The sequence below is a fragment of the Capsicum annuum genome, chromosome 12 (assembly GCF_002878395.1).
Source record: "Capsicum annuum cultivar UCD-10X-F1 chromosome 12, UCD10Xv1.1, whole genome shotgun sequence".
NCBI classification, from domain to species: Eukaryota; Viridiplantae; Streptophyta; class Magnoliopsida; order Solanales; family Solanaceae; genus Capsicum; species Capsicum annuum.
Window position 1 is genome coordinate 89,393,471 of NC_061122.1, and position 144,179 is coordinate 89,537,649.

Here is a 144,179-nt window from a genome sequence, read left to right on the forward strand (position 1 = left end):
CAAGTTGAGATTTGAGATATGAGATATAGTATATGGATTACAAAACCCCCCATGGGTCCTACCTGGGAACTGCAAGCTCGGTATGTATTTATAAAAAGTCATACGATGATTTTCATTATAATTCCCCAAGATATTAAGCTTTAGACCCACCAAAATATAGGCAATTGAATTAGCTTTCCAATGCCACCAATCTCGCCTTAATCCAATATCATAATGAAAAGTTAAGGCAAATTAGCTGAGTAACTATCAATTTGCCAGTGACAATGACTTATTGTCAGACGCAACGAGTCATTGTAAAGACTGGTTATCACGGCAGTAAGAGACCAAAGATTTTAGCCCCGTGATGATGAGTCCAACATACAACTCGTTATCAGTCTAAATGAGTCATGAGGTGAACCCGTCATCACAACAGGAAGAAACCAATAAATCAAGTCTCTGACAATGACTTCTCATAATGACTCTTGACCAGATCTAACGAGTCGTTACCTAAAACATGATGACTGTTTCCTAAAATTCCTGCATGTTTTAAGAAGGGATTTTTGGTCTTTTCCCATTCTTTTAACTCCTAACCCAAGTCATTGAGGCTCTCCTTAGGGTAGAATATAAGCCTATTTTCCCCAAAATCCCCATTAAGTCACAAAATCAATTGAGAACAAGAAAAAGAAGCGATTATTCTTGTCCAAAGCCAAGTTAGTATTCCTCAATATCAATTTCAAATTCCAAGGATTAGTCCAAGGCTTTAATCTTTATGTATGTGGGATATCATCAATGGGTTTCTTCCACCCTTTGAGTTCCAAAGACTTCTAAAATTCTCAAATTTAGTTCCCCTCCAAGTTTTGGTTCTAGTTCAAATATAAGTTTTCTTATTTTCTTTAGTTTATTATTGTAACTAAATCATGAGTACATGTGCTGACACTCACTTTTTGCTCTCTGTGGTTAAAATTAACATCTTTAGGTATCGCTAAAGGGGACAAATTACATTTTTCACATATTTTTTTTATAATTGTTGATAAATTATTGATAATCATTCTTACTTTAGAATTTTATCAATTTATTGTCATATCTTGCCTTTCATAAGTTATTGATAATTCCCAGTACATTAGGATTTTTATCAATTCATTATCGTTTTAAACATTTTTAACAATCATCTGCACACGTACACGACATGACATCTCATTTTTACATTATTTTCAAATTAATTACATTTTTTATATTTTTCTATAATTACATATCTATACCTACATTTTGTACATTTATTACAACCCGCAAAAATAGAGTCGGATCAGTTATTTTAATATACAATATAATAGTTTGATGTCTTGTCACACCCGAGAACGACCACACAATAATGTCTTGTCACACTTGACAATAACAACTCAATGACACTCCCATTTGAACAATAACTTTATCCGTTGGTCAAAAGGATGAAAGTTCTTTGGTCAATACCCTTAGGACCAAAGGGTATGCTATTATAAAAATGAGAGACATTCTTTTATTTTTTGGGTTATAGGGAACCTATTTTCATTATAAATAAGTGGGTGGGGGTATATTTTACACACACAAAATACATACACATATTCTTTCCTCCATTTAAATCTTCTCCACCCAATACACACAAAAACACCCCCACAAATAAACACTCGCACACAGAATACATACTCCTCTATTCATAAACAACACACATGCACAGATACAGACGATAGAGAACTCATTAAAATTTACACACACTCATCACACCTCACAGTTACACATCACAAAACAAACAAAAACACACACTTCATACATAGAGAGCAAAATCGGGTGAGAAGAAAGTGAAATAAAAGAGAGAAATAGAGAGGAAGACACAATGAAATCAGAGAGAAAATGGGTGTGAAGAACAAAACAGGAGGGAATATTTCCAGACCAAGGCGATTCTGAATTTTTTGGTGAGTTTTCACCAAAACGCCATTAACATCGTCGACTCAATCCACCTATAGAAAGACAAACCAAAACTGGCCACTATCGGATCTCTGGTGGGTTTCAAATAACACCCCACTCCCTCTTTTCCTTTCCTATTTTCCTTTTTCTGGATGGGCCTCGCCGAATTTGTCCACCGGCGGGCGAGCTTCAAATTCAACCACCGTTACTGCTCCCTTCCCTTTTTCCCTCTTCCGCCAGTTCTTCACCGGATGTGATGACTGAAGAAGTCTCCAGCCACCAACAGCGCCACCGCTACCCTTTTTTCCCTTTTGCGCCCCTGCCCGTCGAAAAACGGGCCAGATTTAGTTGTCTTTTTATTTTTCGGCATTGCTCCAATGAAAACCATTGAAGCAATGCCGCCACTCATCACTCCTTATAGTAATATAGTTTGTAAATATATTTTTCTAATATTATTTAGCTGGAGTTGTATAGTTCCGACGAATTTCATTGATTCCGGCATTTGTTTATGCATTTGTACATATTCTTTCAATCTTTGAGCTATTTTTGTTAGTTTCTATACTGCTGACATATTTTGTTGGACTACTCTGCTGATTTAGGGTTGATTTTTGATTGAGGAAATTTAATTCGGTGCTTCTTTTGCTTAGATATTGATTGGCTGATTTTGGACTGTTTTGAGTCTTTTCTTCGTCATTTATTACATTGATTACAAATAGACACTACATGATCTTGGCCAATGACATTATCTCGCCATCGGATACTTGAGGCCATCCCATTACAAAAGACGGATTTTATTTTCTCAAATTTATTATTTTATATCAAGTGCTGACACTTGGCCAATGACATTATCTCTCTGTCGAATACTTGAGGCCATCCCATTAGAAAAGACAGACTTTATTCTCTCAAATTTATTATTTTATATCAAAGGCTAACACTTGGCCAATAAAGAAACTTTCGTCAGTTTTCTAGATCTTCCTAAATAAAAAGACGGACATTATGTATATAAATACGTAACCAAAAAAAAATAATGAGCGATGATAAAATTTTAAAATATCATGAAAACACAAAGAATTTTATGATGCGTATCTTGGCAAGGCGATTTAGGATGGATGATACATCGAGCTACCACTTCGTAGCCATGACGGATCTAAAACTTAATCTGAGCCCACTTAACAACAACATTCTAGTTTTTATATATACATCTACATCTACATATATACATATGTGTACACATTACTAATTTATTTGTTTATTTTAATATTTTCTGCCAAGTATTTGTGCATATTTTTGGTAACACATTTCAAGGTGCTACTTGAAAAGAAAACTCGGAGCTTTTCTTTATTTCTTATTTATATGATTGTACATAAAGAAAAATATAGTGACAACTTTACTTTTGAGTTATTGGACAGGAACATTTTTACTTATAATATTCGTCACGTATTCAGGCAAAACTTAGGCCATTAATATTTACATAAACAAATAAAATTAATCAATTAATTCCCACACATTCTCATAATAAACATTGTGTAATCTTCTCTTTTCAAGTAAAAATTTTCAAAATAGTTTTTCTTTCATAGTACATAAAAGGTATTTTTTTTATTCATACACCAAAAAATACTTTTCCTTTTCACATGTAATTTGTATATTTTTATACATTTTTTTTTACATATTTTCATAAAAGTAAACTTTATTCATATACTTAATATACATAAATTTTCACATTATTTTAAAAAGAATCATTTTTTACTTTCTTCCTCTTTGATAAATTAGGCTAGCCGGGTACCGCATTTGTGATCCTGAAGGGTGCCTAACCCCTTTTCTTTAGGATGATTAGAACCCTTACCTAGAATCTCAAGTGGTTTTCGCAGATTAGAACATTAATCACACGTATTAACAAATAAATAGATTTCTTTATTTTTCTTAAAAATTAGGTGGTGACTCTGTCTTTTAAGTCCATAATGTCATGCTTGTTTTGACTTTATATAAAAATTGGGTATCATAGAATGGTGGCTCTATTGAGGAATAAGCAGGTTCTAACCATGATAGACTCGATTTTCAATCGATGGAGGTATATTTATGTTTTTTGCATATGATTAAATTCTTTGATTATTTACTTGTTTCAAACTACAAATTGTGATCATTTATGCATAAGTTCTTTACATTATTTGCACGAGTTAGTTTTGATGTCCTATTAATCCTTTCATTCATTACTTGTTCAATCACTATACCAGTATATTGCAAAAAACTGTTGCACATTAATTTTTACTTAATTTAATCGTAAACCACAATTTCATCGAGTCTTTGGCCGTACACTTCACACACTGTGGTTCACGCAGGGGGTATCTTAGACTTCTCCAAACCTTCTTTGAATTTCATAGTTTCAGATTTAGTGCATTTAGATTAGTGCACCTTCTCGTAATTATTCGGTCCTACTCTCAACCATTTAGGAAAATTCCTATTCTAGAAATAAATCATGCTATATACAAACTCCAAAAAAAAGGTTTGAACTACGTTTTGACCTGATTCTTGTCCTGACAAGATATGTAGGAAGCCCTGTATTAGGGTTTGGTCTCTTTCTTGTTTCAAAATAATTTCTCTGGAATTCAAACTGGGGCAATTTTTCTATAACAGTTCAAAGACGCTCTCCAACAATCTTCAAAGAGCGTAAATAGATAATTTCTTAAAATTCAAATTTTAATAACGTTAGCACCTAGCCGGCCTACCTCCAAATCCTCAACCGAGTTAGCTTCTTCTTTCGAATGTCGTAAACCATTAAATTTATGGCGTATCGATCCCCACTTTCAAAGAAAGAACTCAACATTATTTCATCCATAACAATTCTACCAACTGTGGCAAAATAATGCCATAACTTCTCCAATGTCTGACCTTCTTAATCTCATCGACATATTAAAGTAATTTCAAAACTCACCTCATGCTTGACATCCATCCTCTCAATCGTCTGATCAAAATAATTTTGATGCTATGAGCAGTTCCTCCCTAATCATCTTTCACATCATTTTCAAGGATGACCACCACTCTTGTACATTCATACATGTTACATGCAAATTTACAAATTTGCTCGAACTAGACAAATCTGATTCTTATTTTCACAAGTTATGTAGGCAACCCTCATTCGGGTTTGGTCCCATTCTTTTTTTAAATAAATAAAAATTTAGAATTTTGACTTGGTTGGTACCAATACAGTTAGGAGTGTGCATTAAAAAGTTGGTATGATGGAGAGTACCGACTTCATGGTAAACCATAGATTCCTTTGGTACCTTTAGTCAAATCTGAGTGACACTTAAAAATTCGCTTGCCTACATCTAAGACAAAAATGAAGCCAACCTCACCATTTCAAGTGCATTGTGTGGTGAGATTTAGATCAGTTCATTGCATTGCGTTGTTGATCTAGAACTTGGTCTGAATGTCTATTCAGGAAAAATTCTGAGTTACACGTAGTTTAGGAAAGGATCTTAGGCCCTATTTGACCCGATTGTTCCTTTCACGACCCACCAAAGGACATTAATACCTAGAATTCCCTCTTTTGAGCATAAAACCTTTTCTTTGGACAATCATATCTGAGCCTATACCTTTTTGAGTGCTTACATGCACTATTTCTCTCATGGCCCTACCTCCTTGAGCGCACTATATGCGCGTAAATTACGGATGAAGATTTAAGATCAAAGACACAAAGTGCAATGGTTATATTGTCCCAGATGAACAAAAATGAAAAAAAAGATGACTTCAAAGAAGAAGGAGCAAAAACCCCCATACAGAAATTTTTTTGAAAGACAAAAATCAAATAATTTTCTGTGGTGGAACAAAATATCTCTCATCTCCCCCTCGAATAAATTCTTTTTTTTTTTCATTTCCAAAGGAATTTTTTTACGTTGTTTTGAAGGGTGCACTAATCCCTTGAATCCAGTACCAACGGGTATCACCCCCCCAAAACAACGTTCTCTTTCAGGCCTTTCAACCAATCGATACGACCCCAAAGGGCCATTTTTGCTAAAACTCGAGCAGTTTTTTGAAAACTTGCTTCAGATATGAAACTTTGAGAATTGAGATATGCTCTTGTTATCCCAATAAGATGACTCGGTAACAGATCGCCTCTTCCAAAGCGCGACCCATTCATTCTGCTCGCAACAAATTAATAAGTCTCCGGGTGAAAAAACATTAGACAATCCATCTTTTGAAACCAATACTTTTGATGTTATTAGATGTACAATAATTTCTATATGCCTATTATGAATCTGCACCCCTGGGAGCGATAAAAAGAGATAGCTCCGGGAAAGATGGAGAACCATCATAAAAAAAGAAGAAAAGGAAAAAAATACATTTATTGAAAAGAAAAAGAAATCCAACACAAGATTCAAACGAAGTCAAAGCAAATATAAAACAAGGGGCAACAAAGCACAATAAATAAGATCAAGCGTCAAAGTGCAACAAACATAAAAAACACAGATACAATGGAAAACATGGAGGAATTAATCACTTTCATCCCAAATATCATCCTACCCGTTCCCAAGATTACATTACAGGCCGATAAAAAGTCCTATATGATCTTATTTTAAGTGTTATCACATTAGTGGATACTTACTTGAGGGCCAAGCCTATGGTATCACAATTGCATTCATTGAACTTCTTTCTGAGTGTGAGTGTATGTCTCTAGATGTCTTCAAATTCAAAAGAAAAATAATACTCAAATAAGTGTGCGAATGAGACACTCTTTCTGGAGAGGACACTTGAAACATGAGAGTAGGGACAGTTCAAACTCATCATTTGAAGCAAGATGAATAAATCTTGTCGATACTTAAGTATGTCTGAGGTACCACTTAAAGCTATAGGAGTTAACCTAAGTCGATCTTGGTTAGCTGGAAAAGAGATGGGGGGAATTCTTATACACACTACTAATTGTTGGTACCAACTGTAGTCAAGACACAATTATATCTTTTCTTACAATGAAAATACAAAACAATCTTCTATATTTTCGCTATTCAATATTTCTTACAAAAAAAATACAAAACAATCTTCTACATTTTTATCTTTCAACATTTCTTACAAAGAAAATACTAAGAAAATACAAAATAATCTTCTGCATTTTTATCTTTCAACATTTCTTACAAAGAAAATACAAAACAATCTTCTGCATTTTACATTTCAACATTTCGTACAAAGAAAATATAAAATAATTTTCTGCATTTTTACCTTTCAACATTTCTTACAAAGAAAACACAAGGCAAACTTCAACATTTTTCACCTTTCAATATATTTTTTACAACAATAATACAAAAATAATTTTCTTTTTTTTCAAACACATGCCTTCACATACATACATTACACTTTACATGCAAGACAACCACCTCTAAATACAGGCAATTGACCTTTATTTTTAAGTAACCTCCTTCAAACACAGAGATTTTTCTTTTCTGTCAGGTGTTATCAGAGCTCCTTTATTTCATAGCCCCACCAGTCGAGAGGCTATTATCTTTCAATTGCTCCGCCAGCTGAGAGATCCCTCGCCAATCGAGAGGCCATTACTTTTAATTGCTCCGCCAGTCAAGAGCTTCTTTATTTCATAGCCTCGCTAGTCCAGAGGCTATTACCTTTTAAATAGCCCTGACAGTAGATAGGCTATTACCTTTCAGTTGCTCCGCCAGTCGATAGCTCTTTTATTTCAATAACTCCGCTAGTCGAGAGGCTATTATCTTTCAATTTATTTGCCAGCTGAGAGCTTCTTTATTTCAATATCCCCTCCAGTCGACAGACTATTACCGCATTCTCTCCGCCAGTCGAGAGCCCCCTTATCCCCATAGCCCTCTTAATCAAGAGGCTATTATCGTTTGCTCCGCCAGTCGACAACTCTTTATATTCAGCAACTCTGCTAGTCAAGAGGCTACTACTTTCCAGTTGTTCCACAAATCAAGGGACTATTAGAATTCAATCACCTCCCTAGTTGATGACATTAGTTTTCATAGACAATTGACGATGACCATTATTATAAGTCTCCTTAGACAATCAGAGATATCATGCACTAAGATAGCCAAAGGACTTTACTACAATCAACATTAGTCTCCATAGGCAATTGGAGATGTTATCAAGTATTCGTATACAATCAAAGACATCATCATTTAACATCAGTCTCCATAGAAAATTGGAGACGACAATCAACATCATTCTCCATAGATAATTGGAGATGTCATCAAGTCTTCGTATACAATTGAAAACATCATCATTCAATATTGTAGACAATCAGAGATGGCAATCAACACCAGCCTTCATATATAATTGGAGGTGTCATGCATCAAGTTTTTGTAAACAATCAAAGACTTCATCATTCAATAGCAGTCTTCATAAATAATTAGAGATGTCATCCGTCAGTCTTCATAGATAATTAAAGATGATAATCAACATTAGTCTTTGTAGATAATCAAATATGACTATCAGTATTAGTGTGATGCCCCAAAGTTTTGGGGCTTGTCACCCGCTAGGATTGTGCGTGCCAACTAGGCTACAACCTTGTCAGCTATGCAGACGACATGTGCTGAGAGAATATGCTGAATTCAAAGATGAGGCAAAGAGGAATAACATAAGGCAACAAACATCTATATATGTTACATGAAATGTCCTAATAGTGCCAAGGTGATTTGGATAGGGCTTGGTGTGATCCCAAGGGGGCGGAGGCATAGTAAGGATCGTGTGTGGTGTTCGATGTCAACACCATGCCATTTTGAGCTACAAGTGGAATCTAAGGATTTCGGTTTAGAGTGTTGATATTAAGGGTACCTTATGTATGATTACAAAATTTGGGGTCATTTAGAGTCTGTTTGGATAGGGGCTTGACTTGGCCTAAGTATAGTGGCATTGTCGTAGTTTGTTGATTGGTCCGAAGGCCATAACTCGTTCCATGTGTATGGGAATGGGGTGAAACTTCATGGAGGTGTGAAAAAAGTTAAGAGAAAGGAGTAGGAACAAACGATACCTAATTTTAAGGTCGGATGAATAATCTAAGCCCCAGTACAGTTCTCGGGCAAAATGATGTCTAGTGGCGGACATTGAGATTATTTATTTTAAGCATATATAAGGGGGGTATACATGGTGACAGCCTACCAGCCTCCCCCGGGTGTGTCGACATATGGCCACCCCAAGTGTGCTGCCTTGATGGATGGCCTCAAGGGCCTTCCTTGGCATGTCAAAGAAATGCGCAAGGTACTTATAGGGATCAGGAACCCTATTGGTAATGCAGGGTCGGCTGGACTAGCGTTGGGCCCCCGATAAGGCTAGAGGTTGGCTGTATGAACCGACAAGCCCCGCGGGCTATCTAAGTGATGGAAGGATGCCTCCAAGATGATAGAGCAATCGAGATCCTCTCCCCAAGAGACTCATGAGCTAACTTGTGAGCTTGGTCAAGGTTCAGCAAAGCGAGCAAGGGTCCGTTGGCCTAGACGCACAGTTGTGGGGAGACACTGTGCTATGGAAGTTGGATGCAAGTTGCGTGGGCTATGTTTGGCTATGCCATAAGATATGAGAGGGAATATCTAAGAAATACGCTTGTGAATAAGGCCAAGGATTGAGGTTTACCCTACTCGGGCGAAGCAAAGGCCAAGTGCATATGCACGAGGCGATGTCAAGCTTGAGGATAAAAATGTGCATGCGATGGCAATGCTCAGTCCAAGGAGAGGGACGAGTATGTCCGTAGCCATCCCCAAGAGCACATATGGATAGGATCCAAGGATTAAAGGTGCGCCAGAAGAGTTGCTTATACGTTGGCCATATCAGCCGACATATTGATAGAGCGGAACCAAAGAGAACAAACCTCTAAGGAGAGCTTCCCACTGGTACAGGATCATGCTAAAGACCTGGGAAATAAGGAAGGCTAGCCCATAGTTGGGGGAACTATAGGCGCCGCATGGGCAAAATTGTGTGCTACTGACACAGTGAAAAATGAGCCCGTGACAAGTGGTATTAGAGCAAGACCACTTACTACGCAAGTGGTATCAAAGCATAGAATTAAGAGCAGATTGTGAATGTCATTGCAGCGATCACGTCAAAGCATAGACTGACATTCTTCGTGCTCATGAAGATCGTTTGAGACGATGCTACCTCGTGAAGAGAATTGGTTATTTGTTGAGACACTTGAGTTAGCTATGTTAACCAAGGCCCATTATTTCAGAATCATGCCATGTCATAGACGTTGATTCCACCTTCATCTGTGTGGGTTGATTCATCTTCAAAGCATTCGAGAGTGATTTATGAGCCTTTAAGGGATGACTTCAAAGCAGTAGGTTCTGTATGCAGAGAGATTCTATGGAGGCACGTTAGGCCAATAGGTGTGGTCATCATTCGATACTGTTTGAGTGGAACAACAAAGTTGGAAAATCGGATAGCTGGTGCTCAAATGTCCTTGATTGTGGGGAGCCATCAGTTCTTCTGAAACTGTATTAGCGGTATGTTGGCAACTATGGTCAAAAGAGAGCATGGACTTGACAAGGACATCAAGAAAGGTTGATGAAGTGAATCAGAAGCTTGTCAGTCAAATAGTTTGTTCATACAAAGCAACGAGCCAGGGTTGTCAGCCATGAAAGAGTCTAGGCTGAGTTAAAGAAGGGGATATGTCGATAAGTTGAATGGTCAAGAGGATGAGCTATGTCTGCTAGGTCGTGCAACCATGTTCCAAGAGAGTTAAAGTCATAGACTATAAACATTGGGCTTGATCATGTTTAGATCTTTCCATGGATGCATTTAAGGCATCAAGTTGAGTATCCTCCAAAAAGGTTGGAATTGAGCTTTGCCGAAAGACATGTGAAGGGGTCTGTCTAAGGAAGTTGGACTCAAGGTTGGAACAAACCTAGCCACCTAATGAGTTATGAAGAGTTGCAGGAGAGTCCCTAAACCTAGACACTTAATGGGTTGCGAAGAGTGGTAGGAGAGTCCCTAAACCTAGCCATCCAATGGTTTTTGAGGAGTGGTAGAAGAGTCCTTACAGAAGAGAGCCATGCAGGATAAGTGGGCAGTGAAGCCGGCGACATGGGCAAGCAGAGCTTGCAGTTGGAGAGAGTGCGATGCAAGGAAAGAACCAGGATAGCACCAAGTGGACCATTGTGTCACAACAATGTAAAGAAGGACCTGAGTGCAGGCTTCTTTATGGGAAGAGGGCGTTAAAGTCAGGTGGAGGTAAAGCCATCAGGTGTGTGAGCGGCACACATAAACCAAACCATTTCATGGAGAGGTGTTGTGCCAAAGTACTATGGGTAAGGAAAGTCGTCAAAGTGAGATTAGCTACAGTGCTGAAAATGAATTGGGTTCCAAGTTTGAGGATAGGTTCTTTCCAAGAGTAGAAAAGCGGGTCGAAGGCCGCAGATGGGTGAACCAAGGGAGTTCTCACCATAGGCTATAGGTATGAGGGTACACCGAACGTCGAAGGACTGTGAAGGAAGAGAGAGAGTTTTGAACAAAGTGTCTAATTCACAGAGTAGTGTGCAGATGCCAACATTTTGAAATAAGAAGTACTTGCCAAAGGGTACATCCCAAGAGAGCGCAAGGTACCTATGGGCACGGAGCACACGAGAGGCCAGAAGGTGCCGTCGTGAAGCATGGGTTTCCAAAGGCTGTTGTGAATAATGATTGGGACAAAGTTTGTAATTTGGGCTATCTCCAGTGACGTCACTAGAGGAAAAGAGATAAGGACCATAAGGGCATGGTTGGCAAAGATGCCACATCGAGGGATGCCTACCTAAATATGTTATGCTGAAAAGGCAAAAGTCCAGGAAGGAAGATAGTTGTCTACTAGAGTTAAAGGATCGAAGGGATAGACATGCCAGGTATGGATGGGCTAGTAAGATCGCCAGGGTAGAAACAGATTCCCGAACAAGATGAAGACCGTGAGGAGCACGGTGCGGATATGACTTAAGGTCACCGCAAAGTTAGTCACCAGAGGGTGCAGGTGTGGAGACACCGTCTGAGAAGAAGTGCAGAGTGCACTCTTGGATAAAACTAGGTGGAGAAGGGAAAAGGGCCTGACTCCATTTTTAAGAAGGAGCTCGTAAGAGTTCCCATACACAAGAATTTGGGGGCCGCAATATAAATCCCCAAGGGTGCAGACTTTGGGTTGTCGTAGGTGTTGCATGTTATTGAGGACAATGACTAATTCAGGTGTGTGAGGGTGTGACGCCCCAAAGTTTTGGGGCCTGTTACCCGCCAGGATTGTGCGTGCCAACTAGGCTGCAACCTTGTCAGCTATGCAGGCGGTATGTGCTGAGAGAATATGCTGAAGTCGAAGATGAGGCAAAGGGGCATAACATGAAACAACAAGCATCTATATATGTTGCATGACATATCCTAAGAGTGACAAAGTGATTTGTATAGGGATTGGTGTGAGCCCATGAGCTAATCATAAATTTCCAGTTTTATGGGTGTTTTAGTTACAAAAATGGTACCCAAAATACCTACAAATACAATATGTAAATTAAAATGGGGGATTTGAGTTAAGGATGGTTTGTAAAAATTATTGATTAATAATGCAAAAATATGACACTTTTGATTTAAAATCAAGAATAGAGAGGGTCTTGGGATTATGGTAAAGAATGTGGGTTAATAACGGTGTAACATGAAGCTTAGTTGTTGACCAAAGGATAGGCTAGGTCGAAAGTCATTGTAGTCAACCTTTCAATAAAACTACAATGATTTCACCTATTGGATCTTTCAAACACCTAACAAGTGTATGATTCATAATTACCTAAAACCTCAATAAAGCATCCCTATTTCTAGGATGATGCTCTTGACATGATTTACACTCCAATTACACTTATTTCTAAGATTGCAAAAGGTAGTAAACCATAGGCTCAATTGTTCACCATTACCTTATCCCCCAATAACCTTCTTTAAAGGATGTTATGGGTTACCTAAATTTCACCTTTATCCCCCTTTCAAGGATTGTGAAGGATTTTTAGAGTTTGGGGTTTTCGCCCGTCAAACCCATTTGGAGATTTGGGGTTTTCACCCATCAAATTCCAACTCATTAACCCAAGCAATGGTGGAGTCCATACTCAACAAATAAAAATCATGCAAACACATCAATACCCATATACAATTACACTTTAGTTCAACATAATCCCAAGACCAAAGAAGTTAGCTACTCATGAGATAAGAGAAAAAACTTTTACCAAGTATTTCATCCATGCTGTTTATGATGAGAGAGGGTAAAAATAATCTTCAATTCTATACTCCAATGTCACTAATTTCCTCTTGGAATAATAATTACAATAACTATGAACAATCAATTTTTACTTAAAATTCTAGGGTTCTTTTCTCTCTCTCTCTCCCTTTTACCCTCTTTAAAGTGTTTCAAATCCTCTATATAAGTCTTTGATTCAGCTATCCAGATTGACTACAATATCCTTTACTCATTTTTCCTGCTGTGCTACAGTCGCAGAGCTTCAACTGCGATCTCATAATCGTAGTCACAGCTATAACCACGCGATTGCGGTATATTAGCCATTTTGACAAACAACGACAACAGTTTTCTTATTACGGCTACATTACTCGAGGATGGATATGCTCTCTGCTTAATTGGCTACGATCGTGGTGTTTAGACTGTGAGTGCAGTAACTGAGGACACTTTTGTTTTGAGTCATTAACACCATTTTCTTGATTCCTTTTATCATTTCAAGCCCCAATCCACACCTTCTCATCTTCTCAACCCGATGGATATTAGTGCATTTTATCACCAATATATCTTATTTATTAATTCAAAATAAGGTAATGTGCATAGATGTTTAGTGAGAATGAGTGGTAGAATCATCACTCATCAACACCCCAACTTAAAGCATGTCCTTGTCCTCAAGAAACGCTATCACTTACCATGAGACAATAATTCTTTATGCCCAACTTTATACCTTAAAGCTCACATTGACTTCAACTTTAGTCACAACCACAAGTAGCTCATTGCATATGGGCTAAGCTAAACCCCTAATCATAAGATGCGGCATTTAAGGATACATAGGACTTTAAAGAGAAACCAAGCAACAACAACCAATACTCTAGATGTGGCTTCATCTTGACCACAACTTAGCTATACTCCACTTGCCTCATTCTTCGAAAGGTGACAAAATCACCCACCTCAACTTAGTTTACATGTCAACCTCATAAGAAAAATAATTTCACACACTAAGCTACCAAATTTCCAACAAGTAATTTTAAATGCAAAAAGTCTCTCCCCCATAAAAGAAATCTCAGTGCAACAAGTGTCATACCATAGGCTTTCCCCTATTTTTAATCGCCACTACAAAGAGAGTAAATGGTCGGAGATCTCAAAGGACTTTTGAAGCTTGCAACATAGGTTTGGGATAGGGTAGGATATAATTTAGGAAAAAATGGCTACACCCTTCCTTGAACATCTACATCATACTTTTCAATCCTCCTTTTTGACTATAGGCCACTTTTCTTTGTTTTCCGTCTTTTATCATGCCACCTTTTTAATTCCTCTGTTTACCCATTTCTTTCATTTTTTTTTCTTGCAACTTTCGAGCAATTCATTCCTTTTGTTGGATCCTTTTTTTCTATTCCTTTATTTTCAACACTTAGGCACATTCAGCATTTCACTAACAATTTTATGGCCCTACACTTTCTTTTATCAACTTTTACCACCCCCAACTTAGGCTTTTAGCCTCAATTTATGTTTTCAAGTTCAAAGAGGGTTTGGTTCAAAAGAGGGATAAGAAGAATTAATCACAGGTGGTAATGAGTTTGCCAGATAAAAGTCCAAAGGCTCAAAGTGGGCACTCGAGATTATAATTATGCATGGGCAGATGTTTTAGGCTAGAGTGGGTTCCAAAATCACAAGGGTGGCCTAAGATCATTTGTCTAACCACATATAATGAAAATTAGTTTTGAAAGACTAATGGGGCAAGTTTTAGATAACACAAGTGTACAAGAGATGAATACCGAAATCTCACCATACATGGCATGCAAAATTCACCAAGGGTGCTTAAATGTCCCTCCTGCGGGAGACAATATGGGGGTATCTATTTCTATTCATAAGTCAAAATTTATGAAGCCACAAAAAGAGAAAAAGTTTTGTTATAAAATTGCTCACGTCCATGTCTTTGATTTTATTTTAAAAATTTTTGGACGGAGCGGGTTGTTTATTTTGCATTAGCCTTTCACACAATTTGTTAAACTATTGCTACAACTAAAGCCTCAGTCTCACATTTAGGCTCAAAATAGGAAAACTACCTATATGGCTACTCAAACTTCGCCAATGGTATACAAAGTGACCCTAGTTTAACAAAATACAATGCCATAGGTGCTTAGACATCCTTTGCATTCTTGAGATTTATGCTATGGGTACTCAGAATTACCCTGCAACTATCTGATTTACCCTTAAGAAAGTCGTCACTTAATCTATCATAGGTCAAAGTTCATCCATAACTAGAAAGACCCAAGTAGCCTTGATACACCCCTAATTCAAAGGCTAGACGTGTCCCCACTAAAGTATGTTTAAGAAGTAAAAGGGATGAGAAAGGCTTCCAGAGACAGCAGGCAGTGTAGGAATCTAAAGTCGCTATCGCATCAACAAATCCGCGATCATGTTGACGGGATCGTGGTTTGTTATCCGCAATCGTGGTAACTGAGACTGAATTCCCCTATTTTTGCTCTATTTTTGATTTCCTACATAGCTGTCTATTTTCCAGCTCTATTTTCCCCTATTTTTTGAGTACAATACTTATGTTAAAAGACCTACAAAACATCAAAACAAACATGATTATTCCAAAAAATGCTATCAATTCGACAACAAAACCACTCATACCTGGTAATACGAGGGAAGCCATTGAAAAGCTACTGAACATCATGAATATTTTTGGCATTGGAATAGCTATTCCGCCCATTTCATCAGGATAAATAAGGAGTATTCTATCATAAGTCATTCCCACCAAGAAAAAAAGTGCAGCACCAATAAATCCATGAGAGATTATTTGTAAAAGGGCTCCATTAAGTCCTGTAGTTTCCACTAAATTGTATTTGGATCTGTGTACCTTTTCTTTGTATTTCTACTTGCTTTGTTTCTTAGTTTTTATATTAGAACTGTATATGGAGATGGTGTGAGCTACCATTCTTGATCTATTGATGACTTGTTCATAGTTTTCCTTACTTTTATTATTTTATGCTTTGCTCAATGAACCTATGATACCTACTGAGTTCAAGTGAACCATAATCATTCCTACTATGCTCTTTCAGTTCAGATCCCAGTTTAGGCACCACACATGATGGTTGATTTATGTGGAGATTCAAATTTTGAGGTACTGATTTGCTCTATTGTCTAGGGCTGATTTAGACCTTATCTATCCTTACTTGTCTTTATTTATTATTCAAAGGCAAATGTGTATTTTTTGTTTCCAAATATTGTACTGGATTTTTGCACTATGTCATTAGGTTTTGGAACATATGACATTTCTTTCTGACTTTCACCATTATTATATTTGTATAGGTCTGACTTTATTCTAGAAGTCTCACCTTGATTTACATTATTATTTATTTTTTTCATTTCTTTATTAGTTTGGATGATTGACTTACTTATCAAGGCTAGACCGCGACAAGTACCATCATGACCCATTTATAGGTCACAAAAATTTGGTATCAGAGTATTAGGTTCATCAATTTCATAAGTGTAAGAATAAAGTGTCTAGTAGAGTCTCACAGATTAGTACGTAGACATCTATATTTATCTTTAAGAGGGTAAATGATATCTTCAAGAAAAACTTCTGTAATTTGATTCTTTGTCATGTGGATTGTTCATACCCAGTGTTTTAAACTTGTATTCCATTCTTTTATATGTAAATAATGAGGACTAGGTCCAGAAAGGCTAGAGATGCTGAGCTAGCACCCGATATGAGAGCCCCAATTCAAGGATGAGGTAGAGGTTGTAGTCTATCTAGAAGTAGATTATTGGAATAAAAAGATTCCCAACTAGAGGACATGCTAGGAAGTCCTCTCTTATTCCTGAGGTTATGTATTGCTAGGATGATTATCAGATAGGGGTTGTGGGGCCAACTTAGGTTCCAAGAAGTACAGTCGGCACCCAGTACTTTAGGGTTTTTTGGTATATCTCTTGAGTCGTTTGGAGGGTGTTCTATAAGTGTACCTGGTATTAACTTCCAAAGATGTTCCATTATCAGTGTTGGCTTTGCTTATATTATTTCTACTTCTATGGTATGAGCATCATCTACGGTACCCCCTGGTGTGGACTCTTTGCATCGTAAATGTACTATTTCTTTGATTGCTTTAGGTACAATTATGTCTTCTAATAATTAGAAGAGATTTTAGAGGTTTATTTTCTTGGGTCTATCCAAGTTCAATGGAGCTATTGGTGAGGACGCCTATGAATTTTTGATTGATTATTAGGAGATGTTACATAATCATGGATCCCTTAAGTCTCATGGAGTTTCTTATACTACCTTTTTGTTGATGGATATGTCTAGAGATTGGTGGAGGTCACTTTTCGATTGTAGGCCTTTGGGTTTGCCTATTATGACTTGGACTCAGATTTTTGTGGCCTTCTTAGAGAAGCTTGAACCATATATCTTGAGATACCAAATGAGGGATGATTTTGATTATTTGGAGTAGGGCTCCATGTCTATTGTTGATTATAAGACACTTTTTTACACTTTATCTAGATATTCAATTGCTAGCATCTCCATCAAGCCTAAGAGGATTTGAAAGTTTGTGAAAAGGTTAGATGGTACATGTCAGTTGGATACAACCTAAATAGTACTAGGGATTTTATTAGAGTATTATTTATCAAGCTAAGATGACCAAGTCTATTATCCAGGATAGTTTGGGAGGCACTAAGAATGTGCATCATCAGGGTGTGTTTAGTGGACATGCCTCCTGATGTAGAGATTTCTCTTGTAGAGGTTCCTATTGTTATCATGGTAGGTCGGTACAGATCATGTTATATGGATCAATGGGTAGGCTTTCAGGGTTTGTATCTTTTAGTAATCAGTTATCAAGTCATGTGGGTGGAGGTTCCAAGGTTGGTTTTTCAGGCCAAGGTGGTAGTTTTAGTTCATCAACACCTTCTCAAATTGAATTAGGCCATAGGGGATATTTTGTATATGATTATTTTGTTCATGTGGCTACGTATTTCCCTTGATTTGTGTACGTACATACTTAGTAGGGTTCTCAGCTTCAACTTTGCCCTACTCTAATTTCTACAGTGAGAGATGGTTTATAGAGTGGTAGGGGTGGTGCCCGTGGTGATAAAAGTTCTAGAGGTAGAGGTAGGGGTTCTTGTAGAGGTGGTTGCGGGGTTACTTAATATAAAAATAGACACTATCAATGTTATGTTGTACATGGGAGGCCCTAGGTAGAGGCTTCTGATACAGTTCTTATAGGTATCATTCCAGTTTGCTATAGTTTTGCTTTTATATTATTTGAACTTAGGTCTATATTTTCCTATGTGTCTATATATTTTCTTTTTATTTTGATGTTGCATGTGATCCTCTTACTATGCATCTTCATTTCTACCCCCATAGATATTATTTATTGGTGTATCAAGTGTACCGATCTTGTTTGGTTACGTTTGTGGACCATTAGACTTAGGTAGACTTGATTATACTAGATATAGTTGATTTTGGTGTTATTTTGTGTATATACTTGTTAGATCCTCATCATGCTATTTTGGACTATTATGCCAAGCCCGTGACCTTAGATACATCGAGTGTGCCAAGGTTAACTGAAAGGGTATGCTTAATTCAAGTTCATATATTGATTATAGGTAGTTGAACAAGGTAACAATGAAGAACATGTATCCTTTTTCTTGTATTATTGATCTCTTTGTCCAGATTCTAGGTGCTTCAGTGGTTTCCAAGATTGATTTAAGATCCAAGTATGACCAATTGAAGACTAGAGCTTTGGATATCCCAAAGATGACTTTTCTAACTCGTACTATCAATATGAGTTCTTGATTATGTCTTTTGAATTGACTTGTTACCCTGCAAAATTTATGAATTGACGAGTTCCCCCGCAATATTTATAGAGTTCCATGGGAAAACGTGCAAGAAAAACACGTTCCTAGACATTACAACTCACCTTACGACTTATCAGGACTGATTATGAATCGTAGTCTGAGTCGTAAGCTGGAATCTAAGGTCTGAGGCCCCTTTTGTAGGTTGACTACAACTTCCCCCTTATGAATCATCATGAATGACTATGAGTTTTATGATGGAGTCGTAGTCTGAAGTTTAAGTCTTGGGTCTTTTATTGGTCAGGCTATGGGTCCCTCCCTATGACGCGTAGTCACTGATTATAAGTCATAAGGTCTGGTCGTAGTCACCGGGCTAAAAAAAATTGGAGCCTTCATTGGGGTGACTACAACTCAATTGTGACAAATGATCATAAGTGGTAACGACTCGTTACTTGAGTCATCGTCACAGTAGTTTGTCAGGCCCTTAAGAGAAATTTCCCCCAACTTATTGCCATGACACTGGATTGAGGCGAGAATTAAAGATTTGGAAAGTTAATGGTCTATATTTTAAGGGGGTCTATAGCTTGAAAATTTGGGGTATTACTGTAACACCCCAAAACATGGTCTCGAGACGCCACACGGTGCTCAAGACTTCGAGTTACCTCAAGCTAACTGATAACGCTCAACTTACACATCAATTTAGTGCAAGGCAGTAATCGTCAATATATTTAGGAGTCGGGGTTGAATTCACAGGGAACAACATAAGTGGCGATTAAACTAATTTGAAACTAAAGCTACAAGTTAAATTCAAACAAATGATACAAAAAGATAAAATGGGGGGTTTGTAATGATTGAACAAAAGTTATTAACATACACATTCGCTTTAGAAACTCCAAGCAAAATTCCAGTGTTTCAAATCAATGATAGAGAGAAACTAGGGTTGTGATCACTATGATTATTAATCCCCAATGAACAATGACAGCAGTATTGGGTTCTTATGACTTGTGGGAAACACCAAATTATTAGTTTTGACAGTCCATCTAAGTTTTTCTCAACCTACTTAGATGTTGAACTTCCTAATTCTCTCGAACTTAGGAAATCATTCTATTCATACTGATTTTATCTCAAGTTGATCAATCTTGTTACAACATTAATTATTAGATGGGAACTTAACCTTCCCAAATCCTCGTTGATAATTCACTACCTTTAGTTTATTTCTCAATTTGACCAAATCAACATAAGGCGGGATCTATTGTTTGCAACCAATAGAAAATAATTAATACAAAAGAATTATCAAGATGTTCCCACAATCACTCAAACCCTAACCAACTATTAAATCCATGGAGGTATAACATAAATCCCACAACCCTAGTTGTGGGTATTAGTGACACATGAAAAAGAAAGAGATATCAACAATTTTATTCATCATTCAAAGTAATTAAACTTACAAAAGATGTAGTTTGAAGTTGATTATATTACAAGTTGAATAGAAAATTCCCACAACCAAATCAAAGAGTTCAAAATTGAATTCTAAGTTAAGAGCCCCCAAACAGAGATAAACTGGCCTTTGAAATGAGTTCCAGCCATTTCAAGATGTTCAAGATAATGAATGAAAACCTTAACATATGATTTAAATACTTCATCCTAATTATGGAAGAAAAATCATAGATCACAGTATTTTCTCAGACAGGCGACGATGTGTGTGACGGCTTTTCAGGAGTCTGACGACTTATCAGGAATGTCGTCATCTCCTCTTTACTTTTGACAATCTCTACCTTAGGTTGACGATGAGACGTGATGGCTTATTAGACATGTGTGACTTATCACAATTATCGTCACTTCTTCACTTCAAATCCCATTCCCTTCCAAAGCCTAATGATGAGCCTGATGGTTTATCACATTTCTGACGACCTATCACAGATGTCATCATGAATTCCAGCTGAATCTCATTCTCTGTCTAAGCCTAACGACAAGCCTGACAGCTTATCTGACTTTTGACGACCTATCACAGATGTCGTCATTAATTCTAGCTAAAGCTCATTCTCTGTCTAAGGCTAACAGCAACTCTAATAGCTTATCACAAGGCCAACGACTTATCAGATAAGTCATCAGCTACACTTCCCTTTCTATTTGCTCAGAAATCAACTCTTTTACTTCCATTATTGCTGGTTCTCTTGCATCTTGACTTTTACTGCAATATCAAAGAGAAAATAATAAAAAATGATAAAAGTTGCGTAAGACTTCACAATTATTCTCAGTTAAAAGTCTCAAATGTGTTAGCATCTACTCACACATCAGCACCCTCAACTTAAAACAATTGCTTGTCCTCAAGAAACTAAAACACAACTAAGAGGATACAAAGTACATTTGACAGACAACCATCCATATTATCTCAAAACATCTTTACCATCTCCAAGGTCAATTAATTTAAAAAAACAACTGTGCATATTATTGAAGGACAACTATGCGACGCACAAGAATCAAGATATGGGATCAATTCAGCAACAACAACTATGCTTGTACCAAGATTACACTATTTAAACAAGTTAGCAACAAGCAACGTAACCAGTGTGCCCTTACAATAAAGAATTCCTTCCTCACTCATATGTGAACTTAAGAATGTCAATACGGGGACGGTCAAGAGACACTCACTCTCTGAAAGAAATTCCAGTCAATGTATGCCGAATACCATAAGCTTTCCCTTATTTTCATTACCAAGGTTTTCAGACCGGTAAGCTAGGATCACTATAGGACTTTTTCTTCAGCTTATAACGTAGGCTAAGGGCTGGTATGATACTCGATGATATTTAAGGTGACTAAGCCTCCTTGGAGCTATACTAACTTTTGGGGTCTCATTTATTTACCTTTACCTAATTCTATCCTTTCTTGATCACACATACTCCGGGTGGGTGTGGTCTTTTTGACAATCATTTATTTATTTTTCACAACTTTTCTTTTCTTATTTTTTTTCCACCGTACCCAGCTTTTTATTCTTTTCTTTTATTCGACCTTTCTTCATACTCATTTTACATCACGTACCCCTATGGTAGCCACCTCAACTTAGGCTATTTGCCTAAGTCAAAGTACACAATGTCCAAGGAGGACCAAGGCCAAAATAGGTTTATTGTGATACAAATAGGAAGGTGATAGGTATAATAAAAAGAATAGGCATTCAGGCTCAAAATCAGGATCAAGGGATATTATTCACACATGGAAGGTCGTTTAGGCTAAAAGTGGACTAATATCAACAATGGCCTATGATCCTTTCCTAATCGCTATCCTACAACCAAGGCAAGACCAATCGGGAATGTTTTGGATTTAACACACAATGGGAACTAGGTAGTATCTAACACATACAACACAAAGGTACATCACAAGCTACTACCCATTCGGTTAATGAAATTATTTAACAATGGTTATCATGTCACTAGTACTAATGCCATAACAAGATGCACAGTGGTCGTACATAAATGCATATCACACAGTTACAAAATAGACAATTGAAGAGGTACTTATCATTCCTGAAAAAAATCAACAAAAAAATGTCAACTACCGTAGATACTTATTTTCTCCCAGTTAACCACAACACATCACAAAATAAAACACAATACGCCTAAACATGCCAGCTCTACTAGGAACAAGACTCCGGGGAAAAGAGGAACGACAACAAAAACCCCAAGAGGACATTAACCCCAAAGATCTGATGTCAATTACATAATACGAATACAAACAACAAAATACCTTGGGTTGCCTCCCAAGAAGTGCCTTATTTAATGTCGCGGCCCGACTAGGTTATCTTGACTACTTAGAATTCATTAAGATACCTTAAAAGTGCTTCATCCCTTATCCCTCCACTTAGACGATTTGAATCGTCGGCCTATCTTTTGATCTTTACATCTTTTAGGTGCGTTGGGAAAATGTGAGAGCATGATAAGGAAAGTTCTATCACGCTACTTCAAAGACTTGAACCGCTTGCCTAATTTTGTACCGAACTTTTGTGTGGGCTTACTTGGCAACGGTGAGAATCTTAAAAAGCCACTAAATGGACATCTATCTTTAAGCATCTTGGCCTTCAAGATTGGGGTTGTATTATACCCTTTTGGAAAGATAAAATCCAAAATGTAGGAATTTTCCTCCATATTTTCAAAATTCGTCATTTTCTTGGGTGATTCGAATTTCATTACATCCACCAAGCATAATGTTGAAAAGTGATTTGAGTGAGGTCTTCTCCCTAATTTCGGAGTTGCATCCTTCTTGACCTCTTCACTGCAAATTCGGCTAGAGTCTTTATAAGAGATTGGCTTGATTTCTTCTTTTGCCTCTAGCACCATTTTCTCAATCTTGGCATCACCTCTCATGGTTGGTTCGGTTGGTTGGTAAATCACCGAGGGTTGTTCAACATCAAGCTCAACATCAATATCAGGTTCTTTCTCCTCATCTTCACACTCTTCTATTATTTTAAATGATTCTACAGATAAGATATCATCTAAACATAATATAGAAGAATGCTTTGAATGATGACCTCTATATCCATCTCCTTATAAATGATTGACTTCATGTCTTGACGCATATCACATATGATATCATACATTTCTTTCTGGAGATTCAACATTCGTTAAAACATAGCTTTAATGCCACTCTTACCGGTGCTTCATTCTTCCTTTTCTTGACTATAAGACCTATCAAACTCATAAGAAGAACTAGAATTTGGGTTAGCGCAATAGGGGGAGGGGGCATTTAGGAAATCACTCCAATGTCCATCTTGACTACCACATAAAAAACAATCATACACCCGGTGGGATGGAGATAATGCACATATCTCTCTCCGGGGAGCATATCTAAAATCTTGCCATAAGTGAGGTCCATCATAATATGGACATGGATCATCAAGATACGATTTCCAACCACCAAGTGCATGTTCATTCCATGATGCCATAGTAATAATGAAACTAAAATAAAAACCTACCTAACACAAGAAACAAAAGAAAACTAAAAACAAATATTTACAAGTTTGAATTCAAGCAAGTAGGCTAAAATTCCAAACCAACTCAATACGCCAAATTATTCCACGGTAACGATGCCATTTTGATAATGCTCAACTTATACGTCAATTTAGTGCAAGGAGGTCGTCGTCAATATATTTACCTAACTTTGGAGTCGGGGTCGAATCCATAGGGAGCAACGTGAGTGATGATTAAACTAATTTGAAACTAAATCTACAAGTTAAATTCGAACAAATGATACAAAAAAGATAAAATGAGGGTTTGTAATGATTGAACAAAAGTTATTAACAAACGCGTTCTCTTTAGAAACGCCAAGCTAAAATTCCAGTGTTTCAAATCAATGATACAGAGAAACTAGGGTTGTAATCACTATGATTATTAATCCCCAATGAACAATGACAACAGTATTGGATTCTCATGACTTGTGGGAAATACCAAATTATCAATTTTGACTGCCCATCTATGTGTTTCTCAACCTACTTAGATGTTAAACTCCCTAATTCTCTCGAACTTAGGAAATTATTCCATTCATACTGATTTTATCTCAAGTTGATCAATCTTGTTACAACATTAATCATTAGATGAGAACTTAACCTTCCCAAATCCTCGTTGATAATTCACTACCTTTAGTTTATTTCTTAGTTCGAGCAAATCAAGATAAGGCGTGATCTATTGTTTACAACCAATAGAAAATAATTAATACAAAAGAATTATCAAGATGTCCCCACAATCACTCAAACCCTAACCAACTATTAAAGCCATGGAGGAATAATCATAGATCCCACAACCCTAGTTGTGGGTTTCAGTGCCACATAAAAAATAAAGAGATAACAACAATTTTATTCATCATTCAAAGTAATTAAACTTACAAAAGATGAAGTCTAAAGTTGATTCTCTTCCAAGTTCAAGAGAAAATTCCCACAACCAAATAAAAGAGTTCAAAATTGAATTTTAAGTTAAGAGCCCCCAAAGAGAGATAAACTGGCCTTTGGAATGAGTTCCAGCCATTTCAAGATGTTCAAGATGATGAATGAAGACCCTAACATATGCTTTAAATACTTTATCTTATCTACTTCCGATGAATGATCCTAATGGCTTATCATACTTCTGACAGCCTATCACAGATGTCATCACGAATTCCAGCTGAAGCTCATTCTCTGTCTAAGCCTAACGACAAGCCTGATGACTTATCTGACCTCTGACGACCTATCACAGATGTCATCATTAATTCTAGCTAAAGGTCATTCTCTGTCTAAGGCTAACGACAACTCTAATAGCTTATCACAAGGCTGACGACTTATCAGACAAGTCATCAACTACACTTCCCTTTCTACTTACTCAAAAATCAACTCTTTTACTTCCATTATTGCTGGTTCTCTTGCATCGTGACTTTTACTGCAATATTAAAGAGAAAACAATCAAAAATGATAGAATTTGCTTAAGACTTTGCAATTATTCTCAATTAAAAGCCTCAAATGTGTTAGCATTTGCTCACACATCTCTAACCCTGTAAGCCTGCTACTAAGTCTATAACTCCTATTAAGGTAAATAGGTCAAGCATCAATACTAAATTATATCATAACTATTTGAGATCAACTAAATATACTATCTAGATAACAAATGTGGAAAATATGAAAATAATAGCTAGTAGTCCGACAAGCCTTTACTACTAAGGAACTAGAGAGCCATTGGGACAGACCCCTAACTGACTCAAACTAAACTAAAAAAAATAAATCAAATACTATGAAAGCTGAAAATCTGGATAAATAGGCCCTCAAACTATAAGGACTCACCAACTAAGGGGTGTAGATAGAGATGCCCGAAAACACTCATGCTGCTGAGACTGAGCACCTGAACCTACATTATGAGATAATTTAGCACATAGACATATATGTGGATCAGTGCTTTGAGGATATACTTATTATATTGGGGGTGAATTCACAGTAAATCAATATCTTAACGTACGAAAATTCATAGAATATATATGCTGTATGTAATGACTCACATGGCTGGAATAGTTGAAAGCTAAAAATAACAGATCATGAACAATTAAACATACTGTATAACAGTGGTGAGCCATCACCTTTAAATTCTAAATATTGTACTTGTATAATATTTTCAAATTATGTAAGCTAAGTGTAGAAAGAACTCACTTTTATCATCTGAAAACTGAAAGCGGAAATCTAATAACTGATGTGCTATGTATGATAATATCTGAGTAAAATTATGAGCTTTTACACCTAGTTTCTAAAAGCTTTTCAGTTATTATTTTCTGTTAGGGAGGTTCATCTAACTGACATAAACCATGTGAGCTATCATGGAGCCCAAAGTCTTGTTCTCCTAAGGGGAAAACCTCACATTGGGGAGAGGTGTCATACGCTTGCCAAGGAGTATTACCAGAGCTAAGTGATCACATCTGTAACTGTCATCCATATAGAAAAGGAAATACTGAAGCTGTACCTATATTGGCTCATAGTTCTAGGAAATTAAGATGCGCTAAACCCACACTTTGCCCTCAGTGCTAAATACTACTCCCTTAGTTATATGCTCATTTTGTATGAAAATTCACTTTAAAAATTATAATGTTTCATACTGAAAGCTAACTGTGCATTTGTTCATTCAAAACTGAGTTTAAGCTGTAAAGTGGATTCCATATCTTAGCTAAAGATCAAAAGGTCATCAAATCTTTATTCAAAGTTGTCTATAAACGTATCATAGGATGCTTAAAAGTATAATCATTCTTGAAATAGCAATATTCAACTAGGGATTGATAACCCATGCTTCACATTCATGTTAAAACATCATAATGTTCATGCTTGATAATGTAAATATTCATAATTCAACTCAAAATCTGAAAAATGTAATCATACGCATCAATTTACTAAAGTAGACATGTAATTCAACATAAAAAATGCTTAAAACATCATAATCTTCAAATAGCAGTAAATGGGTGTGAACCCTAAATTGTAATTCATGTAAAATCATGTAAATTTGTAATTTAAAACTAGTTTTGGGCACAAGTTGAAAGATTTATCCTTGTTCAAAATCCCACTTACCTTAATTGATGAACTAGATGAAGAAGCTTGGTTTTGAGATCCTATTTGTGCTCTTGAAGATTGACTCTTGGAATTCTTGATTTTTGAACTATTTTGAGAAAAGAATGGTGGAATTTTGGGGATTCTTGAAGTTGAATATTGAAGCCTAGGATTTTAATTGAGAGGGATTTGATGAACAATGAGCATATTTTGCTCAATATTATGATTAATCATCTATTTACACGATTCGGGGGCTTGATGAAAGACAAGATTTCCCTTGGGATTTAAAATCCCGTAACTGGAACACTGATTGAGGCTTCACTGTAATATGGTAGTGGGTCATCGCGATACCTACCACGATGCGGTGGAATCATTGGGACTTACTGAATTTTGCCAATTGCTATTTTAAGATTCACTACGACGTGATGCAATCGCGGTGACCCTCTGGAAATTGACAAATTCTGATTTGGCCTTCACCGCGATGCGGTGGTCTCTTCATCATGATACTCACTGTGACGTAGCCTAATCACGGTAAGCTACTAGTTTTTCAATTCGAATGCGATCCAATCCTCGTCAAAAAATTCCAAAACTTATCCGAGACATGCTATTTTCAACCCTAAAAATATTTTAACTCACAAATCATTGTCTCGGAGCCCAGAGGGTCAACTTAGAAATCTTTGAAGTTTAAAGGATTCAAAATGACTAAGTCCCTTAACTCGTAACTTTATTTTTAGATTCTAAGTGCTACAAGTACATACTAAGGGCTGGACTGAGCTAGAAATACTCGGGGTATTACAATTACAATATCTCCCCCTTGGGATCATTCATCCTCAAATGAAAATAGTTGAGTTGGAGTACTAGGAAGACTAAGATCATGCACTGAAGACTTATGAGCTGAATTATTCTGAAATATTTGAATCTGAAATTATGATGTATAGATTGAACTGAATTCATGAATGTAAATTATGACATTAGGATAGTTAGATTGATAAGATACAAAATAAGAGAGTTAATCTAAAAAATCATTACCTCAAGTTGAATCTGAATTCATAGAGAAGAGATGGGGATATTTGGCTAGCATATCAACTTTTTCTTCCCAAGTAGCTCCCTCAATGGACTGGTTTCTCCCTAGAACCTTAACCAAGACAACTTCTTTATTCCTTAACCTACGAATCAAATAGTCAAGGATCTCAACTAGGACTTCTTCGTAGGAGTGGCTATCATCCATGCCCACACTTTCTAAAGGGACGGCAGAAGATGTATCACCAATGCATTTGTTTAACAAGGAGACATAGAATGCTGGACGCACTGATTCTAACACTGTAGGCAACTCTAACTCATAGTCTACCTTTCCAAAATATCTCAAAATCTTATATGGTCTAACATAGCGGGGAATGAGTTTTCCCTTCTTACCAAACCTCTTCACCCCCTTCATGGGTAAAAGTTTCATGGAAATAAAATCTCCAACATCAAACTCAAGCTCCCTCCTTCTCACGTCTGCATAGGATTTTTGATAACTTTGGGCTATTTTCAATCTTTCTCTGATAAGCTAAAATTTCTCCATCACCTCATATACTAAATCTGGCCCTATCAAGGCAGCCTTACCTACCTCAAACCAACCAATAGGAGATCCACACCTCTTACTATATGGACCCTCACACAGGCCATCTAAATACTAGAGTGATAACTATTATTATATGCAAACTCAATTAATGGTAAGTGGTCATCCCAACTTTCCTTAAAATTAAGCGCAAAAGCTCTCAATATATCCTTTAGGGTCTGGATTTTCCTCTTTGCCTGACCATCCGTCTATCGGTGAAAAGCTGTACTGAGATGAACTTAGGAACCAAGACCTTTCTGAAAAGCCTTTCGAAAATGAGAGGTAAACTAGGTGCCTCTATATAATATGATGGTCAATGGAACCCTATGTAACTTTACCAACTCCCTGAGATAGAGTCTAGCATAATCCTAGGATGAATATGAGGTATGGACTGGCAAAAAATGGGCCAACTTGGTTATTCTATCCAAAATAACCCAAATAAAATCATATTGATGACACGTACGGGGTAACCATGTAACAAAATCCATATTCACCACTTCCCACTTTTGAGTGAGAATGCTAAACTCTTGAAGCATACCACTAGGTCTCTGGTGCTCAACCATGACCTATTGCTAATTCAAACACTTAGCCATGAATTTTGAAATATCCTTCTTCATACCATTCCACCAATATACTTCTCACAAATTGCGGTACATCTTAGTGGATCCTAGATGAATAAAATATTATGAGCCATGTGCTTCTACTAAAATTTTCTATCTCAAATCATCCATATTTGGAACACATAACCTATCTTGACAATGAAGCACACCATCTTTCCCTTGGGAGAAAACCTCAACTTTCTGATCTCGAACTGTCTCTTTCAACTTCACTAGGATAGTATCTCTGTCTTGATTTTCCTTTACCTTGGGAACTAAAGAAGATTTTGAGCTATTTTGAACCCATACAGTACTTTTGACCGAATCAACCAATCGAACACCCAATCTAGTCAGCTGATAGACCTCAGAAACTAACTCCTTCTTATCATTCTTAATATAGGAAACACTCTCCATAGACAGTTTGCTAAGGGCATTGACCATAACATTTTCCATACCTAGGTAATACAACATACTCATATCATAATCTTTTAACAATACAAGCCACCTCCTCTGATAAAGATTCAGGTCTTTCTACGTGAACACATACTGTAAACTCTTGTGATCAGTGAACACGTCAACATGAACCCCAAAAATATAATTCCCCCATATCTTTAAGGAAAAAACAACTGCTTCCAACTCAAGATCATAAGTCGAGTGATTCTTCTCATAGGGTTTAAGCTCTCTAGAGGCATAGTATATCACCTTGCCTCACTGCATCAAAAAACAACCAAGACCAACTCTAGAAGCATCACAATAAACCACAAAAACATCTAAACCCTTTCGTAGAGTCAATACTAGGGTAAAAGTGAGTCAAGTCTTCAATTTCTTAAAGCTCTTCTCCCAAGAATTGGACCACTAAAATTTGACTTTCTTCTGAGTTAGTCTTGACATAGGAGAAGCAATAGAAAAAAATACCTTAAAAAACCATCTGTAATCAGCTAAGCCCAAGAACTCCTAATATCTGATGGAACTATTGGTCTAGGCTAGTTACTTACTACTCTGGTCTTTTAAGGGTCAACTCGAATGCCTTCACTAGAAATAATATGATCAATGAGAGCTAGTGATTTCAACCAAAATTTACATTTATGGAACTTAGCGAATAGCTAATAATTCTTAAGGGTCTGCAAAACAATCCTTAAATGGTATGCATGCTCAACTTCACTATAAGAATAGACGAGGATGTAGTCTATGAAGACTATCACGAATATGTCCATGTACTACTTGAACACTCTATTCATCAAGTCCATAAAATCTGCTGGACCATTTATTAGTCCAAAAGGAATAACTACAAATTTGAAGTGACCATACCGAGTTCTAAAGACTGTCTTTAGAATGTCACGTTCTCTAACTCTAAGCTAATGATAGTCAGATCTGAGGTCTATCTTAGAGAAATAATTTGCACCCTGAAGTTTATTGAATAAGTTATCAATCCTAGGGAGAGGATATTTATTCTTGATTGTGACCTTGTTCAACTAATAGTAGTCAGCGCACTTTGAGAGAATTGTCTTTCTTACGCACAAAGAGGACTGAAGCGCCCCATGAAAAGACACTAGGCCTAATGAAACCCTTATCTAAGAAATCTTTCAACTATTTTATCAATTTCTTAAGATAAGATAGAGCCATTCTGTAAGGTGAAAATGAAATAGGCAAGGTATCTGGGAGGTAATCTATTCTAAAAATAATTTTCCTCTCAAGAGGAACTCTAGGAGGATCTTCAGGAAACACATCTAGAAACTTATTTACTAATGGAACTAATTCAAGACTTAGAGTTTCATAACATGAGTCCTTGACTCAAACAAGGTGATAAATACAACACTTGGAGATTATCTTTCTTGCCTTAAGGTAAGAGACAAATCGACCTATAGGTATTATAGTACTACCCTTCTATTCTATGATTGGCTCATTAGGGAACTTGAACTGGACTATTCTATTTCTACAATCAAGTGAGGCATAGTAAGAGTGGAGCCAATCCATGTCAAAAATGACATTAAAATTAGTTATCTCTAACCCTACAAGGTCTACTAAGTTAACCTTCTGGGACACTATGATTGGGTGATGTTTGTATACCCATCTGGATATAATAAAACTACCCATTGGATTAAACACTGAGAAAGGTTGCACTAATATGTCAAGACTGACACCAAAATCTACGACTATGTAAGGCATCACAAAGAAAGTGAAGCTCCATGGAAAAATAATGTATATAAATGAAGGTGAAAGACTTGTAACATACTAGAAATAATATCAAAAGAACCTTCTTGATCCTATTGAGTCTGAAGGGTATAGAGTCGATTCTAACTCTACCTACTGGTGGTACTGGAGATGGTGTCCTATTGAGTCAGCCAACCTACTAGAGCTGAAGAGAAATTTTTCCTACCCTATTGATGAACGTCCTTACCCCTATGGGTAACCACCAGAAAATTCTTGATACTATGGCCAGATTTTCTACACCCAAAACATATATCACTGTCGTCCATACACTCACCCTTATGGTTCATTCCAAATCTCCTGCAAGCTGGGATGGTACGACCACTATTCATTCTACCCTCAGACTCAGAGCCTAATGCTCTATTATGATTGTCCTGTCTAAACTTAGGCATTAGAGCACTGAAAGAGGATGGGGCTGGGGATGAAGATTTCTAGTGGAATTAAGAATGATTCCCGCTATCTGACCTCCACTGAGAGAAGTAGTAACTACCAGTTTGGGCCCTCTTATTCTCTTTTTTCTTTTCATTAAGCTTCTCCTCTTCAATCTACTGATCATGGACCATAAATATCAAAAGGTCTATCTCCTTAATCAGTATAGATTTTCTATACTCCTTGACAGCATCTTTAGAAACTCTAAACACAAACTTGCTAATTCTGGCCCTAGCATCGGCCATCATAGTCAGAGCATATCTTACTAACTGGGTGAACTTGAGTGAATACTCCTGTACATTTATGTTACCCTTCTTTAGATTAATAAACTCTTGAACTTTGGTCACCCTCAACTTAAGTGGGAAGAACCTTTCCAAGAAAATAGTAGCAAACTCATCTCACTCTACAAGCCCTGCATCAATATCTCTATCTTCCTTACTTAACCCAATTATTAGTTACCCATTGCAACTGGTAAGCAACTCAGTTAGCACTTTCACTGGAAGTGACACCCATGATATCTGTCACCTTCGGGACACAATCTAAGAACTCTTAGGGATCCTCCTCAGACTTGGATTCGGAGAATGTTGGAGGGTTCATCTGAGTGAAATCCTAGATTCTTGCTGCGACCAAATTAACTACAAGTTTAGATAGAGCAATAACCTATTAATCGTTCTGAGCAAGCATGGATTAGGATAATAATATGAAAGCAACCCTAACTTTCGTGTGAGAGACCTTCCTATTCAACGGGCCTTCTTGAATATGTGGTGTGGGCTGGTTCCCATTTCTCCTTCCATTTTCCCTTCTAGGAGGTAATTTTTGTAAACGGTAGATAATGTGTTAGAAAGAGAAGTTTAACGAAGCTCAAGCCCCATTGCACGATATAAATACTGAAAGAAGGGAACTTTTCTAAAACATCTCCTAGCTTTTTGACTATAAGTGTGGCATGCTTTACATACATGAACAAGAATCCAGTTAACGCAGCTTTTAGATACCCTAGGACACTTTAAACCTTGTTCTCTATTACTAATTTTGTCATAACCTGAGTCTACCCCTAGTCGTAACATGGTGCTTAAGGCTACAAGTGACCCCAAACTAACCCAAGACCTGGTATAAGCTATAAATATTGAAGGAGGATAACAACATACGGTTTGGAAGTCATTTAATAAATGTATACATAATCAAGTCAATAACTATCATGACCTAAGGATACCATCTAGTCGTAACACGGTGCTTAGAACCATAAGTGATCCAAAGCTAACCCATGTACTTGCATGATACTTGAGAAACTGATATAAAATGTATATACAAGCTAAATTTACTAAGTGGATGAATAATCATGAGAAAATTTGAATAAATACAATACTATAATAGTTTATATCATGATAAATCTGAAGAAAGAACTTGAATTACATGAATCACTCTGACTAACCATTTATGATGCCTTTACTATACTGAATATAGATAGATGGGATATGCCTCTAACTACCTCTAATCAATATATATGAATAATAAAAATCATAACACATGAACTGCAATAGACTGGAGTCCCTAAAATAAGAGGACTTATCACCTGCTGACTAAAAGCTGCAAACTATTTGATTATGATGTGTGAGCTACAATTGATAACTACATTATAAAACAATGTAGCTACACAAATGTATATCTAGGTCAGTACTTCTAGAATGTACTGAGTATGTAGATACATGCACTAAATCATAAAAATATTTAAAACATGCCTTTAAATTAAGGATATAAGTTATTTACTAAAACATGCATTTAAAAAATGGCTATACATAAAAACTGTAAGTCATACTAAGATTTGTAAATCATAAGAGAAAAATATGTAAGTTGGGAAGTGATAAATCATAAATACTATATGTAATTCTCATGTAAAGCTAAACATGCCATAAAACTAAACTGAGGACGATGTATGGATACTAAGTATGAAAATATGAATATGTAAAACTAATAATGCAAGACCAAGTATGGAATGTACTGGAATGATCTGATATAACATGAATAACCTATAAAACAGACTAAATAATTACTAAAATCGATTACTTGGTCAAGCAAACCTAAACTGAGATAAATTAAATACTGACTGAAATTGTGAGAGCTATCTTGTAACCGATATAAACTATGTAAGCTACCATGGAGTCCAAAGTCTGAAATATGTTGAAGAGGGTTGTTCTATCCTTGCATTCATAATAGAACCTAAGCAAGAGTGATCACTAAACTGAGCCCATATTGAGAAAGGGGAAACACTCTCTGGTGTGGCCCCTAAACCTATGGTGGCACGTTGTTTTTAAGGAAGTAGGATGTGCTGAACCCACACTTCCCACTAGGTGCTAAATCCTACTCCTAACTAAAAGACACTAAAATATTAACTGGTGCATGCACTAAAGCTGGTAAGATAAGCTCAGGTCATGGTGTTTTAAAAAAAACATCAGTGCATGCAGGGTTTGAAGTAATCATAAATATGTAAACTGATAGTGCTCGACATGAGCATAACAAGCTGAGTTTAACAATAAAACCATGGTTGACTGACTTGTAATTTGAAAAGTCTGAAATAACAAGTAAACACATAGGTATCAGGTGTTCATAACCTGCCAACACTGAGTGATTACTAAAATATGATAACAACTCTTAAAACGGTAATATGAAGTTATAATTCAGAGACCTAAAACACTGGACAGTTTATTACAAGATATAATCATGAATTAAAGTATGGGGACATATTATACTTAGGAGAATAACAATTTCACATCAAAATAACAAAATTCAAGACAAAATGTCAAATTTGTTGTTCAAAACATGAGTAAGTACAACTATTATGCTCTTTAGTCCCTTAAATCCCATGATAATGCTATGCTTTCAACACATGAGGATTTGGGAATGAATCCTAACTTAAACATGTAAATTCAACTTGAAAATCGTGCATTTGGGCACAAGGATGAAAGATTAACCTTGTTCAAAACCCCAAATATTTTAAGTAGATGAATTCGTGAGTGAAACTTCAAATTAGAACGTGAATCCTTGAAGAAAAACTTGAACTTGGATCTTGGATACTTGAATTCTTGGAGAGAAAGTTGAATTTTTCATTCTTGGGAAGAGGAGAAGGGTTTTAAATCGTGTATGGGACTATTAGGGTTAAGAGAGTGGAAATAATGTGCTTTAAGACCCCTTAATACGTTTAAGAATTATTAGGGATGGTTTTAGGGTGTAAAAAGACTTCAACACCCTTAATATAAGTCAAAACGGAGCAAATTTAGGTACTTTGCTATTTTTGTACGATGCAGAGCCAAAGAACTCCTGGGGGTGTGCGGCGCATGCCAATAGTACACCTTATCCAGTGGCTATTTGTGATTGTCATGGGACACATTGCCTTAACATGGTTATAACTTTTTGCTCGGGTATTGGATTAAGGCAAAATTGGTATTATCGAAAAGATAGTTCAATTATCTATAATTTGGTGGGTATTTAGATGAAAAAAATCCACATATTTAAAAATTTATACACGTTTAAAACTATCTCTTGTAGAATCGAATACCAAGATTTGACCTAATTAAAGGCTCTTAGCTCAACTTTGCTCTAAGTGATTCTTATGAACATTTTTCAGCTCAATATCACTTTACACACTAGGATAATTATAATGAAATATATATATGAATATCCAATTCATGGTATTAGTGTTTACACACGTAGGAATGACGGTTTCATTTCTAGCTAAAATATGCGTACAATAACAAAGTAGTCTGAAACATATCACTAAAAATATATCTAACTTTCTAATTGTCCAAAAGCCTATAAACATGATGAGTTGTTGGGACAAGTCCCTAACTAACTCAAACTACTTAAATAACATAAACTAAAATACTAGAAAGCATGATAAATAATATAACTAGTCTTCGACTGATAAGGACTCACCAATGCTGTAGCTGAGTGATACAGGAATAAACTATATGCGATCTAGGAACTGAGAGTTTGAACCTATATTGTGAAATCAATATAGCTTAAAAAGAGTATGTAGTTAGTATTTTGAATGTACTGGTATATGACATAAAGACTACCTGATATACATATATACTGAGCATAAATACATGCACATGAATATCGAATGAAAGACCAATTATAAACATGTAATGAAATAATTTGCATAACTGAATAACTGATGGTGGACACTTGGTCATGAAAACCTAATATGATGTATTTTGGTTACTGAACTAAAACTGTGGGAGCTATCATATACCAAACATGCCAAATCTGAGCTAATTGGGGTCCAACCTATAACCCTAGTTAGAAAAGTGTCAGTACCTTGCCACGGTACCAACACTGGCTATATGGATCCACTAAGATGATGTCCCAAAGGACTAGGGTGATAGTTCTCTATTGGAGGGTTACCCTAAGAGAGTGTTAGTCCTCAACTGGCATGTGAAATCTCATAACCTATGCTAGCTATGTAGTCTTGGAACTTAAGGACTTATAATAAAGGTTTCAATCCTTTACTGGAGGGTAAGCCTTCATCCCTAGGTTCGCTAAATCCTACTCCTAATTGAATGACATTGACATTGATGAAAGGCTTAATGTGGCTGATACTAACATATGCTCATCATGCTAGTATTTTGAATTTAGTGATACAAGTATTCTCTGAATGAATTTTAACCAGACATCTGTGACATACATGAATATATAGGTATTGGGTGTTTATAACCCACCAAAACTATCTAATGCAAACTGATTTTGGAAAATATTGAACAGTCCATGGGAAAGGAAAAACATGATTGACATCCAATCAATCACTATTCATGATATCGACATTTGCATTATCAAACATGTATAGACATAATTATCATGAGGAATTTTAGTTTTCAGGGAGGAACTTAAGAGTTTAACTAAAGAAATTATAAAATTCATACTTCTTATGAAACCCAAGACAAAAAGGAAATTAAACTAGAGAATTGGGAGAACTTAGGGACTTAATGAGTGAAAGGGTCACATTTATTAATATCCAACTTACCTAAATTAGAAGCCTCAAAAAAATATTCTTGAGAGTTGGGCTTGCTTGGAGAACCCTAGTTTGTTATTGAAGGAGAAAACAATCGCCTCTTTAATTCCAATTAGGTGAAATTGATAATTATGTTAAGAACTAGGTCTTTTGTCCTTTTAATACCACCCTTATAAAACCAAAATGATATGGGTTTGGCATTTATGGGAGTGGGAAAAGACATAAACGTCCCTGTGAAAACATGCAGAAAAAACATGTTTCTGGTCATAATGACTCACCCTACGACTCATTGAGACTTACTATGAGTCGTAGTATGAGTTGTAACCTAGAATTTAGGGTATGATACCCCTTTCTAGGCTGACTATGACTTCTTCCTTATTACTTATCATTAATGACTATGAGTCATACTGTAACACCCCACATTTTACATGTACTAGTAATTTTCACATAAAATGACATACGACTTGATTTAATTACTACCAAAATTTTTCAAGTGTTCAAGTGTTAGATTGGGGCACTATATGGAAGTCTATTTAGAGACTGTGGCCTTAAACGGAAAAAAAACATTGACATGCTTATGGAACTTAGGGAGCTAGCAGGTGAGTCACCTGTGTGCTTAGCTTAAAAATTATATATACATGAGGGAGAAGAATTCGTTCATAAGTGAACTCACTTGAAGTCTAGACGTTAGTAAAAAGAAAGGGGAACGAAGACAAGGCTTAACGCCGAAACTTTCCAAGTCTTGTGACAAACGAAGCCCAAGTTAGGGAGGCTATTTAAGCCAATGGTTTAACATTATATTGGGCCAAGATGTTCAGCCCAAAATTTTTATATAATAGGCCCAACTACATTCATTCACTACTAACAAAATTGAGCCCAAACAAAGTGCAAGAAAGAGTAAGGAAATGGGCCACTAAAGCCCATTGATTTAGAGATCCAAAAGGCCCAAGTGAAAGGGGAAAATTAGTCATTGACCAACTTGAGTTAATCAGCTACAAATATTAGGAGAAAGTCGGTCTAAAGTCTCCTTAAAAAGGGACCAAAACCGAGCTCTAGGTTAACCAAAGAAAAGACCAAAAAATTTCAGAATTTCTCTCTAAGTTTCTCTTGGTATTTCTTCACCTTGGAAGGCAACCAAAGGCTACTTTTTGAGTTCTTGAATTAGACCTATACCTTGGGAGTTAAGGTATGTAAAAATAACCATATACTTGATATGAATTTTCCATGGAAAACAAGATAAGTTGGCTGATTCACTGTGCAGGAATTTCTGGACAGCTTGTGTCCTGAAAGTTGTTGTTTGGTTTTCTTGGCTTTGGAACGATTTTTACCCTGATTTTTCACTTTAATATGATGTAAAGTTGAGTTTATTAACATGTTATAGTGTGTATATGGTTTCCAAGGTTGCTGGACTGTTTTGCTAGTTCTTTGGAAACAAGTATCCTTATATGATCTTATGTGCTTCCAAACTGGTATTGGATTGTTTTGTTGAGGGGGATGTTGTTTCACGTTTCCCCTACGTTTTGAGCTATTTTGTGACTATGTTAAGGTTTATTTGATGTATATATATGTTGGGAGCATCTGGTTCAAAGTTGGGACAAGTATGAATTGTTAACGACGAAATGTAGGGAGACGACGAGATGTTGTGCTTCTTAGTTGAGCGTTTTGTAAAATGGTTATGTGTTGTAGTTATGGACTGTTGCCAGCATGTTATAGAACTAATATAGGCTGTATAAATCATGTATATGATAATCTATGCTGGTTGAATACAGTTAGAATTGAGAAAGTCGGAATAACACCATTGAGTTGATGGTTATACGTTTGTTGCCAAAGTGTTGTGTCTTGTGAGATTGGGCTGTCCAGATGCATTGATTAGCTGCTAATACTAGCCTTAAAACACGATATTGTAGATAAATAGTTGGAAGAAAAGAAGTCATTTCGACGTAAAAACAAGTTGATATGTCGAGGTATGTAAGGCTATTAGATCTCTTATTATTTGGCATGGAATCCAAAGTCTTCATTGGCACATAGAGATCTTTACAAACTTTGACATAACCACTCCACTCTTTAACATGTACTTGTGTGTCCAGATTCGAGCATTGTCACTGCTGCATACATACATTGGGTACCATGACATATGAGTCTTCTTTTTAGCTAAATAAAGTTCATACGTTGTTTATGTCCTACATGTTTCACTAATTGTACAACCCACTCTTTTCATTATGATATGATGTTACATGGACACATACTTGTCATTTGTCATGCTTATAGTCTTATAGCTCAAATGTTACGACCACCAAAGATTCATCTCAAAAGTAATAAGAAGATATATGTATACAGTTGCTTCTGTTGGGTGGTATCCCAGGGGTGAAAGAATCACCTAGCATGGGTCAATCCCAATATTATAGGGGGTATCCCAGGGGTGAAAGGAAAGCCTAGCATGGGTCGATCCTGATATAGAATTACCACTGATCAGCTGGTCATTTGTATTACATGCTGTGCACAGGTTATTCAAGTAATAAGAGTAAAGTAACATAATTGTTATAAGATACATGACTCCACAATATTCATAAAGGTGGTCTTTTACCCTACAGCAGTACATGGTTTCATTTGAGTTTTTATCTCATATATAGTACATGTTGCCTTCCATATTCAGTACATTATTTCGTACTGACGTCCCTTTTGGGGGACCTGCATTCCATGCTGCAGGTACAGAAGCTAATAAACCTCCCTAGTAAGAGTACAGGATATCAACCGCAGTCACTGAGCTCCAGGTTGCTTCGGGGCTTTGAGTCTTATCATATCTTTTTGCATTGTATAGTATCTTATCATGAGGCGGGGCCTGTCCCGACCCTTATAAGATAATGTTTCTTGTCTAGAGGCCTTGTAGACTACGTTAAGTATAGTATGGTCATGTATCGTATCGTAGACATTGTGGCTCCAACGGCCTAGTCATATAATATCTTTTGACTTGCTAGTCCTATTTATCTTTTGAGGGCATGTTTAGTATGAAAGGAACTTATAATGTTCATAGGTAATATATTGCTACAGGTTGGTTCTCCTGAGCCTTACCGGCAACGGGTGCCAGTCCGCCTTAATAGGATTTGGGGCGTGACACATACGATGGAGTCATAGTTTGAAGTTTGAGTCTTGGGTCCTTTACTGGTCCGGCTAATAGTCCTTCCCTATGACTCGTAGTCACTGATTATGAGTCATAAGGTCTTTCCATAGCCACTGGGCTCAAAACTTTGAGCCTTCACTAGAGTGACTATGACTCACTCATATCGACTCATTACTTGAGTTATCATCACAACAGTGTGTCAGGCTTTAAGGAAAATTTTCCCCAATTTCTTGCCACGACATTGGATTGAAGAAACCCTTGAAGCATTGGAAATTTATCTTAGTGGTCTATATTTTGAGTTGGTTTAAAGCTCAAAACTTTTAGGTATTACCTCTTTTGACCAAGTTGACTTAGAAAAATGGTATTTTACTGGTCGAATGTGTATGATAAGAGCTTTCGAAAGCTTAATAAGTTATTGACTTTGGCTTCTATATGACCTTTCCCTAGGTGGGTGTGGGTTTTACCATTTTTTGTAATTCCTTTAGTGTTTGTTTGGGTATAGTATTGATGTAGGAGGGTAAGGTAATTGCATATGCTTCTTGTCAATTGAAGTTTCATGAGATAAATTATCCTACCCATGATTTGGAGTTGGTAGCAGTAGTATTTATATTGAAGTTGAGGTGTCATTACTTTTATGGAGTTTCTTATGAAATCTTCTCAAACTACCATAGGCTTTAATATTTCTTTAGTGAGTGAGATCTTAATATGAGACAACGACGTTGGCTTGAGTTGATCAAGGATTATGGCCTCAATATTCTATATCATTTGGGCAAGGCTAATATGGTTGTGAATGACTTGAGCAGAAAGTTGACTAGTATAGGGAGTTTATCCCATCTCTTGACCTAAGAGTGGCCTTTATCCTTGGAGGTTGATTCCTTAGCTAACCAGATGGTTAGGCTTGATATTTTAACTCTAAGATGTATTTTAGCCTTTATTAATGCTAAATCTTCCTTGATGAAGTAGATTTGAGCTCACCAATTTGATAATGATAGTTTAAGGGTGATAAGCTAAGGTTGTGTGTGGAGAGGATAAGGTATAATATTTTAATTTTGATGGTATTTTGAGGATTAGAGACCAAGTTGTGTGCTGAGCGTTGGTGGATGGGTGAGATTATTTTTGGATGAGGCACATTATACTATGTATTCTATCCATATAGGGGTGACCAAGTTGTATCATGACTTTAGCCAACACTACTGGTGGGGTGGTCTGGAGAAAGATATAGTAGACTTTGTAAATTATTCCTTGTGTTGTCAGTAGGTGAAGGATGAGCATCAGATATCGAGTGGTTTGCTTTAGATATTATCCACACTTGAGTGGAAGTAAAAGTAGATCACTATAGACTTTGTGAGTGTATTGCCTTGTAATTATCATAGTTCTACCAATATTTGGGTTACCATAGATCGATTGACCAAATCAACATAATTCGTACTTATTCAGATCCCCTTCAGTGCCAAGAGGTTGGACAATATATATGTTTGTGAGGTAGTTCATCTTAATGGGGTACCTGTGTCTATTGTATCTGATAGAGGCTCAGTCATCACTTTTAGCGTCTAGCATATTTTTTAGGAAGAGTTAGGTACACAGGTTGATCTTAACATAGAGTTCCACCCTCAGATCGATGGTCATTTAGAGCAGACTATTCATGTTTTCGAGGATATACTCCACACATATGTTATAGACTTTGAAGGTCTATGGGAGTAGCACTTGGCCTTATTAGAGTTTCCTTATAATAATAGGTATATTCTAGTATTGAGATGGCACCTTTTGAGGCATTGTATATCAGGCATTATCTATCTTCTATTGGTTAGTTTGAACCTTTTTAGGGTAGACCCCGTGGTATTGATTTTCTTCATGAGTATTTAGAAAAGGCTTAAATTATTCAGGATAGGCTTTGGGCAGCCCAAAGTAGGCCAAATAGTTATACAAACCATAGGCTCATGCTTTGATGTTTGGGATCGATGATCAAGCTTTTCTTCATATGTTTCTCATTAAGGGCACGATGAGGTTTGGAAAAGGTGCAAGCTTAGCCTTACATATATCAGGCCTTTTGAGATTCTTTGAACAATTTAGAAGGTTGCTTATAAGTTGGCCTTACCCCTTGACTTTTCAGCTGCTCATCTAGTTTTTCATGTATTTATGCTTTAACACTATATTTTGAATTAGTGTCACGTGCTTTGTTGGGACTCAATTCAGTTAGATAAGAGATTGACCTTTGTAGAGAAGCCAGTGTCCATCTTAGCTACAGAAGTTAGACGATTACATTCTAGAGATATTTCTGTCATTAAGGTCCAGTAGAGATACCCTCCTATTGAGTAAGCCACTTGGGAGTTCAAGTTTAACATTCGTAGTAGTTATACTTAGCTCTTTATCAGTTCAGGTATTTTCTTACCATTTTATTCAAGGATGAACTAGGGTCTTAATGGTGGATTCTATAATGAACTAATTTGTGAAATCTTGTTTTTTATGTATTTTGTCCATTTTTCCCTTCTCCATATTTGCTACATGTCGATTTTAGGGTGTGGGGATCATTGGCATGGTTTTCAATGCAATAAAAAATAATTTGGATAGTTTCTGGTTCCTAGAAGCTTTAAAAGATATATAGTTAACTTTGGTCAATATTTAATATTCTAAGTATCGGATACAATTTCGACAGCTCTGTTAGGAACAAAATATCGAACTTGGGTCAGTAGCGTGGTTGGTCTGGGTTCAAAACCTTTATTTTGCATTTCGACTGTTCATTTGGAAAATAGTGAAAAAAGGGAGGCATTGTTTAATTTATTGATATTTTTTCAAAAACCAACATCGTCGTTGAGTTTGAAACGTCAAAAATATCCCCATGGCATACATGGTTTGGTTCTTTTGGTCCTTGGAAGATTCAGAACCATGCAAATCATCATTTTTGCTGTTATCTAGTGTAAGAAAGATCCTTCTTTGTAAATACGGAGAAGGATATTTTCCTTCTTCGTAAACGCAATGAGTCAGTGACGAAGGGAAAGGCCATTTTAGTGTCTTGGTCAACATTGACCATCGTGAACGGGAAAGATTGACCGCATTCATGAGGCACTGTTCACAGGATAATATAAAAGCCTCATTTTTGAGATTTTCACCATTTTTGGACCTCCAAGGTTTACGAAGAGGTAATTTCTTAGGGTTTTCTCACCATTCCTTCTTGGATAAACTCCTAAATCATATTTTTATTAATTTTGATTGATTACATCTTCTAAAACACTTTGTAATCACAATGTTGAAATGGAATTTTGAATGTTTTACTAATAAAGCTTAAAAATAGTTTTAGTTTGTTTTGAATCTCATTTATAACCCATTTTTGCATAGGTTTTCAACTTTAGAATCCTATAATCTTGGTAAATATATTTCTAAAATAAAATTCCAATTTTACCCTCATTCTCAACTTTAGTTTTCAAACCCGTTTTGGACCTAGCCCAAATATGGGCAATAAGGGTATCATTAGCTTTCTTCTAACACGTAGATGCTATATTTGAATGCTGTAGTTGATTTTGAGGCCGTTCATAAGGGGAAAGCTCCATGTTAATGCACTTTAGGCTTGAATTTCACTGTTCAAAGTAGGTTATGAATTAACTTCTTTCAGATTGAGTTGGGTAGTTAATAAATAAGACACATAATGAGTTGCTGTTATGTGCCTATGTGGGTGTGCTTATATTCTATTGTTGTTGACTTGTGATATCTGATATCATGTGTTGCTTGTGTTGGGGTTTATTTAACATCATTGGCCTTATCTATGTATTTGAGTTCCTTTATTCTAGATATAATGCTCATGCAGTGACTTGAATTGTTATAATGTCCTTTTTGAACATTGATTTCCTTTACCATGATACTGGTACCATTAAGGAACACTATTTTTGAAAAAAGTATTTTTCTAAAACCTTTTTTGTGAACATGAGCTGGGGGGGGGGGAGTTGAGATAAGAAATATGAGATATAGTATACGTGTTGTAACCTCCCCTAGGTCCTACATGGGAGCTGCGAGCTCAGTAGGTGTATACAGAAAGTCATTCCCCAACTTTTACCATTCATCCCATACGTATTGCATTCCATACACATTTTTCATGATTCTTTTAGTTTCCTTTGATTTGTGTTTGGTTCTGTGTACTTATTTTGTGTATTTATTACTTTTCATGTGTATTTATACTTTCTTTCTTTTCAATATTTATATTAGAACTATTAGTGTAGACTATGTAAGCTACAATTTGAGACTTTTGTATTTGCAGGTGACGTGCTCATAGTTTATTTTACTTATATTATTTTCCTCTTTGCTTAGTTGGTCTACCTACCGAGAACAAGTGGACCGTACTCATCCCTGCCGTTTCCTTTCAGTGCAGGTCTCAGTTCGAGCGCTACACATGGTGCTTGATTGGAGCGAAGATCTAGATTTTATGATACTTATTCACTCCAGCGTTCGAGGCTGATTCAAACCTCATTTATCCTTACTTGTCTTTATTTATGATTCAGAGATAGATATGTAATTTTCAGTTTTCAGATATTGTACTAGATACTCTTGCACTGTGTCACCAAGCTTTAGGATACATGATATTTCTTTAAGACTTTTTCTATTATTGTACTTATATTTGTCTAAATCCATTCTAAAATTTTTGCCTTGGTTTATGTTATTGTTGATTTTGTTTCTTTCCTTTATCAGTTTGGGTGATCGACTTACTTATCAAGGCTAGGTCGCGATAAGTGCCATCATGACCCATTTTTGGGTCATGACATGTTGGTAGTGATTTATGGTGGAATGCGAGTTACTTGTTTGTCAACAATCTATGAGAGAAATATTTTTATCATAAGAAGATGTATAATTGCATTTGCACTGGTTAGGAATGAAGACCCTATTCCGTAAGGATTAGATTTTATGATGTTATTTATGATGATTTGCTTTTTGAAGATATTACGTTCTTTTATTTTAACTGCATTTCATTTAATCATAGAATTTTGTTCATTAAAGTTAATTAATTTTTATATTTGAATAATTTACACTACTATTGTCATGACACAAACTAGCGGATCATGAGGGCACCTATTCTAATCCACCTAGATAGGAGAACCTCTTACCATCCCTTTTGAAACCAAGCGAAAGTCTTTGATTAGATAATGAAACATATTTTATCACAGAAAATCCTTGTAAATATTATGGAATTATAAATTCCCTAGGATCTTGTCTAACAGGTACAAAATTTGCTAAAAGAAATAGAGACTAGATATAGCTTCCACCATGAGTGAGAGAAGTGGGATATATTGAAGGATCACTACCGCAAGAACCAAGAAACCAACACTGATCCAACCACAAATACTAGTAAGCCTCATCGGCTGACTCGAATCAGATTACATAACTATAACATAAATATTCAAATGAAAGCATGCATTTTTAGGTTCATTACCAACCCCCAAGATGTTCCCTTCCACCCTTTTCTATCTTCCGATTATGATTTTTGAGACAACACTGTTTCTTTTATGGCTTCACCACCCCAGACCGCTAAGTTTGGTTCCACACAAAGGTTCAACATAACCTCTAAATATATTACAATAAGGGAAGCACTATACCTAATTCGAGAGCCTAATAAGTTTCTTAGAATACCTAGAGAAGACCCATTCAAACATGTGACCTGTCCACATGGCTCCCTAACCATTAACTCAGATTTATTCCCTAACTTACACCCCTCCTTCTCTATATCCTGATAAATCAGAACTCCTTGACCAACCTTAACCTCTTTGGTAATTTCCCCACCCAAGGCAATATAACAAGCCATGCCACGATAATAATTACAAGCCGAATGGTAAGAAGTCAAGATCTAACTGGAATATGGTAACATAAGTTGATGCATGCTCAACTAATATTCATTTACCACAACAAGTATTAGAGAAAAAGTTTAGGGTATTCAATCAACAAGTTAACATATTATCACCAATCAAGTTCAGCCAAGCTAAGTCTGGACAAGTCAAGAAAAAACAAACCAAGTCAACTGCAGCCATGTCAAAAACTTGACTTTAATAAAAAAATCCCAAAATATATGGTCCACATAAGAATCCTAAATATATCAAGCATATAAATACAATCTTTGGTTTAGTTATGGAATCGTCATGATCACCTGACCTTTGTACATATATGCTATGGGTGATGCATCCACCATCTAGACATGTCTTGCAAGGGAAATTTTTTGTCTATGTACTAAATCTAGACACAAGTGTCTGCCAACCCTTTTTAATGACCCTCTAGGTCCTTTTCTAAATTTCTACACTATTTTTCATTAAGAGCTAATAGTTTGATTATCGGGCAGTTTATTTGGTTTTTAGATCCAATTTTCTATTTTAAAGTTTTGTTGTTAAGAATTTGTTATTGGGATTAAACTTTAGGTTAATGGCCTTGTATGTCAATTATCATAGTTTTGTTAGATTTGAAACATTAATTTTAGGTTAGGAAGACCCCTAGTTTGGGTTCGAGGCTTCCAGACTTGTTTTGGGTGATTGGGTGGATTTTGGTTAAAATAACCATTTGGGTGTGGGGCTTATATTTCACAAAAATGACCGTGGATGGAAATTACGATGGCTCTAATAAGTCCGAAAAGTTAAATTTAATAGGGTAGCATAGTTTGTTTGCATTCATGAGATTTCAAATAAATCTTAAGGGTACGATCGGATATTTGGTACTTAGGCAAATCTGTTGGTGCAAGCTTCAACTAGTACATTCTAATGGCATTTGCATTCACGAAGCCCTTGTCCGTGATTCTGAAGGCCAAGGTAAATAGCTATCATGATCACAATGACCTTGGCCATATTTTCAAGTTTATTATCTTTTGCAATCACAGATTGTTCTTTGTATTCACACATGGTAAGTTAAGTTGTGATCCGAGGTTGTGATGGGGCCTCTCCAATCATAAAGAAGGTACCCCGTAGTAGTAATAAATGCTATGAAACCTGACTTCTCTCATTTTTTTCAAGTTTCAAGTCCATAAAACCCTAGGAAGCTTACAAAATTATGGAACTTAATTATTGGGTGTTTGGGGTGAGATAGAGAGTTTGTTGGGGTCATTTTCTCATCAAATATTTTCATAAATTTCCTCTAATTTCTTAGTTAATTCTCTATTTTTAGAGAGTATTTGTTCTTGGATTTTGCCCATTTTTTTAGGGTAAATGATCCTTGAGCTTATAGAGATGTTTGATAGTTTCAAAGTTGTGACTCCGCAAGCGGGCAACACATAGGATTTTTAGCTCAATTTTGGACCCGAAGCACTTATATGAAATATGGGTATTGTTATTCTCGTATCAATATGTAGATCATTATTTCTATATTGGTATTGCAAGGAGGCTTCTTAGGAGGGAACACTCCAATTTAGTGGACTCTCTTATGCGACATCGGCATCCAGGTTTGCTAGGCCTACTTTTCTTATATATTGAGATTTATTATGATATTAGTATAGTATTATGCTAGATTTGGATAGGGAAATATGGCTTGGTTGCATGTTTAGTGAAATTTGGAATATTTAGTCGATACGAGAGTCATTTTTAGGTAAAATTGACCCATTCCTCCTTTCCTTAGATTAAATTGTTGCCTTAGAGTGTTATTTAGACTTATTTAAAACCTTGTATTAGAACTTGGAATCCTTAGTCTAGTTTTGGATAGAAATTTCCTTGCTATGACTTTTGAGGTTAGTAGCGAGCCTCGTCCGTTGTCTTTTAGGTCAAATATCCTAATTAGCGCCTTGTATACCTAGGAGGCCTTCTTTTGTCACTTTACATATAATATTGTGCCTTAGGATAATTTAGATATATTTCTAACTCTAGACTAGACTCGTTACCTTGTACTTTTTTAAAGACTGGTGTGAGTCCAACACTTACTATTCATTTATGATACTAAATCCCAGATAGAGTCCGGTATAAAAGATATTAGAGTCCAGTTCGAGTTTGAGATTTATTGTTCACTTATGATGTTACGGATCCAATTTAAGTCTGGCATTTATAGTACAAAAGGATTCATAGATATGGTTTCGTTTGTCATTTACTTTATTATTATTATTATTATTATCAATAGTTGTCTCTTGATTGTACCCATCTGGATTATAGGGGATCAACTTGGTTATTTTCTCTTTTATGAGGATTCTTGGGGGCTGGTAAGGCTGTAGTTAACTTTTATTCCTTTGACTTTATTTTCTTCATTAATTGTTATCTATCATCCAGAGTATTATTTCAAGTTTTCTGCTTTATCCCTGACTTTAGTTTACATCCTCACATCTTATTATCTTTTTATTATGTTTTAGCTCAATTAGTCGATGATGTATGAATACCCATTGTTTTGGTACTCATACTATAATTCTGCATCTTTTTTTAATGCAGATCCGAGTACTATTTTCCATTATTGAAGTTCTATTTGACTTATTTTTAGAGTTTTAAGGTAGGGTGAGATTTATGAGCCGGAGCTGATTCTCTCTCATTCTATTTCTTTTGGACAAACTTTATTTACTGAGATTACTTGTATATTGGATACTATTAGTACTCTTTATTATTTTAGATTTAGTTGTTCTTATACCGACCTTACTAGGTCGTGGGTTATTCTTTTGCTCTATTTCTATATCTTCTTATTATTTCTTTTGGAAAGTCTTTAGTTACTAAGATTACCTATATATTGGTACTCTTATTCTTTTGGATTTAGTGGTTCTTGTACCGACCTTACTAGGTCGTGGGATATTCTTTTGCTCTATTTCTCTCCCTTCTTATTATTCATACATATTATTGCACTTATGTTTTATCTCTTACAATGCTATTATATGCTTAATTTTGATATTTATCATACCTTCCACCAATTAGCCCATTACTTGCCCTTTTGACCTACAATTTGGCTGACCTACTGGTGGGTTAAAGTAGGTGTCATCATGACTCAGGAAATCGAGCCATGACACCGTGGTTCATGAATAACTCATGAGAATGTTCCAAATATTAAAACATTCCACATTTAGCAATGAGGTAGGTCAAAATCATATATCAATATAAAATCATTTGCACTAGCCATATTAAACAACATACACTAATAAGACACACCGCAAAGCATTTAACATGCACACATAGAACAATTAGATTAAACTATAATAACATCACCTACATTACTGTTTAGAGCCTTAATAATGTAACCTACCCCAATGTTTTGTTATTGATAGAAATAATGATTACCTACCAAGATATTTCAAAATCCCACCTATACCATATAGGGTTTTTATCGCTTGCCTCATTATTTAACTATTAATTGATAATTCATACTTTCCACTACCCCATATATGGGTCACATAATAGTGAGCCAACAATATACAACATAAGAAAGACATAACATACATAGGTATATAGGCAACCTATAATTGTATGTTATCTTAACCCTAACTAATTTTAGCCATCCTAATTTGTTGCCCAAAGGTCTAGACATGAAATCTCCTATCCATTTACATTATTATCATGCTCTATAACATGGGTCTATGCTATAATTAACTTTATCTTACCTGGATGTCAATCAGTTATAGGAAGAACGAATGAATGTGAAATCCAACCTTGCCAAGATCACAGACACATTAATCCTTGCAAATCCATGGGTTTGCACCCATCCATATCCCAACTCTTATAAGAGGAAACCTTAAGAGTTTTTGGAGCCTCTCATATCATTTATTTCATCCCCAGTGGACAAAAGAAGTAAAACCCACTTAAGTGGGGGTTTGGCTCTACATAATATTGCTATAGTGGCACGCATGCTACTATAGCAGAATAAATCTTTCTATAGAAGGATGACATCAGATCAACCTAACTTCTTTAAGTTTTGAAATTATAACACACGTGGCCACACAAGATATTACTAATGAAATTCCAATAATACTCGCTCTCCGTACATATGTTGAGGCATGTGTTTGTAATGATAGATTCAGTTATAATTATTCTATGAGCAATAAATTTAATTTTTGTACAATAAATAAATTTTTAATATTAAATTGTTAAATTAAATAATAATTGTATTTATATTTTATAGATGTGCCACTGGCTAGAAATATCTGATGATGATGTGTTTGATGAGGGAGTTTTATTAATGATGATGATTATAATGTTATTCTTGATGCGACAATTTCCAGTATCACTTTAGCATAAGAATATTTCTTAATGTTTTGCTCAAAGGTTCCATGCAAAACTTCTCTTCATACATATTTCTATTTTATTAATGAAGTACTTGAAGGACAAGATAAATGATGTTGCGAATTGTTCAGAATGGTAAAACATATATTTTTGATTTGTGCAAGACATTAAATGAACAATACAAATTGAAAGCAATAATAAATATGACCATAGAAGAGATGGTTGCTATGTTTTTAATGGTTGGAGGTCATGGTGTTGGAAAACGAATGATCTAGGAAAGGTTCCAGTATTCAGAAGAAACTGTTAGTAGACATTTTCATCATGTTTTGTTATCATTTTTGAAATTGTCCATGGACACTATTAAACAAAAAGATTCAACCTTTTGTGATATTCATCCTAAATTAAAAGAGATAATAGTATTGGCCATATTTTTAAAAATTGCATTGGAGCTGTAGATGGAACACATGTATCTTGTATTGTTCCTTCAAAGAATCAAACTAAATACACTGATAGAAAAGACTCCACTTCTCAAAATATTATGACAATATATGTTTGGGTCATGTACTTCATATTTGTATGGCCTAGATGTGAAGGTACTGCACATGATGCTAGAATATTTAATCTAGCTCTTATAAAGCCGGATCTTAATTTTTCTCATCCACCATCATGTTAGTAATTTTGATATTATGTTCTATATTAATTTGTGAATTATTTTATTTTAATATTAATTAATTAATTTTCTTTATATTGATGTAGGTATTTATTATTTAGTTGATTCAGTTATCCAACAATGATTGGTTATTTAGGACTCTATAAAGGAGAGTGTCATAATCTCCCTAATTTTTGACATAACTCTTAACTCTAGAATTTCAAATGAATCAATTTATTTCACTCAAGTTTGAGATATATAATTGAGAATATTTGTAGCTTGTAAATATGGATTTTCTCTCTTATGCTCAATTTCATCTTTTCGATTTGACAATCAAGTTCATCTTATTACAACTACTATGGCTATACATAATACCACACAATGATGATTTGCTTATAATGACCCTTTTTATTGTTATGGGTATGCCTATCATTTTAAGAATTTAGGCTAAGATTTTTCCCAGATTTGAAGTTATAATTTTCAAGCTAGGCTACAACAACAACAACAACAACAACAACAAAAAACCTAGTGTATTTGCACAAAGTGGGGTATAGGGAGGATAAGATGTACTCAGTCTATACCGCTACCTCTGAAGAAGTAGAGAGGCTGTTTCTGATAGACTAGTGTCAAGAAAATCTGAGTGGGGTGTGGTCTAGGATAATCCAGAAATGGATTAGGTGAATGTGGTAATGTTTATATTGATTTCTAGTTAGATAGGATTATAAGGAACCCATGAGACTTTTTAGAATTGAATTCGGGTAAGTATAACTCCCAAAATTTATCTTGACATAAAGAGGATTGTTCATGATGTCTTGGATTTAAGGTGTTATGTGAAAAAGGGAATTTTGGAGAAAATTTAACTTTTGCCTCATCCATGTCGTTATAGCAATGTGCATGTCTCTATAGCAACATTCTCAAAAGTGGAATATTTTTTTCTATAGCAATCGGACAACGTAGTCAAGCGCCACTAAATCGACTATGTTCTATAACAACGTATGACACTATAGAGACGTAAATCACTATTTTATTCCAAAATCCCCCAAAATGGTTCATTCTACTAAAAAACATTTTAGGGTTTCAATAGTGGTATTTTAGGCAAAAATACTTGGTTGTTCATCATTATTCTCTATTAAGGTAAATAATTCATACCCATTAACTAGTAATTGATAATCTAACCCTAGAATTGCTAGTTTACATATTTTGGGGAAGGTTAAGGCTTATATTAGTAGTTTTATAGTGTAAGAGAGTAATCTAGGTATAAGATCATCTAGTTTTAGGTAATAATCATTAAATTACCCTTGTATGTTGTTAATTCACTAAATTATGTATAAAATTAGTAATTTTAGGTGAATTATGATAAAAAAAAAAGCACTAGAATAAGGATGTAATGATCATGAATTTGGCCTTAGGGGTTGGGAATGAGTTGTAATCACCAACATGGTAGGTAATTACATTGATTATATGTCTTGTATATATTTCTAGACCAAAATAAAGCAAGAATTGCATGGAAGCTCAAGCTTAGTTGAGTTGTGCGAGCTTGGATTAAGGCAGGTGATGGTTACATAATTTAATTCAATTTGTGTTATATGGGCATGTTAACTGTTTCTTAATATTGCTTGTTGATGCATGTGGTTCAAGTGTGACCATATTTCACTGAACTTGTATGTAAAGCTTGTGGATATTAAAAATATTGGTTGCTATCATCACATCATATGATTGTCCTAGTATTTCATTATTGATTATGAAATATTTTGGTATTTGGACATTCTCATGGGATGTTAGTGAAATAAGGTTGGGAGGCACTTGTGTCTGTGATTTATTATATTGACAAAAATTATCCTCTACAAGTCATGACTTGTCATGCCTCAAATCCTATTGGGGTGGACTGACACCCATAACTGAGGAGGCCCAGGAGAACCAGCTCATAACCTTATACTTCCCATGCATATCTATGACAACCCGAAATTCAAACAGACTCATGTCGCATATAAAAGGAAATAATCACCTGTATAAGCTCAAGCACCCATATATATGTATATACAATACTTGGCCGTTGGAGCCATCATGTCTATTAACAAAACACCACCTTGACTGTACATTAGGTCAACAAAGCCTCTAGACAATACACAGAGTTTAACTAAGGTCGGGACACACCCCGCCACATAACTAACTTCTATACAATACCAAAAGTGACTGGATATGACACGGAAAGCCCCGAAGCAAACAGGAGCTCACCAAAAGCAGCTGGATATCCTGGCTCCTACTTGTGCGGTGTATGAGTTGAGGTACCTATGCATGCAGCATGAAATCCAGGTCCCCCGTGGGGGACGTCAGTACGAAATATGTACTAAGTATGGAAAGCTATAGATAATCACATATGATATAGGAGCTCAATAAAATTCAGAAACAAGTGAATAAATCGTAATAGGAGTGGACCACACTTATTAGAACTTGTGACAAACTGTACATTGTATTTATTCAATCACTTTACCTTCGTTCTTATCATCTTTGTAATCATTATGTACTGTATTATGACCATTAAGCTACCTCCAGTACATATCAACTGGGATCGACCTATGATAGGCTTATGCCCCTGGGATACCACCCATAAATACATAAATAGGGATCGACCCATGATAAGCTTATGCCCCTGGGATACCACCCGATAAGAGAGAACTTTCATCACTTAGTTCAGTAAATTTTTGAGATTGTTATTTCGGCCGCCACCGCATTTTTGATACTTTGAAACAATGATACATCAATAAGAGACATATAAATAGACCATCAATGCAATAACAATGAAGTAAGAACTCATTGGCACATCAATGAAGTATTTTAGAGTCATCAATGCCATAACAATGAAGTAGGAACTTATTGGTATATCAATGAAACGTTTTGGAGTCATTAATAGCACATGGATCTTATTTGAGTAACTGGATACCTTCTGACATTCATTAGTGTAGTAAATATGTAAGATTTGGAAGACAAGTAAGTATTGGAATGTCTTGACATCTTGTAGGGTGGAAAAAAGTTTGTTGGTAACGTAGGACATCATACAAAACCATTATGGATCACATGTTATTGAATAACTTTGGAAACTTTCTTAATAAAACAATTGTTCACTTTCATGCCAAAGATATGGTATAGAGTATGCTTTACATACCTGACTGTCAACCTTCAATACTAGTCCCAAATGGACTTCCCATCTTTTCGGATTACTTATCTACAATGAACATATATAACAATCTAGTATTAGCAACCAAACATCACAATTCAATTATTTGAATTCACCAAACTAGTGGTTAAGTAGTAAGCCTTAATTACACCATAAAGGGTGTCACTTTAACCCTCTTATACTCCAATTACATTCACATGCCATGCATATTCATACAACATCCTCCAATATCAAGTTTGGATTCATTTATCCTTCCAACCAATCCATTAAACCAAATTGAGCCATAGACATAAATAATCATCAATTCAATAGTATATCACCATATCCACCTTCCATAACTCAATTACCATATCCACCTTCCACAATTCAATACAACCAAATCCATCACCTTTTAATAACACCCAATACATATAATCCTCTATTACACATATACATATGAAAAAGAACAAAGGAAAATAATATTCATACCTTAGAATTCACCTCTTGATTATGCAATCCTGTTTGCACAAATAATAGGTGCCGTTCGAAGCTCTCGAGATGACAAACGCAATTATCAAATTACTTTGGAATTTCTACGGTTGAATCAAAAGTAATTTAAAGGTCAAATTTGGCTAGGGTTTGTTATTTTTCAATGATTGATGATGAAAATGAGTTCTTTAACTCATATACATGTATATATACACATATTCCCGTCCATAATATAATAGGAAATGACCAAAATTCCTTTAAAATTTAAATAATGTCAAATCTGTCCTTTGGTGGACTGTTTTAATAAGCTAAAGTAGATCGACTATAACTCTTTTCTTTGATATCGGATTTGGGTGAAATTGGTTTTGTTAGAACGATAATTCAAAGGGATTTCATTTCATATAAAGTAGGCAACCCAGTTTGTCCTGTATAAGGAGTTATGGTCATTTGAAGTTGACCCTAAAAATCTGTTTTGATAGGCTGAAGTAAAATGAGTATAACTCCTTACTCAGATGTTGGATTTGGATGAAACCAAGTGCATTGGAAAGAAGACTCAAATATCTTTATTTTAATAGGTTGAATCTCTCCCAGTTCATTATATTAAGGGAGTTATGATCGTTTGAAGTTCACCCAAAAATTCAGCTGGCCTCAGTAGTTTATGTGCAGGAAATTTTCCTGCACATTTACTATTCTCAAATATCCCGGCCACCGTTTTATAGTTTCGAACGTGCTCGATTATATCCGAAACCTATCCATTTTTGGAAATCTTTATATCATTGGAAATCTTATTCAATAACCTTCACATGGAACCATCGACAGGCAAATTCCTGTATAAATAAAATAAAAAATAATTCCATATAAATAAGACCAATACATGTACTTGAATACGCCAATACACGTACTTGAATACGGGGTGTTACATGAATAGTAGGTGACCATTAGACCCTTGTTGTGTGATGGTTCTATGAGCGCTGGGGATTATATAGATAATTGTATTTTGGTGGTTTGACTTAACCTGATTGGCATATCTTGTTGATTTCTTTTTATTTGTTTCTAAGGAAACTAAAATTTCTCTAAGTGCTACTTGTTTCATTAAGGGGTAGTATAGGTAAGAATGTATTAACTTGTACTTTGTTATATGGTTAGGTGTTCATATATGTCATCTTAGGTTGGCTAAATGACCTTGCCAGTGTACCATTATTTTTCTTTTGTGTACTGATACTGTACTTCCTCTTTCTTTTTTGAGTGCAACATATATTCTAGCGGCTCCTACAAGACCTCAATTATGATTCTAGCGTACGATTTGGATTCAAGGATGAGAAACGTCTTCTAGGCTACCTTGGATCCTTCTTGATATTGTAGTCCCTTGCTTTGGACTTATGCACTTTCTTATAGTTTTGGGGTTGCGTCCCCTTTTTGAAAATCTTTAGTAGTTTTGGTACATTGACTTTGGATCCTAGGGATGGGTGATTACTAAGTACAATGTTTCACATTCCTTTTTAGTTTTGTTTTAGACTTTGAATATCTTTTCAAACTATTTATGAAATAGTTCCTTTATTTTCTCTAAGTGTTGGTTCATGCTTTTGGGGTAATTGGTTCTCCCACTATAAAATGAGATGGGTGTCACTCACATCCAAATTGGGTCATGACAAAGTTGGTACTATATCCAAGGTTCATTGATCTCATTGTACGAAAATGGATCTAGTAAAATCTTGCAAAATGGTATAGAAACATATGTACTTTTCTTCGAGAGGCTATTACTTTTATCATTTTTTAAATTGATTCCAATTGATATATGGGGATCCAAATTGGTATATAATATTATGAATTATTTTTTCCAAGATAGTGACTACTAGGTTGGGTGGAATCGAGCAACAACCTCCACATCAATAGCTCTAGTTGTGGAGACACTTGTGAGGGTAAAGGGACCAGAAAGGGTATGAGAGGAAGTGGAAGAATGACTCCCTTTAGGGGTGGAGATCAAACAACTGCTAGTGTAATATTCCAAAACATCGTTATGCTATTTGGATGTAAAAGTTGCACCTAGACTCCCCTTAGCTAAAATTTAAGGAATTCAGGGCTAGTCTAGTTTTGCCAAAAATTTAGAGTGTGGTATTTTAATGAAATCTGGTATTTATATTAACAGTAATAGATGAGTTTGATATAACGGTTTGATAGCCAACGAGTATAGGAAGTTATAACAAGTCCCGACACCTGAAATAGAGTCATAGAACTCTGTTTATAGTGTTTATCCGAGAGGGGTTATTTGCATTATCAAGATTCATAGTATGTATCATAAAAAAAGGAAAACTAAGGAGGGGTGCTGAGTTTCTCACTTAAACCACAGTTGTAGAAAATTAATTATACAGTAGTACTGCAACAACAGTAACACACAATAAAAATGTCAGTTTTAAAATCCAAAAAATAATTTCATTTCTCATTTTTTGAAAAATTCAATAGGGCACTGGGAAGAGGCAATTTTTAGCGGGGATTCAAAGTTTTCATCTTTAGAGGTAAGTAGTTATAGTCAAGACTTAAATCTACCTGTTAACCTTAGGAAATCATTATAAAATAGATTAATAGTGGGTTTTAGGGGTGGAACCCTTGTTCATGATGAATCAATGGAAAGTGGTAAGAATGTAAATAAACCCACCATAGAAATTCTAGGGTATTAGAAAATACTAATGGGACTAGAATTATTACTTGATATGTTAATTTGAGTAATATTTATGAAGTTAAGACGATAAAGAATCCCAATGATGATGAAATATGGTAAGTTATGATTAAAATCAAGGATTTTAATTCCTAGTTTTTAATAGGGATGAATTATTGAAATATGTATATATTTGATAGTTGTATAGATCAAGAACGAGTTGAATGAGAACGAAAGAGAAAGGTGACACTGAGAAAAGGAGTTGAAGTGGGCTATGATTTTGTGTAGCACTTAGAGTTTCTTGGCTTTGTGCTTGTTTGTTATTTGAACATTTATAATTGTCTTCTAGCATGGTTTGAAATTTGATAACTGCATAGCATTTTCATCGTGTTATGATGAGATGTTGAGGTGATGACTCGGGTACCACACAGGTACTATGTAATATATTTTGATAATAGGTTGGGTACCGCATTGGTATAATATAATATGATATGACATGGATCAAGTACCATGCCGGTACATTATAATGTAATGGGGAGGATGAGAATGATAAGATATGATGCACACATCTTACATATATTCACTCATTGACATGCATTGGTCGTCATTTGATGAATATTAAATATAAGTGAGGACAATTGATTGGTGAAATTATATGAATTTTGTTACGATTACTTTTTTACTTCTTTGACTTACTTATTGTTATATTGTTAAGTTAGTCGACCTATAATGCTTACTAGTACTTGTTGATGCACTGATGCAACCTGTACTCTTCTTTTTGTTGAGTGTAGAACATATTTCAGTAGTTGACACACGACCTCAGCTCTAGATAGTGATTCAGTTCTAATTTTAAGGGTGAGCACCATGTCCAAGTAACCTTCAAATCTTCTATGATGTTATGTCCTTTGATTTGGGACTAAGATAATTTCCCTTTTTATTATGTTTTTGGATATTTGTATTAGATTTTGATTTAGTTGTTCTTTTTAGATGTACTTGTATGGGTAGTTTAGGTCCTGGGGATTGTAATAAATAGAGATTTCTGCACTCTATTTGTTCTTATGGATGATAACATTATTGACTAAGATGATTAGGTAAATAAAACCCTTTTGAACTAATTTAACACATGTTAAATTACATGTGAAACCCACCATTGGATTGGATGGGTGTCAATCATGACCGGTTGAGTCATAGAAACTAGCTAGTATTGTCAAAGGTCAGTGCGACCTCCTCCACCCCAGGATCATTTAGAGGAAATAAAACTAGTAGAGGAGCAGAGATTAGAGCTAGAGGTTGCAGCACTAGCTGGGGTTGTAGTCTTACCCCCTATGTATGCAGAGATAATTTAGCGGGTGTTAGCTTTTTTAAATAAAATAGCTTGAAATGGGGCTATTACACCGGCTGTTTAGGTACCAAGTACTTATCTACTACTGTTATGGCTCATAAGATGACTGAGGCTTTAAGGACAGATGTTTTCCTATATTCGATTTTCGGTTCTGTGATGAATAGTTTGGAACATGAGCTGCAGACCAAGTTTCTAAAGATGAAACCTCCATCATCCCATGGTACTGAGTTTGAGGATGTTTTAGTTCATTATTGATTATTATGAGTGGTTATATAATTTGGGCATTATGCAGCAGCATGGGGTTATGTTTTTGACCTTTCAATTAGAAAATAATACAAAATAATTATGGAGGCAATATGTTGAATATCAGTTACCGACCTTACCTCCAATGACTTGGGAATAATTTCATGCTTTATTCTTGGACAAATATGTTACTTACGCCCTCTATGATTGATAAAAGAATGAGTTTGCCTTGGAACTAGGCGACATGTTAGTTGTAAACTATGAGACAATGTTCCATGCCCTATCTCGCTATGATACTCAGTTTTTGACTATAGAAAAGGAGAGGGTTCAACCTTTATTTAAAGAATTGAATTAAGATCTTTAGGTTGTTTTCTATTCATATGAATTCTATGGGGAAAGAATTTAATGAGGTTTCAGATAATGTGAAAATGTTGGAATGGGTAATGCAAGCTAGTCAAGATATGATATTAGTTAAGAAGTCCTGCAATGTTGGGGATTTCAGTGGGTCTTAATTCAAGGGAAAAAGTCAGTTGCCCTACCTAACCTACCCTATTTGTTAGCATTGGCAGCTTTTACTATGGGTTCAGCTGAGACCTCTTCTAAGCCACAGGTTATGAGGAGCCTAGGGGCTTCTTGCTCTTCTACCAATTGACCTTCTTTTGAGTGGAGATGTTATTACTATAAATTATGGTGTTGTTTGTAATTTTAAGAGGGAATGTACTTTGAGATAGGAAATTAGATATATGCAACAATAGACTTGGGACCTAGTTCTAGTAGGTAGATGAAGAGGAAGTAACGACACGGGTCGTCCACAGGGTAGATAGGGAAATTAGCTAGGTGGTTAAGGTGGTTGAGGAAATAATAATGTAGAAGGAGAAGCACAACCATCTAGGGAGTTATCCTAGATTGATGATTGGGCTCACTGTAATGCCTTCTTAGAAAATATTAATATTAATGCTTTCAACGCAATTGTCATAGGTACCATTTTAGTTTGTGATAGGATGGATTATGTTTCATTTGATCCAGTGCCTACCTAGTCTTATATATCTGTCAAGTTTGCTGGGTCTGAAGTTGGTTTGTCATATACTTGATTGTCCTGTATATGTATGTACTCTGGGTTGGGGAGTCTATGGTAGTAACCCATATTTTTCATTCTTTATCTATGTTGTTTGTAAATTTTTAGACTTGGGTAGCAATAATTTTTATGGATATGTTGGTGTAATCCCCCGAAAAAAATTTTTGTTGAAATTTTGTGCATAAATGTATCGGGTAACTATCTTTGAGAATGACTTATAATTTTTCTGTATGTCATTTCTTGGATTTCGACCCAGCATTGTGTAGATAATTGAATAAGCTTTCTAACGATATATGGATCACCCCAAACGGACACTCGAGCGATGAGTTACAACTACTCCGATCAAACTACGACCATTCTGATGGAACTATGAACAGTAAAATGTGCAGGAAAAAAATACTGTAGCCAGGCGATTTTTTTTGGTTAACTACAAACGATCATAACTCCTTGTAAATAATGAATTGTGTGAGCTGCTATATATCAACGGAAAGCCCTGATAGTCTTCTTTCCAATGAAATTGGTTTCATCCAATTTGAACATCGAAATAAAAAGTTATGGCCAATTTACTTTAGCCTAACGGATAGATCACTGAAGGGCAGATTTGACATTAATTGATTTTTAAAGGTATTTTGGTCATTTCCCATTATGGTAACCCTCTATATATACCCCCTCTGAGCTGAGAATTGTCATTCATTTTCTCTTATTTCTATTATATCTCTCCCTCAAAATATATATATATATATATATATATAGAGAGAGAGAGAGAGAGAGAGAGAAGAAGAGGAGTTAGGGTTAGGGTTCCAATTGGGGGAAAATTGATTCAAGGCTTTGCTTCACGAATTGCTTTCGTCAATCTCTTCGGCTATGAAATCTAAGGTATGCAAGTGTTTATCTATGGGCTCCTTTCGTCCATAGAGCCCACAAATTCTTTTTCAAAGGCTCAAGATACATGTGTACATATATATATGTGTGTGTGTGATTATACTTTCTAAATTTTCATTGTGTATGTGTGTAGTATTCACATGATGGTTTAGATATTTGTGTGGGATGATTATGTGTGTTGGTTGAAGTATATATGTGTAGTATTTGTGTGATGGTTGGTGATTATGTTGTTGAAGTTGATGATATCCAAGAAGGGATCTTTGTATGTTTGTGGAAACTATGGTGGTGTGTGATGCATAAATATATGAAATGAGTGATTGAATACTTGTAATCTTACTGAATTCACCTATGCCTAAGAAGTGCATGTAAGGTGTTTGTGAAAATACCTAAGAGACTAGAGATTTTGTTTTTATAACATAATAGGTCAAAAATTAATTGATTATGAATATATGATGATTTAAATTGTTAAGCCTTGATTTATACTATTATTCCATTATTTCCTTATTATGAATTGATAATTGTTATTGGGAATTATATATCCCTACTATTGATTGATATGTCAAATATTTTCTAAATGTGAGTTGGATTGTGAATTGAGAAATGTGGATGTTGAAGTTGAAGGATGATGGTGTTGTGGTGCATGAAATTGAGCGTTAAACCTATGCCTTAAATGGTGCATATAAGATGATAGCTAAAATGCCTATGTGAAGAAGAATTTAAGTATTTGACATGTTTGTTATCCAAATTATGATTTCATGCCATATCCATATGCTTAACTTATGTCTACCATATGTTTGACAAAATATTTAAGAGAATAGGAAACTATGCCTTGTGGTTCATTAGGTCTTAAAAGATAAATTCATGCTTTGTTCCTATGGATATTTGATTTCTTTGAATTTGTGGTGCGTTGTGGGTGTATGATGGAATGCCATGATGAATTGTTGAGGTAACTATGATGATTGTGCGTAGTATTTGTTGTGGACCCAAAGCATGCTCCCCACGTGTTCGATTGGATGCTTATATGGAGCAATGAGGCCATTTGATTTGCTAAGTGTGAATTCCTCAATTATGTGTTGCGTATGATGGCTTATGGGCATGTTGTGTATGAGTTATCTATCTTGTTTTACTTTATGCTATTGTGTGTTGGGGGTAGTATGCCCGAAAAAGTCTGCTGGTCTAGAGCCGAGTCAGTTTCACGGTTATCTCAATCGAGCTATGAACAATGAACTCCCGGTTAGTTTCAAAACTTGGGGAAAATTCAGTAATCTCGAAAATCATTCTTTATCAAATAATTGGGCCATGAAGCTCTGAAATCTTACATATCAATTCACTCCGTTACAGACCTCTGTACATTTTGTGAGATAGTAAGCTTATCTTAAAAGTAAGTGGCAATTAAAAATACTCCGTCAGAGAACAGAATCAAGCGAACTCTGTCATATTGATAAAGTATCATAATGTGAGAACAGATTCAGTTCAGTTGAGTACAGTTAAGAACCGGTTAAATGTCTTTCAGTTGGGAGTAGGATTCAGCACCGAGCGAGCTAAGGATGGGAACATTCCTGCGAGTAGAGGGTTTGATTCCTGGTAGAAATCCTTATGCTCCAGAACTACATTGCCAACATAGGTTGAGACATCTATCCTGCGAGTAGAGGGTTAGATGAGGTTGTTGTCTTACGAGTAGAGGTCCCACCGTTCTAGTTTGAGGTCCTGATAGTAGAGGGTCCTATGCAGTTATCTTTACTGGTGGCGCGGTATTAATACCCTTCCAACTGGGGTACAGGTTGGATCCCATTTGTGGTAAGTGGGGCATGTCGGTTAAATGATCACTCCCACAGTTTCAGTAACAGTCTCAGAAAAGAACTCAGTTAATGTGCAGAAGTTGAGGCTGTCAGATACAGGCCTCCCAATATTGCTATCATCATCATTGAGTAGAGAGACTTCCTAAAAGATGAGGGTTACTCTCGAACTTATTTACCTATTATCATTATCGTTGAGTATAGAGACTTCCTTCTAGATAAGGGTTGATCTCATATTCAGTTGTTCAGTGTTCTAGAGACTTCCTGCTAGATGAGGATTGATCTCAGATTCAATTGTTGAGTGTTCTTGAGTTGGAGAATTTGAATATCAAATATCAGTAATATCAGTTATCCGATTTCTCAATATGGATAAGTACAGATGTCAGCTCTAGTAGCTTCAGATACTCAATATCTTATTGTCAGTATTATTATTTTTGGGTGTTAGCATTCAAAATGTAACATTCGGTGTCATGATGATTTCAGTTGTATTTTATGCGTCCATGTGTGTATGTTGATCAGACATGTTTCAAAATTGGTAACTGCAGAGTTTCTTTATATGTTTATTCCAGCGAATACATATTATTCAGATTGTTATGTTTATGCATAAGCCTTATATTTTACCTTACCCTGTCCTTGCATACTCGGTACGTTCTTTGTACTAACGCATTCGTGCTATGGTGCTTTCCCTACCGTAGGTTCAGAAGAGCGAGATTCAGAGTATATTTAGCTGTCAGATCTTATAGCAGTGGGTGCAGCAGTGAGCTCTCATCATCCGAGGATATTCTATTTCAGTGTATTGGTGATTTTAGTAGACGGAGTTAGTTGGGGAATTATCCCTTCAACTCCACAGTTCAGACAGTGTAGAGTCTTTTTAGAAAGATGTATTGATATTTAGTTTTCAGTACTATATATTTAGATGTTTGAACCTTATGGCCAGATTTAGCCAGTTTTTGCTTTTATCGTATTATATTTTGCAGTTAACAGATACGGATATCAGTGAAGGGTTAGCTTGTGGTCCCTCGGGGTCACGAGGACCGTGTGGCATTCCGGTTCATGAGAACCTGGGCGTTACAAACTTGGTATCAGAGCCTAAGGTTCAACAGTGTCCTAGGGAGTCTGAAAAGCCGCATCTAGTAGAGTCTTATTCAAGAGTGTGTTGCGCACCACATTCATGTACGAGAGGCTATGGGATATTTTGAAGAGTTTCCGTTTGTTTATGATCCAAATCGTGTTATAGCAATATTTTCCAAGAGAGTTATGTAGACTCTTGTAATGATCTACTTATGTCAGAGTTACATTACTCTTAAGGTAACAGAAGTAGTGAAGCCAAAGTCTTTTAGATAGAACTTTCTCTAACGGTCCCCGCAGATAATTTTGAGACAGTGTTCTCTAAAGTGAGCAGAGTATGCCTTATGGGGTTAGCTGTTTATCTGGTGAATGAATAGGCTTGAAATTATATATTTAAGAATCTAAGTGTGGAAGTTGGGAATTATATGTGTGTGTGGAGAAGTATGAGTTTAAGAGATGTGATATTTGAAGGATAGAATGAGAATAGTATGTTTATTAAAGATTTATGGATATTCATGTTATGTTTTAGAAGCTAAGCTTGAATCTTTGAAGAATGTAAGTTTGTGGACTCCAAACTAAGTATTAAGATGTGAGTGTGGTATTAGTAGCCTATGAAGAAATCGAAGCAGATAATGTGTTTAGTGAGACAAGTAGGTGTTGAAAAGAGTGTATGTATATGATGATGATTGTAGAGACTAAGGAAAGATAAGACTTGTATTCCAAAAAGTAGCATTGGTATTGAATTTATGTTTTCAGGTGTAGTCTTTCTGGATGAATTAAGTTATCATTTTGCTCACTGTTGTGCCTCAAAATCTAGAGTACATTGGTTGTAGTTTATTTTGGGGTTTAGCCAAGTGTTCAAAAGTGTCTGACGATGACTTAAATCAGAGAGGAGGATGATAGAGAAAGTGACAAGTCAGACCCTCAGAATCTGGTAGTGGTGCCAGTAGGTATGGAAAAGAAGTAAAGGGAGACAGTTCCCAACCCATTCTTATTTCATTGAAATATGTCTAGAGGGACCTTGGGTCCCAAGGGGTAGATACCCCATAATTTTATAATAATTGCATGTTCATGCTCTTTCTATGATGTTAACCTCATCGTTCGTTGCATTTCTAGTTATGCTTTTGAGAATTTGGTATATTAGGTATATTCTTATTTAATATGCATGTTCAATAGAAAGGAACTCGAATTGTGGGAATATTTGAACATGTATTGAAGATATTGGTTGGGTTATGATTCTGTGCATCTGAGATGCATGTGTATTGTGAAAATTTACCCATGAGTGGGTTGTTGAATGTTTTATACGATAGATGTGCATGACTAGTGAAAGTACACAGAGTATTGGTTGTTTCAGTTGTCTGGTTATGTTTTGAGATGTGTTGCTATCTTGAATAAACCCAGTCGATTAGTGTTCTTGATCTGGCCTTCACATTCGAGGATAAATTTTTTCAAGGGGGAGATGATGTAATACCCCAAAAAAATTTTCGTTGAAATTTTGTGCGTAAATGTGTCAGGATCCTATCTTCAAGAATGACTTATAATTTTTCTATGTTTCATTTCTTGGATTTTAACCCACCATTGTGTAGATCATCTAATAAGCTTTCTAACAATATGTGGATCACCCAAAACGGATACTCGAGCGATGAGTTACGACCATTTCGATCAAACTACGACCATTTCGATCGAACTGTGAACAGTAAAATATGCAGGAAAAAAATACTCCAGCCAGGCGATTTTTTTTGGTCAACTTCAAATGATCATAACTCCTTGTACATAATGAACTGTGTGAGCTGCTACATATCAACGGAAAGCCCTGAGAGTATTCTTTCCAATGAAATTGGTTTATCCAATTTGGACGTTGGAGTAAAAAGTTATGGTCAGTTTACTTCAGCCTATCGGATAGATCACTGAAGGGCAGATTTGACATTAATTGATTTTTAAAGGTATTTTGGACATTTCCCATTATGGTAGCCCTCTATATATACCCCCTTTGAGCTGAGAATTGTCATTCATTTTCTCTCATTTCTCTTATATCTCTCTCTCAAAATATATGCATATATATATATATATATACATATATATGTATATATATATATATATATATATATAGAAGAAGAGGAGTTAGGGTTAGGGTTCAAACTGGGGGAAAATTGATTCAAGGCTTCGCTTCGCGAATTACTTCCATCAATCTCTTCGGCTACGAAATCTAAGCTATGCAAGTGTTTATCTATGGTCTCCTTTTGTCCATAGAGACCACAAATCCTTTTTCAACGGCTCAAGATACATGTGTGTGTGTATATATATATATATATATATGATCATACTTTCTAAATTTTCATTGTGTATGTGTGTAGTATTCACATAATGATTGAGATATATTTGTGGGATGATTATGTGTGTTGGTTGAAGTATATGTGTGTAGTATTTGTGTGATGGTTGGTGATTATGTTGTTGAAGTTGATGATATCCAAGAAGGGATCTTTGAATGTTTATGGAAACTATGGTGGTGTGTGATGTATAAATATATGAAATGGGTGATTGAATACTTGTAATCTTAATGAATCCACCTATGCCTAAGAAGTGCATGTAAGGTGTTTGTGAAAATACCTAAGAGACTAGAGATTTTGTTTTTATAACATAATAGGTCCAAAATTAATTGATTATGAATATATGATGATTTAAATTGTTAAGCCTTGATTTATACTATTATTCCATTATTTCCTTGCTTTGACTTGATAATTGTTATTGGGAATTATATATCCCTACTATTGATTGATAAGTCAAATATTTTCTAAATGTGAGTTGAATTGTGAATTTAGAAATGTGGATGTTGAAGTTGAAGGATGATGGTGTTGTGGTGCATGAAATTGATCATTAAACTTATGCCCTAAATGGTGCATGTAAGATGATTGCTAAAATGCTATGTGAAGAAGAATTTAAGTATTTGACATGTTTGTTATCCAAATTATGATTTCATGCCATATCCATATGCTTAACTTATGTCTACCATATGTTTGACAAAATATTTAAGAGAATAGGAAACTATGCATTGTGGTTCATTAGGTCTTAAAAGATAAATTCATGCTTTGTTCCTATGGATAGTTGATTTCGTTGAATTTGTGGTGCGTTGTCGGTGTATGATGGAATGCCATGATGAATTTTTGAGGTAACTATGATATTTGTGCATAGTATTTGCTGTGGACCCAAAGCATGCTCCCCACGTGTTCGATTGGATGCTTATATGGAGAAATGAGGCCATTTGATTTTCTAAGTGTGAAGTCCTCAATTATGTGTTCCGTATGATGGCCTATGGGCGTGTTGAGTATGAGTTATATATCTTGTTTTACTTTATGCTATTGTGCGCTGGGGGTACGTATGCCCAAAATAGTCTGCTGGTCTAGAGCCGAGTCAGTTTCACGGTAATCTCAATCGAGGGATGAACAATAAAATTTCGGTTAGTTTCAAAACTTGGGGAAAACTCAATAATCTCAGAAATCATTCTTTATCGAATAATCGGGCCATGAAGCTCTGAAATCTTACATATCAATTCACTCCTTTACAGACCTCTGTATATTTTGTGAGATAGTAAGCTTATCTTAAAAGTAAGTTGTAATTAGAAATACTTCATCAGAGAACGGAATCAAGCAAAATCTGTCATATTGATAAAGTATCATAATGTGAGAACAAATTCAGTTCAGTTGAGTACAGTTAAGAACCGATTAAATGTCTTTCAGTTGGGAGTAGGATTCAGCACCGGGCGATCTAAGGAAGGGAACATTCCTGCAAGTAGAGGGTTTAATTCCTGGTAGCAATCCTTATGCTCCAGAACTACGTCGCCAGCGTAGGTTGAGACATCTATTCTGTGAGTAGAGGGTTAGATGAGGTGGTTGTCCTACGAGTAGATGGTCCCACTGTTCTTTTTTGAGGTCCTGATAGTAGAGGGTCCTAGGCAGTTATCTTTACTAGTGGCGCGGTATTGACACCCTTCCAGCTGGGGTATAGGTTGGATCCCACTTGTGGTAAGTGGGGCATGTCAGTTAAATGATCACTCCCATAGTTTCAGTAACAATCTCAAAAAAGAACTCAGTTAATGTGCAGAAGTTGAGGCTGTTAGATACAGGCTTCCCAGTATTGCTATCATTATCATTGAGTAGAGAGACTTCCTGCGAGATGAGGGTTGCTCTCGAACTTATTTACCCATTATCATTATTTTTGAGTATACAGACTTCCTGCTAGATGAGGGTTGATCTCAGATTCAGTTGTTCAGTGTTCTAGAGACTTCCTACTAGATGAGGGTTGATGTCAGAGTTAGTTGTTCAGTGTTCCAGAGTTGGTGAATTTGAATATCAAATATCAGTAATATCAATTATCCGATTTCTCAGTATGGATAAGTACAGATGTCATCTCTAGAAGCTTCAGATACTCAATATCTTATTGTCAGTATTATTATTTTTGGGTGTCAGCGTTCAAAATGTAACATTCGGTGTCATGATGATTTCAGTTGTACTATATGCATCCATCTGTGTATTGTTGATCAGACATGTTTCAAAATTGATAACTGCAGAGTTTCTATATATGTTTATTCCAGCGAATACATATTATTCATATTGTTATGTTTATGCATAAGCCTTATATTTTACCTTACCCTATCCTTGCATACTCGGTACGTTCTTTGTACTGACGCATTCGCGCTATGGTGCTTTCTCCACCGTAGGTTCAGAAGAGGGAGATTCAGAGTATATTTAGCTGTCAGATCTTGTAGCAGTGGGTGCAGCAGTGAGTCCTCATCATCCAAGGATATTTTATTTTAGTGTTTTGGTGATTTTAGTAGACGGAGTTAGTTGGGGAATTTTCCCTTCAACTCCACAGTTCAGACAGTGTAGAGGATTTTCAGACAGATGTATTGATATTTAGTTTTCAATACTGTATATTTAGATGTTTGAACCTTATGGCCAAATTTAACCAGTTTCTGCATTTATCGTATTATATTATGCAGTGAACAGATATGGATATCAGTGAAGGGTTAGCTTGTGGTCCCTCGGGGTCACGAGCATCGTGTGGCATTCCGATTCATGGGAATCAGGGCGGTACAGTTAGATTTTGATATATTATGGATTTTGTACCTATTTCTATATCAGGATGTCTTAAATTGTAATGCTATGGTAGTGACGTTAGCTATGCCTGAGATGGATGAACTAGAGTGGGAGGGGGTGTATAAGGCCAAATCGGTGAAAATTATATGATTTGTCTAGGCTAGGAAGTTAGTTCTCATTGCTTTTAGCTCACCTTTGGGATGCGAGTATGGGGTATCCTAAGATAGAGTCAGTTTTGATGGAATCTGAATTTTAGAAAGTGTTTCCTTCATATTTACTGAGTATGCCTACATATAGGGACATTGATTTTTTCATTGACCTAGAGCCGAGACCTCTCTCTATTTTTATTTCTCCCTATCGAATGGATCCACTAGAGTTGTAAGAACTCAAAACTCAATTGTAGGAGCTACTTGGTAAAGGGTTTATTCATCCTAGTGCTTTACCTTGGGGTGCCCCAGTCCAGTTTGTTAAGAAAAAAATGGTAGCATGAGGTTGTATAATGATTATAGAAAGATAAATAAATTTACTGTTGAGAATAAATATTATTTGCCTCACATGGACCGTTTGTTTGACTAGTTAAGGGCGTAACAATATTCTCCAAAATAGACATATGATTAGTTTATCATTAGCTGAATATTAGGTCTGTGGATATACCAAATAAAATATTTAGAACTTTGTATGGCCATTATGAGTTACTGGTGATCTTCTTTGGGTTGATCAATGCATCAACAACTTTTACGTGCTTGACGAATGGTATCTTTAAGTCATTTTTGGATTCTTTTGGTATCTGTTTATTAATGACATTTTAGTTTACTCCAAGACTAAGGAGGTTTACTCCAAGACTAAGGAGGAGCATGCAGGTCATCCTCACATTGTGTTAGGGATTCTCAAATAGAAGTAGTTGCATGCCAATTTTTCAAAGTGTGAATTTTATTTGTCTTTAGTTTCTTTTTAGGGTATTTTGTTTTAGAAAAAAAGGATATGGTGGTTAATTCCTAGATGATTGAGGCAATTAAGAGTTGTGTTAGGCCTAGCTTAGTGACCGAGGTAAGAAGTTTTGTGGGTCTTGCCATCTACTATTATTGGTTGTCAAGAACTTTGCTTTTATAGCAATGTACTTGACAAGGTTAACTCAAAAGAAAGTACCTTTTGTATGGTCGAATGATTATGAGGAGATCTTTTAAAAGCTCAAGATACTATTGACCACAACTCCTACTTTCTCTACTGGTAGAAGGTAAGGTTTTATATTGTTTTGTGATGCATCGCGATTGAGATTGGGTATTGTGTTAATGTAGAATAGGTATGTCATTTCTATGCTTTGAGACAATTAAAGTCTCATAAAATGAACCACCCAATCCATGATTTGAAACTGGCAGTGGTAGTTTTTGCATAGATTATCATTATGGTGTCAAATGTGAGATGTTTATAGACTATCATATCTTGAAGCACATGTTTATCCTAAGATATTTGAATCTAAGGCAGCAGAGGTGGATGGAATTGTTAAAAGACTATGATGTGACTATTTAGTATCATCCGAGAAAGGCCAATATGGTGGAAGATGCATTGATCTAGAAGGATGTAAATATGTTTAATTTGTCTTTTTTGATGGTGTTCAAGTGACATTTGACTAGAGAGTTTCAAACTTTAGCATCACAGTGCATGCAATTAGGTGCTTCAGAAGGGGCGGAATATTGGATAATGTTAAGGTTAACTCAAAATTTCTAGACTAGATTAAGGCCTAAAGTTTGAAGATCAGATATTGGATACAATTCAAAATAACATAGTACATAGAGTGGTGGAGGATACCACTCTTGACGAGGGTAGGATGCTGTAGTTTAAGGAAAGGATATATGTTCCTCAGGTTGGTGACTTTCTTTTGAAGTATGAACTTTAAAGGCTTGTGGGGTAGCTTAGAGAATGCCTGTACCTGAATGGAAATGGGAGAATATTGATATGAATTTCATGGTGGGTGTTCCTTAGACCTTGGGGAAATATGCTTCCTTTTGGGTTACTGTGGATAGATTAACAAAATTATGTCACTTCCTATTGGTTTGGGTGGACCACAACTCTAAGTATCTAGCTAAAATCTACATCAAGGAGATAGTGAGGCTTCATGGGGTTTCGCTTACTATTATTTTTGATAGATATACGACTTATACTTTTAAGTTTTAGGATAGGTTGCACGATGTGTTGGGCACCAAGATCACGTTTAGCATTAGCTTTCATCCTCAAACTAAAGAGCAGTTGGAGAGGACAATACAGGTGTTAGAGGACGTATGGAGAGCTTGTGTGATTTATTTTAGTGCTTATTAGGACTTGTTACTATCATTTTATGAGTTTCCATACAATAACAATTATCACTCTAGCATCGATATGGTATTATTTGAGGCACTCTATGAAATAAGGTATAGGTTACCTATTGAGCGGTTTAAGACTAGAGATGTGAAACCTTTGGGCACTAACTTAGTGAAAAAGGCTCAAGAAAAGGTAAGGTTCATTCAAACCAATTCATTGGTTTTCCAAAGTAGATAGAAAGAGTATAAGGATCATACGTTAAGAGATGCGACTTTCAAGGTTTGTAAACAAGTGTTGCTCAAAGTGTCTCCTATGAAGGGAGTCATGAGGTTTGGTAAGAAGGAAAAGCTCAGCCCTTGGTATATTGGCCCTCTTTGAGGTTCTTGATGATAAGGGTCTGGTTGCATATAGTGTAGTATTACCACCAAGGTATAGATTAGCGTTGACACCGCGGTTGTCGAAAGTCATATGATGTTTCATGTATCTATACCCAAATGATATCATAAGTATAGAGATTACATTATTCAGTGGGTCTCGATTTTATTAGAAAAGGATTTGAGTTATGAGGAGGAACAATTGGCGATTATAGATAGGGATGTACGAAAGTTGAGGATGAAGCAATTTTATTCAGTCAAGGTTCAATGGAAATATCATCCTGTTGAATAAGCCACTTGAGAAATCAAAAAATACATGAGAGACAAGTACCCTCTGGTTGAGGAGGTAAGTACTTTCTTCTATCCTTATTTTAACCTATTTTTTATTATTTGATCATTCAAATATAAATAATTAGTAAATTGGTATCTAATGAAACAATCCTTTTGGTTGTTATGGGTAAGTCTCTTATTAAAATTTTGGGTTAAGATTTTCCCATAGTTTGTAGTTATAATTTTTAGGCTAGGCTACTCTCAAATAAAATTTGAGCAAGGTTTCATCTAGGGTAATTTAGGAATGGATTGCTAAATGTTATAGCGTTCATCTTGATTTATGGTTAGCTAGGATGTTAAGAAACCCATACAACTTTTTTGAATCGAATTCGGGTAAGTAGAACTCCCAAAATTGATCTTGATGTAAAGGGGGTTGTTCGTGATATCTTAAATTTAAGGCGTTTTGTAAAAAAAGGGGAATTTTGGAGAAAATTGGACTTTTCATTTGTATCATTATAGCAACCTGCTCAAAACTGGATTAATTCCCGCTATAGCGATTGGTCACTACGGTCAAGGGCCACTATAGCAACTATGTCATTATAGCGATGTCGCTATAGCGTGCTAAATCACTGTCTTATTCCAAACTAACCCAGAATGGTTTATTCTTCGAACAAGCATTTTGGGGCTTCATCAGTGGCAATTTGGACGAAAATACTTGGTAGTTCATTATTCTTCTTTGTTATGATAGGAAATACATCCCCATGTATTGGTTTAGGTTAAGGCTTGTTTTTGTTGGTTTTCTGGTGTGGGAGTAATTTAGGTATGAGAAAATTGGATTTTACTTATTGATCATTGAATTACCCTTTCATGTTGTTAATTCACTAAATTATTCATGAAATTGGTAGTTTTACGTGAATTATGGTAGAAAAGCCCTAGAATAGGGATGAAACGATCATGAACTCATCCTTAGGGGTTAGGAATGAGTTATAATCCCCACAGTGGTAGGTTATTGCATTGATTATGTATTTTGTATGTATTTTTGGTCAGAAATCAAGCAAAAATTGCATGACAAAATAAGGCTCAGGCTTAGTTAAGTTGTGCAAGCTTGAATTAAGGTAAGTGATGGTTATGTTGTTTAATCCAATTTGTGTTATATAGGCATGTTAACTATTTCTTAGTATTACTTATTGATGCATGTTATTCAAGTATGATCATATTTCACTAAACTTGTATGTAAAGCTTATGGATATTACAAGTTTTGGTTGCTATCTTTGCGTTATGTGAATGTCCTTATATTTCATTGTTGATTGAGAAATGTTCTGGTATTAGGACATTTTTACGAGATATTGGTAAAATAAAGCTGGCAGACACTTGTGTCTGGAATTTAGTACATGGACAGAACTTGTTCCTTGAAGATCATGACTAGTGGCTATCATAAGACCCTTGGCGTGTATGTACAAGGTACAGGTGAGTTTGGCGGTTTCATGAGCGAACCGGGTATTATATACATCATTGTATTTTTGTGTTTTGACTAGACTTGACTGGCATATCTTCTTGACATCTTTTAATTTGTTGCTAAGGTTACTTAATTGATCTTAGTGCTACTTGTTGTATTTATAGGTAGTAGGTGAGCATGTATTAACTTGTTGTATCTTTTAATTTGTTGCTAAGGTTACTTAATTGATTTAAGTGCTACTTGTTGTATTTATAGGTAGTAGGTGAGCATGTATTAACTTGTTGTACTGAGTTATGATTAAGTGTTCATATATCTCATCTTGAATTAGCCAAATAACCTTATCAGGCACTGTTGTTTTATTTTGCGTACTGATACAAAACCTGCTCTTATTTTTATTGAGTGCATCGCATATTCCAACAACTCCCACAAGACCTTAATTTTGATTCTAGCATGTGATTCTGATTCAAGGGTAAGAAATATCTCCTAGGTTACCATGGATCCTTCTTGATATTATAGTTCCTTACTTTGGACTTATGCACTTTCTTTTAGTTTTGGGTTGCATCCCCTTCTTTATAATCTTTAGTAGTTTTGGTACATTGACTTTTGTTTCCTAGGGATGGGGATTACTAAGTACAATGTTCCACATTCCTTTTAGTTTTGTTTTTGGACTTTGAATATCCTTTCGAACTATTTATGGGATAGTTCCTTTAGTTCCTCTAAGTATTGGTTCGTGTTTGGGGGAGGGGAAAGGGGGGAATTAGTTCTCCCACTGGAGAATGGGGTGGGTGCCACTCTCATCCTAATTGGATCATGACAACACTCTACTACTGATAAAGACTTTAGCTTGTATGCTAATGAAGACATTATCATATAGATCAACAAAGGAGATGGGCCTTCTTGTATACGTTAAGAAATATAAGACAAATCTTCTACTAATATACAGACATTGTGACATAAAATTAGGAATGAAATCATTGAGTGTTTTTGTGGTGTATGAAGAACTACTTATTTTTGTGGTGAATTTATCCACTTGTAGTGATTTCATTTATGAAATATTTTTTAATTTCATTTAATTTGATGCATTTAAGTATGTTTAAATTACAACAGTAATATTATATTAATATTTAATATTTTTCAATGCATCTCCATATATAAATATTAATTAAACATTTAATAATCATATTTTAATTAAATAAAAATAAAAAATTAATAAAAAAATATTACAATAGATATTTAGAATAAATTCTCTGTATAAAATGATTTTAATAGTAAAAGTCCTTTTATACATGTCATTTTTAGTCATTTATCTTTCAAAAGCACTTTTTGAAAAATATTAACCAAATACAATGTGTTTATAGAAAATATTTTTCAAGTGAATTTGCCAAACACAAATTATTTTTTTCAAAAGCACTTTTCTAAAAAGTTATTTTATAAAAGTGCATATCAAATAAGTAGTTTTCAAAAAACAATCTGAAACAGGATCTTACTCAAGCACTGCTAAGGAACTATGGATGAGTTTAGAACACGTGTTTGGTCTATTAAATTATGCAAAACTTTATCATCTACAAAAAGAGATTAGTAGGATGGTACAAGGCACTAATAAAATTGCAGGATACTTCAGAAAATTGAAGAAATTATTGGATGAGTGGGTTCCCCTTAATTCTAATATCAAATGTAATTTTTTGTGTGTGTGAAGGAAAGCAAATAATGAAGAAGTTCTTGCAAGATGAAGGACTCATTCAATTTATTATAGGCCTCAATGACACATGAATAGGCTAGGGTTAACCTTTTTGATAATTAACCCCTTGCTTGATCTGAATCTTGCATACTCTTTGACTTTACAACATGAGAATTAGAGAGAGACCTACCTGAGTCCACTCATTTCTTCTGATTCCTCTTCTTTTATGGCTAGAAACATGAGCATCTATGGATGAGAAAAATAAACTCAAAGAGTTCCTTCACAAGGTATTGGTAGTTTACATCCCAGAGTTAATCATTCTCAACAAACTTAAAGGTTTCCTAAGCAGAATCAAAATTTCAAAGGAGCGAAAGTAAAAGACAAACCAAATGTGACTTGCACTTGTTATTGCAAGACATGACATGAAAAACTTGACTATTTTAGATTGATAGGTTCCCAGAGGATTTTTAATTTACAAACAATAAGGGCATTCAGGGTCCAATCAATAGAAATAGAGCAATGAAAAGGGAGGATAATGAGGCAAGAAACAGAAAGTATCCAGATCCAAACACTATCAACCAGTCTTACAACAAGGAATAATACAAATAATTTGTTCAAATAGTTAAAACAAATGAGAATGGAAGAAATTAAAAATATCAGTAGGGATCTAAAATAAATGCAAATGATGTGGTTAGTACTATTCTCATATATCTTAGTTCATTTTTTCAGTTATTAATTCTAACACTTGAATCATAGACTCAGGTGCCTCAGAAGATATGTACTTTAATCCAAATTCTTTTAGTTCATTATCACCTCTTATAGTCCCTTTAAACATTAATCTTACTTATTATCAGACTATTATAGTTACTCATATAGATAGTGTTACCATATTTTCCAATCCTATCTTGAAGAATGTCCTTTATATTCACAGTTTCAGATTCAATCTTATGTCAGTTCATAAGTTTTGCATTTATGTGATGATCTGTAGTATGAAATCTTGCTTTTTATATGTTTTGACTATTTTTTCTTCCCCATAATTTCTACATATTGATTTTAGGGTATGGGATAATTGGAATGGCTCCTAATGTGATATAGAGTGATTTGGTAGAGTTTGAGATTTTAGAGGCTTTAAAAGTTTCATAGTTGACTTTGATCAACACTTGATATTTTGTGTACTAGATAATGATCTGGATAGTTCTATTAGGTATGGATTACCATATTAGGGTTAGTAGTGGGCCTGGCTCGGGATTGAAGCCTTTAGTCTGCATTTCAATGCTTTATTTAAAAAACTAGTACAATATCCTTATAGAAGTCTCAGGGATTAATATGTTGAAAACAATAAGTTTTAAAAAATTCAATGTCTCCAGTGAGTCTAGAACATCAAAAATAGTCTTGTAGCATAATTCATTTGTACTCATGAGATTCCAAACAAATCTCTAAGGTCCGATCAGAAACTTAGCCTTTTTGCTAAGTTGTCGGTGCAGCCGCTTAAGCAGTCCTTTGTTCACTAATGTGGAAGACGCTAAGCTCCAATAGATCCCTAGAGTGTAAGCCACATAAGTGCCAAAGGGACACTTTAGCAGTGCTCATTTTCTTTAGTGGTGACTGCTTTAGAAGTCAGTTAGCCACTAAAGCAGTCAACTTGCATATAAACCCCATTTCACAATTTTTCTCTATTTTTGAAACTGTGAGCTTTGTCTATGAAAAATATTTGAGGATTTCTTCACCATTTGATCTTGAGTAAACTCCAAAACCTTGGTTTCATAATTTCACCTTAATAAATCATCAAATACACTCTTTAAGCGTGAATGCAAAATGAGATTTTGAGGATATTATCGCTAAAGCTTAAATATGATTTTCCTTTGATTTGGACCTTATTTTGACCCACTTTGCAAAGGGTTTCAACTCTAAACTGTTATCTCTAATAAATGTATTTCTAATACAAAATTTTAGCTTTCCCATTTCATTTTTCAAATTTATTTGTTGAACTCATTTTGGACCCAGCTCAAATATGAAAATATGGGTATCATTAGCTTTTTTAAAATGTAGATGCTATATTTAAATATTTTAGTTGATTCTAATGTAAAAGCTCTGTGTTGAAGCACTTTAGGCATAGATTTCATCATATTGAGGTAGGTTATGAGTTAACTTCTTTTAGATTTAGTAGGACAATTAATGAATATGTAAAACATTCTATGTGTTGGAGAAAATACCTATAGGTTTATATTGCTAGATTATTATTACTATTGTGTGCCTGAATGGGAGATTATATTCTATTTTTGCTGACTAATGATATCTGATATTGCATATTGCTTGTGTGGGTGATTTATTTGACATCATTGGCCTTATCTACGTATTTTAATGCCTTCATTCAAGCTATATTATCCATGAGGGGGATTGAACTGTTATTAAAGGTCTTATTGAGCATTGGTTTTCTTTATCATGATAGAAATGTCGAGTTACGGATTGATATGATATTAATGATGTCTTACATGCATTTTTATTTTGATGGTGCTTAATTAGAGTTGATAATCCTGAACTGTGGGCATATTAAGTTTATTTCTAGGCTTAATTATATACATATTGAATGGGTTTGATATCATTATATTGATTTGATTGTGAGTGTTACATCCTTATGTATATATAAACATTCATGAGATAGTAGTACCATTGAAGAAACTATTTTGAAAAACATAAGACATTTTTATAAAAACCTTCCCATGAACACAAGCTGGAGAGGTGGGTTTAGATTTGAGATATGAGTTATAGTATAAGGTTTGTGAACCCCCGATGGGTCTTATGAGCTCAGTAGATGTATAGAAAAAGTCATGCAATGACTTTTACTATTTATCCCATCATCATTGCATTGCATTGCATATGCATCTTTATGATCTTTTTACTTTTCCTTGGTTTATGTTAAGTTTCCATATCTTTTTGTGCATATTTGTGTTGTTTCATTTCACTATTTGTATTAGAACTATTAGTGGAGATAGTTTGAGCTATCGTTTAGGAAATTTTCAATTTGCAGGTAATATATTCATGGTTTTCTTTACTTATGTTATTTTCTGCTTTACTCAATCAACCTATCATACCTTTTAGTATAAGTGGACTATACTCACCCCTATTGTGCGTTTTTGTTGTAGATCCTAGTTCGAGTATGATATGTTATGGCTGCTCTTGATTTAGAGATTGTTATATAGGTACTAGGTTTCTCTGGGAATCAGAGTTGATTTTCGGACCTCCACTTAGTTTTATTTATGTCTTTACTTATTTTTAAGACAAATACCTTTCATGTATTCAGATAATGTATTAGATTCTCTACACTTATGACACTAGTTTTTTAGGGACATTATGCTATTCCTTTTAGACTACAGCTTTATTTATGTTTTGAGTTAGCCTAACTTCATTTTAGAAGTCTTGTAGTAGTATTATTAGCTATTGATAACTTCTTTCCTTATGGGGTGGTTAGCATATTTATCAAGGTTAGCTGTAATAAGTGCCATCATGACCTTATTTTAGGGTGTGATAAATTATTATCAGAGCATCATGTTTATTAGTATTAGAAGTGTAAGAGTAAGATATCTAGGTCTAGGTCTAGATTGGCTAAAGATATTGGGTCGACACCCATATCGGAGCCATGATTTAAGGATGAGGTAGGGGTCTTGGTCAATCTACAAGTAGAGGATGACCATAAGGAGCTGCACCAGCTAGAGGACGTGCTAGAGAGGACTCTTCTAAGGTAGAGTTTATCTATTCTAGGGATGATTATCAGCCCAATTCTTCAATGTATTTTGGTTTGTCTCTTGGGTCATTTGGAGGGTGATTCCTTGAGTGTACTTAGTATTCCTCAGACTTCAAGTGATATTCCACTGTGAGTGAAGCATATGCTTATGGTATTCCTACTTTAGGGGTACAACCATCATCTATGGTACCCCCAAAGATGTATTCTTTACCTACCAAACTTACTATTTCTTTGATTTATTCTAGTACAACTATGTCTTCTCATAATTAGAAGAGATTCAAGAGGTTTATTTGCTTAGGTATGCTTAATTTTAGTGGATCTTATAGCAAGGACACCTAAGATTTTCTGATTGATTACCAGGAGAAGTTGCATAATCTTAGATCCCTTGAGTCTTATGGAGTTTATTATACTACTTATCAATTGATGAATCTCTCTAAGGATTGGTGGAGGTTGCTTGCTAGTTGTAGCCATTTGGGTTTGCCTGCTATGACTTAGACTTGGTTTTTTGAGGCTTTCTTAGAGAGGTTTGAACCATATAAATTAAGAGACCAAATAAGGAATCGGTTTGATCACTTGGGAAAGGGTTCTATCTCTATTATCGAGAATGAGTCATGTTTTCACACCTTTTCTAGATATTTATATGCTAGCATCTTCATCGAGTTTGAAAGGATTCAAAAGTTCGTAAAGGGGTTAAATTGTACATATTATTGCTACAACCTAGATAGTAGTTTCAAGGGCTTCATTCTTAATTGATATTGAGTATAAAAAGTTGATTGATTATATTATCTAGGCTACTTAGGGAGGCACTAAGAAAGTGCATTGTCAGGACGAGTTTAATAGACAGGCCTTTTAAGGTAAATATTTCTCTAGTGGAAGTTCTCTTGGTTATCATGATAGGTTGATTCAACCCGTGTTACAGGGATCAGATGGTAGACCTTTAGGTTCTATGTCTTTTGGTAGCCAGGTATCAGGCTATGCTCGTGAAGGCTCCGAGATCAATTCTTCAAGATAGGTTGGTCGCTTTAATTTAAGCAGGCTATAAGAAATGTTTTATATGTGATGAGTTTGTCCATATAGCTAAGGATTACCCTCGATATAAGTATGGACCCACTCAGTAGGGTTCTCAACTTTAGTTTTGCCTTACTTCGACATCTGTAGTGAGAAGTAGTTCATAGAGTAGTAGGGGTGGTTCTAGTAGTGCTGGAGGTGATAGAGGTAGAGGTAATAGAGCTCTTAAAGATGGTCGATCAGCTACTTAGTTTTTGAATAGAGGTGGTTAGTGTTATACATGTATTATAACCTAGGAGACCTTAGGCAGAGACTTTTGATGTAGTTATTACATGTATTATCCTAGTTTGCTACATATCTAGTTCTGTATTATTTGATGCCGAGTCTACATTCTTCTATGTATCTATATATTTTGCTTTATTTGTGATGTTTCATGTGAGACCCTTGTTATGCCTCTACTTATTCCTACCCCTATAAGAGATTCTTTAGTTGTAGATCAGGTGTATCGATCTTGTGTAACCTTTTGAGGCCGTGAGACTTGATTATCTTATATATGGTTGATTTCCATGTTATTTGGGTATAGATTGGCTAGCTTCTTATCATGCTATTTTGGACTATTATGACAATACCATCAACTTAGCTACTTTGGGGGTTCCGAGGTCATCTTAGAAGGGTACTCTTAATTTTGGACCAACGGGAGTTATATCATTTCTACGTGCTCATAGTATGGTAGAAAGAGGGTTCTTGTTTTATTTGGCATATGTACATGATTCTAGTGTTGCCTCACCGCCTCCTATGGATTCTATTTGGTTTGTTCGTGAGTTCATGGATTAATTTTCTATGAATTTTCTTGGGATGCCTCTGCACCATGATATTGATTCGCTATTGATGTGGAGCCGGGCACTAAGCCCATTTTCATTCCTCCCTAAGGATGGCCATACCTAAGTTGAAGAAATTGAGGGAGTAGTTGTAGGATTTCCTAACTAAGAGGTTTATTAGACCTAGTGTATCTCCTAGAGGTGCTTCACTCTTGTTCATGAAGAAAAAGAATGGTTCTATGTATATTGTGCATTTATTATAGACTGTTGAACAAAGTTACGGTTAAGAATAAGTATACTCTTCCTCGCATTAATGATCTTTTTGACCAAATTTAGGGTTCTTCTATATTTTCCAAGATAGATTTTAGATTTAAGATAGACCTCATTTATGAATTAAAGCTTTTGATGTACTGAAGGTGACTTTTTGGACTCGGTATGGTCATTATGAGTTCTTGTCATCTCTTTTGAATTAACCAATGCTCCAAAAACATTCATGGAGTTGATAAACCAATATATTTTGATAGTATCTTGACCTTTTTGTAATTGTATTTATAGATGACATCTTAGTTAAACTCATAAATGAGGTCGATCATGTACAGGATTTGAGGATTGTACTTAGAGATTGTATGATGAGAATTTGTATGCCAAGTTTTCCAGGTGTGAGTTTTAGTTGGATTCTATCTCTTTCTTGATTAATGTGGTGGACAAGTATAGTGTTATGGTTCATCCAACAAAGATATTGATGATTCATGATTAGGGTAGACCTACTTCACTTTCCAAGATTTAGAGTTTCAGTGGTTTAAAGGATATTATCAATGTTTTGTTGAGGGTTTCTCATCTAATACAGAGTCTTTGACCAAGTTGACTCAGAAAAAACAATTTTCAGTGGTTGGATTCATATGAGAATAGTTTTCCAAAGCTTAATGTGTTGTTGACTTCAACTTCTATTTTGACTTTTTTCAAGAAGAAGGGTGAGGGTTTTACCATTTTTGTGATTCTTCTGGTGTTGATTTAGGTGTGGTGTTGATACATGAGGATAAGGTGATTACTTATGACTCTCTTTAGTTGAAGCCTCATGCGAGAAATTACTCTACTCATGATTTAGAGTTGACAATTGTGGTGTTTGTGTTGAAGTTGTGACATTATTACTTAAATGGATTTCTTTGTGAGATTTTCTCAAATCATAGTAGCCCTCAGTACTTCTTTAATCAGTGAGATTTTAATATGAGACAACAACATTAGCTTGAGTTTCTTCAGGATTATGACCTCACATTTCTGTATTATTCGGGCAAGGTTAATATGGGTGTAAATGCCTTGAGAAGGAAGTCGACTAGTATAGAAAGTTAAGCTCATCTCTTGACCCAAGAGTGGAATTTATCCTTAGAGGTTCAGTCTTTAGCTAACTTGATATTTAGGCTTGATATTTTGACACTCGAACGTGTTTTAGCTTTTATCTATGATAGATCTTCTTTGACAGAGAATATTCAATATCACTAGTTTGATGATGATGGTTTGAGGGTGATTCATCATGAGGTGTTGAGTGGTGACGCTAAGGCGGCATCTTTTAATTTTGATGGTATCTTACGTATTAGAGGATGAGTTTGTGTACTAAGAGTTAGTGGATGGGTGAGATTAATTTTAAAGGAAGCACATTATTCTAGATATTCTATCCATCCAGGGGTGACAAAGATGTATCATTATTTGAAGCAGCATTACAGGAGGATTTGTATGAAGAAAGATGTAGTAGACTTATAGCTCATTACTTGTGTTGTCAGCATATGAAGGCTATTGATCAAAATTGGATGGTTTTCTTTAGAGAAAACCCATTCATGGGTAGAAGTGTTGTGCAGATCACTATAGACTTTGTAAGTGGGTTACCTCGTACTTCTCGTGGTTCTATCAACATTTGGGTCATTATGAATCGATTGACCAACTCAATAAATTTTGAACCTATTTAGATCGCCTTCAAAGTTGAGAGGTCGGACTATGTCTATATTTGTGAGATAGTCCATCTTTATGGAGTGCCCATGTCTATTATATCAGACAGAGGCTTAGTATTGACTTTTATGTTTTAGAGGATGTTTTAAGAGGATTTGGGTACTTAGGTTGACCTCAGCTCAACTTTTCAATCCAAGACTGGCAGTCATTCAAAATAGACCATTCAGGTTTTACAGGATATGTGTTGCATATGTATTATAGATTTTAAAAGTCAGCGAGAGTAGCATTTGGCTTTATCGGGTTTTGCTTATAATAATAGCTACCATTCGAGTATTGAGATGGCATTCTTTGAGGCATTGTATGGTAGACATTGTTGATCTCCTATTGGTTAGTTTGAGCCTTCATAAGTTAGACCTTATGGTACCAACTTGCTTCGCGAATCTTTGGATAGGGTTTGGCTGATTCACGATAAGCTCTAGGTCATCCAGAATAGGAAAAAGAGTCATGTAGACCATAGGACTTGTGCCTTGAAGTTTGGTATCAATGATCTATTCTTCCTTTGTGTATCTCCTATAAAGGGCATAATAAGGTTTGGAAAGAGGGGAAAGCTTAGCCCATGGTATATTAGACCTTTTGAGATTCTTCAGAGATAGAGAGGTTGCTTATGAGTTTACCTTACCTCCAGGGTTTTCAGCTATTTATCTAATTTTTCATATATCAATGCTTTAACACTATATTTTGGATGAGTCTCATGTGCTTCATTTAAACTCGATTTAGGTTGATGAGAGGTTGACCTTTGTAAAAAAGCTAGATTCTATATTAGCCAGGGATGTTATATGGTTTCCTTCTTAAGATATTCCTATAGTTAAGGTTTAGTGGAGATATTGTTCTATTGAGGAGGCTACTTGGGAGGTCGAGTTCAATATGTGTAGTAGTTACCCTCAACTCTTTACTGATCTAGGAATTTCTTTATCTTTTAGTTCAAAGATGAACTAGTGTTTTAGTAGTGGATATTGTAATCACCTGAAGTGTGAAATCTTGTTCTTTATGTGTTTTGACCATTTTACCCTTCCGCATACTTGCTACATGTTGATTTTAGAATGTGGGGATGGTTTGCATAGTTCTTGATACGGTCAAAGTTATTTGGGAGTGTTTGTGATTTTTAAAGGCTTTAAAAGTTTTATAGTTGACTTCAGTCAACATTTGATGTTTTGAGTTTTGAATGGCAATTTTGACAGTTTCCTTTAGTCCGGGTTGTCTAATTTGAGTTATTAGCTGGGTTGTCTTAGTATTGGAGCCTTTGGTTTGCATTTTGACCATCCATTTGAAAAACTATGAAATACGCCTTACAGGGGTTTCGGGGTTTTATTTATTGAAAAGAAACTTTTTTTGATAATCCGACGTCACCATTGAGTCTTGAAGGTTGAAAATAGGCTAGTAGGATAGTTCATTTATATTCAAGGGATTCCAAATGAATCTTGAGGGTCCAATAAAAATCTTAGCCTTTTTACTAAGTCACTAGTGCAAGGTATCAACTGGTGCAGCCCCTAAAACAAAAGTTGCTTACGCACCAATGGGCCGCTAAGCAAAAACCGCTTAAGTGTCCACGGATTGCTTTAGCATTGAACGTTTAAGCGGTGCACGGTCACTTTAGAACAACTTGTAAATAAACCCTATTTTGTGAATTTCACCATTTTTTGACCTTCTAGCTTTGGGTTTGGGAGAATTTTCGAGAATTTATTCACCATTGGAGCATGGATAAGCTCCAAACCTTGGTTTCATTATTTTACCTTGATTGTATCATCAAAATCATTCTTTAATCATGAATTCAAAATGGAAACTTGAGGATTTTACTGGTAAAGCTTAAAAATAGGTTTTCTTCGATTTGGAACTTGTTTTAAACCTATTTTTACATGGGTCTTGGAGAATGTATTTCTAAAACAAACTTTTCATTCTACCCTTTTTATTTTTTAAGTCATTTTTCAAACCCATTTTGGATCCAACTAAAATATTGGAAATATGGGCACATTAGCTTTGTTTTAATGTGTAGATGTTATATTTGAATGTTGTAGTTGATTCCGAGGCCATTCAAAATGGTAAAGTTCCATGTTAAAGTAATGTAGGCTTGGATTTTATCTTTTTGATGTAGGTTATGGCTTAATTTCTTTCAGATTGAGTTGGGTTGTTAATGAATAATTAAAGCATACTATGAATTAGGAAAAATAGTTATGGGATTTATATTTCAAGATTATTATGGTTGTTGTGCATCCGGGTAGGGCTTATATTTTATTGTTGCTGACTGGTGATACTTGATATTGTGTGTTGCACGTGTAGGGGCTTTATTTGACATCATTGGCCTTATATGTGCAATATAATGCCTATATTCCAGATATATATCCCGTGCGGGGGCTTGAATTGTTATTATATGTCTTTTTAAGCATTGACTGCCTTTATTAGGATAGAAATGCCCGATTTAGGGGTTGATAAGATATTAATGATGTCTTACATAAATATTTATTCCGATGGTGCCTAACTAATCATGAATTGTGGGCATATTGAGCTGACTTTTGAGCTCACTTATATACATATTAAATGGATTGGAGATCTCCATACTACATTAATTGTGAGCATTACATCCTCATTCCATGCATATATATTCATGAAATAACGGTACCATTGAAGAACACTGTTTTTTTAAAAAAAAAAAGACATTTTTATAAACCCCCTCTCTATTAGACCCCAAAATTTCTACATTCTTATCTTTATACCTCCCTTATGTTTAGTGGTTATTTTAGAGTTGAACTATGATAAGGGATGTTAACGGGACCATTAGAAAGGGTCTCAGAATTTTTGAAATGCATTTGGGGTTATTATGGGATCTCAAACTAGTGACGGTCCATTATAAAAGCATTATGGGATCTCAAACTAGTGACGGTCCATTATAAAAGCATGTCATAATAAGGGCGAGCCACTCCATTAGAGTGGAGCGATAAGGGTGTGCCACACCCAAGGGCGCAGAAATGCCAGTTTCATTTTTTAAATTTGGGGTTAAGGTATTTTTGTTCTTTTTCTATTAAACAACTTCCAAATCATACTAAATGCAATTCCCACCCTCATAACTCCAATTATCCGATCCCTCTTCTCCTAGAAATCATCAAGAACACAAAAAGGAGTTTTCACAAAAATTCAAGCTTACATGCTCCCAATTTGAGTTTCCCTTAAGAAATTCTCTAAGTCGGGTATGTGGGGTTTTGAACAAGGATAACTTTTCATCCTTGTGGCCAAAATTTGAGTTTTTACATGTGTAACACCCTGAGTTTGTACCTCGGACGCTACATGGTGCTAGCGACCCCGAAGGACCACCAGCTAACTCATGACTGGTACATACTGTGAGCACTGAATAATAATAACACTGTAATAATAAAATAACTGAAATAAGTGCAGAAGTCAGGCTAGAAAATCCATAAGGTTCATAACTGAAAAACCAATACTGAATACTGAACGCTGAATACTGAAAACTGAAACATCCATCTGAAATACTCTAGTTTGAAAGCCTCTAACTGTTTGAATTATCGAGTTGATGGGACAAGCCCCTAACTAAATCCGACTATTGAAAACTATACTAAAATACTAAAATAATACTCTAACGTCAAACTATGAGGACTCACCACTAAGTCTATTTCTGATAGGCTGGACTGCTAAGTACGGTCAAGAGCCTGTGCGTAAGAACCTATGATATAAGATATCATAGCACAAAAGAAAGGTATACGTCAGTACTTTGAATGTACTGGTATGCTAAGTGAGGAAGGCTGATATGCATGGTTCATATGCATGAACAATAACTGACTGAGTAACATGAATATAACTAAATGAGAGAGAATATCCATGGATACATAAATTGTAACTGAGATCATGTTAACACTGGTTACTGAGTTCTTAATACTAATTAATTGATTTCTAAGTTTACTGACACTATAATATTGATAACTGAGTGACTGCTTCTGACAGTCCTGATTGATAACTGGGTGACTATTTCTAGTAATCCTGATTCTGTAGAACTGCACTGAGTTCTATACTGAGCTAGGTGACTGTATATGACAGTCTTGATTCTGTAGAACTAAACTGAGTTCTACATTGAGGCTGGAACTAAAAATGAAACTATGGGAGGTAATATCTAACTGATATGCCCCTCTCTGTATGGATTGGGGTCCAAATTGTAACCCCAATTGTAAGGGTATCAGTGTCGTGCCATGGGTAAAGACAAGCTATGAGTTAACCCTCTTTGACAGAAAGCTCTTTCATCAACCCTCGATGGAAAGAAAACTTGTATGAGATGTATCAACCCTAGTCTGGCAGGAAGATATCTCAACATACGCTAGCTACAAAGTTCTGTAATGCAGGGATAGCAACTAAGGGTCAAACCCTATGCTGGTAGGAATGCCCCCGTCCATGGGTTTGCTCGGTGATGAATCCTACTCCCAACTGAATAGACACTGAATTGATTTTTAGTCCATACTAGGGTTGACTGAACTATTACTGATCCTACTGTCTAACTGAACTGTACTAAGTTCACTAGGTTCCACTAACTGACGGGGTACTACAGAATCTAGTTAACTGACTGAGTTCACTGAGTTCTGAACTGAATACTGAACTGAGATTGTGACTGATTAATGAGTACAACTGTTCGTAACACTACTGATACTGTTCTATATCTACTGTAGCTCTAGGTAAACGACTAAATTTTCAGGTATTGAATACCCCCAGGACTCGATAGCATAAAAAGTAAAGCATAGAGTAAACTTGAAAAGCATAACACTGTGCACTTGTTCATAACTCATCCATACAGATATTTTATCAAACACTTGTAAGGTATAATTTTACACATATGTTAGCATGTCATGATTTTTCCCCATTTAATTCACATGAGCATTTTAACAAACACTTGGGGAGCACAACTATGCACATAATACTAAAACAGCATGTAGGCATCACAACATAAATTCACAAATTCAATGGCTTTAACATGAATTCACATATACTACACACTTGATAATCAATTCCACATGAATCTTGTAATAAACCATGGATTAGAAACCCAATTAATAGTATAATCATGAATACACTTAAATCCAATCATGGAAATCATGAAATCAATCTACTTAAAGTTTAAAAGAGTTTCTTGGACTCCAAGGGGAGAAGGAACCCTTGGATGAACACTTCACATACCTTGGTACTTGAATTAATGAAGACTGATGGATTATTCTTGAAGAATGAGCCTTGAAAGTAGATTCCCTAGAGTTTGTTCTTGAGTAATTTGAGAGAAAATAATGAATGTTTTGCCCTAGGAATGATTAATTTTGTATTTTGAGGGATGAATAGGGGTAGGAAAATTACCCAATTACCCGTCTGGACGTGGATTTTAATGAGCAGAAATAGTGCCCAGTGATGCGCAGGCCGGCGGACCGCATGATGAGGTCAATGCTATGGCCTACGTACTGTGCCGAGTCCGCATTGGCTCACTAGAATTTGACACTGGGAGCTGGGGGGAAATATTCATTGACATGATAGGTGATGCGGCGCATCGAGATCACGTCGATACATTGGTTTGGAATCCTAAACATTCTTCAAACGATGTTCAAAAAATTTAAAATTCGTCTGAGAACACGTACTGACATTTTTTATCATGGAGTAACTTAAAAAGCAACATTTAATGGTCGTAAGGGTCGTAAAATAAGATCGTCAACTCTGAAGGCTAAAATAACTCTAAGTAAGAATAGTTCAGCTAAAATTTTCTAAGTTTGGGACCCCTTAACAAGCCTTAAAGGACTGAATTAAGCTTAGGATTTTGTAGGATCTTACAATATCTCCCCTTTGGGAACATTCATCCTCAAATGAGACTAACTAAGATAGGAGAACTGATACACTAAAAGTACATACTGGATATGCGCAACTGAAGCATGATTTCATGGATGAGACTACTGATATACTGAATTAGCATACTAAACATGCATAACTGATGCATGATTTCGTAACTTATATTACTGTTAAGCTGAGTTTGTATACTGAACATGCATATCTGATGCATGAGTACATGACTTTACTGATTCATGAATGCATGAATAAGTATGCAACATTACTTGATACAAATTTGGTAAATATATCTGAATGTAAAACTAAGTAAATTTAAGGAAAACTGTTACCTTGAGCGGAGTCTGAGTTTGCGGAGAAGAGGTGAGGACACTTGGTCCATATATCTGCTTCTGCTTCCCAAATATCTCCCTCAACGAACTGATTACACCAACTAACTTTGATTAGAGGGACTTCTTTGTTACTCAATCTGCAAACTAATAATCAAGGATTTTGACTTGAATTTCCTTATAAGAGAGGCTTTTCTGAACATCAATACCCTCTACAGGGACTACAACTGCTGCGTAATCTATGCATATCTTTAACAAGGAGACATGAAACACTGTGCGCATAGAAGCTAAGTCTGAAGTCAACTCAAGATCGTAAGCCATCTTTCTAAAATGGCTAAGAATTCGATGAGGACCGACATATCGAGGACTGAGGTTCCCCTTCTTGCCAAACCTCTTCACCCCTTTCATAGGAGAGATAGTAAAATACACATAGTCACCAATCTCAAACTCAATATCCTTTCTGCACATGTTAGCATATGATTTCTACCAGCTCTAAGCTGTCTTAAGCCTTTCTCTGATCAACTGAACTTTTTCTAAGGTATCAAATAAAAAGTTAGGCCCACCACTGCAGCCTTACCCACTTCAAACCAACCAATAAGAGATCTATATCTCCTCTCATATAGCACCTTAAATAGAGCCATCTGAATGCTAGAATGGTAACTGTTGTTATACGTAAATTCAATCAAAGGCAAGTGGTTATCCCAATTAACTTTAAAGTCAATGCCACATGCTCTTAGCATATCTTCTAGAGTATGGAGGGTCCTTTCTGCTTGACCATCTATCTGAGGGTGAAAAGATGTACTGAGGTAAACTTGGGTACCAAGAACCTTTTGGAAGGCTTTCCAGAAATGAGAGGTAAATTAGGTACCTCTATCTGAGATGATGGATAATGGAACTCTATACAATTTATCCAAATCTCTAACATAGAGCTTGGCGTAATCCTCAGCTAAATAAGAGGTATGACCAAGTAAGAAATATGCTGACTTCGTCATCTTATTTATGATAACTCATGTAGAATCATGCTGACAACGAGTATAAGGCAAACCCGTCACAAAGTCCATGTTCACTTATTCCCAGTTCCATATGGGAATACTAAACTCCTGCATGGACCCACTACGCTTCTGAAGTTTAATTTTAACCTACTAACATGTTGAGCATTTAGGTACAAACTCTGCAATAACACTCTTCATCCCACTCCACCAATAGACTTCCTATAAGTTGTGGTACATCTTAGTGGCCCCTGGATGAATAAAGTATCATGCACCATGCGCTTTTACAAGAATCCACTGCCTTAAGTCATCTACACCTGGCACACATAGCCGACCCTGACAGCACAATACACTATCTTCCCTTTAGTAGAAAACCTCCACTTTCTAATTTTTGACTGACTGTTTCAACTTAACTAAACTAGGATCTCTATCTTACATTTCCTTTACTTCAGAAACCAGAGATGATTCTGAACTGGTCTGAACCTATACACTACTCTCTGCTAAATTAACTAAGTAGACACCTACTCAGGCAAGATGATAAACTTCCTGAGCTAACTTCTTCTTATCCTCATCCACGTGAGCAACACTACCCATAGACATCCCACTGAAAGTATTAGTCACTACATTGGCCTTGCGTGGATGATACAAAACACTCATGTCATAGTTTTTCAACAATTCCAACCACCTTCGCTGATGGAGGTTTAGGTCTTTCTGATAGAACACATACTAGAGGCTCTTATGGCCTATGAACACATCAACATATACCCCATATAAATAGTTTCTCCAAATATTTAAGGCAAATACTACAGCTGCTAACTCAAGATCATGAGTGGGGTAGTTCTTCTCATGGGAATTAAGTTGTCTAGAGGCATAGGCTACGACCTTACCTCTCTGCATCAAAATACACCGCAAACCAACTATGGAGGCAACACAATATATCACAAACACGTCTGAACCATCTGGTAGAGTAAAAACTGGAGTTGTAGTGAGTGAGTATTCAACTCTAGAAAACTCTTTTCACAAGAATCTAACCACAGAAATTTGACTTTCTTCTGAGTTAATCTGGACATGAGGGATGAAATAGATGAAAATCCCTTAACAAACCATTGGTAATTGCCGTCCAAACCTAAGAAACTCCTGATATCTATCGGAGAAATGGGCCTAGGCTAGTTTCTTACTGCTTTGGTCTTTTGAGGATCCACTCTAATGCCATCACTGAAAAACTATATGACCAAGGAAGGCTACTGACCTAAGTAAAAATTTACACTTACTGAATTTGGTGAACAACTACTAGTTATTGAGAGTCTATAACACTATTCTGAGATGGTCTACATGATCATATCCACTACGTGAGTGGACAAGAATGTCATCAATGAAGACTATGATAAACATGTCCAAGTACTGCTTGAAGACACGATTTATCAAGTCTATGAAAGCTGCTAGGGCATTGGTGAGACCAAATGCATGACTAGGAATTCGAAGTGACCATACCAAGTTTTAAAAGCTATTTTCGAAATATCACATTCTCTAACTCTGAGCTGATGATAGCCTGATCTAAGGTCTATCTTAGAAAAGTAAATGGCACCCTAAATTTGGTCAAACAAGTCATCAATTCTATGAAGTGGATACTCGTTCTTGATCATGACTTTATTCAACCGATGGTAGTCTATACACATTCTAAGAGAACCGTCTTTCTCACGCATGAATAGAATTGGTGCGCCCTAAGGGGATATGCTGGGTCTGATGAATCCCTTATCTAGGAGATCCTTCAACTGGTCTTTTAATTCATTGAGTTCTACTGGAGCCATTCTGTATGATAGAATAGATATTCATTGAGTATCTGGAAGAAAGTCTATTCCAAAGTCAATTTCCCTCTTAAGAGAAACTCCGAGAAGATCTTCAAGAAACACATCTGGGAATTCACATACTACTGGAACTGACTTAAGACTGGGAGTATTGAAACCAAAATCCATAACTCAAACGAGATGATAGACACATCCCTTAGATATCATTTTTCTCGCCCTTAGGTAAGAAACAAGCTGACCTTTGAGTGCTGAGGTATTACCCCTCCATTCTAGGACAGGTTAATTCAGAAACTGAAATTGGACAATTCTATTTCTATATTCAACTGAAGCATAGCATAAATAAAGCCAATCCATGTTGAGAATGACATCAAAATATGTCATCTTTAATTCTACTAAGTCTGTGAAGTGACTTTTTGAGATACCATAACCAAACAGTTCTTGTATACCCATTGGGATATGATAGATTTACCCACTGGGGTAGAGCCTAAGAAAGGATCTATTAGGATTTCAGGACTAACTCTAAATTCAATAGCTATATAAGGAGTTACAAGGGATAAGGAAGCTCCTAGATCTAGCAAATTATAAATATGTAAATGATAAACTTGTAACGTACCAATGACTATATTAGGAGAACTCTCCTGATGCTGTCAGGACTGAAGTGCATAGAGTCAATTTGGGTATTGCTAACTGGTGGCACTAGAAGTGGCACCCTACTGATTCAGGTAATCAAACTGAGCTGCGGGGAGAATATATTGGCTTTGAAAATCTACCTGCGGACACTGTCTGACCCGTTGGCCTGGGTTGCCACATTCAAAACATACACCTCTTTCAGCTCTGCAGATACCTTGATGGTTTTTGCTATATTTTTGGAAGAGAGGATTTATTCGGGAACTGCTAACACTACCCTGGGGTTTAGGGCCTGGCGCCCTATCTCTATTATCGTTACTAAACTTCAGCACTAGAGCACTAGCTAAGGATAGAGCCAGAACTGAAGATTTTGGGCATAACTAAGGATGATTACCACTCTCTGACTTAGGCTGGGTGAAGTTAAAGCTACCTATTCTAGCTCTCTTATTCTCCCTCTCCATCTCTTTATTCTTAGCCTCTTCTATCTACTGAGCATAAACTATGAGCCTAGATATGTCTATCTTCTTAATTAGCATTGCGGTCCTACACTCCTTAACCACACTGTTAGATACACCAGACACAAACTTACTCATCTTAGATCTTTTATCTGTTACCTTATGAGAGGCATAGCTGGATAACTGAGTAAACTTAAGAGAATACTCTTGTATTGTCATATTGCCATGCTTCAGATTAATAAACTCTAAAACCTTTGGTTCCCTCAACTCTAATAGGATGACCCTATCCATAAAAGCAATAGCAAACTCCTCCCATTCAATGGGTCCTGCATCTGCCGCCCTCTCTGCTTTCCACTGTTTGAACCACGAGTGTGCCACATCCTATAATTAATATTTGACCAACTCATCACTCTCACTAGCAGTCAACCCCATAAAATTTGTAAGCTTCTGCACCTGATCAAGAAATTCCTATGGGACCTTATCTGAATTTGACCCGGTAAAAGAGGAAGGGCTCATTTGGGTGAAGTCTTGAATCCTGGCTGCAGCAGTATTGGCCACTGGGTTGGCTGAAACGACAATTGGGTGTTTATCTTGGGCTTCCATATAATGATCCAAAGTAGTAAAATCTGCTCTGAATTCCGTGTGGGAGACATGCTTGTCCAGAGGATTTAGCTGGATGTGCTGAGGTGCTGGCTAGTCTCCCATTTGTCTTCCCTTAGTCCTTTTTAGAGGCATTTTTTGTAAATAGAAGGGGAAAGGATTAGACTGAGAGTCTAACTGGAGCTCATTCTCACTCGCATGACATGAATACTGAAAGAAGGGAAAATTTTCCTAAGACATCTAATAGCCTCTAGTCCATAAGTGTGGCGCACTATACACCCATGCACAAGACTCTACTAGACGCAGCTTTTAGACTTCCTAGGACTCTGTTGAACCTTAGGGTCTGATACCAAGTTTGTAACATCTTGACTCTGTACCCCAGATGTTACACAGTGCTAGTGAGCCGAAGGATCACCAGGTAACCTATGACTGGTACTTTCTATGAGTACTGAATAATAATAACACTATAATAATAATATAACTGCAATAAGTGAGGAAGTTAGGCTGAAAATGCCATAAGGTTCATAACTGATAGACCAATACTAAATATAGAAAGCTAAATACTGAAAACTGAAACATCCATCTAAAATACTCTAGTCTGGAAGCATCTAACTATTTGAATTAGGGAGTTGATAAGACAAGCCCCCAACTAATTTTAACTACTGAAAACTATACTAAAATAATACTCTGTCCTCAAACTTTGAGGACTCACCACTAAGTTTGTTGCTGATAGGATGGACTGCTAAGTACGATCAGGAGCCCAAGCATTTGAACCTATGATATAAGACGTCATAGTGCAAAAAAAAGGTATGCGTAAGTACTTTGAATGTACTGGTATACTAAGTAAGGTAGGCTGATATGCATGAACAATAACTGACTGAGTAACATAAACATAACTGAACATGAGAACATGCATGGATACATAAATTGTAACTGAGATCATGTTAACACTGGTTACTGAGTTCTGAATACTGATTAACTAATATCTGAGTTTATAGATACTGTAATATTGATAACTAAGTGACTATTTCTTACAGTCCTGGTTGATAGCTAGGTGACTGTTTCTGACAATCCTGATTCTGTAGAACTCAACTGAGTTCTATACTAAGTTAGGTGACTGTATCTGACATTCCTGATTCTGTAGAACTAAACTGAGTTCTATATTGAGATTGAAATTGAAACTAAAACTATGGGAGGTAATTACCTAACTAACATGCCCTTCTCTGTATGAATTGGGGTCTAACCTATAACCCTAGTTGGAAGGGTATTAGTACCGTGCCATGGGTAAAGACAAGCTATGAGTTAACTCTCTCTTGTAGAAAGCTATTTCATCAACCCTCGTTGGCAGTAAAACTCGTATGAGATGTATCAAGCCTAGACTAGAAGGAAGATATCTCAGCCTACATTGGCTACATAGTTTTATAATATAGGTATTGCTACTAAGGGTCAAACCCTATGCTGGCTGGAATGTCCACATCACTAGGTTCGCTCAGTGATGAATCCTACTCCCAACTGAATAGGCACTAAACTGATTTCTAGTCTATAATAGGCTTGACTGAACTGTTACTGATCATACTGTCTAACTAAGCTGTTCTAAGTTTACTGGGTTCCACTAACTGACGGGGTACTACAGAATCTGGTTAACTAACTGAGTTAACTGAGTTCTGAACTGAATACCAAACTGAGATTGTGACTGATTAATAAGTACAACTGTTCGTAATAGTACTGAGACTGTTCTGTATCTACTGTTGGTTTAGGTAAACAGCTAAATTTTTTGTTATTGAATACCCCCAGGACTCAATAGCATAAAAAGTAAAGCATAGAGTAAACTTGAAAAGCATGACACTGTGCACTTATTCATAACTCATCCATAGAGACATTTTATCAAATACTTGTAAGGTATAAGTTTACACATATGCTAGCATGTCATGATTTTTCCCCATTTAATTCACATGAGCATTTTAACAAACACTTGGGGAGCACAACTATGCACATAATTCTAAAACAACATGTAGGCTTCATAACATAAATTCCCAAATTCATAAATTCAATGGCTTTAACATGAATTCACATATACTACACACTTGATAATCAATTCCACATGAATCTTGTAAAAACCATAGATTAGAAACCTAATTAACATTATAATTATAAATACACTTAAATCCAATCATGGAAATCATGAAATCAATTTACTTGAAGTTTAAAAGAGTTTCTTGAACTCCAAGGGTGGAAGGAACCTTTGGATGAATACTTCACATACCTTGTTACTTTAATTAATGAAGACTGATGGAGTGTTCTTGAAGATTGAGCCTTGAAAGTAGATCCCCTAGGGTTTGTTCTTGAGTAATTTGAGAGAAAATAATGAATATTTTGTCCTAGGAATGATTAATTTTGTGTTTTGGGGGCTGAAAAGGGGTGGCAAAATGAAACGCCGCAAATCTGGTACCCAAAATGCTACACGGTGCTCATGACCCAAAGGACCACAATCTAACCCATGACTGATATCTGTACCTGTATAGTGCATAAAATACTTTATAATGTGAGAACATGAACTGCAAGGCCATAAGGTTCAATACTAAACATGATCTAAATGATATAACAACTGTGTGGGGTAAGAGAATACCCAAAATAAAACTGAACATACTAAAGTTTGAAATATAATAGTCTAGAAAGCCTCTAACTGACTGAACTTTTTGAGTAAGGAGTTGATGGGACATGTCCCCAACTAACTCCAACTAATAAACTGATTAATAAGATAATAGGGAAATAATCATGTCCTCAAAAAATGAGGACTCACTTCTAACTCTATCTGTGGATATCTAGCATCTACTTTTGCTCTTGATCTTATGTCTCTGAACCTATGGTATAAGACACCATAGCACAAATGTGTCAATACTTTAAATGTACTGGTATGCATGTGAGGTAGGCTGAATGCTTGGGGTTCATATGCATGAACAATAATAATAATTAACTAACTATCATGAAAGTGAGAATACAAGCATGAGACATAACAACTAGCACTAATATTGTGATAACATAATTACTGAATCTGAGTATAACTGATAAAATGAATAACTGTATCTAACAATCCTAAATCTGATGGAACTAGTTGAGTTCCATACTATATCTGAGTTGACTGTATCTGATAGTCTTGAACTCTGAAGAAAAATCTGAGTTCTTTTACTTAGACTAATACTGAGACTGTGGGAGGTAGTCATCTAATCGACATGCCCCAAATAATGCATTTTAGCTGAATTGGGGTCCAATCTATGCCTTGATTGGAAGGGTGTCAATACCGTACCACTGCTAAGGACAATATGTGAGTGACCCTAATATAACAGGTAACTCTAATGAGAATGGTGGGAACCCTCATATACCAGGCTATGATGTCTCAACCTATGCTAGCTACATAGTTCTGGAATGCAAGGATTGCTTCTAAGAATCACACCCTCATGTAACAGGTGGGTTCCCACCCTTCAGTTTGCTTGGTGCTAATTTCTACTCCTATCTGAATAGACACTAAACATAATTTACTGAACTGAACATGGACTAAGTTTCTAACTTCCGTTGACTGACGGAATACTACTGATATCTAACAACTGACTGAGTTCATGAGATCATAAAGATTTCCTGAGTCATAAGATAGTCTGACATCTAAGGATCATAGCTTGACTGAGAGTACCATGGAAGCATGTCATGGCTCTAGGCACTCAGCTAATATTTCGAGTACAAGTACCCCCAGGACTCGATGGAAGGAAACTGACCAAGCATAACTTACTTGAACATATAACTAACATCATAATCCATAACACATTTATGGAAGCATTCCATCAAAACATGTGATAGGCATAACATGTACATACATAGGGATTTCATCTTATCATGCTAGTTAGGCACTTTTCCTTCATCTAGGCATTTAATCAAACATATTGTAGACATGGTACATGTAAACATCATTTTACAATAATTAAACATAATGGTTCAATTCTAATTTCATGTTTCAAGGGTTTAGTCATAGGTTTGCATGAATCTGTATCCATAATAATTTAACCCATATAGAATTTATCACCCAACATGGAGTAGAATTCAATTTCTCATTATCCACATGAACAAGAGCACCCCAACCATGAAATTCATAAGAAAATCCATAAACTTGAATTTAGAAAGGGGATTCTTGGGCTTCATGGATAAAAGAAGTCCATAAATAAACACTATGCATACCTTGGTTCGTAAATACAGGAAGATTGATGGGGTAAATTCTTGATTTTGAATCTTCTATGAAAAGCCCTAGGTTGTTCTTGAGAGGTTTTTGAGAGAAAAGAGTGTATTTTGGGTGAAAAGTAGCTGAATCACATGTTAAAGGGCTTAAATAGAGGTGGGAAATTAACCTTTTTAACCCTGGACGTGTCTTGTAATTTTAGTAAAAATTTCCCAAATTAGACCCTTGGCGTGACACGACGCTATTGCGTCATGTCATTGGAATTTGATAATTGGGAAACTGAGGGATGGCGCGACGCAAATCCCCTGAAACTTTAGCACGACATGGAGCAAATCACGCTGAGACACTGAAAAAGGAAAATTTCCATTTTAGCTTATGGCGCGGTGCGCCACTGACCAATATGGCACTGTTTTACGATGGGAACTTGAAATAGTCATAACTTCTAATCCGATTATCAGATTTGGGAGAATCTTATATCGATAGAAAGCTTATTGAATTCCCTACATGACAAAAAGTGAAAATCTTAAAAATTCCTCATGGAATAATCATCATTTAATTTAGAAGCTAATACTAGACATTCTTGAGATGAAATTAGCTAGGAAAAAGTACGGGGTATTATAGAAAATTACCCAATTACCTTTCTGGATGCAAATTTTAATGAGAAAAAACCATGCCTAGTGATGCATAGACTGGCACATCGCATCACTGAGGTTGATTCTATGACCGATGCACCACGCTGGGTCCACATCGACTCATTGGAATTTAACACTAGGAGATAGGTAAAAACATTCATCAATGCGATAGGTGATACGGCGTGTCAAGATTATGTTGATACACTATTTTGGACTCCTAAACATGCTTCAAACAATTTTTGAAAAATCTGAAACTCGTATGAGAACACCTACTGGAATTCATGATCATAAAGCAATTTAAATATAGATATTTAATGGTCGTAAGTGTCGCGAAATAAGATTGCCAACTATGAAGGCTAAAATAACTCTAAGTATGAATACTCAGCTAAAATTTTCTAAGTCTGGAACCCCTTAAAAAACTTTAAAGAACTGAATTAAGATTAGGATTTTGCAGGGTCTTACAACATGATTTTTAAGGAATTGATAACTAGAATTCATACCCACTTTCATATGCTTTAAGATTTTGATTTTTCCTTATGAGTTTCACATTATTTAACATAAGATTTCATATTTATTTATGTTTCTATCCACGAAATTGATATTATAAGATGAGTTTAAATATTTTAATATGAGGATTCATAAGATTATAAATGTACATGATTTCCAGCATGATTCAATCAGTTTACTAATAAAAGTATGTGATTTTCATGTTTCTTTAAGTTTATCTACAAAGGTGATTTCAAGCATTGAGTTATGCTATTTTGACATGAAATTTCAATGAGTTGATAAAAGATAACAATTTGAGCATTAAATATTCAGTTTACAAGAAGTTTAAGTTTACTATTTGAGTTTTAAAAGCATTGCAATATAATCATAGTTTCAGTTTTGATATGAGATTTTAGACAAACTATGAATTCATATAAGAGACAAAGAATTTGAGATAGAAACCGTGTCATATTATATTTTTAGACGCATTAGCATATATGCCTATTTAAGGTGAACTTCATAGGTACAGTATGAGTAATAGGGTGATTTTGGGAGTAGTATCTAGCATCGAGAGAGGAATGTGGGTTTAATGCATTCTATTTCCTAGAAACTACATGTAACCATTGGTTATTTTAGCTTTTCCGAATGGGCATATCATTTATATTATTCTGCTTGTCTATTCGTACATGTTTAGTTGATTACCACAGTTAGCCTTATACCTTGGCAAGGTATACTAGGCCATTGCAATAAGGGCTTGAGTCATCATGCCTTTTCGATGAGTGTTTTAGTCATCAGACTCTATGTTGCTCGCATGATTTATGTTATTTACGAGAATCTCCCACAAAAAAGATAGTTTTAGAAACTAAGTTTAGTGACTTACCCAGTTTATCAGATTATTCGTTGTGATTTATGTTTTATGATATTTAGTTTTTTGTTTATTTCAGTATCTTAGTGTGTCTTTTTACACTTAGCTTTCATGTTTTAAGATTATGCATAGATTTAGTTTACTTATTGCATTAAACCCCACTTACACAGTACATTCTAGAAGTATTGGCCATATATACTCTGTGTGGATACATTATTCCATAATGTAGGTACCAGTTGTAGCCTACAATATTATGGTCGGACAGTTTGTAGCTTTCAGCCAGCAGGCGATGAGTTCTCCTTACTCAAAGACTCTAATTATTTTGAAGATTTAGTATTTTATTTTTATTTATTTGTATTGATTAGGAATAACAGGGGGTCATGTCTCGGCTACCTATAGTTAGTGTTACTAGAGACTTCATAGATAGTCCTTCAGAGTTGATTTATTTAGTTTTAGTTTCTTTTTGTATAAACAATGTTGTAAGTTTTTAAACAGTATTTTATTGAACAAGTTTAGCTAAAGACATTTCTTTTTCTTATTATTTCTAATTTTATGGATTTTATTCAGTTTCTCAAGAATTAGGCCAATATCATGGGTTGAATTGGGATAACTTGTGGTTCTAAGCACTATGTGACGTACAGAGGTAGCCTCAGATCATTACACTCTCCTTGAACATGAACTAGAGAAGTGGGCTTAGATTAATATAAGTTATACTATATGGGTTGTGAACCCCCTATGGGTCCTAATTTGGGAGCCGCAATCTCAGTAGGTGTGTATAGAAAGTTATGCATTGACTTTCACTATTCATCACATCATCATTGCATTGCATATACATCTTCATGCTCCTTTTAGTTTTCCTTGATTTATGTTTAACTTTCATAGACTTTACATATATATTTTTGTTGTTTAATTTCATTATTTGTATTATAACTGTTAGTGGTGTCGGTGTGAGCTACTATTTGAAATATTTTCTGTTTGCAGGTGAAGTAATCATAGTTTTATTTAGCTATGATATTTTATGCATTTCTTAGTTGGACTATGATACCTAGTGATCACAAGTGGACCATACTCACCCCTAGTGTGACTTTTTAATGCAGATCCTAGTTAGAGTAAACACATAGTGGTTGATCGTGCTTTAGAGACTGTGATCGGGGTACTAGGTTACTCTAGGGACCAGAGCTAACTTTTGAACCTTCTCTTACTTTATTTTTGTCTTTAATTGTTTTCAAACTCAAACATTAGACCTTTTCTATATTCGGATGATGTATTAGATGCTTTACACTTATGATACTAGATTTTCAGGGATTTTATGTTGTTCCTTTCAAACTTTTGCTTTATTTATTTTTTGAGTTGGGATGACTTTGTTCTAGAAGTCTATTCTTATTGTTATTTTTACTTGTTTCAAAGTCTAGTTGCAATAAGTACCATCATGTCCTCATTTTGGAGTGTGACAATTTAATTTTTCACTTCTCTTCACTATATGATGTAGTGTCTTTCAATGAGGATGGCTCAAATTTTTGGTGAAGCTCAAGAAACTATCTATTCATATCAAATCTCACAGAGTCTTGTCTTAGTCTTAGAAAGAATATTTCCGCAATGCCAATTAGTGTTCCTAGTAATTCTGGTCCAGTGTCAATTTCTAGTGATTTTTATTCCATTTTTTTCCAGCTTCTACAAGTGCAACTCGTAATGTAAAATTGTGGCACATTTAATTGGGGAATTTTCCTCTATTATCAATGAAAATTATCAGTTTCATTTCAATATTTACTGTTTCTACTTCTGATTATTTTTGTGATGTTTGTTCTAAAGCAAGACAATCAATGTTACCTTTTCCAATTAGTCATATATCATCACAAATTATATTTGATCTTATTCACATAGACACATAGGGTCCTTACAAAGTACCCATTCATAACAATTATAGATAGTTTATTACTATAGTGATGACTATAGTAGAAGTACTTAGAATTATTTGATAACAACCAAGAGCAATGCCTTTTTAGTTTTATAGTCTTTTATTCAAATGGTTGAAAGGAAATTTAGTACCAAGGTGAAGAAGATCAGATCAGACAATGCTACGAAATTGAGATTGAGTGTGGAATCCTCCACATTCGTCAGTTCCTTAGGGTTTATACATCAATCCTCTTAAGTTGATGCCCCTCAATAAAATGGCATAGTTGAGAGGAAGCATAGGTATTTCCTTGATATTGCAGGGGCTCTGTTATTTCAATCACAGGTCCCTATATCATATTGGGGTGAGTGTATTCTTAATACAACATTTCTTATTAATAGGTTGACTTCCAAGGTACTTCTTGGTAGTATTCCTTATGATGTTTTTTTTTTTGGCAAACCTCCTTCCTATCAACATTTAAAATGTTTTGCACTCTTGTGTTATGGTAGCATATTTGCACATATAAGAGGAACGTTTGACCTTAGAAATCAAGCTTGTAAATTTATGAGTTATCCTAGTACTCAAAAAGGATATAAATTGCTAGTGTTGGATAATAGAAAACAATTTGGTTCTAGAGATGTTCAATTCAATGAGGAAGTATTTCCTTTTGTAACAGGAATTCCTACTATTCCTTCTCATACTTTTCCCGTTCCACGTGTTGAAATGTCATCTGAGACCATCTTCTATTAGTCAATTAGCATCTACATCTTTATCTAATTTAGACATTTTTTTGTCACAACCTATCTTATTTTCACCACAACCTAATTCTTCCATGCCTTCATCTTCTCCGATTCTTCCTAGCCATAGGATATCTACCAGAACCAAGAGAGGAATTCTTCCTATTTACCTCAAATACAACATTTGCAATATAATTTTTTAATAATATAAGTAGTTCATCAATTTAACTACTCTTTCTTCCTGCAATCCATCCCCTTCAAATCAAGCTATCTTGAGCTTTACTTCTCATATCACAGAACCTACTATGTACTATAAGGATTCCATCCACCAATGTAGGAAACAAGCAATGAATAGTGAAATTGAGGCTCAACAATTAAACCACACTTGGAATGCAGTATCTCTTTCTTAAGGATGAAAGGCACTAACCTTCAAGTGGGTCTATAAGGTGAAACAATATGCTGATGGAAGCTTAGAAAGATTAAAAGGGAGACCTATCATTACAATGGTACCTTTTCTCCTTTTGTCAAAATGACTACAATCAAGTGTTTATTGTCTATTGTTGTTAAGAAAAATTGGGTAATATCACAGTTAGATATTAGCAATCCCTACTTTCAAGGGAATTGCAAGAAGAAGTCTACATAAAGTTTTAGTTAGTTTACCAACTCATAACCCTAACTTGATGTGAAAATTAATAAGATAACTTTATAGGTTGAAACAGGTACCAAGAAAACGGTAAGATTGTAGGTGAACTAAGTTTCAAAGGATATACCAATTCACTTAATGGCTACTCCATTTTTTTAAAAGTCATATGCTTCTATCGTCGCTGTTTATGCAAATGACATCCTTATTATAGGGGATGATCATACAAATTACAAGCTCTCACGCTATTTCTTCATCATTAGTTCAAAATAAAGGATCTTGGTTGTTTACATTATTTTTGGGGCATGACTATACTAAGAGACTAGAAAGGCATTATAATTAGTCAATAAAAATATATCTTGGATTTGTCTTAGGTATTTGATGTTTCCCATATGTGTAATACCCACAAACTCCTAGCTAAGTTTCTAACTGTTAGTCATATGTTTGTGGGAATAAAAATAATTATTTATAATCATAGATAAGTGTCATGATCATTTATCTAGTGCGAAAAGTGCTTTCGGTGTGAATCATGGTCATAATACGAATTTAGAGCAAAGTTGAGTTGAGAGTATTTATTGTCGATTGAGTCCTAGTATTTGATCCTATGAGGGTCAACTTTAAATGAGTATAAATTCTATAATATATCGAGTTTTGAAGCTTAAGACCTACCAAATAAAAGATTTGAGTCCTTTTTCTAATACACCCAATTTTCCTTAATTTTGTACCAAGGTTAAAAACTTATGTGTATTTTTGTGAGCAAACCTATAAGGATCTGCGATAAGAGCGTGACACAATATCTTTGCTCCACGATAAAGAATGGAATACTAGCTGTGCTCCGCTATAAGTGCGTGCCACGCTAGTGGTCACACCGACATTAAAAATCTGTTTCTCATTTAATATTTCAAGGGCAAATGGATCATTTACATCCTAAATGATCCTATAACCTATACTAAAACATTTTCCCTCATCCCATAACCCAAATACACTCTCTCCTCCCAAACTCTCATTAACATCAAAAGAACGGTTTTTTCTTGAAAATAACTCATACTTTCAACACTTCAATTCAAGCTTTCCTTCAAGAAATTAACAAAACCAGGTATGTAGGGTTGGAACAAGGATTAATGTTGGTCTTGTGCCAAAAAGCTTAATATTTACATGAATTTATGAACCTTAATGATCAGGGTTGATACCCACTTTCCATGCTTTTGAAATTATTATTTTTCCCAATGACTTAAACTTTATTTCGTATAAGAATTTGTATTTACTCATGTTTTCACCCACATGATTGATATTATGAATTGAGTTTTAGTATTTTGACAAGAAATTTCCTTGAGTTGGATAATGTATATATGATTTAGTAGGATTCACTTAGTTTACAAGAAACTCAAGCTTACTAGTTCAGATTACATAGTATTACAACATGATTAAGATCTCAGGTTTGATCTTATGATCTCAGACATGCTATGAAATTCACATATTTAGTCATGAACATGATTTACCAACCGAAGCATGATTGATTTGCCAACTTATAAATTCATATGCTTACATTATGGTGAATTTCATATGTTATAAGCACTAGCATATTGTTTTGGGATTAGTATTTTCTTGAAACTACATGCCATCATAGTTTAAAGAGGTCCTCGCTATAGAGTGTCTCCAATGCCCAAATGTGCTCATTTTAGTGATAACTCCAATCAGGTTCTCTATTGATGGCAAGATATGGGGCATTCCTCTTGGTTCAGAAATTGGACACCATGTTATCTTACATGGTTTATGTCAGTTATAAGAATTTTCTAATGAAAAAATGATTTTAGAAACTAAGTGTAATGACTCACTAACCTTATCGGATGTTGCTTTATGACTTATGATTTATAATATTTCAATATTTAGTTTTATTCATGAGTATGGTGAGTCTGTATATACTTAGCATATCTATTTTTAAGCTTATGATACATATCAATTTTACCTATAGATGTCACCCAAGCTATACTATTAAAGACTGCACAACGCAATTGTTGTTAAATAAGTAACCCAACAGAGGTTGGGGTTGAACACACATGTAATAGGCCCGAATATCTCTCACAAATTTGTTGAAGGAACCGGAAAAATGCAGAAATGTAAATAGGGGAATTTTTGTGAAAATAGTAAAGTAGTAATAAATCTTGGTCGCTTTGGTTGAAAACAATTTGAGATGAATACTAGAACTGGTTCCTCCAGATTTCCTAACTTTATAGATTTATCGTGCTCTATCGAACTATCCCAATACCATGTATGTAGAATCTGATAAGATATGTATCACCAACCATCTTATGAATGCCTTTGGTGAATTTCACCTTATACCTTTTGAGTCTCAGAGTATGGCTATACTAACCCTTACCCTAGATCACAGATTAACTATTACCTTTTGAGTGTCAAGTTAATTAGATGAGGGTTGGCAGCCTCAAATTACTGTCATAATCTTTATTTCGTAATCTCTACCTCTCTGGTGAAGTAAGCATTGACTATAGGCTGTTTCTTTATATTGGCCTTCGTTAAGAAAGCAATCAAACCAAAGAAAATCATAATACACACAATAATATTGATCAAGAACAACTTCCCAAGTACCCTTCTCTCTCCAAGATACATATTTATAGTGTACTTAAAGGATTCCTTTGTACCTCATAGTGTCATATATGGTCGCCATGACCAATCCCTCATGTCGGAAAGCATGAGTTTCCAGTGTTCGTTTATTGAACTTCTACCTTCATGGTTAGCTATCACACCCCGCCATTATTGTCCAATTAAAACCATTTCCAACCAACCAATCCATTATTCTATTTACTATTAACAAAGGCTATTAATAGTGGTATCATCATACCAACAATAACTTTTAAGTATTATCCTTAGCCAAACCTTAATAGGTTAAGGGATTCCTGCATACCCCTTTACCAAATTAACTTAGGGGAGTACCATGTACCTCATAAATGTTCCATTATTATATTTGCAAGTTGTTCATTAACATGTTTACTTGGGGGATTCCACCGTACCCCACAAGGAGTTGAATTAACCATAACCATGACCACTAAACCTTTTCATTTAACCATTCCAAACCATTTAAACCCTTTAAGGTTCTATTACCAAACCATACCATGCAATAGTTCCATTAAAAATTCCAACAATATAGTAAAAGCATTCTCATAAGCATATTATCAAATATATTGGGGGCATCATGTTTCCAAAACTAAAATCAAATAAAAATTAATCATTCCCATGCAACCAAGTATCCAAACCACCATTAAAACATTTAAATACATAATTAAAACATGGAAAACCATAACCAAGCCATTATATCCAAAACCCCCAATATATATTTGAAAACACAAAAGTATATAACAATTATGCCATGAAAACAAATTACAAAATATGCCTTTAGTTGGAAATAAAAATAAGGGAAGGAGTACATGCCTTAATTGAGAAGATAATTGAGAGAAGTCACAAAACAAGCCCCAAATTAATCCTTAAGATGAAACTCTAGCTTTCTTTGCCCAAGAACTTTCTAGAGGATTAGAGAGTGTTTTCTAAGAGTTAATGAATAGAATAATAGGGCAAATAAGCTCCCAAGTGAGTTAAAAGTTATGGGGCCTTAATAGGTTAAGTGGGGAAATATCCATATTGCCCTTACTTAAATTGCATAAAATTCCCATCAGGGTGTACGACTACGCATACCAGTCTTACCCTCCAATACGAGTAGTACCCACCACTCATACCCTAAGCCTCCCCCTTGGACCCAACATTGTCCAAGGTACGACTTACCCAAACCAAGTCATACTAAAATCATACGACTCATACCTTCAACCCGTACCCATGGCAAAATAGAATTATAACACCTCGAAACCTCATCCCGAGATGCCACATGGTGCTTAAGGTTAAAAGTAGCCCCAAGTTAACCCTTTGAGCCTGTTACTACTTCTAATACTTGCATTAGGATAAATAAGCTAAACAATGATACTTTATTGTGTCAATTATAATCCGAAATAACTGGAAATAATGTCTGAATAGCAAAAATACTAATAATCTGGAAAACAACTTCAACTGACAATCTAGTCTGACAAAGCCTCTACTACTCAAACTGCAGAGCTATTGGGACAGACTCCCAACTGACTCGTAATGATCTGAAAGTAAAACTCAAAACACTATGAAAGAGAAAAAGCTGCCAATATAGGTCCTCAAACCATGAGGACTCACCAAGGATAAGGATGTAGATAAGATGCTCGGAGATCGCTATCACTGCTGGGACTAAGCACCTAAACCTACATTATGAGACAATGTAGCACACAGACGTGTATGTCGATCAGTACTTGGATGATGTACTGAGTATATGAGGGTGTATGCATTAATTAAGACAATAGTATCAACCTTAATAGAAACCATACATGCAGCTATAAATGACTCGTATAGCTTGAATAAAACTGAAAACTGAATATCATAAATCATGTACAATAAGGCATAAATCATAAATCTTCTGAGTCATTATATTAGTTCTAAAACCTATATTCTCCATCTTATTCTCAAAACTGGTAAGCAAGAGAAATCTTAAAACATTAGTTCTCAAAACTTGAACTTTGATCTCATGGAGAATAAATGACTTCTTTAAAACTTAGAGCTTATAGAACTTTGGAACTTAGGAAACTTTTATCGCAATTAGAGTAGGGGACTACTTTTGGAGTTTCTCTTAATCGACATAAACCATGTGAGCCATATGGTGTCCAACGTCTTTCCCATATTGGGGAGAGTTGTTCTATCCTTGCCATCGGAGTAGAACCTTAACTTTAGTAATCACTTATCTTAACCCACTTGGGGGGAATCAGAAACCTATGGGGGCACATAGCTCTAGGGCATGAGACCTTGGAATCATACCTAACTCGGTGCTAAATACTACTCCCATACTTAAGCTCAGAACTTTTAGGAAATCCACCTTAAAATAATTCAAGGGTCCAGAATAAAGACCAAATATACTTCTCTTGTCTTTAAAGCATAACTAGTGTGGACTCCTATCTTAGCTTAGACCCAAAAGGATCAAATCTTTACTTAAAATCTAAAAATAGCTTAGCTATGGATACTTATGACCCAAACAATCTTGAACAACAATCTTAAAAAGGGGGTCTATTGACCTAAATAGCAATTCTCAAGTTAACATCTCAAAATTCATGCTTAAGAATGCAATTACTCATAAGGTATCTTGAAATCGATAATTTTTTATCAATAGGCATGGAATACAATTAAAATCATGTAATTTAACTCTTAATTCATGGTAAATATAAAAATCTTACAATTAGTGGAAATGGGTATAAACCCTAACTTGATTTTCATAAAAAAATCTCATAAATTGTAGAAATTTATAATTTAAAGTAAGCTTTTGGGCACAAGGGTGAAAGAGTTACCCTTGTTCAAACCCCACATACCTTAGATTTTGACTTTAGATGAACAAGCTTGCTTGAGGCACTTTTTTGAACTCTTGAGTGAGGGATCTTAAAGATTTTGACTAGGGAACTTTGAATCTTAACTCAATTTGCAGAAATTATGGTGGAATCTTGAAGTTCTTTGAAAAGGAATTGACTTTGCTCTTAAGGGAGAAAACCCTAGGTCTTAATGTTTTTGATGGATATGAAGTTATGTGCTTCATTCTGAATATATCTAAGTGTTAAAAGGGTGGAAAAAAAATCAAAAAGTCCTTTTAAAAATGACTTTAAAATACTGAACAGGATCTGTGATGGTTGGTGCAACGGTCCGTCAAACTGACCTTCGCACTTGGACCAGAATAAGGGTTCACTGCCTCATCTGCAATAGCATAGGTGACGGTCCATCGCTAGATCGATGGTCCATCACCCTGACCGTCGCACTTAGCCAGAGAGTAGACTCACTGCCTCAGTTGTAACGGTCTGGGCGATGGTCCATCGCTATCTCGATGGTCCATCGGACCTCTCCGTCATACCTGGGTAGTTCAGACTTCTTTCTGTAAAACGTCCATATCTTTCTCTTCCGATGTCAGATTTTGATGAAATAGGTATTGTTGGAAATATAATTCAATTTTTCACAGGATAAAAAGTCATTTTTAGGAAAAATCTATATAGTTTAAACACTAATCACTATGGAAGTCATTTCTAAATCTTTTAGAGATGGAATAAGGCTTCACTTGATATGTTCTAAAGGCTTAGACTATGAGGGAACTTTATGGGGTCTTACAAGAATCATAAAAGGTTTGAACACTACCTACTATACAAGTCCATGGTACGACTCATACCCCGACTTAGGGCTCATGGTGAGCCACTCGTACACAGATCCAACTTAAGTTTCCAAGTTTAAGATGAAGTGAAGGAGAGAGCCAAACCCAACAACCCGTATCCACCAATATGACTCATACACCTAACTCGTATCAATTTAAGAAACCAAATTTAACATACCATCAATCACTGGTCCGCATACGACCAACCCATACCACTCGTACCCCAGTGTATGACTCGTTCCCCCTAATCGTAACTTGTCTAAAAGACAAAAATCCCAAAAAATTTTGAAGGGTCAAAAATCTATGGCGCTATAGTCTCCCCCACTAGGAACATTCGTCCACGAATGACGGATAAGGTAGGGTAAGAACAAGCACAATTCATTTGCATTATCAAATATCAATCCAATCTTTAACCAAGTTAGAAAATAAATATGCAAAGATATTAATCTTTTCATTAACAAAGTTTGAAAACAAAAGTATGTTGAAGAACACATACCTTCTGCACTAATCCCAAGAGCAAAAAACAGATGCGAATACTTGGACTTTATGTCCTCTTTCACTTTCCATGTAGCATCTTCCACCTTGTAGTTCCACCATAGAACCTTAACCTAGGCCATATCCATAGTCCATAATCGATGAACCTACCTATCCAGAATCTCAACCGGGACCTCTTCATAAGAAAGAGAATCTGAGATACCCAATCCCTCCAAAGGAACAACCAAAAAAAGATCACCAATGCACTTTCTCAACATAGAGACGTGAAATAACAGGTGAATGGATCTCAAACTAGAAAGTAACTCCAATTCATAAGCCACATTATCAACCCTATGCAAAATCATATAAGGACCACCAAATCGTGGACTGAGCTTCCCTTCTTACCAAACTGCATTACTCCCTTCATGGGAGATACCTTTAGGAATACCGTATCCCCAATCTCAAAATCTAAGTTTCTACGCCTTACATCCGTATAGGACTTTTGATGACTTTGGGCAGCCTCAACTTATCACTACTCACTTTTACCTTTTCCAAGTCTTGATAAACCAAATTCAGACCAAACATATTCGACTCACCAAGCTTAAACCAACCAATAGGAGACCTACTCCTCCTACCAAACAATGCCCCAAAAGGGGACATATCAATAATAGAATGATAACTATTGCTGCAAGCAAACTCTACCAAAGGTAGATGTTCAACCCAACTGCCACCATAAACAATCACACACACACGAAGCTTGTCCTCTAATGACTAAATAGTCTTTTCTGCCTTCCCATCCATTTGAGGATGAAAAGCAGTACTCAGACTAACCTTAGTCCCCAATCCCTTCTGAAAACAATGCCAGAAGTGAGATAAAAGCTGCATACCCCTTTCAGAAATAATTGAAACAGGTATCGCTTACAACTTTACAATCTCATAAAGATACAAACTCACATAATCCTCTGCTGAAAAGGTAGACCTCATTGGCAAGAAGCGAGCAGACTTTGTCATCCTATCCATGATGACTCAAACAAAACAAGCTAATTCTGAGATCGACGAAGACCAGTAATGAAATTCATATTGATCACCTCCCATTTCCATTCGGCCAAATCAATTTCTTGATGCAATCCACCAGGCCTTATGAGCTCAACTTTGACTTGTTGGAACACCAAGCATTTAGCAATAAAATCAGCCGCATCCCCTTTCATACCGCTCCACCAATACATCTCCTTGAGATCATGATAGATTTTTGCCAAATTGGGATGAACAACGTTGTGTGATTTATGCACCTCAGTTAAAATCCTTTGCTGCAAACCATCCACGTCAAGAACACACAACCCACCTTGGTACCATAAAGTACTATCGTCACTTATTTCAAACACCATTACCTATTGCACACCAGCATCCCTCTTGATTTTCATCAAGATAGGATCCAGCAATTGCTTCTTTTTAATCTCTGCACTAAGAGACGATCAAACCACTTCCTATACCATTACCCCACCATCCTTGGATTCTAAGAGACAAACTGCAAGTGGCTAAGCAGCAAATATCCTTCACCAGTTCCCATTTTCCTTTCTCCATATAGGCCAAACTCCCCATGGAAAACCTGCTAAGATCATAAGCAACAACATTAGCTTTACCTGGGTGGTAGTGAAGACTCATAACATAGTCCTTGAGAAGCTCCAGCCATCTTCTTTGCCTGAGATTTAGCTTTTTTTGAGTGAACACATACTGTAGATTCTTATGATAAAAAAAACGATGTCCACGTATACTCCATACAAATAATGCCGCCTGATTTTTAGGGCAAAACTCACTGCTAAAAGCTCTAAATCATGAGTAGGATAATTCTTCTTAAGCACCTTTAACTGCTTGGAAGTATAAGCTATAATTTTCCCATGTTGCATCAAAACACAACCAAGTCCCACTTGGCATGCATCACAATAAACCATAAACCCCTCATTACCTTTAGGCAATGTCAAAACCAGAGCCGAAGTTAGCTTATCCTTAAGCTTCTTAAAACTCCCTTCATACGCATCTGACCAAGAAAACTTTAACATCTTCTAAGTCAACCTAGTCAGTGGGACAGCTATCGTCAAGAACCTTTCTATGAACCGCATATAATAACCAGCCAAGCCCAAACCCAAGAAGCTTCGAATATCAATTAGAGTCGTGGGTCTAGTCCACCTTTTAACCACAACCACCTTCTGCGAATCCACATGATCCCTTCACTAGTAATAATATAAACCAAGAAAGTTATAGCATTCAACCAAAATGTATACTTGGATAACTTGGCATACAATTGCTGCTATTTTAAAGTCTAAGACACCACAGGAGGTGATTGGCATGATCCACCTCACACTTAGAATACACAAAGATGTCATCAATAAACATAATGATAAAATGATACAAGAATTTCCTGAAAACCCTATTCATCAAATTCATAAATACTGATGGGGAATTAGTCAAACTAAATGGCATTACAAAGAATTCAAAGTGCCTATACCGAGTATGAAAAACCATCTTAGGGATATTGACCTCCCTAATCTTAAGCTGATGATACCCAGGCCAAAGATTTATCTAATAAAAGAGCTTGGCACCTTGCAGCTGATCAAATATGTCATCTATCCTTGGAAGAGGATACTTGTTCTTAATTGTTACCTTATTCAATTACTGATAGTCAATGCACATTCGAAGGAAACCATCCTTCGTGTGCACTAATAACACCGGTGCACCTGGATACACTAGGATGAATACACCCCTAATCCAGAAGTTCCTTAATTTACGCCTTAAGTTACCTCAACTCAGTTGGATCCATTCTATAAGGAGGAATAGATATTGGATGAGTGTCCAGAACTAAATCAATACCAAATGCAATCTCCCTATCTGGAGGGACGCCAGGAAAATTATCTGGAAAGACCTTAGGGAATTTATTCACCACCAAAATCAAATTTAAAGAAGGACCCTCCTAGTTAGAATCTTTAACACAGACAAAATGATAGAGACACTCTTTTGAGATTAACCTCTGAGCTCTAAGATAAGATAAAAACCTCTCCCTAAGAGCTAGGAAACCACCCTCCCATTTAATAACCGATTCACTAGGGAACCTAAAAACAACATTACGAGTTTGATAATCTAATTATGCATAACAAGAGTGCAACCAATTCATCCTCATAATAACATCCAAATTCACCATATCCAGTTCAAACAAATCCACCAAAGTTTGCCTACTACCAACGAATACCACACACACCCTATAGATTCTTTTAGAAATAACTGAGTTACCTACCAAAGTAGAAACAAAAAAAAATATTCAAAATAACCTTGAGATCAAAACCAAAATACACAGCCACAAATGAGGTCACATAAGAAAGAGTGGACCCCAGATCAAACAAGCAATACACATAAATAGAAAAGATTTATAACGTAGCAGTCACAATATCAGGTGATGCCTCAGACTCCTATGAGATATAAGAGCATATAACCTATTTTGACCAGCGTCGGCACCAGAAGTAGGAGTAAACGTCGAAGCAGCACCACTAGGTGCAAAAGCAAAAGATAAAGCAACTGAAGCTTTGACCACCCCCAAAGTACCCTTACCAACCAAACAGTTTCTAAGAATATGGTATGGATGACCATACTTAAAACAACTATCCTTTCCTTCATCACAAAATCCTTGATGAAGACAGCCACAGAACCAATAAAAAAGGTATGAAAAAGCCAACTGTGCCTCGCTCGCCTAAGATTGGGCACTCTATGTCCAAAAACTATCACCACCCTACTGACGCCTATCACCTAAAGGCTTTGGGTAAGGAGTACTAGCTGAAGAGAATGAACAAGAACCCCTCCACTTGTTTTGTTTTTCTGTTCGAGTTGTAATATGATGTCACACTTTATCCCTTTTGTTTTTCTTGAAAATATTATTTTTATAGTATAGTCCTTATCAAAATAATTGTTATTAAAAGCACACCTAAATTATCTCAAATGTTTTGAATATCATATTGAGATTGTAAGTTATTTGATCAGTTTATTCAAATATTTACATAAGAAAATATTGTGATGAATTTCTTCTTTAAAATAAATTTTCTTTTTATTTAACCTTTTCTACCATTAAATTTTGTCAAATAAAAAGGTAATGATAGGCTGACGTCTATCACCCAAAGACTTTGGGTAAGGAGTACTAGCTGAAGAGAATGAACTAAAACTCCCCCACTTCTTCTGTGGCCACTTACTGCTATCCCGACTAACTTGTTGTTGCCTACCACCTTGTTCAAAAGACCTAAACTTCTTACCCTGCCTTCCCTATATTTAGTCTACTTCATTCTCTCTTTCTCCACCTATTGAATATGATCCACCAACCTAGGCATATCCATATCCTTAGTCAGCAACATAGTCTAGCTTTCAAGGATCAAATCCCAAGATAGTCTAGAATCAAACTTTCTCATTCTCACTTTCATATTAGACACTAATTATGAAACATAGCTTGATTTCTAATAAAATTTCAAGGCATATTACTTGACTGACATTTTCCCTTGTCTCAAATTGACAAATTCCTCCACATTTACCTCCTTCATCTCCTAAGGAGAGAAGCAATCCAGACAACTTTTCAAAATTACCTCTATCTTTATCCCAGTCCTCGTACCACTGGTACACAATATCCTTGAGCTGGTAAACTGCAAAATTCACCCCTTCTATATTCATGGCCTACATTACCCAGAATATTTTCAATATTTCATCCAAGAAACCCTATTAATCCTTCTCCGCCTTTATACCAGTAAAAGTAGAAGGATTTATCTTTATAAATTATCCAACCCTTATGGCCTTAGTGGAAGAAACACCAGATGCATCTCATTCAGCGTGAGCAGCAACCAACTAAGCAATAGTATGAATCGATTGACAAAATTTCACATTCGTCACCTCACCTTGAAGAGTTCTAGTGGCAACCAGTGGAACTCCAGAAATAACAAGGGACTGGACCCCTAGACTGAGCATGGATCCCCTATTTCCCTTCCATACTGTCCCCAAATGGGATAAAAGAGTTTTCTTGTGTTCTAGATCAACGAGGAATGATTTGAAAAGAGAAAAAATTAGAATTAAAGAATATTCTGGGACTTATACTCCAAGCTTGAGAATAGAATACTAAGAATGTGAAACATTCCTAAATGCCTTGTAGCCTCTCCTTTATGAGTGTGGTGCACTACACATCTTTAAAAGAGAATCTACTAGACACGGCTTTAGGGACTCCTAATTGACCATGAACCTAAAGCTCTGACACCAACTTGACATAACTCGACCAGGGGTCTTGTCGTAATGGGCATGTTAAGTCCAACCAGGACCAGAGACTACCCCTGATACCCAACCCAACCATCAAGCATGTACCCTGAGCTAGATGAATTCTGACTGAGAACAATCAAACCAAGCCCAACCGTCCTAAATCCAACTGATAACCATAACCAACCAAAACTGTAAGCCAAAATGAAAACAATAACCAAACCAAGTTCCATAACATAACATAAAAGGATGGAATAACTAATAATACCGTCAACCGATATCATCCATAATACCATTGCCAATACCAAGGCTAATACCAATATCGACCCCGCCTATTCCAACCCATAGTAGTTCCATAAATATACTAAAGTGTGTACTTAAATCCATGAACATTAAATGGATCCTTTCAAAAATATGGAAGCTCACCACTTCAATCAAAAAGCTGATCCCAAATACCTATCACTATACAGGAGGAGTAGAATGGTTGGTTCCTGCATTACGTGGAGATACAATTGCGTGAAGATATGTTAGCGGGTAAATACTAGCATGAACTCAGGATAAGGATAAAATAATGTCATCTAATAAAACCAAGTAAACCAACCATATATATATATATATATATATAAACCATATATATATACACAAAAACCATATGGTTGGTTTACTTGGTTTTACTGGATGACATTATTTTATCCTTATCCTAAGTTCATGATAGCATTCACCCGCTAACCTATCTTTAGGTGATTGTATCCCCACACAATACAGGAACTAACCATTCTACTCCTCATGTATAGTGATAAGATTTTAGAATCAACTTTTGGATATATATATATATATATATATATATATATATATATATGTATATATATATATAACCATGCCAGGAAAGGAAACCAGGTTTAGTATGCATTTAATACCATTAACTTGGGTATGTGTAGCTTAACCATCTTAAACCATGCACGAGCTATATGGGTCCAATGTAACCTCCTGAACGGGCCTTGATGCGCGTAGCCGTACATATCAGAGATACCATAAGAGTAGGAGATTTCCAAGTACCCTTCACTCTATATGATGCATATGTAAAGTGTACTTAGAGGATTCCCAAGTTCTTCAAAGTATCATATATAGTCTCCAGAACCAACCTCTCATGTCACCAAAAATGAGTTTCCAATGTTCATTCATTGAACTCCCACCTTCACGATTAGCTATCACACCCTGCCATATTACCTAATTAAAACCATTTCCAACCAACCAATCAATTATTCCATTTATTATTATCCAAGGCAATAAATAGTGGTATCATCATACCGACTATAACTTGTAAATGTTCTATTATTAAGTTTTTTTGGGGAAGTCCCATGTACCCCACAAGTTGTTCATTAATATATTTACTTGGGGGATTCTATCATACCCCACAAGTATTTCAACTAACCATAACCATGACAACCAAATCATTCCATTTAACCATTCCTAACCATTTAAACCATCTAGGGTTCCATTACCAAACCATACCATGCAATAGTTCCATTAAAAAGTTCAACAATGTAGTAAAAGTATTCTCATATGTATTTTATCAAACATACTGGGGGCATAGTATTTCCAAAACCAAAATCAAATACCAATTAACCATTCCCATGCAACCAAGTATCCAAACCACTATTAAAATATATAAATACATAATTAAAACGTGGGAAAACTATAACCAAGCCATTATAACCAGAACCCCCAATATATATTTGAAAACCCAAAACCATATAAAAATTATGTCGTGAAAATATTTTATAAATTATGCCTTTAGTTGGAGCTAATAATGGGAGAAGGAGTACATGCCTTAATTAAGAAGATAATGGAGAGAAATTACCAACACAAGCCCCAAGTTAATCCTTAAGATGAAACCTATCTACCTTTGCTCAAGAACTATAAAGAGGATTAGTTCAAAGTGTTAATGAATAGAAAAATAGGGCAAATAACCTCCCAAGTAGGTTAAAAGTCATGGGGACTTAATAAGTTAAGTGGGGAATTATCCAGATTGCCCTCACTTAAACTACATAAAATTCCAGTCAGGGGGTACGACGACCTATACCAATCATACCTTTCAATACGAGTGGAACTCAACACTTGTACCTTAGGCCTCCCTATTGGACCCAATACTGTACAAGGTACTACTTACCCAAACCAAGTCGTACTCAAAGTATACAACCTGTACCTCTAATAGAATAGAATCACAAGAGGTTTGAACACAGTCCACCATACAAGTCCATGGTATGACTCGTACCCTAGCTTATGGCTCATAGTGAGCCACTCGTACTAAGATCTAACTTAAGTTTCCAATTTTAAGAATAAGTGAAGGAAAGGACCAAAACTAACAACCCATATCTACCAATATGACTTGTACCACTTAAGTTGTATCCATGATAAAAAAAAATTCAACCCACCATCAATCACTGGTCAGCATACGACCAATCCATACTACTCATACCCCAGTGTATGACTTGCTCCCTTAAGTAGTAACTTGTCCAGAAACCAGAAATATAGGAAATTTTCTAAGGGTCAAAAATCCATGGTGTTATAGGAGATGATAACTTGCCCTTATTTTCTTTTCCTTAGTTTTTTAAATAGTCATACTAAGATTAATATAGGACTTTATTCGGCTTGTAAATTAGGATTGGCGATGGTATGGTATATTTTCTAATTAGTGACTAACTGAAACACCCTTGGATTTTGGAACCTTAGGAAATTTCCTAGATTTCTGGTATCTGTAAGAAATATGACTAATGGGTATAGGTCATATGCTGGGGAATAGTTGGTAAGGCTGGGTCGTACACTGACTAGTGTTGGTTGGTAGGTTGGATTGGTTTCTAGAATGGGTACGACTTGGTTTGGTACAAGTCGTATGGTGGTTAACGGATCGTATGGTTGGGTTTTACTTTACTTAATTTGAGACTTAGTAAAGCAAGTTAGATTATCTTACTTATATGTTGGACAAAGTCAACTTCTCTTGGTTTTGTTATGGGTATGGGTTAAGGGTACTAGTCGTACCCTTGCATACGATTTGTATTGCAAGTTTGTATGTTGACCAGTGTGGGGATCTAAGGGAGGTCTAGGATATAAGTAAGGGGTACCACTCGTATTAGAGGGTACGGCCATTATGGTTGAGTCGTATCCACCTATGGGGATTTTATACAGTTAAGTTAGGGGAAATTTGGACATTTCCCCTCTTAACCCTTTAGGACCCCATAACTTATACTACACTTGGGCGGTTATTTTCTCTATTCTAATCTAAAACTCTTAGAAACACTCTAATTTTCTCTGAGGCTCTTTGGTAAAGAAAGGCTAGGGTTTCATCTAGAGGTACAATTTGGGGCTTGTTTGGGTGATTTCTTTTTATAATCTTCGTGATCTAAGGCCAGATACTTCTTCCTCATTGTTAGTTCCAACAAAAGGCATTATTTATTCAATATTTTTATGGCATTATTTTTTATAGTTTTTGGGTTTTCAATTATATGTTGGGATTTTGGTATTAAAAGCTTGCTTATGGTTTTTCCATGTTTTACTTATGTTTTTACATGCTTTAATGGTGGTTTAGAAAATTGGTTGCGTGGGAATGACTGATTGGTAATAGGAATTAGTTTTGGAAATACTATGCCCCCAACATGTTTGACAAAATGCCTATGATAATTCTTTTACTATACTATTGGACTTTTTATGGAACTATTGCATGGTATGGTATGGTAATGAAACCGTAAATGGCATAAATAGTTTAAATAGTTTTGAATGGTTAACATAGGATGGGTTGGTGGTCATGGTTATGTTTAACTAAACTTTCTTCTAGGGTACAAGGGAATCCCCCAAGTAAATATGTTAGTGAACAACTTGTAGGGTACAAGGGATTCCCCCAAGCAAACATAATAATAGAACACTTGTAGGGTATACAGGATTCCCCCAAGTTAACTCAATAATGTAATCTATGGGTACATAGGAATCCCTTTACATAAAAAAGTTTGCTAAGTACATTGCTTACAAGCTATAGTAGGTATAATAATACTACTACTCATATCCTTGGTTAATTATAATATAATATTGGCTTGGTTAGTTGGAAATAGTTTTAATTAGGAAATAATGGTGAGGTGTGATAGCTAACCATGAAGGTGTGAGTCCAATGGACGAACACTAGAAACTCATGTTAGTCGATATGAGGGGTTGTTCATACCGACCATATATGATACTATAAGGTACATGGAAATCTTCAAAGTACACTATATCTGTATCATAAAGAGTGAATGGTACTCGGGAATCCCATACTCTTATGGTATCTACAGTTCATATGGCCAAACACATCAGGGCCTGTTCAGGGGGTTACACTGGACCCATATAGCCCATGGGTGATTTTAGAACGGTTAAGATACACATACCCAGGTTAATGGTTTAAAATATATGCTAAACCCAATTTCTTTTCACAACATGGTTGTATATATATATGTATATATGTGTGTGTGGTTTGAACGCATAAGGTTGTTTTACTTAGTTTTACTAGATGACATTATTTTATCCTTATCCTAAGTACTTGCTAGAATTCATCCTCTAACCCATCCTCAGGAGATTGTGTCCCCATACTATGCAGGAACTAACCATTCTACTCCTCTTACTTAGTGATTAGATTTAAGGATTACCTCAGTTGGACTGAAGTAGTGAGCATTCATATTCTGGAAGGCTCCATTTCATATCATGGACATCTTCATTTGTTTAGGATAATTTTAAGATATTGGTTTTGGCTATGGTTGGGGGCATGTCCCAACTAAATATTGGTTTTCTTTTGGTTAGAGGCTATTATTGAACTACTATGGGTTGATATGGGTGGAATCGGTAGTCGTGTTAGCCTTAGTATTAGCATTGGTATTGGGGTTGATATTAGTTGACTAAATTTTTCACTATTCCATCCTTTTATATTATGTTATGGGCAGGAATCTGGTTATTATTTTAGTTTTGGCTTATGGTTTTGGTTTGGTTATGGTTATTGGTTGGGTTTGGGAAGGTTGGGCTCATTTGGGTTAGTCTTAGTCATATACCTATCCCAGAGCCTAGATTTTTGCAATTACACGCTATCTTGTTAAATATTTGAAATTTATTTAACTCAGGGTATATGCGAGATAGTTGGGTTTGGTATTGGGGAAGGTCTCTAGTTCTAGTTAGACTTGAGATGCCTATTCCAATAAGGCCCCTAGATGGGTCGTGTCAAGTCAATATCAGAGCTTTAGGTTCATGGTCAGTTTGGAGTCTACAAATCCAAGTCGAGTAGGGTCTCTTTTAAGGGTATGTAATACCTCACACTCATAAGGGAGAGGCTACAAAGCATTTTGGAATGTTTCACTTTCTTGGTATACTATTTTCAAGCTTGGATTCTAAGTCCTGGAATATTCTCTAATCCTGGCTTGTTCGCTTTTCAGATCATACCTCGATGATCTGAGATACAAAAGAACTCCTCTGTCCCAACTGAGGACAATATTGCAGAGGAATGGACTACGTAGGGGATTTATACTTTAACTAGGGTTCCAGTCCTTGATATTTTTGGTGTTCCATCAGCTGCTACTAGTCCTCCTCAGGATGAGATGAGTAATACGATATTTTACCAATTGATTCATGTTATTTCTTAGTTGGTTGCTGCTCAGGCAGAGTGGGATACATCTGGTGTTTTATCTGCTAAGGCTATAAGTTTTGGCTAATTTATAAAGATAAATCCTCCTACTTTTAATTGTGTGAAGGTGGAGGAGGATCCTCAGGATTTCTTGGATGAAATGGAGAAAATTTTTAGGGTTATGCAGGTAATAAATAAGGGAAGGGGAAGGTGTTTCAAGTGTGTCCAACCAGGCCATATGCTTAGAAATTATTCAATTGGTAAGGGTGATTTGGGAGCAATTAAGGCTCTGATTGGTAAGTGTACAATAGGAATGATCAAGCCAAAGGGTGTTGCTTCTGCATCTGTTTCTGCTTCTGGTATTGGTGCAAGTCAGAATAGGTTATATACTCTTGCTACTCGATAGGGATCTGAGTCACCACCTAATGTCATGACTAGTACATTATAGCACTTTTCGCATGACGTGTATTGCTTGCTTTATCTGAGGTCTAGTCTCTCTTATTGACCCCAATTCTGGCTGTATATTTTGGCTTTGATCTTGAGGTTATTTCAGATCCTATTTCTATTTCTACCCCAGTAAGAGACTCTATGGTTGCTCAGAGAGTCTATAGGGGGTGTGTGGTATCAGTTGGTAGTAGGAAGACTTTGATGGATTTGTTTACACTTGATATGGTAGATTTTGATATTATTCTGGGGATGGATTGTTTATAATATTATAATGCATCCTAAGATTATTGAACCCATAAGTGTGTCTTTTAGTTCCCTGGTGAACCAGTTATTGAGTAAGAGGGTGGCTCTCTATATCCTAGGGTAAGATTTATTTCTTATCTTAGAGCTCAGAGATTGATCTCTAAAGTCTGTTTCTCTCATCTGGTCCAGGTTAAAGATTCTAACTCGGAAGGTCCTTCTTTTTATTTAGTTCCAGTAGTGAATAAATTTTCTGAAGTCTTTCCGGATGATCTTCCTAGTGTTCCTCCGGATAGGGAGATTGAGTTTGGTATTAATTTGGTTCCGGGCACTCGTCTAATATCTATTCCTCCTTATAGAATAGCTCCAGCTGAGTTAGGGGAACACAAGGAGAAACTTTATGATCTTTTAGATAAGGGTTTCATCCATCCTAGTATGTCCCCTTGGGGTGCACCAGTTTTATTCGTACGTAAGATAGATGGTTCCCTTCGAATGTGCATTGATAATTGGCAATTGAATAAGGTGACGATCAAGAACAAGTATCCTCTTCCAAGGATAGATGACTTTTTTGATCAGTTACAAGGCGCCAAATTTTTTTCTAGGATAGATATATGGTCTGATTTCATCAGTTTAAGATTAGGGAGGAGGATATCCCTAAGACAGTTTTTGTACTCGATACAGGCACTTTGAGTTCTTGTTTATGTCAGTTTGTTTGACTAAGATATGTGTTCTAGTCTGAAATCCCAATAGCGTTGTCTCTAAGTATGCCAAATTTTTAGGTAATTTCTGGATCTTTTTATCATTATGTTCATTGATGACATTCTGGTTAATTCTAAGAGTGAGGTGGATAATGGTAATCACCTCTGCATGGTGTTGCAGGTCTTAAAAGAGTAGAAGTTGTATGCCATGTTCTCCAAGTATGAGTTTTGATTAAACGTTGTGACTTTTCTTGGTTATATTACATCTAGTGAGGGGATCATGATGGATCCGCAAAAGTTTGTTGCGGTTAAAAAGAGTCTTAAACCCATGACTCCAATTGATATTCATAACTTCTTGGGTTTGGCTGGTTATTATAGGCTATTTGTGGAAGTTTCTGACGATACCAGACCCATTGACTAAGTTGACTCAGAAGAAGGTAAAGTTTTCTTGATTGGAAGCTTATGAGAGGAGTTTCGAGAAGCTAAACAATAAGCTAACTTTAGCTTCAGTTTTGGAATTGCCTAATAGTAATGAGGGTTTTGTGGTTTATTGAAATGTCTCTCGGGTAGGACTTGGTTGTGTTTTGATGCAACAAGGGAAGGTAATTGCCTATGCTTTTAGGAAATTAAAGGTATATGAGAGGAATTATCCTACTCATGATTTTATACTTTTGCCAGAGGTTTTTTCTTTGAAAATCTGGTGGCATTATTTATATGGAGTGCACGTGGACATTTTTCTGATCATAAGAGTCTACAGTATATGTTCACTCAAAAGAAGCTAAATTTCAGGTAGAGGAGATAGTTGGAGCTTCTCAAGGACTATGATATAAGTCATCACTACCACCCAGTAAAGATAATGTGGTTGTTGATGCTCCTACCAGGTGTCCATGGGGAGTTTATCTCATGTGGATCAGGAGAAATAAGAATTGGTGAAGGATATTCATCGCTTGGCTAATCTTGTTATTCGTCTCTTAGACTCCAATAATGCTTGTTCAGTCGTCTATTGGTGCATAAATCAAGGAAAAGCAAATGCTAGATCCCATCTTGATGAAAATCTAGAGTGATGTTGGTGTGCAAGAACTGACGGTATTCGAGATTAGTGGTGATGGTGCCTAGAAGTGCCAGGGGCAGATATGTGTTCTGGACGTCGATGATTTATGATAGAGAGTTTTTGCTAAGGTGCATGAATCACGCTATATTGTTCATCCCATTTCGACAAAAATACATCATGATCACAAGGAGATGTATTGATGGAGTAGTATAAAGAGGGATGTGGCTGAATTTATGGACAAAAACATGGTGTGCCAATGAGTCAAAGCTGAGCACATGAGCCCTAGTGAGTTATATCAATAAATAGAGTTGCCAAAATAGAAATAAAAGGTAATCAATATGGATTTTGTTACAGGTCTTCCTCGGTCTCGAAATCAATTTGATTCGGTTTAGTTCATCGTAAATAGGATAATAAAGTTTGCTCACTTCTTGCTGATGTGGACAAACTTTTTGGCTGAGGACTATGTGCTATTGTATCTTTATGAGATTGTAAAGCTGTATTGGGTAACTATTTTGATTATCTCTGATCGTGGAATGCATTTTTCATCTCATTTCTTGTGGTTTTACGAGAAAGGGTTAGGTACTAAGGTTAGTCTGAGTACTGCTTTTCATCCACAGACGGATGGGCAAGCATAAAGGACTATTAAGACATTGGAGGACATTTTTCGTGTGTGTGTGATTGATTATGGTGGAAATTGGGTTGAGCATCTACCTTTAGTAGTGTTTTCTGACAACAATAGTGATCATTCTAGCATTGGGATGGGCCCTTTTGAGTCCTTCTATGGTAGGAGGTATAGATCTCCTATTGGGTGGTTCGAGCTTGGTTAGGCAGATATGTTTGGTCTGGATTTAGTTTATCAGGCTATGGAAAAGGTAAAGGTGATTCGAGATAGGATTAAGGCTTGTCGCCAAAAGTCCTATAAGGACATGAGGTATAGAGACTTAGAGTTTGAGGTTGGGGATAAGGTATTCCTAAAGGTATCTTCCTTGAAAAGAATAATGTAGTTTGGTAAAAAGAGGAATCTTATTCCCCAAAATATTGGTCCTTATGCGGTTTTACAGAGGGTTGGTAACGTGGCTTATGAATTGGAGTTGCCTTCTAGTTTAAGCTCCATTCATCCAGTATTTTATGTCTCTATGTTGAGAATGTGTCTTGGTGATTCTTCCTTAATATTTCTTCTAGAAATAATGGATATCTCAGATTATCTGTCTTATGAAGAGGTCCCGGTTGAGATATTGGATCGGTAGGTTCATTGGTTACGGTCCAAGGATATGGCCTCAGTTAAGGTTCTATGGCAGAACCATAAGGTAGAAGAGGCTACATGGGAAGCTGAGGCGTACATGAGGTCCAAATATCCATATTTGTTTTCTGCTCTGGATATTCGTGTAGAAGGTATGTGTTCTTTTTTCACATATTTAATTTTTAACTTAGTTAAGGGTTAGAATAGATCCTTGCATCATTATTTTCTAACTTGGTTAAAGGTTGGATTGATATTTTACAATGCAAATGAATCATGCTTGTGGTTGACCTACCTTTTCCATCATTCGAGGACGAATGATCCTAGTGGGAGATACGGTTGGTAAGGATTGGTCGTACATTGACCAGTGTTGGTTGGAGGGTTAGATTAGTTTCTAGAATGGGTACATCTTAGGTTGATACGATTCGTATGGTGGTTGACGGGTTATATGATTGGGTTTTACTTCACTTAATCTGAGACTTAGTAAAGTAACTTCAATCTTAGTATAAGTTCTTACCATGGGTTGTGAGATAGGATATGAGTCGTATTGTCCCCCTCGCATGTTGGACAGTGTCAACTCCTCTTGATTTTGTTATGGGTATGGGTTAAGGTTACAAGTCTTACCCTTGGATACAGTTTGTATTGCATGCTCGTATGTTGACCAGTGTGGGGGTTCTAAAGGAGGTCTAAGATACGAGTGACGGGTACCACTCGTATTAGAGGGTACGATCGGTATAGTTGAATCGTACCCATCTGCACGGATTTTATACAGTTAAGTTGGGGGTAATTTGGACATTTTCCCTCTTAACCCATTAGGACCCCACGACTTACTCACACTTGGGAGGTTATTTTCCCTATTATTCTAATCAAAAACACTTAGAAACACTCTTTAATTCTCCTTAAGGATCTTGGGTAAAGGAAGGCTAGGGTTTTATCTAGAGGACCAATTTAGGGCTTGTTTGGGTGATTTTTCTCCATCATCTTCATTATCTAAGTCAAAATACTTCTCCCTCTTTGTTAGTTCCAACTAAACGCTTGATTAATACAATATTTTCATGACATGATTATTGTATGGTTTTGGGGTTTTCAATTATATGTTGGGATTTTTGTATTAAATGCTTGGTTATGGTTTTTCCATGTTTCACTTATGTTTTTACATGCTTTAATGGTGGTTTTGACAATTAGTTGCTTGGGAATGGTTATTTCGTAATTGGAATTGGTTTTGGAAATACTATGCCCCTAACATGTTTGAAAAAATTTCTATGTTAATGCTTTTACTATACTATTGGACTTTTTATGGAAATATTGTATGGTATAGTTTGGTAATGGAACCCTGCATGGCATAAATGATTTACATGGTTTGGAATTGTTAAAATGGGATGGGTCAGTGGTCTTGGTTATGTTTAACTAAACTTCCTTGTGGGGTACAAAGAAATCCCCAAATTAAACATGTTAACGAACAACTTGTGGGATACATGGGATTCCCCCAAGCAAACATAATAATGGAACACTTGTGGGGTACACGAAACGCCCGCTGTTATCTCAGCCCATCTCCGCTTCTCAACTATCTGGGAAACCCAAAGAATCATGGGTGTCCCTTTTTAGTGTCTAATCAAATAGTATGGTGGTCTTTTGTACCTCTGCCTCCCAAACTCTCATGATCCCAACAACCAATACCATAACCTCCTCAATAAATATATCAAACATCATAGGTGGAGATAGAGGCAACGGTTGTGTGAAATATGGAATGATAGGGGGATGACTGAAACCTGTCTCTCTAGCAGTGATCGCACCTCCATACATATTATAGCCAATTTTTTGGAATATAGATAGACCAGGAGTATAGACCTTCTAAAATCATGCAGTCATTCTAGTCTCAAAAGTGTCAATCTGAGCATGAAGATCCCTCGTATACTCTACCATCTTATCCCCAATCTTTGCCTCAAACTGGGCTCCAACAGTCTTAAGTGTAGTTCGGACCTAAGGACAAATCTGTTCATAAAAGTGAAGCCAAGTGAGACTTCATATGAGTGAAGCAGGCTGCCAACTCAACCTGCCGCTCAACCAGTTATGGTAAAAAGTCACGCGGCATGCTAACCAAACCAGCAACTATGGGGCAAGGAGGAAAAGTAGATGCCCCAGCTGGCTCAAAAGTAAAAGTCGAGGCTGAAATATATATAACCGGGGGGCCCTCCCCACCTAAAGCAATCTCGAGATCAACTCTCCGCTCGCCCATGTTAATATCAATACCGAATTCCAGCATCTCAATAGGCTCAATCGAAATAGAAGGTCCCTCAAAATGGACCCAAATTGAAGGTTCCACAAAATAGTCCAGCATAGTAGTGGAAAGTGGTTGTTCTCTCTATACAAGGTTCGGGTTTGTTGGATCCTAGATCAAACTATTATCCATAGTGATCGGCACCTTAATCCAATGGTCAACAATAGGAATATTTGGCACGCCAGCCTCATCATATAACTGCTGGATCAAACAAAGAAAAGGGAGACTGGTGGTATCACCGAATGCACAAACATAAATCTTCATCCAGATCTGTGCCGCAAAATCCATTTATCATATCCAACGAGCAAGATGTAAACCAATGTAACTCTCTCCTATGTAAGTATATTGTTCGATCAAATCAAACTCACACTGACACATACCATGGTCCACTAGAATTTTTCTACAAAATACAACATTTGTTCTTTATCTCTGCTTTGTTCTCTATCCATGGGGAATCAGTGCCCAAGTTAGAAACCTGGATGGCTATCCACCTATCCTAGTCAAGACTTTGTCGTCTGTACTCTGGATCTCTTATAGCATATATATCCCGTGTTGATGGTGATGCCATTTACTCTAGCCTAAATAATTCTCTACAGATGGCTACCTTGGAAATATCTACCCTGACCCCCTAACTAAAGTATAGGTTAGTTAGGGATGATATACACCTCTACCCTCTCGCAGGGTAATCAAATAAATGGTAGAGATGTAAGAGGTGCAAAACTCCCAAACTAGAGTCGGGTTGTATGAACCTTAGGGTATAGTCATCCATCTCAACTGGTATTTGTCAAAAGAGGCCCACAGGTCTGGTGCTCCTACTAGCCTTGTCAAATCAATCTTTCTCTCTAGTGCAATACTTCTATTTTATGACCCTACTCAATTAAGAAACTAACCGTTTTAAAAATTTCTTGCAACTCCTCCACATACTATCTCAGAGAAACCTCAACAACGGGTACAACTAAGATGCATTTTGAATTAGATGATGGGGAAATAAGTGGTGGAATAGGAGGCTGAGAGTCCTCTTATGCAACTGGAAGAGCATTCTATGCTGATCATGAAGAAATCTACTGTGGGACCTGGTTTGCACTTTCCTTAGACTAGGATGCAATCGAGCTTGAAGCTGACTCACTAGCTGAACCAGATGCATTCTCCGACCACTTCTAGATTTTGATCCAAGTGTGTCCTCCTCTTCTGCTGACCCTAATGTTGATCCAAACTCAACCTCTTGTCTGGAACCTTACTAGGAATCTACCTCATCCTCTTTATATTGGGATGAGTGTGGTGGTGTCTGGATTAGATTCTTCATTCGAGGTCCTATCCTTTATTCCAAGGGTGATGGAGGTTGGTCCCCTATCTGTGGTTCCTGTGGGACCTGTGTAGGATGAACACCCAATGTAAAAGCAATTGTTGCAGCTATAGCCTACCTCTGAGATCTTCCCCTATTCTATCTTATGACTAACGGTCTTTTTAGGCTCACTAGATACTCATCCACTAAGCCACTTACTCACTTGAAAAGTAGTTTGGGTGCCATCATAACTTGAAAAGTAGTTTTTAGTGCTTCAATCAGAAGAAGGGAATAGAAAATATTGAAAAATAAATCATAAACCCCAAGTTATGGAACCTATGACCCTACTTACGGGCCATAAGTGCCACTTACGGGGGTCAAAGGTGTCGTTATAAGTGTCAGACAAGGCCCTGAAGTTTCAGGTATTTAGGTATGACACCTATGAGGCCACTTATGTCCCATAAGTTCTACTTAGGAGGCTTGTAAGTGCCTGCGTAAGTACACTCTTAAAGGCACTTCCACTTTTTCCTAAATTCTTTATCCTAGATAATGTAAATTATAATTTTACATCCAATTTCACACATTACAGCATATATCAATTCAAGTTCATAGGTCTTTCACTACACTATTTAACTTCTACTTTTGTATATAATATGATCATAGGTATTCTCAAACATAAATCTTATACAAGTTCAATTTTTACCAATTCAAGCCCCATAAATTTTAGAGTTGATCATGAAGTATTAAATTCAGGAAATATCAAGCATTATTTTTTAACTACAAACATCAAGAACATGGTTTTACTAGTGTTGCAGCCAAAATATTACCTGGATTTGAAAAGACATGGAATTAGAAGAAGAATAATGTGAACTTTTAGCCCTACTTGGATGAATATGCGTGCAGTGTGAACTTTTTGTACTGTAATTTTGAGAGATTTTTTACTTTTATAGATTAAGAGGGATGTGGAGAGTTTGAATTTAAGTGGAAAGTTAGAAAATTTGAGAAAGTGGGGTATGTGGATTGGGTTAGGGATTTCAAAACCTGTCGGTGTGCCAGATCAGGTTGGATCCACTTGGGTCCAATCCAGATTTCAAAATTTCTAACCCCTCAGTTTTGGTCCACTTACGGGGACACTTACAACCTGTAAGTGGCTCATCATAAGTGAGACACTCTAGGTGATTTTCACTCTAATTTCAATGACCCACTTACGAGGTTGTATCTTGTACTTATGACTCCAGTAAGTGGGTTCATAAGTACAACTTCAGAAACCCTAAAATCCTTAGATTTTCACTCTGACACCTACTGCACAACTTACCTGGCATAGGTGGGACTTACGACCCCCATAAGTGGGTCAGTAAGTCTGCTTACTGGACTTTTCTAAATTGTGCAATTTTTTACCATGTTCCAGTTGTTTTCCTAAGCTTTAAACCTACAAAAATAAAAATAAAAAGAACACTAAAATATTTAGTTGCCTCCCAACCACTACTTGATTTAACATCACAACACGATGTGTCCATTTGGATACTCATACTTCACTAAAAAGCCTATGAGTTATCTCTCAAGAAGCACCTAATTTAACGTCGCAACATGACTTAGTTGCCCTAGCTACTCATTAGTATTTCACTTCATCAGTATTTCCCATATAGTGCATAACCGCTGCCCGTTAACCTTAGATGGGGCTTCGCTGTCTCGCTTTAACTCAATGGCAACATGCGGGAACACTCTAAGTACTGTGAATGGTCCATACCACCTAGACTTCAGCTTTCTAGGAAACAAACAAAGTCTCAAATTATACAACAACACCATATCACTAGGCTCAAATACCATTTTCTTGATCTTTTTGTCATTATACAGCTTCATCTTCTCCTAGAAAAAATTTAAGATCGAAGCCAAAATTTATCCAACTCATTCACCTTGCTCAACCTCAAATATTTTGCATTATTCCACATAAAATTGAACTTTTTCAATACCCATAGTGCCTGGTGTTCAAGTTCGACTAGCAGATGGAATGCCTGGCCATACACAAGCTGATATGGAAAGGAACCTATGGGGTTTTAGAAAGTTGTCCAATAAGAACAAAGTGTGCCGTCTAACTTTCTTGACCAATCAGTCCTTTTGGCATTCACAGTCTTTGCCAATATGGACTTGATGTCACAATTAGAGACCTCAACCAGCCCACTTGTTTACAAAAGGTAAGGTATTGCCACCTTTTGCTTCACACCATATCTTTTAAGAAGAACCCTAAGTAGATGATTATAGAAGTGAGACCTACCATCACTAATAACAACACTTAGAGTGTCGAACCGAGAAAAAATGTCTTTTACAAGAATGCAGTAATAATTCGACCCTCATTATTAGGAAGCGTAGCCACCTTCACCCATTTTGAAACATAGTTGACTTCCACTACTATATACTTCATCCCATAAGAGCTCATGAACAAACCCATGAAATCAATTCCCACACATCAAACAATTCTAACTCCAAGATAGACGTCATAGGGAATTCACGTTTTCGAGAAATATTACTTTATCACAGACTCACAAAAAATCATGAGCATCCTTGTAAATAGTTAGACAATAGAACCCACACTGCAAAATTTTGTGGGATATATGGGTACCACTATAATGGACCCTCAATTGGCAAAAAATGGCAAGCCTCAATTATGCTCAACATCTCCACCTCAGGTGTACACCTGTGAATAACTCCATCTGCACATATTCGAAATAAATAAGACTAATCCCAAAAAATATTTCTCACCTCATTCATGAAACACTTACATTGCTGAAATAATAAGTCTTCCAAAACAAGATCACTTTCTAAAAAGCTAGCGAAATCAGCAAACCAGGGTTTTAAATTTGCCTCTTCTTCAAGGCGGGTTAGGTGGTATGGAACTTGTTTTTTAGTGCCTTTTTTGATCTTTTACGTCAAATTCCTACAATAAGAGTACCCAACGAATCAGCCTTAGCTCAGTATCTTTCTTCAACATGAGATAACTCAATGTTGCATGATCTGTAAGAACAATGACTTTGTTCCCTATCAAATAGGACCAAAATTTCTCAAAGGAAAAAACCACTAGGAGTAAATATTGCTCAAAAACTGTATAATTTTTCTGCATGGGATTTAATTCTTTATTGGCATTGTAGATAGAGTTAAGGATCTTCTCAATTCATTGCCTAGGATAGACCCTAAAGACATACCACTAGCATTGTATATTACCTCAAAACGTAAAGACCAATCTGGAGACACAATAATAAGAGTCGAGATCAACCGCTCCTTAAGGCACTCAAAGGCCTTGAGACAAGCATCATCAACAATGACCTTTAGCTCCTTCTCTAAAATCTTGCATAATGGATTCATAATTTTAGAGAAGTCCTTGATAAATATCCTGTAGAAGTGAGCATAAACCATGAAACTTCTAATACCTTTAACTGAAATTGGTGAAGGTAATTTTTTAATCACCTCTATCTTCGCTCTATTAACATCAATACCCATCATCAAAATCTTGTGTCTGAGAATAATCCCTTTCATCACCATAAAGTGGCACTTTTCCTAATTTAAAACTAGGTTACGCTCTATGCATCTCTAAAGTGCATTGGCTAAATAGGACAGATAGTCACCAAATGAGCCCCCAACTACCAAAAAGTCATCCATAAATACCATTATAGTTTACTCCACCATATCAGAAAATATTGACATCATACAACGCTGAAAGATGGAAGGAGCATTGAAAAGTCCAAATGGTATCCTCATGAATGTAAAAGTATCATATGGGTATGTAAAAATATTTTTATCTTGGTGTTTGGAGGTAATGGAAATATGATTATACCCTGGAAACCATCAAGAAATAGTTTCGACCTCTACCTGCAAGTCTGTCTAGCATCTGATCCATAAACGACATAGGAAAATGGTCTTTTTATATCCAAGTGTTCAACTTTTGGTAATCTATGCACACTCTCCAACTATTAACCAATCTCATGGACACTAGATCATTCTCCTCATTTTGGGACCATAGTGATCCTACCCTTCTTAGGTACAAACTAAATCGGGTTCAACCACTTGTTGTCCGTAATGGGATAAACTATGCCTATATCTAACCACTTTATAATATCTTTCTTCACCATCTCTTGCATATAAGGGTTCAAATAATGCTAGTGCTTGATTCTTGGCACACAATCAGGATCAAATAAAATTTTATGAGTACAAATCATGGGTAGAATCCCCATAATATTTGCAAAAGTCCATCTGATGGCCCTTTTAAATCTCTACAATCCTAAAATCATTGCCTCAACCTATGTATCCACCAAATCAGTTACAATAATAATCAATAAGGTATTGTCAAATCCTAAAAATACATACATAAGTTAGAGAGAAGGGCCTTTAATTCCAAGATCGGTGGCTCTTTGATAGATGGTCAAGCGGTAGAGTTGCTCTATTATTCAACTCAAGATCTAACTCTTTTAGTGAGTAATAATAAAAGCTTCGGCCGCTAGTTGGTCAAACAAGTGATAAATTCTAGAAAGTAAATATTTATTCTTGATGGAGACTTTGTTCAACCGATGGAAGTCAATACACATTTTGAGAGAACCATCTTTCTTACGCACAAATAAAACTTTTGTTGCCCATGGGGAGATGCTGGGTCTGATGAATCCCTTATCTAGGAGATCCTATAACTGCTCTTTTAATTCTTTGAGTTTTTCTGGTGCCATTCTATATGGTGGAATAGATATAAGCTGAGTGCCTGGAAGAAGGTCTATTCCGAAGTCAATTTTCCTTTCGGGAGAAACTTTAGGAAGATTTTTAGGAAACACATCTGAGAATTCATTTAATATTGGAACTGACTCAAGACTAGAAGTCTCTGAACTAGAGTATTTGACTCGTACAAGATGATAGACACATCCCTTGGATATCATTTTTCTTGCTCTAAGGTATGAAATCAACTAACCCTTAAGGGTTGTCGTACTACCTCTCCATTCAAGGACTGGTTTATTTGGAAACTAAAAATAAACAATTCTATTTCTACAATTGACTGAGGCATAGCTTGAATAGAGCCAATCCATACTGAGAATGAGGTTGAATTCTATCATCTCTAATTCTACTAAGTTTACTGATGTGATTTTTTGAGATATCATAACCAAACAGTTCTTGTATACCCGTCGGGCTATGATAGATTTACCCACTGGGGTAGAAACTGAGAAAGGCTCTACTGGGAATTCTAGACTGACTCTAAAGTTAATAGTTATATAAGGAGTTATGAAAGATAAAGAAGCTCCTGGATCTAGAAAGGCATAAATATATAAATGGAAGATCTGTAACATACCAGTGACCACATCAGGAGAATTTTCCAGATCTTGCTTGGACTAAACTGCATAAAGCCTATTTGGTTATTGCCCACTAGTGGCACTGGAAGTGGCATCCTACTGATTAGGGTAACTTGACCGAGCTGAAAGACGATATACGGATCCTAAGAACCTGACTGTGGGCAATCTTGACTCTGTGGCCTAGCTTTCCACACCCAAAACAAATATCACTGCAAGCTCTACAAATATCTTGGTGGTTTCTGCCATATGTCAGATAAAGAGGATTTGTTCGAGAACTACAGACACTACCCTGATATTTAGAGTCGTGCGCCCTATCTTTGTTACCGTTACTAAACTTAAGTATTGGAGCACTAGCTAAAGACGGAGCTAGAACTGAAGACTTTGGATGAAGCTAGGAACGGTTATAGCCCTCTGACTTAGGCTGATTGAAATTAAAGCTACCTGTTCTAGCTCTCTTGTTTTGCCTCTCTCTCTCTCTATTCTTAGCCCTTTTATCTGTTGACCATAGACCATGAGCCTAGATATGTCTATCTCCTTAATCAACATCACAGTTCTGCACTTCTTAACTACACTATCTGATACCCTAGACATGAACTTGCTTATTCTGGACCTACTGTCTGCTACTACGTGGGGAGCATACCTGGCTAACTGAGTAAACTTGAGGGAATACTCTTTCACGCTCAGGCTACCTTGTCTGAGATTGATAAAATCTAACACCTTGGCATCTTAAAGCTTTAAGGGAAAGAATCTATCTAGAAAAGCAGTAGTAAACTCTTCCCACTCTATGGGCTCTGCATTCGTGCCCCTGTCTACCTTTCACTGCTTAAACTATGTATGAGCTACATCTTGTAGCTGGTAGGAAGCTAACTCAGCACTCTCACTGGAAGTCGTCCCTATGATATCTGACTTTCTAAACCTAATCGAAGAACTCCTATGGATCCTTTTCTGACTTAGATCTTGAGAATTGGGGAGACTTTATTCGGGTGAAGTCCCGAATCCTGGCTATAGCAGTATTGGCCACTGGGTTAGCCTGAACAGAAACTGGCCATTCATTCTGAGATGCTACGAAATTAGCTAGAGTGGTAAATGCAGCTCTGAATTCTGCACAGGAGACATCTCATCCAAGGGATCTGCCTGAACGGGATGAGGTGCTGACTGATTTCTGGTCCTTTTTTCGTTAGTCTTTTTGGGAGGCATATTCTGTAAATAGAAGGAAGAGACAAATTAGACTAAGATTTTGACTTTAGCTCATGCTCACTCGTACTACATTAATACTGAAAGAAGAAAAACCTTTCCTAAAACATCTCATAGCTCCTATCCTTAAGTGTGGCGCACTACACACACATGCACAAGACTCTACTAGACGTGGATTTCAGAATTCCTAAGACTCTGTTGAACCTTAGGCTTTGATACCAAGTTTGTAATGCCCTGAGTCTGTACCCCGGGCTATACAGTGCTTACGACCCCAAAGGACCACAAGCTAACCCATGACTGATATCTATTATGAGCACTGAATAATAATACTAAAAATAATATGGAAAATAGGTTGAATTTCCATAAGGTTCAAATCTGAAAACACTGATAAAGAATATCAACTATAATAATAATCAACAGAGCTAAATATTGTCTGATAATCTAGTTTGAAAAGTCTCTAACTAAACTGCCTGTATGTCGAGTTGATGGACAAGCTACTAACTAAATCCAACTACTGTACTACTAATAAACTAAAATATTAAAATAAAAGCATTCCCTCAATAGATTAGGACTCATTACTAAAACTGCTGCAGATAACTGAATCTGTTTATGCACGATCAGGAACCTAAGTGTCCGAATCTATATATAAGCAATCATAGTGCAAAGAAAGAGTATGCGTCAGTATGTAGATGTAAGACCCCGTGAAACTTCTAAGCTTAATTCAGTCATTTAAGTTTGTCAAGGGGTCCCAAAATTAGAAAATTCTAACCAAGTTCCCAGACTTAGCCTATTTTGGCCTTCCTAAGTTGGAAATCTCATCTCGCCATCTTAATGTCATTTAATGTCATATATTTTTATTAATTCACGATCAGGAAGGTCAATAGTAGTTCTCAAAAAAGTTTTAGATTTTTCAAAACATGTTTAGACCATGTTTGGAGTCCCAAAAAAGTGGACCAATACAATTTTGGTATGCCGCATCGCCAATTGCGTTGGTCAATGTTTTTGCAGGCTGCCAGAGCCAAAACTTCTGAGGCTCGATGTAATCATTGTAGGATGCATAGAGTATCGCATTTCAAACATCAATAAATTGCGTTGCTTGTAACGTCGGCACCCAGTTTTTTGTTATTAAAAGCCCACATCCTCAAGGGCAAAAGAGTCAATTTCCCACCCCTATATAAGTCAAAAACCAGTAATTCAGACCTATTTTACCCAAATTATAGTGGTTTCTCTCTCAAATCCATCAAGAACAAGCTAGGGTTTCCAATTGAGGATCCAATTTCAAGAATTTCACCATTTGTTTTCAAGAATCTTCCATCCAAGGTATGCATAGTGTGGATTTATGGATTCTTTTTATCCATAAAGCTCAAGAACCCTATTTTAAATTATAAATCATGATGTTTATGTTGTGGGTTGTTTCTTAACCATGTTTATCTTGTTGTACGATTCCCAAGTTGGAATCTTTACGTGTTTTTCATAAAACTATGTTAGCATGCAAGTTGAAATCCATGAATTGAGTTGTTCATAATGTGTAATTCTATGATTACACCTATTCCCTAAGTTGTACATGTAAGGTGTTTGATAAAATTAATAAGAGGATAGAAATTGTGTATTATAGCTCAATTGTAACCCATATGATAAATCCATGCCTTACCCTTATGTTCAAATGACTCCCATGTTATTGATGTACAATGCAAATTTTTGTTGGAATCCTCATGATGTTAGAGTATGAAATTATGATACTTATTATATGCATTCCTACTATGTACAAGTTTATGATAACTATGTGCTTCATGAAATCCCCAACTTATTATATTGTGGATTGTTGATGTTGGTCATGTATTCAAGAATGCCATGCCTTGTAAGTTTCCTTCTATCGAGTCATGGGCATACTTGTACCCGACAACTTGACTGTGTGACTAGAGTCAGTGTCATGTTTTCACAATACTCTCAGTCAAGCCATGGTTAATAGAACTCAGTCAATCATGTGACTCAAGAAAGCTCAGTAATTCAGTAATCTCAGTAGTATTTCGTCAGTTAATGGAACTTAGTTAACTCAGTCCAATTCAGCTCAATTAATCATGTTCCTTCTCTATTGATATGATTAGGATTTAGCATCGAGTGAAATCAAGGATAGGAACTCACCTACCAGTAGAGGGTGTGATTCTTAGAAGTAATCCTTGCATTCTAGAACTACATAGCCAGTGTAGGTTAAGAAATATAACCTGCTAGTTGAGGGTTGATGAGGTGTCTTACCGGCCAATTGAGGGTTCCCACCATTCTCATTTGAGTACCTGGCAGTTGAAGGCCACTCACAGCTTGTCCTTACCAGTGGTGAGGTATTGTCACCCTTCTAATTGGGGTTACAGATTGGACCCCAACTCAGCTATATTTCTTTATTTGGGGCATGTCAGTTAGATGACTACTTCCCACAATTACATTTTTTGTCTTTGTCTCAGTCTCAGTAATAGAACTTAGACAGTTTTACAGAATTTAGGACTGTCAAATACAGTCAACTCAGAATAATAGAAAACTCAGCTAGTTCCATCAGAACTTAGACTGTTAGATACAGCCTCTCAATATCAGTTATCAGTAACTCATGTTATCAGTATTCAGACTCAATAGTCAGTATCATCACAAATTTAGTTACAGTCATTTATTCATACATGTAATCTCACATTCATATTATATAACCTGTTAGCATTGTTCATGCATTTGAACCCAATGCATTCAGCCTACCTCATATGCAAACTAGTACATTCAATCGTACTGATGCATTTGCGCTATAGTGTTTTATACCATAGGTCTAGATGCATGAGTTCCAAAGCATCAGTAGCACTCCATATTTTAGCAGCCAGATTTAGCAGTGAGTCCTCATCATTCGAGGATGAAATTGTTATTTAGATCATTATTTCATTTTTGCTTTCAGAAGATAGAGTTAGTTCGGGTATGTCCCATCAACTCCTTATTCAGATAGTTCAATCAGTTAGAGGCTTTTCTGACTACAGTATGTTCAGATAGTTTATTTCAGTTCATGTTTTGGTATTGATATACCTCAACTACAACAACAATAACAAGCCCATTGTATTGATATACCGTACTCTCAGATATTATGTTTTATCTATTTTGAACCTTATGGCAAGTTTTAGTCTATTATTTCCACATTTTACATGATGTTATATAGTATTCAGGTAAAGATATCAGTCATAGGTTAGCTTGTGATCCTTCGGGGACATGAGCACGGTGTAGCATTTCGGGTACCAGATTTGGGGGGTTACAAACTTGGAATCAGAGCCTAAGGTTCAATAGTATCCTAGGAAGTCTAAGAGCCGCATCTAGTAGAGTCTTGTACATGGGTGTGTTGCACGCCACACTTATGTGCAGGAGGCTATAAGATGTTTAGGAATAGTTTCCCATTTTTTAGTATTCATTTTGTGCCAGTGATCATAATCTCAAGTTAATCTCTTAGTTTAATCCCTTTCTCTTTTGTTTACATAACATGCCTCCCAAGAAGAGAACTGGGAATCAACCAGCCCCTAAGCCCGAAGATCATTTGGGCGAGCATGTGTCTCATCCAGAGTTCAGAGCTGTATTCACTACTCTTGCTCAATCAGTTGTTGCTCAAAATGAACAACCAGCTATCATTTCGACCAACCCAGTGGCTAATTCAGCTGTATCCAGTATTTGAGACTTCACCCGAATGAATCCTCCATCCTTTTTTGGGTCTAAATCAGAATAGGATCCTCAAGAATTCCTTTACCAGGTTCAAAAGGTTACAGATATCATGGGGGTGTCAACTATTGAGAGTGCTGATCTAGATACATATCAGTTGTAGGATGTTGGTCACACTTGGTTCAAGCAGTGGAAGTCAGAGAGGTCAGTTGATGCAGAATCCATAGAATGGGAGGAGTTTGTCACCGCATTCTTAGATAGATGCTTTCCCCTAGAACTGAAAGAAGCTAAGGTGTTATAATTTATCAACCTCAGCCAGGACAACATAATGGTGAAAGAGTATTCTCCTAAGTTTACTAAATTAGCCAGATATGCTCCTCATGTGGTTGCAGATAGCAGGGCCAAGATGAGTAAGTTTGTTTGTAGGGTGAACGATAGTGTAGTCAATGGGTGCAGGTTCGCGATGTTAAATAATAACATGAACATAGCCAGGCTTATGAATCATGCTCAGTAGATAGAAGAGCAAAATATTAAGATGAGGAAGAAGCAGAATAAGAGAGCAAGGACAGGTAGTTTCAACTTTACTCAGCCTATGTCAGAGGGAGTATAGCATTCTCAGTTCCAACTGCTTCTTCATCCAGTGCTCCAGCTCCTAAGCTCAGGGATGGTAATAAAGATAGGGCTCTAGGCACTAAGTCTCAGGGCAGCATTAGCAATGCCTGAAACAATCCTCATTGTCTGACTTGTGGCAAATACCATCAGGGTATTTGCAGAGCTGGTAGCGATATTTGTTTTAGATGTAGAAAGCCAGGCCACAGAGTCAGAGATTGTCCTCAGATAGGTTCCCAGAGTCCCAAAACCATTTCTCATCTCAGTTCGGTCGCTCAAATCAACAGTGTGCCACTTCCAGCACTACTAGTGGGCAACACCCAAATAGACTTTATGTTATCCAGTCCCTGTAAGATCAGGAAATTTCTCCTAATGTGGTTACTGGTATGCTATAGATTTTTCACTTGCGTATTTACGCTTTGCTAGATCCAGGAGCTTCCTTATCTTTCGTTACTCCTTATATAGCAGTTAATTTAGGAGTCAGTCCCGATATTCTAGCAGAGCCCTTCTCAATCTCTACCCCAGTAGGTAAAACCATCATAGCTGATGGGTATACAAGAACTGTCCGATTATGATATTTCAGAAAGTTACCTCAGCAGATTTAGTCAAATTAGAGATGACTGATTTTGATGTCATTCTCAGTATGGATTGGCTTCATTCCTTCTATGCCACAGTCTACTACAGAAACACAATTGTCCAGTTTCAATTTTTGAATGAACCCGTCCTGGAGTGGAGGGGTAATACTTCAGCTTTCAGAGGTCAGCTTATTTCCTACCTTCAGTCACAAAAAATGATATCTAAGGGATATGTCTATCACCTTGTTTATGTTAAGGACGCTAGTTCTGAAACTCCCAAACTTGAATCAGTCCCAGTCATGAATGAATAATCAGATGTCTTTTAAGAAGATCTTCTAAGAATTCCTCCGAAAAGAAAAATAAACTTCGGCATTGATCTTCTTCTAGATACAGCCTATATCTATTCCGCCATACAAAATAACACCATCAGAACTTAGAGAATTGAAAGAACATTTGAACGACATCTTAGATAAGGGATTCATCAGACTCAGTGTTTCCCCGTGGGGTGTACCAGTCTTATTCATCTAAAAGAAAGACGGTTCGCTCAGAATATGCATTGATTACCATCAACTCAATAACGTCATGGTCAAGAACAAGTATCCACTTTTTAGAATCGATAGCTTATTTGACTAACTTCAGGGAGCCAGCTATTTCTCTAAGATAGACCTCAGATCAGGCTATCATCAGCTCAGAGTCAGAGAATATGACATTCCAAAAATAGCTTTCCATACTCAGTATGGTCACTTTGAATTCCTAGTCATGTCCTTTGGTCTTACCAACTCCCCAGCAGATTTTATGGACTTGATGAATCGTGTGTTCAAGCAGTACTTGGATATGTTCGTCATAGTCTTCATAGATGATATCCTTGTCTATTTTCGCAGTAAGCATAATCATATAGACCATCTCAAAATCATACTTCAGACTCTCTGAGATCATCAATTATTTGCCAAATTCAGTAAGTGTGAATTTTGGCTAAAGTCAGTAGCATTCCTTGGTCATATCATTTCCGATGATGGCATTAGGGTTGATCCTAAAAAGACCGAAGCAGTAAGAAACTAGCCCAGACCTGTCTCTCCATCAGATATCAGGAGTTTCTTAGGTTTGGCAAGCTATTATAGATGGTTTGTTGAGGGATTTTCTTCTATTGCATCCCCTATGTCCAGATTGTCTCAGAAGAAAGTTAAGTTTCAGTGGTCAGATCCTTACAAGAAGAGTTTTTAGGAGTTGAAGACTCCACTCACCTCAGCTCCAGTCTTAGCTCTTTTGAATAGTTCAGATGGTTTTGTGGTGTACTATGATGCCTCCAGAGTAGGTTTGGGTTGTGTCCTCATGCACATGCTAAGGTAATAGGCTACGCCTCCAGACTGCTTAAACCCCATGAGAAGAATTATCTGACTCATGATCTTGACTTAGAAGCCATAGTATTTGCCTTAAATATTTTAAGGCATTACTTGTATGAGGTACATGTAGATCTGTTCGCATATCATAAGAGTCTTCAATATGTCTTTTCTCAAAAATATCTCAATCTATATGAGTGTTCTTTATCATCCGGGCAAGGCCAATGTAGTGGCCGACACTCTTAATACTCTGTCTATGGGTAGTGTTGCTCATGTTGAGAGCAGTAATAAGAAATTAGCTCAGGAAGTTCATCAGCTTTCCCAACTAGGTGCCTGCCTAGTTGATTCAGCAAAGGGTAATATATGGGTTTAGAGTGGTTTGGAATCATCTCTAGTTTTCGAGGTGAAAGAAAATCAGGATAGAGATCCCAATCTTGTTAATTTGAAAGAGTTAGTCAAGGATCAGAAAGTAGAGGTTTTCTCCCAAGGATTAGAAGCACATTATATGCGTTACTTTATTCATCCAGGGGCCACTAAGATGTACGATAACTTGCAGGAGATCTATTGGTGGAGTGGGATGAAGAGAGATATTGCAGAGTAGTGGATAAATGCTCTACATATCAACAGGTTAAGATAGAGCATCAAAAACTTAGTGGGTCCATGCAGGAGTTCAATATTCCTACTTGGAAGTAGGAAGAAGTGAACATGGACTTTATGATGGGTTCACCTCATACTCATCATTAGTATGATTCAGTTTGGGTCATTGTAGATAGGATAACCAAATCAGCTCATTTTCTTCCAGTCCATACCTCTTATTCGACTGAGGATTATACCAAACTCTACATTAGAGATTTGGTCAGATTGCATGGTGTCCGCTATCTATTATCTTAAATAGAGGTACCCAGTTCACCTCTTTTTTTTGGAAAGCATTCCAAAAGGGTCTTGGTACCTAAGTTCATCTCAGTACAGCCTTCCATCCTCAGACAGATAGTCAAGCAAAAAGGACCATTCAGACTTTAGAATATATGCTAAGGGTGTGTGCAATTGACTTCAAGGGTATTTGGATGACCACTTTCCTTTGATTGGGTTTGCATACAACAACAGCTATCATTCCAGTATTCGGATGGCTCCATTCAAAACTCTCTATGGTAGGAGATGTAGATCTCCAATCAGTTGGCTCGAAGTTAGTGAGGCTGCAGTCCTAGGGCCTAACTTAGTATTTTATGCCTTAGAAAATATCCAGTTGATCAGAGAAAGACTTTGGGATACCCAGAGCCAACAGAAGTCTTATGCAGATATGCGCAGAAAGGATCTCAAGTTTGAGATTGGTGATTATGTTTATCTAAAGATTTCTCCCATGAAGGGAGTGAAGAGGTTCATCAAGAAGGGAAAGCTCAATACCTGATATATCGGTCCCTTCAAAATTCTCAGTCGCTTTGGCAAGGTAGCTTATGAGCACGAATTGCCTTCAGATCTAGCCTCAGTTCATCTAGTCTTCCATGTCTCCTTGCTCAAGAAGTGCATAGGTGACCCAGTAGTTGTAGTCCCTATTCAGACCATAGATGTTTAGAATAGCCTCTCTTATGAAGAGATTCCAGTCAAAATTCTTGACTATCAGACTCGTAGACTGAGGAACAAAAAAGTCTCTCTAGTCAAAGTTCTTTGGCGGAATCAGTCTGTTGAGGGAGCTACTTGGGAAGCAGAAGCAGACATGCAAACAAAGTACCCTCACCTCTTTTCCGCTAACTCAGATCTAGCTCAAGGTAACAATTCACCTTAAGCTTTTAAGTTTCATGTTCAGATTTCAGTTACAACTTGGTATCCAGTTCATGTTCAGAATTCCATCATAAACTTGGTATTAAATACCATTGCATATTTAGTCATTCATTTATGTATAAGTTCAGTCATAAATCATGCATCAATATATATTCTCATTGTGAGAAACTCAGTTCATCAGAACAATCAGTCATACATTCATGAATCAATTACACATACATCAGATATGCATGCTCAGTATGGTGCATTCAGTTATCATTCATGTCAGTCATGGAATCATGTTACAGTTGCTCATGTTTAGTATATACGTCAATTTATCTCCTCTCCCATCTCAGTCAGTGTTATTCGAGGATGAATGTTCTTAAAAGGGAGATATTGTAAGACTCCACAAAACTTCTAAGCTTAATTCAGTCCTTTAATCTTGTCAAGGGGTCCCAGACTTAGAAAATTCTAACCAAGTTCCAAGACTTAGCCTATTTTGGACTTCAAAAGTTGGCAATCTTATCTTGCCATCTTAATGTCATTTAATGGCCCATATTTTCATTAATTCATGATCAGGAAGGTCAATAGAAGTTCTCGAATAAGTTTCAGATTTTTTGGAACATGCTTAGATCATGTTCGAAGTCTAAAAACATTAGACCAACGCGATCTTAGTGCGCCGCATCACCAATCGTGTTGGTCAACATTTGTGCAGGCTACCAGATCCAAAACTTTTGAGGCTCGACATGATCATGGTAGGACGCATCGAGTATCTCATAGCACCCATCAACACGCCGCGTCGCTTATAGCGTCGACACCCAATTTTTAGTCATTAAATGACCTCATCCTTAAGGGAAAAGGGGTTAATTTCCCACCCTATATAAGTCACAAACACGTAATTCAGCCCTATTTCACCCAAATTATAGTGTTTTATCTCTCAAATCCATCAAGAATAAGCTTAGGGTTTCCAATTAAGGATCCATCCAATTTCAATAATTTCACTATTTGTTTTCAAGAATCTTCCATCCAAGGCATGCATATTGTTGATTTATGGATTCCTTTTATCCATAAAGTTCAAGAACCCTATTTTAAATTATAAATCTTGATGTTTATGTTGTGGTTTGTTTTGTAACCATGTTTATCTTCTTGTACGATTCCCAAGTTGGAATCTTTACTTATTTTTCATGAAACTACATTAGCATTCAAGTTGAAATCCATGAATTGAGTTGTTCATAATATGTAATTTGATGATTACACCTATGCCCTAAGTTGTGCATGTAAGGTGTTTGATTAAATTAATAAGAGGATAGAAATTGTGTATTATAACTCAATTGTAACCCATATGATAAATGCATATCTTACCCTTATGTTCAAATGACTCTCATGCTATTGATGTGCAATATAGATATTTATAGGAATGCTCAATATGTTAGAGCATGAAATTATGGTACTTATTATATGCATTCCTACCATGTACAAGTTTATGATAACCATGTGCTTCATGAAATCCCCAACTTATTTTATTGTGGATTGTCGATGTTGGTCATGTATTCAAGAACGTCATGCCTTGTAAGTTTCCTTCTATTGAGTCCTGGGGATACTTGTATCTGACAACTTAGTTGTGTGCCTAGAGCCAGTATCATGTTTCACGATACTCTCAGCCAAGCCATGGTCAATAGAACTCAGTCAGTCATGTGACTCAGGAAAGCTCAATAATCTATAATCTCAGTAGTATTCCGTCAGTCAATAAAACTCAGTTAACTCAGTCCAATTCTGCTCAGTTAATCATGTTCAGTATCTATTCATATGGGAGTAGGATTTAGCACTGAGTGAACCCAAGGATGGGAACTCACCTGTCAGTAGAGGGTGTGATTCTTAGAAGCAATCCTTCCATTTCAGAACTACGTAGCCAGCATATTTTGAGACATATAACTTTCCAATTGAGGGTTGATGAGGTGGCTTACCTGCCATTTGAGGGTTCCCACCATTCTCATTAGTGTACCTGCCAGTTGAGGGTCACTCACAACTTATCCTTTCCAGTGACGCGGTAATGACACCCTTCTAATTGGGGTTATAGATTGGACCCCAACTCAGCTATATTGCTTTATTTGGGGTATGTCAGTTAGATGACTACTTCTTAAAACTACAATTTTGGTCTCAGTCTCAGTAATAGAACTCAAATAGTTCTACAGAATTTAGGACAGTCAGATACAGTAAACTTAGAATAGTACAAAACTTAACTAGTTCCATCACAAACTAGACTGTCATATACAGTCTCTCAGTATCAATTATCAGTAACTCTTGTTATTAGTATTCAGACTCAGTAGTCAGTATCATCACGAATTTAGTTACAGTCATTTATTCATGCATGTATTCTAACGTTTATGTTATCTAGTCAGTTAGTATTGTTCATGCATTTAAACCCTCTGCATTCAGCCTAACTCATATGCATACCAGTACATTCAATTATACTGACGTATTTGTGCTATGGTGTTTTATATTATAGGCCCAGAAGCACGAGTTCCAGAGCATCAGTAGCACTCTAAATTTTAGCAGTCAAATTTAGCAGTGAGTCCTCATCATTCGAGGATGATATTAATATTTATTTCATTATTTCAGTTTAGCTTTCAGTAGATGGAGTTAGTTGGGGACATTTCCTATCAACTCCTTATTCAGA